This window comes from Anarhichas minor, unplaced genomic scaffold (assembly GCF_050575085.1).
Source record: "Anarhichas minor isolate MPS153535 unplaced genomic scaffold, ASM5057508v1 ptg000042l, whole genome shotgun sequence".
In the NCBI taxonomy this organism is placed as follows: Eukaryota; Metazoa; Chordata; class Actinopteri; order Perciformes; family Anarhichadidae; genus Anarhichas; species Anarhichas minor.
The window spans coordinates 13,040,702-13,184,880 of NW_027466488.1; the positions used below are offsets into that span (position 1 = coordinate 13,040,702).

The 144,179-nt window shown below is 41.1% G+C and overlaps 2 protein-coding genes across 3 annotated transcripts in view; both read right to left on the reverse strand.

Annotated features, from left to right (window-relative positions):
• The window catches only part of abhd17c (abhydrolase domain containing 17C, depalmitoylase), a 24,961-nt gene extending 3,710 nt beyond the window's left edge, over positions 1-21,251 (reverse strand). Inside the window, exons 1-3 of one of the 2 annotated variants that reach the window (XM_076109823.1) lie at positions 20,370-21,251; positions 9,252-9,431; positions 6,172-7,072 (exon numbers count right to left, since the gene is read on the reverse strand). In XM_076109823.1, coding sequence (XP_075965938.1) covers positions 6,997-7,072; positions 9,252-9,431; positions 20,370-20,854 — 741 coding nt within the window. In that variant the 5' untranslated portion in view covers positions 20,855-21,251 and the 3' untranslated portion in view covers positions 6,172-6,996. Of the gene's footprint in view, positions 1-6,171; positions 7,073-9,251; positions 9,432-20,369 lie in introns of those variants that run through there. The other variant, XM_076109822.1, reaches the window with a different exon arrangement.
• A 31,767-nt stretch (positions 21,252-53,018) lies between these two features.
• arnt2 (aryl-hydrocarbon receptor nuclear translocator 2) lies at positions 53,019-117,300 on the reverse strand. The gene is made up of 19 exons (XM_076110211.1): positions 117,088-117,300; positions 109,170-109,281; positions 104,726-104,773; positions 101,350-101,563; positions 98,447-98,660; positions 95,021-95,123; positions 89,401-89,466; positions 84,524-84,609; positions 78,659-78,735; positions 77,809-77,943; positions 71,862-71,936; positions 69,840-69,991; positions 66,638-66,713; positions 66,043-66,166; positions 65,809-65,911; positions 65,378-65,516; positions 63,683-63,833; positions 58,036-58,181; positions 53,019-57,942 (listed from the first exon to the last, which is right to left on the reverse strand). The coding sequence occupies exons 1-19, from the start codon at positions 117,116-117,118 to the stop codon at positions 57,844-57,846; spliced, it is 2,151 nt and encodes a 716-aa protein (XP_075966326.1). The 5' UTR covers positions 117,119-117,300; the 3' UTR covers positions 53,019-57,843.
• Between the last annotated feature and the right edge of the window lie 26,879 nt (positions 117,301-144,179).

Consider the following 144,179-nt stretch of genomic DNA (forward strand, 5'->3'; position numbering starts at 1 on the left):
CATTTCAGAAAAGGAACATCATACCAACAGTAAAATATGGTGGTGGTAGTGTGATGGTCTGGGGCTGTTTTGCTGCTTCAGGACCTGGAAGACTTGCTGTGGTAAATGGAACCATGAATTCTGCTGTCTACCAAAAAATCCTGAAGGAGAATGTCCGGCCATCTGTTCGTGACCTCAAGCTGAAGCGCACTTGGGTTCTGCAGCAGGACAATGATCCAAAACACACCAGCAAGTCCACCTCTGAATGGCTTAAGAAAAACAAAATGAAGACTTTGGAGTGGCCTAGTCAAAGTCCCGACCTGAATCCGATTGAGATGCTGTGGCATGACCTTAAAAAGGCGGTTCATGCTCGAAAACCCTCCAATGTGGCTGAATTACAACAATTCTGCAAAGATGAGTGGGCCAAAATTCCTCTACAGCGCTGTAAAAGACTCATTGCCAGTTATTGCAAACGCTTGATTGCAGTTGTTGCTGCTAAGGGTGGCCCAACCAGTTATTAGGTTTAGGGGGCAATCACTTTTTCACACAGGGCCATGTAGGTTTGGATTTTTTTTTTTCCTTAATAATAAAAACCTTCATTTAAAAACTGCATTTTGTGTTTACTTGTGTTATCTTTGTCTAATATTTAAATTTGTTTGATGATCTGAAACATTTAAGTGTGACAAACATGCAAAAAAATAAGAAATCAGGAAGGGGGCAAACACTTTTTCACACAACTGTAGCTACGGTGAAGTGGTCCGAACACTTGACTGTACTCCAGCTAAGTGCATAGGATGCTCCAGGCAAACAGAAGGTTCAATGTTAGTTTTATCATCTTTCATTCAAGCTGTTCTCTGATCATTTACTGTGACACGGTGGCCTCTTATGTCACGTTTGGTTTTAGTCTAAACTTTTAAATGTATAGAAAAGCTGAGAAGTGGAAAACTGTCTGGTTCCAAAGACAATAACACAACAACATGGATGTGTTAATGTGTCCGTCTGGAAACACACATTGAATACATAAATGATCAGCTGGGTCTTGTTAAAGCTACAGTCCCTGCTGAGCAGAGACATCCCGTACTAATCCTCCTTGGTCATAACTAGGCGTGGCAGCTCAGCCTCCATTGCTGTTAACATAGAGGCTAGTTGGAGGATTAACGCAGGGAAATCATTGTGAGCTCATTTCACTTCACAGCTGGGGTGTACAGATGTGTCTGTCCCACATGCACATAATCTCTCCCAATATTTCTATGAATGTGAGCTCCCAGCTATACAGAGCAATCTCTTACACAGGAGCAAATGATGCCTGTGATGGACAAACATTTAATTTGCAGATACTATTAGGGTTTGTATTTTCTTTGAGCCATCCTTCACTCTTAATAGGACCCTTTGTACATCCATCACTCGCAGCGTGTTACCTTGAAGAAAACATTTTTTCTTGCCTCCTCAGCGAGCAAAGAATCTGGAAACAGCCCAAAACGGAGTAAATCCTTGATTTGAAGACTAAATGAACCCATCGGTTTAGAAGCTCTCACTGCTCAGTATGACCCAGGTCTCATGTATCCTGTCGTATGCTCACTGTTTCACAAACTACACAACGCACTATTCTGAAACACTTCCGCCACACGGTTTCATGACAACACATGCATGCAACTCATCTCAAGTGTGTTAACTCGTACAATTTTGCCAAAAATGCATGCGTTTGTAGTAGTGAGCATATGAGTGGATAAATGACACTTATGAGATTATACTACACGAGTTGTCACTTTGTAAACAGATGTTTTCTTGTTGTGTTGCCCCATTAATTCAATTCATGAAGACTTTTGTTTCTCGAGTCACTATTCAACATGGAAGCATGAGAAAAACAAAGATTTCTTCAAGAATTTAAGGTGACAAGATGAGTAAGATCGTCATTTTAGGGGTGAAGTATTCCTTTCATGGCGTATCAACATGAATGTGTTCCTGGTGTGTCTCGTGAACCTCATAGTGGAGGAATATGGAGCATCGGAATGGAATCGTGAGGTACCTAGAGAGAAACTGTCTGGATTGAGTCCACATGCTGTCCACACTCACCGAGACCTGAAGTCAATATGAGCCAGGCCACCTCAGCATGTAGTCTGATCAGATCCCAGTGAGAGCAAGATCCGATCTCACAGTGTACAGACCTCTCATGACAGAGTGACATTGAAGAGCCGAGTGGAGCCTCGTCGTAGTGAGACGGCCGCCGAACACACGCAGATGGCAACAGCAGAACCGCACCGCTTCACTGTGCAGCGACATTTCTGAGTACATTTTGGCCTCAGAGGCAAAACTGTTTAGAAAATGTTAAGCATGCTAAATAAAAAAAAAAACCCGAACATGTTATGTCACGTTATTCGTCAGTCCTTGGACCTTCATCAAGCCATGTTCATATAGACACATGCAGACTTCTTTATGGAGGGGAAGGTGTGCTCTACGTATGGACTTGAAGCACGCCTGTTCCCAGGCTTGGAGCACAGGACGTCCTGCATATTCATCCACAGCCAAAGAAATAAAACAACAAAGCTAAGCAGAACTTGTGAGAAGTGCTAATTCAAAGATATTTGCGTCAACCTTGAAAAACAACTTGAACAACTGCAGCAGTGGTGTGTGACATACTGAAATCTAAAAGTGGGCCAAACCTCAGCATCTCGCTTGATTGGAGAACGGCTGCTTTATGCCGACAGTGCGCTCCTGCTGCTTTCTATAGAGATCCAGCTGGGAAGCTTTGACACCACAGATTCTATCTCCCCACTCAGACACACAATTAGAAACATTGATAAAAGAACTGCAGAATGCAAAACATGCAATGGTAAAAGTGCCACCACCAACACTAGTTGAGGGTAATAACTGAAAAAAGAGCTGTTTCATTTGAGACAGATGACCCCAGCCTTACCCAGGACTAGACCCAATACCCAGCTGGTAGTGTTTTAGTTGAAACTGTATTTGAGGACAGATTTCTCTGTGCATCCATGTCCATTGTTGGTGTGGCAGTAGACTTAAGTTTTGGGGAGCATTTGTTCCTTGGTAGAGCCGCATCATTTGGAGGAAAATATCCAATTGCAGTTTTTCTACCAATACTGCGACTAGAACTTAAACTTGCCATTATCTACAGACCTGCATTTGTGCAGGTCGTAGTTGTCAACATGAACCAAGCACAAATTCATCTTGTTCCTACATCAGTGGAATCTGATGGAATGCAGCTGCTTTTGGAAGAGTGTAAGACCAACTTAGCCAATGGTTTACTTGACATTACTAAATATTACTACAGACATATCAAATTGAACCTAAATCGAATCAGTCATGTCCGACAATATTTGATAGAAGGCTGACACAGCTCTGCCCTTTAGGTCCATGTGATGGTAACTTACACAGAGGGGGGGGGGGGTCTACTTCAAACTAACCATCCTTGGCCTTTCCGTGTCCTCTCCGGTGTGAATGACACTAGAGGACACGGAAAGATGAGCTCTAGTGAGGGAATCCATCGGTGACCGTAGGCTTGTCTGACACCCACAACTTTCAGCTCTTCCACCGTTAATTATGTCAATTATTTAAATGACTGCACTTGTGATTTGGAAATGGTACTCGCCAATATAAATTTATAAATCCTTCAGACCAGGTTTTCTTTTTAATACTCCGCTAAAATCCTACCTTCATTAAACTTGAAGCAGTTTTAGACAGACGTTGATTCAACAGTATGATCATTTTGGACGATGTAGTTTGTGATTGAATGGTTTCACATTATACACTGAGGTGTTTGTTATTTAGCTGATCATCAATGATAAAAATGGGGTGGACCAAATGATAGAAACACCTGCTCTCTACATGAGAACCTTCATTGCACTGCATTCACTTGAGCTCTTAGTAGTTCTTGCATATAATGGAAACGCAGTCCTGCTGAAATGTGTGGTGCTGAAGCTAGAACGAAACTTGATGAGGGTTATAAAGAATAATAACTAGTAGTACTGTTATTAGTAGTATTATTATTCTCTCACAGCCCAGTCAACAGCAGACCGCTAGACCCAACTCAGACCACAGCTGGAGAAGTCATGTCCTATTGTGCTGTCCATTCTTACAACACTGCACACTACACACTACGGAGACAAAGCAAACTCATGAAGTTTCAACATGGTCGTGTCACCAAATCACAAACCCAGTGAGGTGGCATGTTACTACGACACCACCGTCCTAATGAAGTGGCCTACACAGCAGTTACTGGTCCCAACAGGAGCGTGGCTCGTGCGTGCAGAATATATAGAGCTGTACTGTAGCTATAACAAACGTCATCTATTTACATGCAAAGCTTCTAATGAGGTCTGTCATATCTTAGGACATCATCGCCACTGTTTCAAACCGGTACATCAACGTTATCCTCACTTCACCCGTCTCCCCGAGCCTCTGCTCCATGTGTATGGAGAAGCTGGTTTTTCTGGAACAAGGTTGATTTTTCTGAGCTTTTGCACCGCAAATGAGGGCATTAACCAATCACGTTGTGCAAAATGGACATATTCAAAATGTATACTGTAGTGTACAACAATAGTGAGGCTCCGTAGTCCCAACTTAAAGCACGTGAGAACTTCAGCTTTCTGCCAGAAATCTCCTCAGCTTTAGGCAACACAACTATTGGGTTAGGTTTCGTTACAGATTGTGGTTTGGGTTGAAATGAACCCTTTCTGGCAGAAAGAATCCTCCAGTGTGCAGTTTGAACAAAGACTGCAAACTTTAAATCTTCTTTTAACCTTGTCAAAGGCTTTCCTTTCACAATAAAGGCCCTAGATCAGGGGTCGGCAAACCCGCGGCTCTTCAGCCCGTCTGTTGCAGCTCCCTGAGGCTACATCCACACTAATACGTTTTGTTTTAAAGCGGAGTTTTAAAACTAAAACGATCTCCGTCCACACGCCGTTTCAGCATCGTTTTCGAGATGATCGCCGTCCAGACTAAAGCGCATGAAACCGAATATCACGTGACTATTCACGTACACTGGGCATGCGGGTGGGTGCCGGTGTAAACAGGAAGTAGATTGGTTGCTTAGTTAAAATACGACTACGAGTAATAAAGTAGTCTTTAAGAATGAAAGGTCGTGTTTGATACTCTATAAACTCAAACGCACATTTAGTGGAAAGTTTTAGAAGTTTTATTTTTCAGACTTAGTTACAGCGCTGTGGGTCTTTATCTCTCTCTCTCTCACACACACATCAAATTTACTTTAATATTAATACTTACACATGTTTTACTAGATTATCAACACACGTCTCACTCGTTTCCATTCTCACTCGTAGCTCTGCTGGTGGCTGAAGTCTCTGTCCTACTAAAGAGCATTTCAAGTTTTGTTCCTTTATAGTTTGTGTGTGGACTTCACAATAGTTGTGCAGAACAAAATAAGCATTAATAAGAAAAGGAAAGTCCTCCGTTTTGTGTCCGTCCTCCTCAAAGCCGCTAACCGTGACTTCAGACGTCCGCTCCATAGAGCCGATAACCCCGCTGGACACCTCGCTCACTGATCGCTCCAATAACAGCTGCTTCCTCTGCAGAAATGCAGACTTTACCTGAACAGCTGCTAGTAAAAACAACAAGGTCAGCAACGCCTGTAATCAGTTGTCCGTGTTGAATTAACCTGATCGGTAATCAATGTTGTTGTTTGTGATCTTCCGGGAAAGACTCACGTGATAGGGGCGTGACGAATCAGAGAAGGACACGTCGTGACTGCTAAGAACCAATCAAGTAGCGAACGTGGGTGTCTACGTCATTGTTTCTAAACGTATGCGTTTACGAGCGTCCACATGAAGAGGTAACGCCGGAGTTTTCAAACTCCGGCATAGTGTGGACGCTCAGTGTAAACGTAGCAGAACATGCGTTTTCAAATGGAAACAGTAGTGTGGACATGGCCTCAGGCTCTGACAAAAAATAACACGGAAATAAATAACGGTTATTTTTATTTTATGCCCAGTGGACAATCTTTCAAAGGGAACAGCTATTATCTTGGAGTTTGAGATGATACTGTGTCACTGAAAATATAAAATGTTTTAGTATTTTGTCACCTAAAATATGCGTCACATCCTATTACATCGCTGTCAGGAGCCTTTCCCTGCAGGTGGCTAATCATGATCTGCAGACCCCCCCCCCCCCCCCCCGCCCTCAGTAAACTACCAATGGATAAATCCAAAAAAAGAAAAGTCACGGAGGAAAATAGAGTTTAATTCTGCGTGGACATCTTCATTTGCTTTCACTGCCAACAATGCTGGTTTACCTGTATGTTTGATATGTGCAAACAATGTAATGTTGGAAGACACTTCCAGAACAAACACACAGCATGTGCTGAAGATGAGCGACAAAGAGCGATTTCTCAACTGCTGCAGCAAACTGAGCTCTTCATAAGAGTTTGATATTGTTCTAACAGGTAAAATAGCAATAAAATGTCAAGAATTGTATTTATTATTGTTCTATAATTTCATAAATACAACAAACTATAGTTTTTGTATATATAATATAACTATATATAAAACTCTGTAAGCTGTGATATCAAATAGCTTTTGCGGCTCCAGACAAAATGTATTTGGTGGAAAATAAGGCAAAATGGCTCTTTGGATAGTAAAGGTTGCCGACCCCTGGTCTAGACAGACACACTGTGTAACTGTATTCTAATAATAAGAGTTGACCTCAGACTGAGTGCCAGACGCTGTTCTGAGTCAACAGGACCCTGGTAGTTGGTCCACTGTCTGCATAAATCTATTCCAACCTTTTGTTGAAAGAGTAACAATCTGCATGTCCAAAATTTGCACCCGGTATGAATAGTTTTGATGCGAAAAATTGTCAGGCGAGTATTTTGCATTTTTGGGTTGTTTGTTGGTCACATCCCTGGTGTTAAGGCCTGTGCAAAGAATGAATAGACATTTTAAAAAAAGCTGTGCAGCACAGCGTTGATTTAGAATTTGAATGTCAAGGTTATGAATGAAGCTTCGAACACTTCGAACTATTCGGTTGTGCACGAAGAGTTCAGTGCTAGCACAGTGCTGAATTCTTTGCAGTTGGTTTCCTACAGACGCCACATGGAGCCGTGTGTGCAAGATTCCTCAACCTGTAGGTACAAGACAAACACAAGCACCCAGCGGTCATTACCTGACTTATCAGTTTGATTACATAAAATGAGCTGACAGATGGCTAGGATGAGTAAGTATGCTAGATAAGGATGGAGTAGTTCCACATTAAATTGCAGTTAAGTTATGCAGCTTTTTGGCGAGCTGTTAGATGCTACACATCAAGAAGATGAATCTCAATATCATGTTTGATCAAAGTTTGACCAATTCCTGCCCGAGTTGATGGTTCCGACAGATTCATCATAGTTGCACAGCTTCATTTTCATTGTTGCAAAAAGTGTAAAGTTTGAAGGACATTGGTTTCTGTATCTTGCACGAAGTCGGTCACCAAAATAATCTTTAATCGTCTCACTGTTGTCTCTTCCTGAACCACATCTCCTGGCAACTTCTAACAGGTTAGGGTTCTTCTGGAGCTCTCCCAAACCTTCAGCAGTGATAGGAGTGACCTAATACTTTGCCCTACTTTTTTGAGTGAAAGTATGTGTCACTGAGAAGCTTTGCCTAGGGGCTGCAATAGCCACATTAGTGATGGCTGATGCAGGCGTTTGGTATGGATCCCATTAGCTACATAAGCAGTAAGGGATGCCAGGTTGCCATTGGCAACTATTTTAAGAAATTGGCAACCAATTCTTGGCGTTTGGTTGCCAACAGGGGCTATCACTTTTTAACATAAACCAAAAACAGGGACAGCAAACCATATAGTTGTTGCATTAGTGATATTTAAATATTGCTGTTACTGCCAGAACCAGACAACGCTCCACACATTTATTTTAGACAGATAGGCCATCCTCGTTAAGCGATCATTAACCGACAACATTAACGAAAAGCACAACTAACAAGCTGCTCAGCTGATGCACAAAACAGGTTAAATCCATCATTTAGTGCCAGCTGCAGTGTATGAGCAAAATAGGAAACCAAATCCACAGTTCACCCGTTCGTCAGCAGCCAAGACGTAGTGTGCATTGTTGTCAACACGTGCAGCCACTTTCCCAGTAAGTAGTAGTAGTAGTTTAGCTAGAGGGTGAACGCCTGTTCTTAAGCTAGGTCGGTCGGAACTTGGCGTGAAGCAACCCGAATAATTCTGTTAAAACCCTTCCCAACACACTGTATGAACCATACAGATGTGTGGTAATTGCTGCATTTCTCCTAAAAAACAGGTGACATTGACAAAACGTGCTAAATTACATTGTTGAACATCCATTGTTTAAATATAATACATTTTAGAGATGGTTTCACTGATGTAACTGATTAAAATGATCAATCCGTGCCAATATTCTACTTTGAAAACACTGAATATGCAGACACGGCACGCTGCCTGCTGAGACGGACCATCTGCAGAGAGAGAGATGGATTTAATTGAACAGCAGGTCCATGGAAACCTCTGTATATTAAAGCCATTACTTTGTGGCGTGTGTGCTGTAAATTCCTAAGTTCAAGTCAACCCCTGAAAAAATAAATCCCACACCTGCAGTTTGAATAAAGTACAGTTATTTAACTTAACAGATCACAAAAGTCTCTTTCTGTTATCACTGTCACACAGATGTAAAGGGTGTATTGGAATATAGGAACAGTTCTGAAACAAGTTCGGATAAAGCAGTGCACTGTGTTGGACTAAAGCACGGTGGTTTAGGAAGAATCCGAATAAACTACAGGATAAACAATTGTTCAAAATATGTCCGATCATTTTGCGGCAAGAAAATAATCTACATTCTCTACACAGGTGCAGTAAAGATGATGTTGATTAGTCAGCTCTTTCAATCAGAGACTGAAAACAAGACGAGCCAACAAGCACATCGGGGGAAAGAGACCATTTGATGACGCAGCACCCTGCTGCTTCAGTATCACGACTCCTGTAACCATGGTAACTCTACAAAACAGACGGCGACGGCTGTAGCATCAAAATGTTTAGCAACAGAAAAATCTAAAATGCATGTCGGAAACCAGACTAACTGAATGGAAATCAAATGACTAAACTTTGATTGAAAATAAATCAAAAGACCAAAGCTAAATCTAAATCAGGTGCCGAAACTAACATTGCCAGACAGGAAGACTGCATAGCGACATTGCAGAGTGGCACTAGCCTGTTTTCAAACAGTGGAAACTGGATTTTAAAACATGGCTGCTAGTTTCCCAGGTAACCGTTGCTATGGTGAGACTCACCTGGGGAAGGCATCAAAGCAGTAAGTCTTCCGAGTGTCAGGAAAGGCCACCCGGAGCCCCGACATGAGTGGTGAGTGGAGGATGACAGCAGCACATTCATAGCGAGCAGCCAGGTCGATGGTGGGCACGGTGCCGATACTCTGACCGTACAGGATGATGTTCTCAGGTGTTACTCCATACCTGCACAACACACACACACACACACACACACACACACACACACACACACACACACACGCCACATTCAGCCATGGTGGCTTTACAGAGAAGACAACACCAGACTGTAGAAGCAACTCAAAAGCCAGTGAAATAAAGAGGCAGCGTGGTCTAGGTTCATGTTCAGTCTTTAGTAGAGGTGCACCAGCTGATGCTGGTCATGACTGGTGAACGGCCACATATTTCGGATGTTTTTGCCGGACACATTTACGATATTAAAAACGACACACAAATGCAGTGACGATGACATATGACAAGCAGTCTGTAAATGCAGGTTCAGCAGTTTGTATACAAATGTTACAACATCCCGATTATGTTTTCAATGAGAATACAAAACAATATGAGAGTTGTGAGTGCATCAGAAATATTTGTGAATATTGTTTTTTTATATGTGGATTTTGGATACATTTTTATATCATACCTGCAAACTCATAATAGGTGAAAAAGGTGACAAGCCCCCGAACCCAAACCCTGTCGGGGGGGCGAGGTCATGCTCCCCGGGAGAATTGTATTTTAAATATGAGCTTAAAATGTAGCATTCTGGTTTACTCTGAGAAGAAAATTAAGTGATAAGACATTTACTTTAAGCAAAAAACGAATGTATTATTCAGTTATTTATCAGTATTTCAGTTTTAGTTGAACGGCTGGCTTTTTTTTTTTGCAATCAATATTATTAACCTTTATTTAGACAAAATCCATTGAGACAGAGATCTCATTTTCAAAGGTTTTAGTCATATAACACATAAAAGAAAATAAAGGAAATAAAAACACTCCCTTCACGTCTGTTTAGACCTCCACCTTTATCCAGGTCCAGCTCCACTCACAGCTCAGCCCTGCGTCAAGCTGCGCTACACAAACAGCCTCCTCTCCCTGAAGCTCTTTGACATCATCTCATCAGTATCTGGGCCGCCTCATTCTACTTTGAGTTAAAAAAACAACCTGCAACCAGATCCGCCAGTGTTCCGGTTTAACATCAATCAGTGACCGCGTGAACTGAACCGGAACACGGGGGTGGGTCTAACTTTTAGATCCCCGATCACGTTGTTTTGCTGCCGATACTAATTATTGATCCTTGATGATCCATATTGGCAGATACAGATCCCTTTGTTGTTTGATAGCAGCTGGTCTACTCGGCTCCAGACTATTTATTTTTTGTCACCATCCCAAAAACCATTTACAAAACCATTACAAATTGTAAATCTTCTTTTACTTTGTTATAGTCATTTAGTGTTTTTTTCCTTCATAAAAATACACTATTCAAAAATGAAATAAAATATTGGTGGGTACAGTGTGTGTTGAAACTAGTTAAGAGTCCATGCTCTGTTAGGTGACGTGACACAGAGTGGTTCAGTAGAGACATTCAGAAACTAAACTAAGACAATCCCTAGCCTACATCTGGGCACGCTTGGAAAAACATTGTAGAGACCGGGGATGCCTGGTGTCAGGTATGCACTGGGTGGGTCATGGCAGAGAACCATCTGATATGAGACCTGGCCAGTTGCATGACTTCTCTTCTTAAGTACAGCAGGGTCAAAGGCAGGGCTGACAGAAAACAGGCCCGTCAGGGCAGGAGGGGAGGACCGGGATGGGGAGGACCGGGATGGGGAGGACCGGGATGAGGAGGACCGGGATGAGGAGGACCGGGATGGCATGTTCTCCTGCCAGAACTTCCAATCTGGGGAGGAAGCATTAAACAAACCCTCTCTTGTCCTGACAGTGCTGGCCGAGCAGACGCGTTCAGCAGCTCTCTGCATCAACACTCACACAGAAGGATTAGACCGTTGCTGAAAAGACAACCATGACAAAGGGTTTGGACAAGAGGTGCTGGGTTGTATGTGTGCTATGAAGTGATGCCATCATAAGAGCTCTTCAGATAACACCTTGGGTGTGACTAATCTTCTGTTGGCCTAGACAAATCCAGCCTCTGATAAGCAGCAACTGAACTGAGCAGCCGTCTTGTCAGAAGATGATGACCGCACACATGGAAACACAAAGCACCCGCTGGCCAGCTGACTCACTAAACACTGGACTTTGATACAGCACACTGTTTGGACTAGACCGAAGTACAAAAACTAAAGGCTGATTATAGCCATAACTGGGCATCATGTGTGTCAATTGTTCTGGTAATGAGAAGGGTAAAGACAGATTAGGCTGCAACAACTAGCCAATTACAATCAAATATAAAAATAGTTTGAAACTAATTTGATCATAGATTAGTTGGATCTATGTTATGCTGTGGCAGCGTCTCTGTGGGGGAAGTAAACCTACCAATGCCAAACTGCACAGAAAGAAACAGCTTTGCAGGAACACAAATGAAGAAACTCGGTAAAAACAAAAGCCCATCTAAGCCCAGTTCAGACAAAATCATTGTTTGTAAAGGTTCGCATAATCAGCTGCGTGGAACTTTTTTTGGGATGAAAAGATGATGGAAGTTTAAAACAAGTACATTTCAAACACAGGCAACATCAAACATTTCAATAAGATGAAGCTATGAAAGCCAGGAACACCCCCGTCACATGCACAACAGGAGCCGGATACGCTCCCTGCCATAGCTAGCTCTCATAGGCACAGCGAGACCACAGGGCTGTGACTGAAGCCACAGACATGGTCACTGCTGAACAAAGGGTTAATGCTGAGAGAGACGAGGCAGGAATACGAGAAATATTTTGCAGCCACAGCTCAAGCTAAACTGGCATTATATATATTGGTATTATAGTACTCATCAGGTCTAATCAAATGAAGAACTACTACTACAACAATATTTTTTTAATCTAAATTAGATGAAAGGTGTTGGCATAAAAATGTAATCTCCAGAAGGAACATTCATGCCCGTTCACACAGCAGCTAACACCCCCACGTTTAGTGGATATTAGAGACGCTAATTTACATGCTGCAACGATAACCCAAGGAAAACAGGATAAGTCCATCTTTCCATCATTTACCCCCACCTGCAGTGTCTGTGGAAACCGGCACCTGAACACCCAGTCCAGCCGTCTGGGAGAGTTAGAAGCCATGGTAATAGTACCTGGTAAATGGACTTGTACAGCCACTCAAACCACTCTACCACTCAAAGAGCTTTAACACTACACGCCATCATTCACACCCATTCATACACTGATGGCCGGGCAATCAAACAAGGCACCACCTGCCCATCAGGACTGACAAACCCATTCACACCGAAGGCAAAGCTTTCAGGAGCAATTTGGGGTTAAGTGTCTTTCCCAAGGACACATCGACATGTACTGGGGCTCAAACTGCCGATCTTCTGATTGGAAGACAACCTGGTCTACTTCTGCCACCCAAGATGTTGCGTGCATTGTCGTGGACACATGCAGTCACTTTCCCAATTTCTGGCATCAATTAGTTTAGCTGCCATGTTGTCAGCCATGTGTCTGTCTGCCTGGAGTACTCCGTCAGGTTGTTCGGTCGAGAGAGAAAGTGTGTGTGTGACGGTTTGTAGGAATTAGCTCTAACTCTGGTGACAGACATTGTGCGAGATGAAAGCTCTCGTTTTTTTCCGAAATAAGGTCCCATGGGAGACAGCTGAAGGGCCGAGACTCTGCCTCTAAAGCAGCTGACGAGCAAATCTCACAACTGCATTTAGTTTCTTTAGTGATACAAGGACTGTTTGCTGGATGGATATAATATTATTATAAATATGTTAGGGCTGTCACTCTTCATTCAAAATGTACACAGTCATTTGAACATAATTAATATTCAAACTGTAATGACCTGTTCAAATATAAAACTTACATACCATAAGCACAACAGATTTCTGTAAGTATTTGCACCGAGTTACATGACGATGTATTCAAGCTCAGTCAGTAAAATAATGTGTACTGGGCCAAGGTAAAGTATAACTTTATGAAGTGTTTAAACGTCATCTTGTAAAATGTAGTGTTGGTGATGAACTTGAATAAATCCAGTTTGAGGAGATGTTTTCACAGCAATATAAATAAATATTAGAGATGAATTATGAGCCGTTTAACTTCCTAACACGAGCTCTAAGCAGCTTAGACTACATTATTTAAACTAATGTCAAGACTTTTAATCAATGCAAGTATTTACAGAAACAAATACAACAGAAAATCCCCTAATCATTTGAATTGTATTTTTATGTAAATAACCACAGGAGATGACAAAGTCAAGTTGGTAAAAGAAAAGAAGAGGGACAGAGGATAAAGGTGCACCTCGTGGTGCCATTTGAAATAGTAAAATGGTTAAATAGATCAGACGATATCATGGCTTCTTTCTCTGAGATTATTAATGCGTAAAACTTAAGACTTCCAGTTGAAGGAGTGGCTTTATTTGGAATGAAGTGAAAACACTCCAAATACTGGAGAGTGACTGGAAAGCTCCTTCCAAAGAAAAAGAGATGGAGGGAGGGAGAGCTAGAGCAATGTTTCCATATGCAAACTCAGGCCAGTCTAAAATGGCCTGTTCAAACACACTCTGTAGAAATTCCATGGAAACATTACAACTGGCACTAAAACCTTTAAGTCAAAGCCAAGGAAGAACAGTCTCCAAGTAGTAGCATGAGGTTTTCTCAAGTTCACAATGCAGCTTACAGACAGCGTGAGGGTTAATGAGTAGGTGCATGCACAGGAAGTGCTTTCAAACAGAGGTGGCATGTGACCAAGGCAACGGATCACAATCACCTCAGCCAGAACAAACTGAAATCTTTCAGTCTCCTGAAAATAATTTCCGTTCTTTGAGCCCCATCTCCATATAGGCTTAAAATCTCACAAAACCAATCCGGTTTCAAAAACAGAAACACACAACACCCTTGAATGAGCCGGCGGGTCCTTTAACAAGAGCCTTTCAATGAAGAGGAAATAAAGAGTTCCTTTAGGTGAGGATTCATTCCGCACACATACACAGAGGATCATGCTACCTCATTGTAGCCTTGTGGGACATTGTACTTTAAAAAGCTTCAGGTGAGAAGACAGAACCAGCAGTACAAACCGCCTCTGATGAACGTGAGTAAACAGGCGTTGGTGGTGCGGCGGAGACAATATAAAGGATGAAAACAGCAGCCATACCCTCAGACGTGAAGCCCAGTTAAATGATTTGAAACTACTACATTTAAAAAACAATGATAAACAAAGCTTCATCATTACTTCAGAAAGGAGAACAAACAGCAGCATCAGAGATGCTCTATGGGATGGCTTTCTCAGATGCCGCTGCTTGTACCACTCATGGAAGACAGCATGAAGCTGTGAACAAGGTGAGAAACAGGCTTACATTATTTTTACTGTAATTACATAAAATCTTGTTTGATAGTTCTAGCCCATCTTCTTAATGAAATGATACACCCACTGTCGAGCCCCATCTCACCAACATGTATTCTATGTTTAAGATACAGGAAACTTAATATATACATTCATAGTATATGCAAATTATCATAAGCAACAACTTTTACATACGTTCAATTTTGACTGACACTTAAACTGCACCGCTTGCACCTAGTGAGGGTCACTTCATCCACAGGATGAACATGTATCTAATGTAGTACCTGAGGCAAAGTTATGGGCGATATTTTTCAATAAGACTAGTTCAATTTCTTTGTCCAAGTAATGCATACTAGGACTCATTTTCCAACTACGCATTATGTGGACAGGAATCTTTGGGAAATCCCACATCATTAATGCAGGTCACACCGCCTGTTGTGCCAACACGAGCCACATCACACCGAATGAGGAAAGACATGTCCATGCTCTATTCTGAGCTTCTCCTTTTTAAGCCCACATTCACACTGATGTGATGAGGCTTGGGGAGCACTAATGAAAGAACATCATGCTCAGATGAATTGGTATATTGCAGTGTTGGGCCGTGCATTTTATACCTGGGCCTTCACTGCTGTCCTGCAGCTGAAACACCTCATTAAGACGCCACAGCTACGGTTATCATTTGTTTTGTGTAAAAATGAAGCTCAACACCTATAAATACACTAACTGCAGAGTGCAGATACATGAATACGGCGAGAGTGCGTCTCCTCTCTTCTCTGACTGCAGCGTGAGGCTGCTGTGAGAGTTACCGCCTGTGAGTGCTTTGGGGTGGCTCACGGCAGCACCCGCTGCTCGTTCACGACAATGCAGAACGGTACGTGCTTTAACGTCAGAGTCAAAACACCAGAAAAGTCTCCAACAACACCAGAAGAAGTCGCTAGATTTGTCACTAGTAGCTTTTGACAAAAAAAAGTCTCCATGAGGGTTCAGAAAGTCGCCAGATTTAGCAAGAAAGTCGCCAAGTTGGCAACACTGGCACCGGCTAAATATGTCCCCAGAGCAACATTGGACGTAACAATAGTTCCTATCACATATAAAACCAAACAAAAATCCATCTTCATAAAAACAAGTTGTACAAATAATAATATATAAACAAGCATATTAAAGCTACTGCAGATGTAAAAACAAAAGCAGTTCACTTACCAGAGCTGCTGTTCACAATTTAAAGACAAAGTCCTCCTTTCTTTGTTAGTAAAGAGTTTAATCTCACGGTTGTTCAGTACATCCGTGTGTTTTAGTTCCAGTAAGAAGTCCTTCTCCATTCATGGACGCCAGTGAAGACAGTCGAGCCTCCCCAGTTGTATTTCTTGAATACGTTTTAATGCGTTTGAGGCTGAAAATGTCCACTCGACAGAGGCAGCAGATATTGGGATTGTCACCGCCCAACATGTCACGCTAGCCCACTGACCAATCACGTACTTGTAGGCCAGCTAGCAGGCTCTGACACGTCAAAGAATACGCCCAACATGTCAAACTAAAGATCTGATTGGTTGAAGACTATGGCAATCAACAATATCGTCCCCATTCACTTAAACTGCACATGGATGCACTTGTGAGTCTGCAGGCCTCGGGCCTCTCTTCTTACCTAGAGACACAGAGGTGAAATCTGATTGGATAAAAGCTCTACTTAAAACAAGCTGCACTGGAAGCAGAGCAACTGAGGAAGACAGTAGCTGTGCAATGAGAACATAAGATAATGGGAAAACAAATTAGAATACATTGTGTATTTATGAAAAATGATTAAATAGCTATAACTTTGTGATTCTGTCAGGGCCAGCAGAGAAGGCCTTGCAGGCCCACCACTGGTATATATAACCATGCCATACTCTATATTTACCTAAATGGTGATAGGGTAACAGATTACTCCACTTTCTTCTTTTAAGACAAGCTCCCTTAATTTGCCATTGCAACCCAAACACCCACATTTCATTCCAACCCGTTCGGGGGCACAACAGGAAGTGATTCTTTAAAACCTGATTGGGGGAGATGTAATTTCAAACAAGAACAAGTACAATAAACTGATTAAGCAATTATCAAAATGTCAAGCCAACTAATCGTTGTGCAAACAAATCTTTATCTTCAAAGTTTTCTAGCAGCATCAATTGAGCAGAGCCCTAAAGGCTAAGTAAAAGGACTGCCACTATGAAATTAAATTGCTGTTTAAGGGCACAGTCTTAATGATTTCACACAAAATATAATGAGAAAGTTATTGAATCAACATAAAGCTAAGGAGAGCCTAATGATGAACACCGATTCATGCTTGGGAGGTTGCTCTCCAGAGGGTCAGGAACAATGAAGTGTGAATTTAATGCTCGGCAGGAAGAGACTCTTTTGGTTTCCTTTCAGTAGCCTTTAGACCATCTGTCAGACGGGACATTAATCTGAGGCATGTTCACAATAAGAAATCTACGGGTCGACTTTATTGTATATGAAGTAATGATCGGCCTATGATCCACATAATATGATAGCACTGTGAAGCAATAGGACAATAATACCGTAGGCTCTCCATCAAATCTGTATAGAGAAGCTTTCAATAAACGTATTAAAAGTTATACAACCCAGCAGGCAATGTGCCCAGCCCATACCGGTCTGAGATGAGCAGACATGGACAAGAATTATTTGCTAATTATTGGCTTATTAAATTCCAAAACAATTGCAGATTGACTGTATTTTGAGCATTTGTCTTGGTCTGTTGTGGCTTACATTTTTCAGTTGCAGATTGTATATTTTCATATTCAGATCTTTTTTTCAGTTACAGATCTTTTCATCACGGTTAGATTGTATTTTTTTACTTTCAGACTCATGGCCTTGATCTGGACCCCATGAGTGACAGCATAACAAAGAAGACGTTGCCTTCGGGTAACATAGGTTCCGTGAGAATTATGACTCAACACTTTCGATACATTCTGGGCCTGACTCTCTCTGGCATGCTTTGAACTCATGGTGCGAGCGGTACCGGAGCGAAATGGGAGATGGATGTAGCAGCAGATATAGCGACACTTTTAAACTCAACTCAAATAAAACTTGAAAAATCCGCTGTGTGCTCCTTCCAAAATATGTAGTTTTCAGAGCGCTCCAAGCAGCTGCTGAGGGTAGCCCGTGGCTGCTGATTGTTGGAACAAGGTTTCAGGAGTCAGAGTATAAAGCTTTGACATTTGCATCACTTGGCCTTTCCTAACAGTGATTGTGAACAAGCCATAGCCCTTACAGGATAATGGAAGTTCTGAGACCTTGGTCAAAGTTCTGACAGCTCAAATGTCTTGGTGTCCTTCTGCATGGTGCTCTTTTGCTCTTTTCCACTCTAAAATAGTACAAAACAAAAAAGATACTGTTAATAGTTAAGTGAGTGTAACACAAATGTTGACTGGACAGGCAGACACTGGCATGGAGGTGTTTATGGTCTCACACTCTAAATAAGAGTCTAGTGTCTTTGAAATAACACTAGAGTGAGCCAGGATGAAAAATGATCTAAATCTGTATCCCTACCACAGTTCATGTGGTCAAAGAGTACAGGTTGAGTTCACAAGTTCCTTAAAAATGGGTTCCTGGAGAGTTCCTGTGGCCAGAAGTCAATGAAGACGTTCCGTTGTTATGGCCACCTAATAGACAGCAGCTGGGTGGAGAAGTGAGCCGTGTTCTGGTAAAGTAGGCTCATGCATTAAGGAACCACTGTGCAAGTCATTTCAACTGAGAGTTTATTAGGTGTTTGCATTTAGACAAGCCTTCACCAATGTCAAGAATAACTTCTCATTTCAGCCAATTTAGACGAGAAATCCTTTAAAGTGCAGCGAATAACGTAAGTTTGAAGATCTAAACTACCTCTGATGGGGAAGATCACGTGACTGCCACAAAAGCTCCAGAACAGACACCCAAAAGTGGGTGGTGGAAAAACATGACCCTCCGATTCTGAACTGAATCACAAATGTCAATATTCATGTTGAACGTTGTTTATGACATTGTGTTGACTAAACAAAAGAGAGAAGATAAGAGAAGTCATTATTGATCCCAAGACGTTACAGCCGCACAAGGATAGAAATAAGTATGGATTAAAAGAGAAAAATTAAAAATAAATCATTTTAAGTATATCAAATATTCTCAACTGCGAGATCACATGTGCAGCACCTGGACAGAGTAGAGCGCACACACAAGAGTACACTTGTTATTGATGTCCAGAATCAGGCATGCATTTGGGCACCGTTTGGATTGAATTACCTAATAAAAACAGTAAGCTTAGCAGACAAAGGTAAAGTACTTGTGTGTATCTTGTACCTGATCCCTCAGAGGACCAACGGATGCGATGCAGCGTGACAAATTCCTGCACTAACAAAAGCACTCTCACACACACAGCAACTAGGGATTCCCCCCCAATACCCGGTTCTAAACAGAACCGATAAGACAGTAGTAAATACCCGGAGTATCGATAAGGTCCGGAGTTCACAGTTCTGCGATCAGTACTTTAGAAGTTATGAAGTGAGATCTCTGTGGAGAAAAGCGGCGTTGCAAACCTCTCTCTGTTCCCGTCGTTGCACGAGGAGCGGAGTCGTGCTTTACTCTGACACACACATCGACTCCGGCTCAGGACAGCCTGAGACTCACATCATGGCAGAGAATAAAAAGATCCAGTGTGGCTACAGTTGACTCCAGTAGATGCTGAGAACTCTCGTTGTCACAAACACAATAAAACCCTCAGAAGTGAGGGAGGAAACAGCAGTTTATCACATCATGTGACCAACAAGCAGAAATGCTCCATTTTCTACTGTTTGTGGAGCAGCCGTTAACTTGACCTAAAGCTGTCAAACACACTGCACCTGTAGAGGAGACTCCACTATAAATGTAGAGAGTCAGTACTAGTGTAGCAGCAGCAGACAGCCTGCTCTCAGAGGAGCTTCACCTTTTGTTTCTCCAGGACACACCAACAAGTGATGTTGGTCAGTAAATTACACTTTCATTTGAATATTCTCACACAGAGACAAGACTAACATGCTATACCCCATCAACTGTTTTAAATGTAAAAAGCTGCATACTCACACACTTGACATTGTGTTTTTCTGTTTGGTCAAACAGTGACTTTCATCAAGTAAGCTTACTGGTGCCCCCTTTTCTATTCTGAAGTATTGATTGTGAATTGAATCATGGAACGAAACATTTCCACCCAGACAACTCAGTGGATGATGTGGTTTACAGTGTTTACTCAAAGGATGTATTCTGTCTTGAAAGTTGGACTTAAACAGATGCAGACCTCAAATTGTGATGCAGCAATTGTTGGTTCTACTCCTAGTGTTATGGTCCAGTCCGTTTTTTGGTTACTAAAACGGGTTTTGACAGTACTGCACTACAACGGGAATACATGAAAGGTTTGTTCCATGGATTCTGAATAGTTTATGACTTCAAACTATTTTTTCACATTACCATTCATGTATGTCACAGCTTGCACAGCGCCCCTGTAGTGGTTGTACATTGAGTTGTTAGGCTCTGCCACATAATTGGTTAGAATGAAAAACCTTTAGCCTTTACCTTCCTCAATATGATCATGTATTGGGACTAGCTGACTACATGAACATCAAACAATTGAGCACATGTGCTGATCCCAAATACTCTCATGGCTCATACTCACTTGTTCCTCAGGACCTGCCAGGCCGCCTCGATGTCCGCATACAGGTTCTTCTCAGAAGGCTTGCCAGTGCTGACTCCGTAGCCCGAGTAATCGTAGGAGAACACGTTGCAGTTGATCCTGGAGCCGAGGCCGATGTAAAAACTGCACATCTGCCCCAGGTCCACAGCGTTACCGTGGGAGAACAGCAGCGTGTACCGACTGTTCGGGGCGCAGCGCACAAACATACACCCGACCCGGTTACCCCGGCTGCTTCTGGTGCTGAACACTTCCACTGCATCGAGCTCTCGTTGAGAGTACTGCCAGTCTGCCCGTTCGGTTAAATGTAAGCTAGCTACCCCATTAGCATCGGTGTGCATCGAGTAAGTGGGCTCCGGCGGTAGGAAAGCTAGCTTGGCCGCGATGCGGCTGGGGCAGGGCGGACAACAGAACAGCCAGCACAGCTCACCAAGAGAAAAGCCATTCATCCTGGGGCCTTGTTCGGGCATGTGACAGGCGCGGGGTTACCCCAATGATTCCCGTCTATTGAATCAAAAGAACAGTTTTCTTCAGGTATGAGGTCCTATTCTTTCCACATTAACAGACTTTATCGGACAGCGTTGGATGACCGATGGCTCGGTCTCTCGGCTGGGCAGCTAACGCACTAGCGGGCAGGTAGTTAGCTAGCTAACAACCAAACTTAGACTTCATGAAGATTAGAGAGCAATACAAACGCAACATTCCAATTCATATTATTCTACAGCACAAAATAGTGCAGCGACGATTCACGACAGAACAATTCCGCCCTCGAAACACATTACTTGCTATACGTCAAGATTTGTTGCTAATGTATTGTAAGAATGAGAACGGCCATTTCTCTAGAATGGATACAAGCCGGTCTTCCGGTACAACCGGATATCCTGTTTGGCTTTTATTTTGTTGTTACGTTTTTTTTATGTCAATTTATTTTAGTCATTTTTTTATTTCAGATTACTTGATTGTATTTTGGACTTTAGTTTCATTGTAGTATTGCATTTATTTTGTTATTATTTCTTATTCTAGGCAGAGTTTTCAAATGATTGTGTCTGTCTATATAACTGTATGTAAAAAAAAGTTGTAAATAATTCTCAGTGAGCATTTTTCCATTGAAAAGACGATTATTGACTATGGTCTCGGGTGAAAAGATGTTCTAAATTGGTTCAAAAGTGAAGTTTTTTTCACTGACTATTTGAAGACGTTGATTAAACAATCACATTTAGACCATATTTCACCGGGATTTGCGACAGTGAAAATGTTTAGCCTCTACATTGAGCTAATAATAGCACATATTCATTTTGAGCCTAACGAAGAAACCACATCCAAATTTCTCATTTGAAAGCCAGTATTGCAAATACCAGTTACTTCGAGAAAAGTGACATACTTCTATAGATAGATGAGGTTTTCTTGTGTTTCCATAGTATACAATTTTTGTTAATATTTGACAAATTGTTGTACTATTTTTTTGTGTATATGTAATGTTTTTCTGGCCAGTTGTTATTTTACATTTTTACATTATTATTTGAACACAAACCATGTTTTTTTTTCTAATTATTTGAACACAAACCATGATTTTTTTCCTAACCTTAACCAAGTAGTTTTGTTGCCTAAACCTATCTTCTCACAACGTTAATCATGTGTCATTGTACGTTTCTGCAAGCATGATACGCTGATACGAAACCTATCTATAAAACATATTATCATATCTCGCGGTTTGTAAAAAGGTACAATACCAACATTTTTTTCTGCCAACTGTGTTGAAAATAACACTATAATCCTGTCAGTATTGCTGTGTGCTTCTTACAAACAAAATACAAATTAGTTGTATGAATGTCTTATAAACACTTGTCTACAAACAGCAGACAGTGCAGTCATAACACAGAACAAAGAATGTCATCACTATATTTCAATGACAGCAGTATGTTAAACCCACCTGAGAAGAAGAAGAGGATCAGCTCCACACATACATTTCAGCGCTACCACTAATCATATGGAAACCAGAGTTTGCTGCATTTGTCAAAGCCTGGAGGAGGGAAGCCATCACTAGATAGACTATGTGTTCAAATGTAACAGACTGCGGAGATGGAATCTGTGCCAAGCTTCCAATACGAATACAGCAGAGTAAAGTGCCAATCGCTTAACACCATATGTCTGATATCTGGAACAGATTGGGTAAAGCTCTGTTTTTATTCAAGCATAAGTAGAACATCTAAGTCTGACACCTAACCTAAGATGTCTCACCCTTGCAAATGTATTCTGCACCAGAGTCTGGAACACAAACAGACATGCACAGACATGTTTCTAGATTTAGAATTTAGAATTATCCACATAGAAAACAAGACAATACAGGATCATGAATCTGCCAACATGAAACATCTCAAGTCCAATTAAATTCAACCTTTCTCCTCACCTGGCGCATCATTTAAATGTGGAACGGAACTGGGTTTTTTCTCTTTCTTCACTCAGTCCTTCCCTGTCATCATGAACACCGGGCCAAAGTCAAGCCTGGTCTGCCACATCTTTGTTACAAGGTGAGAACATCTGCTGATATTTAAAGTGAAACTTTACATTGTAACTTTAGTCAGTTTCACGGGTTTCCGTCTATGATGTTTATCATGACAGCAGTTCTTTACCTTTTTACTGTGAAACCAAGCAATGCTGCAAAACAGAGCAAAAGGAGAAAAAAAAGAATACAGATATTAAATACTACTACTACTACTAATAATAATAATATATTCAATCTGTATCAAACTTTTCAAAATAAGGCTATCAATTGCTTTGCAAAATGTAAGATAATAGAACAGTCACAATAAAAAATTATAAATAAATGAAGGACAGAAAATTAGAAAAAGCAAGACAAGCCAAAATGTCTGAATAATAATTCAAAGAATCATTTAGAAGCACATATGTCAAATCGGTCTTGCTGCCCTTCTTTACATTAAGGTCATTCCAAAGTCTAGGGAACCTTGACAGCAGGACCATCATCATCTTTGTGAATGAATCCTTCATAAAAAGACAAAATAAACTGTACACTGCTGTTCATTTTTTTCACAATTTCTTTTATTAAAGGTAATCTAAGGAGAGCTCATTAACTTGACTACATTTTTTCTAGAGTATAGATATATATTTTTCTGATGACAGTGTGAGGAGCTACACACCTGAGCATATTGTCCTCAAATGCAGACTATCCATTAGCCAATTGGAATTTTTTGTTGTTTTTGTGCAGGTAAGAGCAGAGCACTTAATATGTCCCTGATCCACAGGAACAGTTAGTGTGTTGGTCCCTTCCAGTTATACTGCACTTTACAGTTACTACAGAAAAGACACTGCAACACTTTATATGATGCAGGTATTGCTCAGTACTCCTTTCACAAGGCCGAGCTCTGGCACTGTGCTCGGCTGTCAGCTCAGCTGCAGCTGCTCTCTGGCTATGATGGTTGAAGCTGTGGCTGTGGTTATGGCTCCAGTAGTGCTCAGGCTATGGCAGCAGTTGCGGTTGTATTTATGGTGCTACTGTAAGCGTATGGCTCTGGTAGCTGTACTATGGCTACTCTTCCTCTTACAGTTTTTCCTCCATTGTTTACAGATTTTCTGAAATAATTCCTCATTCTATACACAAATCCATAACAAAAGGCCAAACTCCTGGAATATAAAACTCTGAAAACTGAGACACACATTCCATCATATAAACAGACATTTCTAAGAACAAGTGAACACTGATGTGAATGGTAAATACTTGTATCAGGGAATGGTAAATGGACTGTACTTGTATATCTCTTTTCTAGTCTTCAGACCACTCAAAGCGCTTTAACACTACATGTCATCATTAACCCATTCACACCCATTCATTCACTGATGACAGGGGCTACCATGCACGGTGCCACCTGCCCATCAGAACTGTCTTTCACAAACCTCACATACACTGAAGGCAAGTGTCTTGCACAAGGACAGATCGACATGGAGAGGATGCGTTGAATTGGATTGAAAATATACTGTAATATAAACAGAAAACATGTAATTTTTCCCCCGAAATGCTGTGTACATCCCAACAAAGACAAAGTTGTATGTGTCAATGCTGTTGGGAATAACACGGGTTATCAGCAATATGTTGGGAACGTAAAGGATTGTGTTTGGGTTATCAGCATCTAAGAAACTAAATTCTTGACATCAATAGGATTATTAATGTCAGTAACAATTATTAATGATTATTAATAATAACGGGGCACCACCCTGCGAACAGGGACCAATAACCAAACGATAAACTAAGTCTCATAATTAGTGTTCAATCACAATGTCAACAGTCTGAGTACTATTACACATTCAGAGTGGAAGTGAAGGTTTAAGTTCGAGCACAGACCACATATACAGCTATTATCACAATACACATGCACAAAGTAATCACAGACAGCTGCTCTTTAAAATATAACAGAGTTTATTACGTTCTAATACTAATGATCTAGTCAACTAATATCTAAACTAACAACAACTATACATTTATGAGCACGCTATCTAAAATCAACAGACGATTGAAAAGAGGGGGGGGGAGTGTGTGTGTGTGTGTGTGTGCGTAGGGGGAGGAGCGAGGGAACAGCTCAGCGACGTATGACGTAGTTGGGACGTGGTGACGTCTCTCATGCGCGAGACTCAAAATGGCGGATAGCCAACAGAAGACCCGGCGTCTATACGTGCCGGTAGCCGTTTAGCACGTAGCTACATTAGCTCAAAGCTATATGTGTGTGTGTGTGTGTGTGTGTGTGTGTGTGTGTGTGTGTGTGTGTGTGTGTGTGTGTGTGTGTGTGTGTGTGTGGATTAGTAAAAGAGAAGGGAAAGGAACAAAACAAAATGAAATAAAACAAAAGATTAAGATCCTCCGTGCCGCGCGGCAGTACGGTAAACTGTTCTCCTAGCCAGAGGAGCAAGAACCGGGCTCTTTGTCACAGACGCGGTTCCGACCTCTGACCTGAGACGCAGTCCCCGACCTCTCTCTCTCTCTCTCTCTGAAGAAGTCTTGCTTCTTCACTTCTGCAGGACTAAAAAGGGGTTCGCTTCGTGGATACGAACAAAGATAAAATAGACAGTTTGGTGAATTCGGCCAGCGAATATAAAACTGTTAAACCTAGGTTTTGATTAAAGAGGGGAACAACGTTGCATGTGTGCCTCCTGCTACCCCGGAGGGATCGATGGAAAAAGCATTGAGGTGGGGGTTGCAGGTAGTTTTGTAGAACAGTGGCTGAACCACAGGGGTCCTGGGGTGTCTTGGCCCTCGGCCAATTAAATTGCAGCGCTGCTTTCAGGTAACTTCAGGGAAGCATAGTTTTTTGGGGGAGCAGGGTCGTCTTACTGGAGGTCCCGCCTCGGCATCCCTGCTCTCGTCCAATGAGAGCAGTGTTGCATTTGGGGGGAGGAAACTCACACCCTAATGTGAATTTCTCCAGAGTTGGGGGGTTTGGTGCTCAAACTACAATCAGGATGAAACCTTTGCTTGCAAAAGGGAAGGCCTGACTCTCTTTGTTCCACAGCACATGTCGAAGCCATATAGTCAGATCCCAACAATGCCAAACAAACAATAAAAGACCTATACAGTAAAATAAATAAAAAACTGCATCCTGTCTTCTGTTTGGGTCTGGACACAGAACCTTATCTACATGCAGGGAACATTCTCAACCGCCAGTACTATGAATGTGTAGGCAGGAAAGTTCCCCATCTCATCTGAAACATACTTTACGTTTACAGCACTACGGTCCATTTGCAGAAGTGCACTACAGTAATCATTGAGTACTGCATTGACATGCATAACATACGCATTGTTTGAGCTTCTCATTTATGATTCATTGATATTCCTCACACAGAAAGTGCAAAAGCATATTTTCCATTTCAATACATAATGTAGGATTGTCACATGTAATAAGTGCTAACCAATGGCGGCAGGAAAAATGTGTTGAAAACCCCCAGATAAATAATGCTGATAAATTGTGATAAAAGACCCGATCAGGCTATTTCTGGGTTAGGAGACAGCAGGCAGAAGCATCAACTCCAACATGTATCTCATGATATTTGTACATGTTCTTACCTTTGTTATTCTTATGGATGTTTTTGTTCCTGGCTCTGTCTTGAACCATAGTTCATGATCTCACTGAGACTGACTCGGATTAAATAAAGGCCGAAATCAAGAGAAACATTCACCATATCAAATATCTGCCTGAGCAGTCATTTTGAAGCCACAGACTTGATCTAACACAATATTTATACATGGCAGCATTTAAATTATGATGCCTCACTCACAGACAGAGCAGTGGTAGTTGTGACTCTGGAGATTTAATCAGCAATTCAAATGAGCAGCAAGAATCAAAGCAAGCTGAATATACTGAACATAAGCAGAATATATTTATATTCCCCTATCAAAGCCTTGCTCTCGATTCTGGAGGTGAAGTCTCAGCAGTCCCATGTCACAGCTGAAGGATTTAATTACAATCAGTGTTTCAGTCCTGAACAAATGTATTAAAGCCAACTTCAAAATCCAAAAGTAATATTTGTTGAAAGACCTGAAACACCCAATGACCACAGGTTACATCACAACAACAAAAAAACATTTAAAAACATTATATATACAGTATATAATACAGTTGGTATAAGATTGCCACATCTCCTAATGAGTTAAAATGTGGTCAGTATGAACAACCATGTGAGTCACAATTCACTCTCCAGAGAAAAATGTATGCATGGAAGCCCAAGTTATACCTTCTGCTTCCACGGGATGTAACCTTCATCATCAGAGTATGTATTTGTAGGCCCTGTGCAGACGTCCACATTTGTTGTGAGCAAGCAGCGTAGTGATCTACCGCACATGTGTGAAGTGCGTCCTCCAAGTGGACAGTGTAAACAGAACTATACAGGTCAGCGGGGTCCGCAGCTGTCCGTGTCCATGCTTCGTCACCAGCAACCTTGGCTGCGTTCCGCCATCCACGTCCCCCACGGCTCTCGGTATCAAAACTTTCCTAATTGTTCACGGACTCACAGCACCACGTTCACTCTCCAAGCCTCCAGAGCACTTCCAGGTTCCGCGGGTCACGTCAGCCACAGCGCCGATGACGTCATGACGCATCCCATGGCAGGAGAAGCCCAGTCATCTACATCAGTCCTTTCAGAGGGCCAGGTCGTATCCCACCCTCTTCAAGCTCCCTCTGTCCCAGAGACAGCTCACCTTGCAATTTCTTTTCCTCAGACTTCACTATCAACCCATGCACATCCATCCCTCCATCCCAGCATATTTTCCTGTTCTCTTGCTTCTGCTTTTCATGTCCCACCCACCTCGGCCAACTCTGCCCCTCCCACCTCGACACCGGCTATCTCAGCTGCACACACCGCTCCAACAACAGCGATTCACGATGGAGTCATTGGCCAAAATGCAATGTATCCTCCTGTTTCTGCTTTGAAGCTGCTGGTTGCTTGCAGAAGTCTAATCAGGGAACATACTGGGGAACACTAGACCCCAAGTTATATCATCGGGTTTCCGCAGCTCGCTTTTCCATGAATTTTGAGCTTTGGGACGCACCATCCCATCTGGCCACCAAAAGCAACCTCACAGCCCCCCTGCCTTTTACCTCAGCTCCTAGTAAACAAAGCCCCACTGTTTACCGCAACCTGCTTCTAGTCCCCGTCCCCCCCACCAACCATCACCCCCAAACCAGCCACCACCCAGCCAACCACCTTCGGTGCTCTCCCCAAAGGCGTAGGTGGGAGAGATAGATCGGTCCTCTACCAGGGAGGTAGGATGGTTTGCAATAACACAGACGACCTAGAATGCAACAGTTCTAGCTGCCGATTCCTCGATACCTTCTCCTTCTGCGAAGGGGCCCATGGCAGACCAACCTGTGCCCACATTCCAACCAAGCGCAACCGTGCAATTATCTCAATAAAGTTAACTGATTAAAGTTAACGCTCTAGCTTCCGCCTTAAAGAACTACGCAGACGGCCAGTTAATTAGCTTCCTCATACAGGTTTCACATATGGCTTCCACCTAGGTTTGCAGGTTAAGTCAGAATCCTCCTACACACTCATTCACTTGTCTCCTGATTGAAATGTAATTGTAGTCAGTGTAATTTGCAATCAGCCATCTCAGAGCCTGACACAGTCGATAAACTACTGGCCCAGGAAGTCCAAGACGCATTCATGATCAGTCCACTCATTAGCCCACATTTTCCCTATTCTTAATCAGTCCAATTGGCGTAACCTGCTAGGAAATATTTAGGGAAAAAGAGACTCATCACAGACCTCATCACCCCAGGGCTCCAGTGTCCCAAGCATCAATAGCCTAATTCCCAGGGCGGACTACTCCATGCAGTACAATCAATCATGCTACATCCCTTATCTGCCTCCCAGGCCAAGGAGACTAGTCACCTAAGGCAGAAATCACCAGCGCCTTCAAAGTCCTTCCCACCCACCCTGACTACCGGTACCTTTTCGGTGTCCTTAGGAAGGGTGCATATTACTCTGCCGTGCGTCTGTCCTTCGGGTGCAAGAGCAGCCTGAACATTTCTCATCATGCTACCTTCCTCAACCCCAGCACACAGTCTACACACTCTGACTTTCCTCTTTCATCTTACATTTTTTTATAAAATTAAACTAAATAAAAAAATAAAAATATAGGTCCTAGCATGTTCTTGGAAATCTTTGGCATCATCCTTGACTCCGTCTCACTCCAAGCATCCCTACCTACCGAGAAAATCCATCGGATATAATTACTCATCTCAAATTTCCTGGCCCTAAAATGCACAAAACGCCACCTAAACTACGCCATCCACATCATCCGGGTAGGTCGATCCTCCTTTCAGTTGCCGCCTCCGTTCCAAATAATCATGATCACGTCATATTCGATGAAGCATGCAAATAGAGCTAAAACTGTGGCGCCAGTTCCTCTCCTCTTGGAATGGCATCTCCTTCTTTTATGATGACCATATCACCAAACCAGAAGACATCTAGCAACTCACAGAAGCAGCCCCCTCCATCAGCTTCGGCAGGTTCTGCGGTGGCAAGTGGTTCTCAGCCGAAAGGCCGCCCGAATTCTCATCACTCACCACTTCTTCCACGATATCTTCTCGATATACTCCAGTTCAGGCGGAGTCTCACTTTGATTTTGGCTCAGCACCAGCTCGGCATCCAAGCCTCCCACATCCCCGACCATATCATTAAGGATCTCGGCCGCTGGTAATCCATACCTCACAGACATCCATTCCAACCCAAACAATATCAGAAAACGTCCACTCGTACCTGTCGTCGTGAAGCTATCTTTTGGGGACTCTGCATCATCAGAGCTTCTGAAGAGACAGCCCCCACTCAAGAGTCTCTACTACCCCAGTTCACACCAGCCACCGGACGTCAGCGGTCCATCATAGCTCTCCTCCATCCATCATCCCACAACCCTCACCCCTTCATCCCTTACCCCCCATCCCTCCATCCCTTACCCTACATCTACATCCCTTCATCCCACGACCCTCATCCCTTCATCCCTTACCCTCCATCCCTTACCCCACATCTACATCCCTTCATCCCTTACCCTACATCCCTTCATCCCACAACCCTCATCCCTTACCCTTCATCCCTTCCTCCCACAACTCTCATCCCTTCCTCCCTCAACCACATTTCGCTCCCAAAGTCCATCCCTCTGACTTCAACATGCAATAAACCATTTGAAACCGTTATCGTTATTAGCATGGTCTAAGTTAGTGAAATTAAGTTTTATAACTTGGTCACCCAACCCAGGTGTGATTTAGTTGCACTTGGTCAATTGCCCTGTTAAGTGCCAGGGGAGTGGCTTGCACATCTCAAGGTAATATATAGTCACTCCAGTCAAAGTTTCATTCCAGAGTGTATTTGGCTTCTGGAGGGATACTGAACTACTTGACTCAGCTAGAATAGACTAAGTATATTGTTCTTGCTTTTACAAGTTGCTATTAGCTGTACCTAGGCTGCTTCAGTGTCAATGCTTTTGCAGTTTCTGTTTGCGTAAGGTAGGTGTGATTTAGTTTCACTTCATCAATTGCCCTGTTAAGTGCCAGAGGAGTGGCTTGCACTCCTGGCAGACAATGAGCAATCAGTAGGTAGCTGCTGGCGGTTGGAAGCGTCAGCTTCCAAGCGTCAGGCAAACGAAGGCAACAGGGCGACTTTTTCAAGCCAGATATCGTCAAGCAAAGACTTCTCGAGCGTGTACTTGCGGGTCCGTAATCTGTTTATATTGACTATCATGTGTTTGCATCCTATTTCTGTACGACATCGGGTCACTCCCAGGTGCCGTGACCCCACTCATCTCATCTATCCTACTCTCTCAGCTCATGGCGAGCAAGTGGTGGCAGGGGGGCTTTGGAATTGCCAGTCGGCAGTGCCGAAAGCTGACTTCATCTCAGGCTACGCATCATTCCTCTCCCTCAACTTTCTTGCTCTAACTGAGACCTGGATCACACCAGAAAACACTACCACACCTGCAGCTCTGTCAGATGTGTACTCTTTCTCTCACACTCCCAGAGCTGCGAGGCAAGGTGGTGGTACTGGCCTGCTAATTTCCCCAAAATGGAAATACCCTCTTGTCTCTGTTCCACAGTTCTCCCCGTCCTCTTTCGAATTTCATGCTGTTACTGTCACTTACCCAGTATCGCCCAGTAACCCTTAGTGAGTTCCTGGAGGAGCTTGACACAAGAACTTCAGACCGGTTTCTCTTCTACCCTTTCTATCCAAAACACTTGAACGTGCTGTCTGAACCAACTGTCTTCCTATCTCCACCAGAACAGCCTCTTGGACCCCCACCAGTCCGGGTTCAAGGTGGGTTACTTGACAGAGACAGCCCTCCTTGCGGTGACAGAGTCGCTTCATGCCGCGAGAGAGCGAACTCTCTCACCTCTGTCCTGATTCTCCTGGACCTGTCTACGGCATTTGACAAGGTGAACCACCAGATCCTCCTCTCCAACCTCGAGGGGATGGGTGTCTCAGGCTCTGCACTCTCCCTGTTTGCGTCCTACCTGACAGGTCGATCCTACCAGGTGACATGGAGGGGGGCCGTGTCGGAACCACGCATGCTGACTACGGGGGTTCCACAAGGTTCAGTTCTGGGCCCCCTTCTCTTCTCGCTCTAGTCTACACAACATCTCTGGGTTCTGTTATTCGCTCGCATGACTTCTATTACCAATGTTATGCCGAAGATACCCAGCTGGTCTTGACATTTCCCCCCGGTGACACTCAAGTGGAGGCACGCATCGCTGCGTGCTTGGCTGACATCTCGAAGTAGATGGCGACACACCACCTGAAGCTCAACCTGGACAAAATCTAGCTACTGTTCCTCCCGGGGAAGGGTTGCCCGCACCAATACCTGTCCATCACCATTGATGATACCGTGGTGACGCCAACTCGGACTGCGATCGGACTGTCGTTCTCAGCAAACATTGCATCGGTTACATGCTCCTGCAGATTCTTGCTCTACAACATCAGGAGGATTTGGTCCTTCCTCACTGACGAGACGGCGCAGGAACAGTTCCTTCCTATCTCCAGGCCATGGTCAAGCCCTACACCCTTGCCCGACCACTTCGCTCTGCTGCCTCGGGGCGATTGGTTGGTCCGGCGCTCAGAGGTCCCTGCGGCCGATCGACCCGGTCACGGCTTTTTTCTGTCCTGGCCCCACAGTGGTGGAATGAACTCTCCACTGACATCAGGACAGCAGAGTCGCTGCCCATCTTTCGGCGCAGGCTGAAAACTCACCTCTTCAAGAAGTACTACCCATGAGCATTCCACTTAGCACTTATTGTATTCATATTGGTGTGTTGCACATATTGAATTCGTATTAGTTTATTTATTTCTGCACTGTACTTTTGCTCTGGTTTATGCTCTTAGATGCTTGTTTAAAAAAGGAGATGCACTTATGACTTCTGGTGACTAGTAGTTCTCTTGAATACCTATGTTGAATACACTTATTGTAAGTCGCTTTGGATAAAAGCATCTGCTAACTGACTGTAATGTAATGTATGTTGAACAACAAATTTTGAAAGTGACAGAAATCCAGATGAAGTTACAGCCTCTCACCAACAAACCAATTTGTAGCTTCTCTGTGCATTTGTTCATTGCACTGTCGAACACTTTAAAAAAGTCTAAGCAGGACAATATCATCACTAGAGGAATGGTTTTCCACAGCAGTGCAACATTAAAAGGGAACTCCACCAATTTTAAGTGGTATTTTGCAACTTCACACTCGTAATCCATCACATCACAACCAAGCTGTCTGTTGAAGAAATAAACCCTATTGAGAGTGGTCTGTTGAGGTCTGTGTAATGTGGACATTATCTCTGCAGAGCATGTTTTTATTACTTATGTGTTTACTTACTTACACACAAACTAAAGCCCCTCCTGTCTGTTGTATTAGGATGGAGACAGAAATGCCAGTGTCAGATATCTGAAACCTGTAAAAACGATACCACCAGAGGTAAATGAGATCTTTTTCTTTTCATTTTTTGGTAATTTGAGTAAAAGGACCCTTTAAACTTGTTGATTTGAAATGGATGAATACCAATGGCTGGCACCAATGGCACCAAGGAAGTATGAATCCAAACTCCTATGGTATATGCTGGAGAAAATGCTTAGCATATACTGTACATTTCATCGTTTACAGCAGGGCTAAAACACTGATAAGATAAGATAAAATATGATAATCCTTTATTAGTCCCGCAGCGGGGAAATTACAGGATTACAGCAGCATAGTGGATAGTGCAAAAAAGATACATAGTAAAATAGTAAAAAACTAGATCAAAACAAGTATTATAAATAAGTAATAAAACAGTAAAGAATATTAACTAAGTAAAAGAGTAGAAACAGTCCTTTAAGGCGGTTCAGTGTCATTTATCATCATGTGACAGGAAACCCTGCAGTCTCCCAGCTCTCCTCTTAAACCTGATCACTCACTCTACAACAATGTGAGATGTGAGCTTTTATTGCTATAACCCCAGCCTCCTGTATCAGCATAGAGTTAGCCAGACGCTGCAAGAAAAGCAACTTTACATAAATGGCAGCTTATGATCACCATAGAGAAAGGATCCCTGGCTGTTAAGTTCACAGCATGCAGTCACACACATAACAATAACAAGGTTTCTCCATCATTAGAGTGGGTTAGATCAACAGCAGGGGAAGGGACAAAAATACTTGACTCACTGTGCCAGGAAGAAAAGCATCTTAAGCTCTCCTCTGCATCAGGAACTAACAACGAGAGGAGGGCTTTTACAAAACTGTTGTGAATCTAATGAGAGTTAATTTCAGAAGCAACAATAAGGTTCTATTCTCAGCCGTCAAAGGTTCCTACGTCAAAGAGTCCAGTACCCCACAAAGAAAGGTCAATGAGTAGCTACAGACGTGTGTGCGTGTGCGTGTGTTTGTTGTTTTCAGGTGTTGGCAATCGGTGCAGAGAAGAAATTAACAGTGGTAGTAAATTTACTGTTTAGGCTTCAGCTTGCACATGAATAAATGCTGCAGCTCCTCAAGCTCCTTCATAATTGTCATGGATGCAACCAAAGTCTGGTCTGTCTAACAAAGATTAAGATTAAAAATGGCACGATAATGTCGTCAAATTTATTAAATTATAGCGATCCATAATTGTTTGACTCAAACGTAGCTTAACCATGCTATCATCTATGTAAAGATAAAGAGGAGTAAAGTCTGAGCAGAGCATGAAGTCGTTCTCCCGCTGATGTTACCAGAGTTTCTCTATATTTTGTTTCCATAGCCAGCAGCTCGAGCATGCCCCACTGCTCTCAAAGACGGTCACAACTGATAACGCTTCAACAGCGTCTTTGTGAAAGCATAGCACCACCCACAGGTTTCCCCTAATGTTAGCAACGTAGATGCTAGCCACCGGCTCAGTCTTCGACATGTTGACAACCGTGTGGAATAGATATGTTCTGAATTTCCTATAGAGAACCTTTTATAACAACTATTACTGGGACCACTACTAAATTGAAGATGAACATTTAATATGCAGGAAATCATTTTAAAACCTTTTAACTACTAGCCCTATTTTTAGCCCTCTGCTCAAAAATTGCATACTCATACTCAAGAGAGTAAACTACCCAAACTACAAGGTCTATTTTAATAATTTTGATGGTCTATACAGGTAACACTTGTGAGATGTGTAAATACTGTGTAAATATTGTGTATATGTTACTGGTTAATAACTGATACACTTATGGCACAGCTCAAGTTGAAAAAGTTCCAGGTTCGCCTGAAAAAAAAGCACTTTCATTGAACATTTTTTTGGAATTATTGCAGAGTGAAGCCTACAAATACTCCTGTGTCATAGCACAACAGGGTTGTGGTCTCTCTAAGCTAATTTTACTTAGATTGAGTGAAGCAGGCCAGCATAATAGGAGGTCTGAGTACAGAATTTCAAGCTGAATGCTCATTTCTCTCTCATGCTCTATTCTAATTTTATATACTATATAACTACAGTATATATTTCACTTTTTTTATCACTCATATTATTCAATACATCCAAATACAGATGTTAGGAATCATTTTGAGATTCCTAACATCATCAGAGCCTGTCTCTGGCTCTCAGCCATAGGATTTTCTCAGTCCCTGTGTGTGTATGGCGCTGTATCTCAGCCTATCATCGGTCGATTTCAGTCAATAAGCCCTCCTTCGACGCGTCAGCGTCGAAGGAGGGCTAATATTTCATAAAACCTGACCAGAAACCATGAATTTTTTCCGGTGAAGACCAGTGGCATTGGACCGTTGTCCAGTCACAGCGTTGTGGTGCGTCCACGGAGAGAAGAACCGACGGTATGTACGCTTTCTCTGCGTGATGCTAATGCTAAACGATGTCGGATTAGCCGGCTAGCTGCTAGCTTCGTGGTGAAAATATTGATTTGAGGCAGACATAACGCCGATTTCTGCCCAGGATTTCATGATTTTATGCCACATTTTATAGATGCTTATACAAGTAGTCTATAGTTGTGTTTGGAGTGTGTAAAAAGTGACTTATATGATAGTGTTGCCCATACGTTGCTGTTTAATCCGGAAAAAAAACTGGACAGATCCACAATACTGGCGAACAATAAGGCTATTTTCCGAACAATATTTTCAGGGGTCCTGAGCCCGAGAGCCCCCCAAAGGGGGCGCTCGTAGCCAGAAAGACACTACCGCTGACTATCCCTGTAATAATTTGGCCACCATTTCACACATTGAACATACACGGTCCAGCCACATGTAGGTTTTGCCTAGTCTTGTTAACTCTGGCCTGACCAATCATTGTGCCATTCTCTGGTGCTCCCTACGGCGAGGGCTCTTCAGCAGTCCACTGTACGCCAAGACAAGCAAAAGGAGGGTCTCTTTGAACGGGATCTCAGGTCTCAGCTCCTCCCCTCTCCCCCCTGGAACTTTGCTTTGATCCTGTCAGCCCTTCCTCATACAAAGTTCCCTGATTTTTGACTGGCAACCCCTCTTAAGAGGCTTATTTGATCAATTACGTTCAACAATGCTGCAATGTTGTTGCAATGATGTGGCATCATTGCAACAACCGACCAATAGACTGGCTACTGTAAGCCACACATGAGGCACGAAGCAGTACTAACAAATGCCAACTGTATTACCATGTTTAATCCATACAAACTCATTGCAGGATAATCTGTTTTCCATTTTAACCTCCTTTAACAACCTGTTACAAACCATACCATGGTGATAGTAAAAATAGCACCAGCACTGTCATTGGTGCTAAGATTATCATTATCATTCAAAAAAGATCAAAATAGAACGCTGCACTCAGCAGAGAGTAGATCTTCACCAGGTGTGTCTGCAACGACTACTGCTGTATTGTGTAATTGAATGATCCTACAATTGGCTAACCCCCCGTCTAGACACCAATGGGCTATAAGGCTTCGTAAAACACACTTCATTAAAACCATTAGCTGTAGCCAAACATACCGCAAACTGTTTCCCCCCACTGTGGGCTCACAGTATGGGCTGGAGGTTGGAGACACACTTAGCTATATTATCACTAGTGGCTCTTACAGGCCGGGGGCCTATAGTGGTAAGAGTGGTAAGTGAGGAGTCAGCAGGCAGTGGCAGAATGAAACAGGTACAAAAAAGTGTGAGTGGGGACCCAAATTATTATGAAGTTTGCTGCAGCAGAATACGAGATTAGCCGTGGACAGACACAGAGGTGCACACTCACTCACTTACTCACAGAGGCACACACCCACACGGATGCATGCGACTGATCGCAGGATTCTCTTGGCGGAGATAACAACAACAACAAAACACATTCTACCCATAATTCTAAAACGGTTTATGGAGACGGAGCAGAAGAGATTTAGCAGTTGTTGTGTTGTTCATGTGTTTCACTGTAAGCAGAGGTCTACCAAACTACCTAGAAATGCAATCGTGGAAGCATTTAACTTTTACACAAAAATAGTCTTTAAAGCTACTACCGTGAAAGGAACTTTCGTTTTTTGTGTTAATTTAATGGAGAAAATGTTTAGTGAATCGTACATGGTATTTTACATGATATTGTTTACTTATGTAGGTCATATAGAGTCATCAGTATTAAACTGAGACGGTTTCATAACCAGTTAAAAGTTCCTCACACTAACTTTTAAGAATTTAGATGTAGTGTAGATGCGGTCCAAGTCAGAAGTCATAATCTGCTACAAAATGTTGAATTGCCCCGAAGTGAAGGACTTCAGGTGTCTCCTGTTCATGAGTGACGGTTATAATAACAATAATATTTAACTTTATTTATACGGCACCTTTCTTAATAATGTTAAAAAGTGCTTTAGAGAAGAAAATAAAACCAGACAAGGCAGTGTCTGAGTTCAGCAGGAAGACGTCCATAGTGTGGCTCTGTTAGAAAAAGCCTAATCACCACCACAAACTGTGACCTATAGGAGCAACCAGCAGGGCTCCATCCGAGGATCTAAAAGCTCAAGAGGGCAGATACCAGGGCCTTGTTTCAGAAAGCAGGTTTAACAAACTCTGGACCTGACCCTAAACTCTGAGTTGATTAAGAACAGGTTCCAGAACAGCTGATCAGAGGTTGTTCAATCAACTCTTTGTTCACTCTGAGTTAGGCTGGCACGGTGAATAAAAAAAGCCATCATCAATGGAGCTCCTATTTCACGATTCACCATGGTAACAGGTAAACAACAGGCAGCCTCCACTTTAATTCAGTGGAAATAGAGATATTAATGCATGTAAGATATGTATGGACTGTGCACAATTATCTTTAAAAAAGAGCCGAAGTTAGAGAGGGGAAAAGAGTCAATAAGTGAGCATAATTAAGTTTTATTCTGTACTTTCGATTCATTCATCATTTACCAGACTGTGATAAAGTGGTGGAATCTGACTGTGTATTTGGCTCTAGTCTACATTTTAAATATATTATTAGCTTCAATCTGACGGGTAAAAAACACAGGGGCCAACTGAAGATGGAAAATATAGTTTTAAGATTTAAAAAAATATGTAGCTCAATAGAGGAGACATGACCGTAAACTCACAATCTGACCCGGGAATCATTTTTGGTTGATTCAAAGTGTGGATTTTAAATGTTATACATTCTATTTGGATCTTTACTAAACAGCATTCAGTGGCTTTATTTCAGCTACTTCAACAAATGTAGTAAAGTTAAACACCTTCACTGAAATGCTGTTAAAACACGTTGACTATACACAGCCTATAAAACTCACTTTCAAACTACATTCTTCAGCTGTACCAATATCCTGCTTCCTCGACCACTCAGAAATATTAACATAATCTCCCACATTATTGGACTTTGTGCAAAAAGTCACAGCGTTTTATATTTATATTAAAAAAAACTCCCACTTACAAAAATAAGGACATGCAAAGGTTTCATTTTGAGCTGAGGGTGACTGGACTCTGTAATATTTGAACGTGAGGGCAATAAATCATATTATTTCTTATTTCCCGGAGTAACAAATAAATATCCAAGCAGGATTTACATTCTACAGACAGTAAACCTCCACTAATTAATGAGCAGCCAGACGCGCTTTGATACGGACTGAATGGATAAGAAAATGAAACGGTGTGTCTGTCGCTTTAAGAGGGAAGACACAGATAGAAACTCAGGGTTTGTTTCAGAAAACCTACTAGCGAGCAGGTCACGTTCACAGAGTCAGTTACCACCGTAACCAGAGTCTTTCTGAACTGAAAACCCAGATTTTCCCTCATCTGAGGGTTAACTATCTCAGAGGTTTCCCTAAACCTGCTTTGTGTAACAGGACCCAGGTCAATAAATCAGAGATGTATTTAGGAGCAAGACAGTTTAAGGCCTTTAAAGGGAGCCGGTGTAGAGGGGCAAGCCCAGGGGTGATGTGATCGTGTCTCTTTGTCCCTGTAATAAGGCAAGCAGCAGCGCTCTGTACCAACTGGAGACGGTGGAGCGAGCCCGAGTAAAGTGCATTGCAATAATCAAGCCAAGAATAATAATAATTGTATAACTTTTTGTAGATCAGAAATTGATCAAAATGATCCTATTTTGGAGATTCTCTCAAGCTGGAGAAAACAAACATTTTTGTTGTATGTAGGTATGAGGCATGAGACACGAATTGGGTGCAGCGTCAACAGTAATGCTGTGTTCACACTACAAGAGACCACAGCAACTCAAAAGCCAAGCGTGGCCAGCTATATTGTCGTTGATAGTGTTACCGGCACCAGACCTAGGGGAAATCTGGACCGGCAGCAAAGGTTACACAGGCTAGGAAGCACTGTGTAGCCAACTGATCTAACTGTGGATTAATACAGAGAGAGGACCAACGTTAGCGTCATGCTCAGGCCAGAGCTGGTTTTATTCTGAGCTGCATTGCAGATCATAACATTTCACAATTTACATCAACATGGTGTGAACAAATTCACATGAATTCAAATATATTCCACATCCAGTTCTACTAACATTTAACAGCTACGGTGTAACACTGAAGTTCACGGACAGAACTAGCTAGGTAGCATTACAACTTTCGTCAGAACCACACCCACTAGCTACACCCACTAGCTACAAAATATAGCTAACTACATTTATCACACATCTCCAATCATGTTACAACATTACAAAACATTTAACTGCATTTACATTCGATCATAACTCAAGTTACGGACAGAAAACACATTTTGCATAACTGTGGATTAATACAGAGAGAAGACCAACGTTAGCGTCATGCTCAGGCCAGAGCTGGTTTTATTCTGAGCTGCGCATGAGCGGAGCCTGTAGCTACGTTCTCTCTAATGGATCCACAGCAGCACCAAAGCGCCATCTACTGACGTGATCATGTATTACCTCGATATACAGTCTGAAGAGTGTTAGAATAGTTCAATACTTAAAAAAGAAAGTGTGGGGGGTCTGTTTTAATAAAAACTAACATGTAGCATTTCATTTCCAACCTGCTACAATAGCACTAGGAACTGGCTAACAGAATTTTGAGATGGAACCAAACAGGATATGATTGGTTTTGTAAGTATTGAGAGATGGACATTGTTACCTTTTTTCATGGAGTTTGTTGACAGTAAAACAATTAGAAAAATGCCCGCACAAAGATCATGTTCCAGTGTGACGCATCAGCTATCAGTTTAAATCCTAAAGTATCAATGTAGGTAGGTTTTCAAAACGATGTGTCAGTCCAGCACATACACACAATGAACAATCTTTATTATTTATTGCATGTGAGTTTACAGATTTCATTTTAAAAGATTCCGAAAAGTAAAACAGAAGATTAGTAAAACCCTCTGAAGTGCTGGGTGAAGGTTACCAAAACACACTTCCTGTAAGACGCACATTTTGTGAGAATATATATAGTTTAGATGAATTGGCCTTTTCGTCTCCTGAGAGGGACCATTAGCTGCTGGTAGAGAGGGCTTCACGGTCCTCCAGATGAGGGGAAATGCAAACAGAGAGCATTAGTTGAAGACAATATGTGGGCTGAATAAGCTGCTAAGTGCCAGCCAGTGTGGTCTGAAGTACGATAAACATTGGTACTGGATCCACATGTAGAAAGCCGAAGTGTTAGCATCCAAGAAATACATGGACATGTTGAGCCAGAACTCTATGCTTTAATATGACCACAAGATGAGCATCAGCATCAGAGTGGGCTGCTGAGCAAATGGGATCTTTTTTTATACTTTAAAGCTACTTGAGTTATCATTACACTGAAAGTCCATTACCTCCATCAGACAGTGTGTACTTCACAGCCCTAAATGATGACTGAAGGGTTCATACTGAGCAGGTGTCAGTGTCATCCCTGTCAGTGTGAGCTGTCATTCCTCTAACCACAGGTTTAGTCTCTGAGGATTGTCTCCACCTGTGGTTTGTCTACAATGTTTCAGTGTGGGCTTGTGTCGTTGTGTTTCTTTGGATGAGTTATGTGAGGGTTTGTGGTGATAGCATCAGCTGCTCATTAAGGGACAGACACACAGACACACACACACACAGACACAGAAATAATGATAAAGCCACTCACAATTTGGCAGGAAAGCAAGCCTCTTGTGTGGCACGTTATTCTGAGTCAGTGCAGCTATCTGTTTGGCAAATAGCAATTTGCAAATGCTTAATGTTAGTTTAGTTTCTTGCCTTGTGTAATTACTGAAAATGAATCCCTAACTCCCAGTTTAATTACGGGTGAATGGGGTTCAAATACATACCACCAATATCCAAAAGATATTTCTTGTCTCTCTGCTAATCTGCTGATCAAAACTCCCTCTTTTAATACACAGTCAATGGCAATCTCTGGTGCTGAGAACTGAAGTCAATGCAGAAGTTCTATAGACCTCCATGTTTAAAAGACCAAATTTACAGCAGAAATAAACATGTTTATTGTCTGGTTCAAAGAAAAGTTTTGGTCACATTCATGACTTTACGGGTGGGGAATTTTTACAACTCACCCGTTCCAATTATATCAAGGCTTAATGTTCTACATAATTGAGGGCGTGGTCACTTTGAGTGACAGATGGGTGTCGTCTCAGGCTGCTAGTTGTTAGCTCTCTGCTCTGCTGCGTCACCCAGCTGCCGACTGTCCACCTCTTTCCCCAATTTAGGGGTTCGCCGTGTCGTCACCGCCAAAATGGCGACGGCCGGAAAACCCACTATGAGCTCCACAGAGGCCCTTCAAAAACCTCTGGGTGACGTGAATGAGGTTACTTCCATATTTTATACAGTCTATGAGTAAAACTGAAAATCTGACGAATTCATGTCTCTTAGTTGGAACAACAGGATAAGCACGGATTTCAGAAAAGCTCAGGAACTATCTGCAGTGTGTGGACAGGGTTTGAGCAGAGGTTCCCTTTGGTTGTGCCAGCTCACACAGCTGTTCCCAGGCAGCCTCATTGGCCAGAACAGAGCCAGAAACACATACACACGCACACACACACACACACACACACACACACACACACACACACACACACACACACACACACAGGCGAAGGGCACAAAGGCCCAGTTGGCAGGTCCACTCTGTCTCCAGCTGGTGTCTGAGGTGGTGCATCATCCATGGAGACTGATGAGCCAGAACCAGGGGCGTCGTTAGGCCTATTTTAGGGGGGCTGAAGCCCCCCTCAAATGTTCTTCAGCCCCCCCAAATAATTTGGCATTATTGGCTTTAAAAAAAAAAAAGAAGAAAAAATAAATATTTTTATTTTGGTGATGTCATTAAATTAATCTATTGTTTCTCACATGGACAAGTTATTTATAACTCTAACATGCTACATATGTGCGTGCGTTCTGGTTTGTATGTTTTCTCCCCCTTCAAATTACAATCCAATAGCCTATCATCATTCTTAACGATATAAAGTTGACGCTGTCAGGTCCATTCTCCATCCATTGTGTGCGGTCCCTTTAAGAATTAGGATTTGGGAGTATTCTTTATTTGAGAAAAGTTCATATTTGTGTTGTCAAATTTCACTATGACCCTCAAATTCTGTCTCTTGTGTTATCATATACTGAATGCAAGCAAAACTACAGAGCAAAATCACACTCTTTCTGATTGAACCAATCGATGAACTGTTTGAAACAATGGATATCCGCGGCCCCAAATGGGCCCCAAAAAAATTTGCCGCGCACTGCGTGCAAACATGACACTCCCGTTGGGGCTAAGCCCCCCCTTTCTTTGAATCCTAGAAACGCCCCTGGCCAGAACCACTACTTGATCTGCATGTTCATGATGCCACAAGTTACCGTGCTCAGTTTCATCAGGGAGTCAAAAACTAAACAAGAAACGTTTTCTTGTGTCAGCCTCACAGCTCATCAACAGAGAGACACACTATATGTATCTATTTAATTAAAGAGCTTTGACAGCAGCAACACCCTGATTGTACCACCCAGTTATAACAAATTGTTCTGTAGAGAGCGGGTGAAGGTGTAGGTTACTCATTTAAAAACTATTGGACACAACGACATTCTTGTTTCATATGGGAGCTCGCTCTGTAAGGGCTGCAAGGCAGCCGATCAAGAGGTGGTGCAGAATAAACTGATTCAACATAGAATTAAATGAAAGTAAAAACTTATGACATTAGTTATCAAAAGAAGAACACATAGAATAGCCTAAGTGAGTGCGATTTGATTAAGGTGCACATCATTGCACTCAGCACTCGGGCTCACGTGGTTGGAGCCTGCAGACCAAAGTCAAGCTCAGCATCGGGTGGATTGCAGTCGCTATCTTCTTGTGCTTTGGCAGTCTTTCAGCCTTTTGTGCTGCATTGTTGAATACAAATTCTGTGGCCTACTTCAAATGGCGGAGAGTAGATTTAGTAGGTTCAGTCCAGTCCAGTGTGTGTTTCATAAAGCAAGATTACTAGTCAACCAGGCATACTTCAGTTACTGTGGAACCATCCTTCCAGCCTGGTGCCGGTATGGTCGGGTTTTAGGATTAGCCTCACCTCAGGCTGAACCAGTGATACAATCAGTGACAGACAGAGATACAGTTTTGCAGCCTCCTCGGGAGAAAATCTCACTTGATTGAAATGGAAGAAACAAACTACCAAATAAAAGAAGGACAGACATCAGTTTTAAATTCAAACCACATCTTATCATATGGAGGCTGATATGTTATGTCAGTTGTACAAAGCAAGTAGAACATTTCAACTGAGAACTTTCATTTCTAGACAATCACTTCATTTTCTCGCTATGAAATAAATTCCCCGATGAGATCATGCAGGTTTAGCAGCGACGTCTTAAGTTCAGACTAACGTGGGGCCTACAGCAGCAACCAGCCCACTCTGAACCCGATCCAGATCCACTGCAGCTCTGAACTCTGACCTGCAGTCAGAGCTCCTGAGGGAGGAGGAGAGCTCAGCTCCCGGCAGCAGCAGCGTCTCATCCTCCAGGAGCAGAGCTTCTCATCTCTGCTCCTCCGGTACCCGCTGGGAGCCAACACCGACACCACGCTGCTGGAGACCCGAGGCCGGATTGCTGGGCCCACTGGAGAGAAGGGAGGCACAGGGGAATCACAACCAGGACTGAGTGGGATGGACTGTCAGACCCTGCTGCAGTAAAATGGGAGGTTTTCTAAAGGGATTCTGGTGCGCCGAAACACTCCCACTTTTGTTCTCAGGGACCGCCAAATCAACAATTGTTGTAACTTTAAGCCAGAAGTCTTTACTTTTGCAAAGCAGTCATGATCTTAGGTTGCTCAAATATCTTCAGTTTGAAAAGCCTTCTATCAGTACAGAGGCTGTCAAAACAAGCCTGTTCCACTACAGTCCTTGGAACAATCTGTAAGCCTGGTCTCAGTCCCGGTGCGTCAAATACCAATGTTTTATCACGGCAGTCAGCGTCTGATACCGACAAACAAGGTATCCTCTAGTGTCTTTATGCGATGCACCAGACTTTCAAGTAATTACAATGTACACCCATCCATGTCATTAGACGCTCAGAGCAACTGCTCTGGATGACTGGATGACTGATGCCATAAAGTTTGATAAAGTCCGCTTTTCCTCATCCCAATCAAGTTGTTTTGTTGCGTCAACATAACCAAGTGTTTTTGTTTGAGGCCACGATGTAGTGGAGCATCATAGTTTGGCGCGTAGGACTACCTAGTGCATTAGAAACTAAAGAACTAAGGGGTCGGTAAGTCTGTATGGGACCCAGGAAGGACAACGGGTTGGCAGCTTGAGGAAGAGTCCGATGACACAACAAGTCCATGAGTAAGGTAGACACGTAGGTAGGTAGACAGACAGACAGGCAGACAGGGTTACGACCTGGCTCAAAGGCTGCAACATAAGGGAGACAAGACGAGTGATAAAAGTAATAAATAGACATTTATTTAACGAACAACTAACCAAACTAAACTAACAACCGTGTCAGCCCAGGCGAGTCAGAGAGGAGAGGAGGTCCTGATCCTGGTTCAGATGTGGTTTGTATAGCCATCACCACATCAGGCTCAGCTGGGGCTCATCAGTGGCCGATTAACATCCTGAAAGAGAAACGGACAGGAAACAGGACATAGACCCCTAGTGGAAGGGAGGGGTCGTCACAGTAGACAGACATGTAAGTAGACAGACAGACAGGTAGACAGACATGATTGGATGGGCTTATTACTGTCCGAGATGTTTTCTTATATTTGTCAGAGCATTTGATTAATTAGTTGCTGACAAGATGTAATGAGAATTTGTAATATATCAAAAGTTTTTGAAGAAGATTTTAGAGCTGTGAGTACATGTTAGACCTTCTTTATGCTGCCCACTGGTGAAGGTACCAGATGTTCTTTGCCTGGAAGATCGGCTACTTACAGCTCCAAAAACATCAGCGTAAAGTTTCAAGTAGGAGTTATTTGGATAAACTGATTACATATTGGGAATCTAAAGGGTTTCTAGTCTGACAAATTATGAAAAATTTAATAACAGCTTTTTTTAGAGCTTAAAAACATTTTTTTGGCAAGTAAAGGGTAATAACGGTGGCGATGCAAAACAAAGTAATCGCACTTCCTTCTAAAATGAAATTTGTGGAGAAAATGTGGCAAAGCTGAAGCGCTCTAGTTCAGGCCAAAGAATAAGGGGAATGAGTCTTACTTACAAAAGAGGTTTTAAAGATGCAGTGGTTAGGATTTTCTGGCAGATTGCAACCAACTGAAACATCTCGCGTGTGCCAAACGTGTCGGAGAACTACAGTGGCTGACTCAGAAACGTGAAAACGTGAAAGGCTCTCTCATGAGCCAGAGTTTGGTTTGTCCGTTCTGGGCTACTGTACAAACATGGCGGCCGGCTCCGTGGAGAGGATCTGCTCTTTATGTAGATATAAACGGCTCATTCTAAGGGGACAAAAACACAATGATTCTTATTCTCAGGTGATTATGCACTTAAGAAAAACATGCTGATCGATATTAGATTCCATTTCTGCCAATAGACCCCCTAAATGCGACAGATTGTATTTTTAATCTCAATAGGACTTCCTAGATATTAAAGGTTATATATACAGTGCCTTGCATAAGTATTCACCCCCCTTGGATGTTTTCCCCTTTTGTTGCTTTTATACATGAAATCATGGTCAGTATAATTTGGCTTTTTTGTCAAGAATTTGCAAAAAAAAGCTTCTTTCATGTCAAAGTGAAAACAGATTTTTACAAACTAATGTCAATTAATTAAAAATATATAGTGTAAAATAAGTGTTTGCATAAATATTCACCCCCTTTAAAGTGACTGACCTAACTCAACAGAAGTCCAGCTAGTTGATGCCAGCAGTAGTGAAATGGAGATGACCTGAGTGCAGTTGATGTGTGTCAAGTGATTATATTATAAACACACCTGTGTCTGGGAGGTCCAGTCTCTGGTTCATCAGTATTCCTGCTACAATTGCAACATGAAGACAAAAGAACACTCCAAGCAACTCAGAGAAAAGATCAGAAAAGGTTCTTTGGTCTGATGAGACAAAAATTTAGCTTTTTGGCCATCAGACTAGACGCTATGTTTGGTAAACACCAAACACTGCACATCACCACAAACACACCATCTCCACTGTGAAGCATGGTGGTGGCAGCATCATGCTCTGGGGATGCTTCTCAGCAGCAGGCCCTGGAAGGCTCGTAAAGGTAGAGGGGGACATGAATGCAGAAAGATATCCCCAAATCCTGGAGGATAATCTGACTCAGTCTGCAAGAGAACTACGACTTGGGAGAAGATTTATTCTCCAGCAAGACAACGACCCCAAGCATGCAGCAAAAGCTCCACAGAATGGTTCAAAGACAACAAGGTGAATGTTCTGGAGTGGCCAAGTCAAAGCCCAGACCTCAATCCAATCCAGAATCTGTGGCTGGACTTGAGAAGAGCTGTTCACGCCCGATCCCTGAGCAACCTGACAGAGCTTGAGCTGTTTTGAAGAAGAACAGAGAAAAATCTTAGTGTCCAGATGTGCCAGCCTGAGTGAGACACATCCACACACACTCAGTGCTGTGATTGCAGCCAAAGGTGCATTCACTAAATACTGACCCGAAGGGGGTGAATACTTATGCAATCTTTACTTTACCTTATATATTTTAAATTAATTGACATTATTTTGTAAAAATCTGTTTTCACTTTGATATTAAAGAGTTTTTTTTTGCAAATTCTTGTCAAAAAAGCCAAATTATATTGACCATGATTTCATGTATAAAAGCAACAAAAGGATGAAACATCCAAGGGGGTGAATACTTATGCAAGGCACTGCATATATATATATATATATATATATATATAGTCCTCACAGCACCTGGTGTCCAGAGGCCATGTTCAGACTAATTATATATCCAGTCCCATATGCACACTGTGAACATGGAGCGCTGCCAAGATATGATGGGAATATGAAGGGAGGATGGAGCTGGGTGGAGATAATCCAGTTGTGTTGAGTGTGTGTCTGCAGGTCAACAGACAGCAGTCTTGATGGGCGCAGTGGGTTATCTCTCTCTCCCTCTCTCTCTCTCCCTCTCTCTCTCTCTCTCTCTCTCTCTGAAATGCTGTTACTGTGTTTGGAGGATTTAAGATAGACCTGTCAGCATGGAGACACACTGACTGCAGACAAGCACGCAGCTATGCTCTGCCAACCACAATGCACACACACATATACCCTCACTGCATAACATCTCAGTGGCTTATGCAAATCGAACACTATCTCACACACACACACACAGACACACACACACAGAGCACAGCAGAGCGTCTCGGAGATGGTTTCGGGGCCTGAGGCGAGACGCTGTAAAGAGACCAGATGCCATTTGAATGCTATTTACAACACTCGAGTTGGGCCTTTTTCAAATAAACACCATTGTGGCAGTTATCAGCTAATGACAATCAGGCAGGAGATGTGGAGTGGAGCCAGACGACAGCAGAATGTGGATGATATAAATGAAGACATCCTGGGAATGAAATGTTCCTCTCTTTCCTCCCTGCCTGTCCATCACAAATGCTGCAGAGCTTAGTGAATGTCAGAGGGGAATTTAAGAGGCTAATCGGAGTGCATGTCATGTCAGGGAGGAATGTGGGAAACTATTTCTTTTCAAATCACCCACCAGTTTGTTCAGGAGCCGAGACTGAAGAAAGGTGTGAAAGTGCCAAACAGGAGAGATGCCAAGAGCTGCCAGTTTGTGTTTATGAGAAAAACAGATCAGAGCTTTGGCATTTCACACATACTTGACAGGCTTCAGAAAGTTTTCATGGCTCATGGCGGATGTAGGCTGAGTGGGCCGATGAAACGCTACAGGACACTCAAAGTATATGAGCTGCTTCTAGAACAGCACTGATGCTGTTTAGGGGAAAACCAAAGATAAGAACTAACATCCAGTAGCTCCTCAAACACAGTTTAACGCATTCGTCATCTTAACGTTATGTTGCCTGTCAGCGCTGTTTGTCTTCCAGAGCAAGTTGTTATGTGCTGTGCAATAACCATGCAAAGTATATACAGTAATGGATAGATTACTGAACAGACCTGTCAGTTTGTTCCTGTACACCTGGACTCTGCACTGTCTGTGAGTACACTAAGAGCTACTGAAAGGAGTAATACCTTCCTTTGTTAGGCTCCCTGGAGGGGGTCAGGCCTATGCTGCCTCAGCACCTATATATTTTATTATCCTAATTTGACACTATGTTCCCTCAGCATCATCCTTGGCCCATGTTAAAAACGATATCCGATAACAGATAGGAACAAAATTATGCAACCGGGAAGGTCAGGTGACATCATTCTGCAAAACAAAATGCCATATGCTTCAGTTTGTTTTATTTTTGGAGCAATGGGTCTTTGGCTCCATGGCCATGGACAAAAAGGTCTTCGGTCAGAATCAGAATCTTTTAAAATAAAAGTGCGCAATACACTACTTTTGAATTCATTATTGAACTTTGCCATAATCATGCGATTAATCGCGATTAAAAATTGTAATCGTTGCCCAGCACTAATATATCTATATATGAACATAAACCTATAAACAACAATGGTAATGGGAATTGAGGTGATAGTGCAAGTGGTGGTAATAGTGCAAACAGAGGTAATAGTGCAGTATGTCTGATGAATTGTTCATCAGAGTGACGGCCAGTGGAAAGAAGCTGTTCCTGTGTCTGGTGGTTTTGGCGTACAGAGCTCTGTAGTGGGGTTCAGGGAACATAGGTCTGAGGGAACATGAGTTTGAGGGAACATAAGTTTGAGGGAACATGAGGTTGAGGGAATGTATGGCTGAGGGAACATGGGGTTGAGGGAACGTATGGCTGAGGGAACATGGGGTTGAGGGAATGTATGGCTGAGGGAACATGGGGTTGAGGGAACATATGGCTCAGGGAACATGGGGTTGAGGGAACGTATGGCTGAGGGAACATGGGGTTGAGGGAACATGGGGTTGAGGGAACGTATGGCTGAGGGAACATGGGGTTGAGGGAACATGAGGTTGAGGGAATGTATGGCTGAGGGAACATGGGGTTGAGGGAACATAAGGCTGAGGGAACATGAGGTTGAGGGAACGTATGGCTGAGGGAACATGGGGTTGAGGGAGCGTAGGGCTGAGGGAACATACACAGCAAATTCCAGCCTTTGGAATAGTCTGTGTGAGTTCAAATCAACTAAATTTGATTATGCTTAACCATCAGATGGACTCTAGGGCAGAGTTGAAGTAACTATTTTCTGGGAGTTGATCTTTGAACTCTTTTCAGAAGTTAAAACTGAACTCCTGAGTGAAAACCTGCCCGTATCACTCTGTGTGACTCCCCCGTCGACGCTGTGGAGTTTTTCTGCTTCCTGGGCTCCACCATAACCCAGGACCTCAAGTGGGACCCTAACATCAGCAGAGGATGTACTTCCTGAGACAGCTGAAGATCTCAACCTGCCAAAGACAATGATGGTGCACTTCTACACAGCCATCGTTGAGTCTATCTGCAGCCACTGCCAAGGACAGTTACCAAGATATTATGCCCCCTTACTAAACTGTAGTGTAAAGTTAGCAATACAAGTTATTGAATAGGTGCAATGCCTCAGTGACTCACATCATTCATGGTATTCAAACATTTGTCATTAAACCTGCTCAAGGGACCTGATAGTGAAATGGCAAGTCTTTTGAGTGAAGTAACAGCAATAAGACAGTTTGCAGGACTCTCTTGGTCCATAACTTTACTTGTGTAATGCCTGCCTGCAAACCCTGGAGCCATGTCAGCCTTCCCTCACCACTCATCCTTCTCCCATTCGGCCTAGTCTGCCATCCAGCATCGCCCCTCTGCCTTCTGCCTCAGCCAGCCATCATCTTCTCTCCATTCTCTGTGCTCCAACAATAAATGTCAGAGTCCTGTGTTTGGGTCCTGTGACATCACAACAACTTGCGATGACTCAGTACTGATTAGACAGAGTCCCTGATCAGGAGGCAGCACCACAGTGATGCCAGTGCATCACACAGACACACTTTCACCACGGCCCTTTCAGAGCGTCTGTCTCCGTGCATGCATGTCCAAACGTGTTGCTTCTGTTCATATGTTGACATGTAATAAGTCAGCTGAGTGCATGGCAACACAGACACATGTATCCTGCTGACAGAGCTGTTCAGGGTCTGACTCTGACTGCTATCAAGCAGCAGTAATGAGGGTGAATTCAGTACAGAATGTGATTGATGGAAACTTCATAAACAAAACAAATAGGAATATGTCATCAAGCTGTCTTGGCATTCATTCTGAATTACAGCTCAATCTTCCATTTTGGCTAAACAGCCCCTTGTTTGTTTCACCCTGACAGCAGCTTAGTGTCTTCCTCACATCCACCTAACCCCCCCCACCTAAAGAAGGACATAGTTTGGCACAGCAACGGGCTCTGTAGGGTCCTGTTTAAACAATCTATGTTTACATTCTTCACTTTCTATTAAACCATGAGCAAAAGTCGCCAAGTGATCTGTACTTATCAATGTTAATAACAAATGAATAAATGAAACAGGCATTATGGTGAGTTTCAGCTCATTGTTGTTGCTGTCCAGCAACTTCTGCCCAACACATAAAAAAGAAATCAAAAGTCAGACTCTGGACCTTTTCCTGTCATTTGGCCTCTCCCTTAGCGAGTTTTTCTATGAGACACCTGCATGTCCGACCATGATGTGTTTTCATGGTTTGACACTCAGCTTTACCAAAATTGCCTGTCCATACCCACTCCCACTCTACTGCAGCCAGCCTCTTCTCTAATGCCGGCTGTGCCGATTTCACAGCCTTTGTTATTGCACTGTCCTCTCGCTTAAACACTGATAACTTAATTGACCTATTCCACAAGTCCTGTCTGTCTTTTCTAGACTCCTTTACACCTCTTAAGATCAGAGCTAGGAAGACTAAGGCAGACCTTTGGCTGAATGAGTTTACACACTCTATTAGAAGGGACTGCCGGAAAGCAGAGACTGCACTTTCTACATCGTCACTCTCTAAATAACACCCCCAGCATTGGGTTGAACATCTTGCACTTAATCAAAGATCTCTCACTGGCTATGTTGGACCCTCCTGCTCCTAATCATTTCTGCGCTGTCTCTTTACCCCCACGTAGGGGTAGAATTGCAGGCCTGATGCCCACTAGCTGTGATTTTGAAGCAGTTGGTCGTAGCTTACTGACAACTTTGAACAGTTCTCTAGCCACATGTACCATCCCGTCTTGGTTAAAGCACACCTGATTTCAGACACTCCTCAAAAAGCCTGGTCTTGACCCGGCCAATTTCCAAGCTTCTTTCTTGTCTAAGGTTTTAGAAAAAAGTTGTTTTTAATTAGAATCTGTCCTTTTTGAAACAAAACAGTAAATTCTAGAAATTCCAGTCAGGGTTCGGGAACTCTATAGCACACAGAAATCTCTGCTAAGAGTGACAACTGACCTCCTCTGTGCTGCAGATGCTGGTAAATGACAATTCTTCTAGATCTCAGTGCAGCTTTTGATATCGTCGCCCACGCCATTCTGTTGGATCACTTGACACGCTGGGTCGGGATTTCTGGGGCTGCCCTTGATTGGTTCCACTCTTACATTTCAAACATTTCATTGTTTCCAATGGCAGCTCATCCTCCACACCTGGAAATATTTCATGTGGGTGGGGTTCTCCTAAGTTTGGTTTTGGGTCCACTTCTCTTCTGTCTTTATGCTCCCAATGGGAAGACTCATCTCACCTCTTTTCACTGCTATGCTGATAAATAGTGAATGGACTGTACTTATAAACGCTTTAGTATTCCGATCACTTAAAGCGCTTTAACACTACATGTCATCATTCACCCATTCATACACTGATGGCTATCAGCCCATTCATACAACATTCACACACAGCTATGGGAACAATTTGTGTCTCGCATGGATGCTGTGATTGAAGGACGGCCCTGCTCTACCACTGAGCCACCCCTGGTCCTCAGATACTGCCTCTAAATTCCCAAAGTCAGGCCTATTTAACGACAACTTACAACTGTCTCCAAGACTTTAAAGATGTTAGTTAGCTCAGAATTTCTTTCAGTTTAAGCTTGGGTTGGTAATCTTTAAAACATTTTCAAAAATATTTTTGTTGAAACTCTTTTTACATCCTGACAGCAATCCATAAATCAAATACTCTGGTATGTTGCAGGACTGTAATAAGCCCGTCCAGTCGTTTCATTCTGCCCGGATGTGATGGTTCCTTTGGACTGGAGCGGCCTGCCGCAGGCTTGTTAGACAGGCCGATCTGTTGATGCACCTTAACACCCACTTCTATTGAACCCGTTCTATTATATCCTCTGGGTTAATGTGTTGAAACTTGTATTCATTTCCATGGACATATCTCAATGCTTGTAATTGTAGGCTTATGTATATGTATTTTTGAAGCACCCAATATAAATATATATTTAATAAACACACATACACACCTGGACACACACACACAGCGCCATCAACAGGCAGAGAAGGGCAAAAACTCATCCGCTCCATAGTTTTGAAGCATTGCATTAAAAAAGCTACGGAAACTTCAAAATAAAAAATAAAACTTCCTGAATTGCACAAAAAGCAATAAATCGATTATAAAAACGCTTTAGACGAATAATTTAACCAGTATATTCTTACTACACATCAAAATATGGGCTATAGAGGAAAACTGTGTTTTTATGTAGTTACAGTTTTAACGCAAAGATCAAAATGAAGGATTTTCTCCCTCAAAACCCAGAAATGAAGGCGAAGCATTTCTGAAAAATGGAAACTAAAACTTTGAATGGAAGCCACGTAACCAATAAGAATTTATTGACACAAGCACAATTTGTTACACAAAAATAATGGGTCACATTTACACAATTTATACAGGTCTAGAACTCAATGTACAATTAACAGACTAACTAAATACCAATAGTTAAATATGTACTCACATTGCACACAATATCATTAAAACCTACACAAAAAACATGTACTGTGTGAAAGTAACACGAGTCGACATAAAAATCGCATTATTTACAAAAACGTGGATTTGAGATCTTTAGCAAAAGGACTCTGATGTCTGTTGGAGGTTCTCATATCCGTCTGTCAGAGACATTATACAATCTATCATGTAAAAGCTCCCCGCTAGAAAGTATTATTCAGTCTCTTAATAGTTGAAAAGATTATAAAGTAATAAAGTCAAGTAGCCAGAGCTGAAGAACACCAAATACACTAAATACTGCGCTTTGCTTGGACGGTATGGCGGTTTTTCCCTTTTAAAGCAGGCTGGTGAGATTAGCAGTTAGCTTCATGAAGTGCACTTTAAGCCTTAGCTTAGCAACTGTCTGCAATGAGTGTTTTTATTTAAATTTAAATTTATACATAGAATCCTTCAATACTCGCATCAGGTTGTGGACATCACTACATACAGTTCACACAGTAAGGTTGATGTGGAGAGGGAGGACAGCAGCAGCTGCTCCTCTCCGGCAGCGATGGTGTGCAAGAGGCTGCACCCGGCAGATGGAGGTGGACATCTACAACACTCACAGGAATCTCACTGAGTGGGAACATCGATACGGACTTATGCTGACTCGACTGCTGCTCTCCACAGTCACTGCAGGTGTTACCAGAGGAGGCGGTCGGTTCAGTGCTGCTTTATTGGTCCTATTGTGATATTCTGTGCATATGCTCACGCATGAAGCATGCCGATACAATTATTCATGAATGGATGTCAACATGACTGTGTTGTACGTTGGCTGAACATAAACCAGACTTGCTCTGATAATAATATCTGCAGCAGCTTCTGTGTCACATTACGATACATGTGGCTGCTCAAATGTACGACTTAGTGCATGTTATTGTTATAGTTATATGAACTGGGTGAGCGCATATTAACCTGTGGTGAACACTAGAATATAAGTGCTGCTGTATGGGAGTGTTGAGACTGTGATGGATGATGTGCTGCTCACTCTCAGCCCTATAGGCATGGTGCACAATGATGAGGGACACTACCTATTATCTCTACGTCTTCTTTTGAAAATGGATCATTCAATGTGCACAGAGTAGTTATGGAAGCCCTGAGAGGAAAGTGTGAAAAATGATATTGTGGTGATGCATTTTCTAAATTTGATCTGAATAGTCTTCTCTCTTGTTACAAATTACAACTCAAAGAAAATTCTCCTGCCAACAGCTTTTGTTTCTACTGTTCTTGAGTCATAAACACAGAAGAGAAAACTCTTTAGATCAGACTTGGATCACCAGAATGTCTCGCTTGCCTCTCTGGGCTTCCGTAGTAAGTTCATGTTTTGCAGTCATTTTGAAAACCCAATCACAGTTGAGCAAGTACTCTGAAAACTTTGGGCAACTGTTGTGGCGTTGTACAGATAAGTAATGATAAATGTAATGAAATGTGAAGACACTGTACTGTGGAACTCTGTGTCAGCTCTACATCAACACCACCACTAAGCCCAAAATTATACATTATCTGATCAAATCTTTCTTGTTAAGTCAATAAAGTAATATTTAGGTCAAATTTTCAGTTGTACAACAGGAGCTAAAATGAGCACATTAAAAGCAACTTGAAAAGAATTAAAGCTGCGAGCAGCGATGAACGGGCCCTCGCAATCTGCAGCGCGTCGGGGGTGCCAGCGGGACTCCGGCCTGCGCGTCCGAGAACGTCCGCGACCGTCGGACGGCGCGTCCGCGAGCGAGACGTTTTTAATCCCGCGTGGACCGCCTGATGCCGGAAATGATGCTTTGCAAATAGTCCGATGCTTCCTGTATCCGCTGCCTGGTGCTACAGAACACGTGCAAACATGCATGATGTAGCTCTGTGTCAAATGTAAACCACATTGTGTAAAAGTCATGTAAATCGGAGGTGTTTATCACAAAATCCAGATTTCCTTTGGCCAGCAGGTGGCGCTGTGAGTATTAGTGAAAATTAGCTCGTAGACGTCCTCAGGCCATGAGTGTTATCAAGCATGAGAAGTTTGGGACCGTTTGGAACAAGTCCAGCTGAGTTACATCAGACATTTCATTTAGCCAGTAGGCTTTGCAGGTTTACTGTAGCGCCCCCTAGTGGTCGAATGCAAAACAATTCTCAGGGTATGTTACTGGATGCAATGTACACATATGCTGAATATTTTGGGAATTTAGAACAAATGGTTGAGAAGTTATGTGTATTGATATTTTGCCACGCACCTAAGAAGTGTATTGGTCCATATCTTGTAAACACAAAGAGATATCAAAAAGATTTTGATAACTTTTGATGATCTAGATCCACTTATGATCCACATCAAATTTCGTAGAAATCGGAGCCAGCGTGTAGGAGTTCGCAAAAATGTGTTTTTTTTCACTAAATTCAAAATGGCTGACTTCCGGTTGAGTTTAGAGCTTAGAGCTCCGGGGGCTTTTTTGTCAGTCTACATGTGATACATCTGTTTACCAAATGTTATACATCTAAATTTTATATATACATAGTGAAACGTACTGCGAGGGCTGCATCGTCGAAATATTGTATAAATTCATACAAAATTGAAAATGGCAGACTTCCGGTAGGGTTTAGAGCATGGTCCCAAGAGACTTATTCTTAAGTCTCCATAGGATACATGTGCCTACCAAGTTTCATACATGTAGCCAAAACGTAGCGCTGGGGCTGCTCTTTTGAAATATTGTAGGGGGCGCTATAGAGGCAATTTAAAACGGCCAATAAAAAAATCATATAAAGTATTTCTTCCAATGACCTGTGACACATGTACAAAGTTCCATGAGTTTTTGAGCATCCCAACCCACTAAACCATCAGCTTCCTTTTTCATGGCAAACTATGCGTCGCCACGGCAATAGCGTGGAACGAAAACTCACAATATTCATCAATGTCTTAAGGCTATCCTTACCAAATTTGAGTCTCATCAGGTCACCTGGCTAGGAGGAATAAATAAAAGTATAAAATATGACATTTCCTTTAGCCAGTAGGCGGCGCTATGAGTTATTGAAATATATTCGCAAGTTTTGTGCGAATTGGATAATGTACCTTGGAGTTATAACAACTTCTTTTTTCATAAACAATGAGGCAAAATGGCCGCCACGCCACGTCAAGGTTCTTTGATGAAAACTCTCGATTTTTATAACTTTTAATCACAAAGGTCTTAAGAGCATCCTGACCAAAGTAGAAGTTGATCGCTTAAAATCTCTAGGAGGAGTTCGTTAAAGTGCGAAGGCTGAAATCTGCAAAAAGTGACAAAAAGCACAACTTCGAGGGTTTACTGTAGCGCCCCCTAGTTGTTGAATGCAAAATAAATATCAGGGTATGTTAGAGGATGCAATGTGCACATATGCTGAAAATCTGGTAATTTTAGGACAAACGGTTGAGAAGTTATATGTATTGATATTAAGCCACGCCCCCAAGAAGTTTATTGGTACATATCTTGTAAACGAAAAGAGATATCAAAAAGCTTTTGATAACTTTTGATGACGTAGATCCAGTAATGGTCCACAGCAAATTCGGTAGTAATGGGACTAAGCATGTAGGAGGAGTTCGCAGAAATGTGTTTTACACTAAATTCAATATGGCGGAAAATCAAAGTAGGCGGAGCTTAGGGGTCTGATTGGCTTTTTTGTAGCTCTAGCTCAAGTGGACATGTGTGTCAAATTTCAAGTCAATCGGACATACTGGCCGAGGGGCGTCGCCGGTCCGACTTGTAGGGGGCGCTAGAGAGCCATTTCGTAACACAAAAAGATGCATTCTTTTTCAGATGGCTATATTCACCAGGCCTGACAAGTCCTAAAAATTTGGTGAGTTTTCATGCATGGCAAGTCCTCCAACCATGCGTACGTTTACCCAAACGGGTACAATATCAATAGGGCCTTCGCGGCCCGACGTTGTCGGTAGCTCGGGCCCTAATAAAATCTTGGCTCGAACCTTCAGACGGTGCTTTGTGTCAACCCTGTTGAGGGACTACTTCTAGTGACATGGACTGACTCACGGTGTAGATGCTGTGCAGCAGATGAGGAGCATGGAACAGCTTGTCCCTTTGTTGTTGAGAGCAGAATGATTTATGTTGTAATTCCATCCTGATAAAAGACCTGACATACTCCAAATCAGGCAGCTCTGCCCATCACTGGGTGCAGCGTATGTGTAATTGGCACAGGCATACATTTTGGTCATCTGCATGGACTGCTGACAAAAAATTACTTTGTCAAATGTGAAAGACAGGAAGAGTAAAATCTGTGCTAATCACAGTGCTAGTCTGTGACAGATAACGCTGACTGGCCTCCTCTGGTCATGCTGATGCTGCCTGCAGGGAGCCGCACAGACGGCCCCATTGGTTCTGAGAGCTGGAGACGATGTCTCTCAGTGTGAAGACAGAGAGCTGAGACCGGTTGACTGATGAGCCCTCCATCTGTCAGCAGGGATCCTCTTTGCACAGATGAGGTATGTGTATGCTCACAGGTACATACTGCAGGCCTGTGTGTGTGTATGTGCACCCAGACATTCACCGTGCTGCACATCAGCTGCGTGTTGGTGATCCAGCAATATAGAAAAATGAGACAACATGACAGATGAACACAAACTTCAGTCCAGTTCTGAGAGGGAGAGAGGAGGAGAGGGGGGGGGGGGGCGGTGTGTATTACTCAGAGAAGGGAGGGAACATGCCGAGGTCAGCGAAGTCCTCTATGTTGTAGTTGGCTGTTCCCTGGGTGGGATCTCCGGCCATGGGCAACATGTCCTGCAGAGACACGGATACATATCACATATCTGTGTACGATGGTCAGCAGCCAGCAGCTGGAAGACTCTGTGTGTCAGAGTGTGTGTGTGTTACCTGGAAGACTTCTGTCTGGCTGGGGTTGGGGTGTGTGTGCTGTTCCCCGGCCTGCTGGGAGTGATGCTGGTTCTGCCACTGGGACCAGACCTCACTGGGCCGACCCTGGAACTGGGCTCCACTCTGACTGCTCTCCCCCGACACATCTGGAAACACACAGAGGGAGTCACTCAGACATGAGTTTGACTGATTGCATATTTAAAGTAGAGTGAAACCCACGGTACGTTGTGGTTAAATGGCGCGTTCAGAACATTAGTATTATTACTATGTGAGGAGATAGTGCAGGAATGTCTACCTGAGCACAGAATGGAGAACATACAACCCATACAGTCTGTGGTGTGGTGTATTTGAGTAATTGAGATGCCTCCAGTCTGCTGTACTACACGCCTATGCATAATGCAGCATTGGGGACATTTTACTCAACTGAATGCTTATCGATCGAATGATGTACTCTTTTGGTTTCGGTATCACTTTAAGGGTACTTAAATCGTCATTTTCTAAACAATACCCAGCCCTACTAAAATAGGATCAATATTCTCATAAACACTGGAGAAATGGGAGGTCTGATATAAGTCTTTGTCACATAAAGGCCTGCTTCTCTGCGCTGTTACTAGTATTTTAAAATGGCATACACAAACTAATTAATTGCCTGACTGACAATTCTGAGCTGCAGCTAAAATCTCCAACACGAGATATGGATGTACACACACACACACACACACACACACACACACCGAGTACATCAAAGCAAAGCAGAATGATAAGCTGTCGGCCTCCCCAGCAGAGGAACATTCTTACTGTTTCACAATAAAGAACTAAAGGCTGATATTTTCTCTGGCCAGATAAGAGCAAGAGGCTGAGTCGCTGATGGAGAGAGGAAAGAGAGCACATGTAAAAAATACAGATGGAAGAGTAATTACCCAAACACAGAGGAGGCTGCTCTTGTGAACATGAAGTGGAAAGCATACAAGATAAGGAAAAAGCAGAGCTTCTCACTCGTGAATACTAATGAACACATGCAACAACAGAGCAAATGAATGGCACTGGCTGTTACTGACTTCTTCATCCTTCAAATGGGCTGACAGCAAAGAGAGAGAGAGAGAGAGAGAGAGACAGAGAACGACGGATGGATGGAAAGTAAAAATCCAAGTCACAAAATGATCCTGAGGAAATAAAGGATACATAAAGGAGGTGGCAGAAAGACAGATCATGCATTTGGCTAATGTGTGTGTCCATTAAAAGGCTATCAAGGAGCCGTTACAGGCTGGACATGCTCAGTTCTACAGCAATGTAGGATTGAGCAGCTGGCTGATGAGCCATCACTCACTGAACACACGGAAACCTTCACAATCCTGTTTCTGCTGTTACCCCATTTAAAGCCACGCAAGCAGTGTGGCTCCAGGTGATGAGATGAGGTCAGTCCACCCCTGTGATTCAGAGTGAATCTATTTTAATTATGGATTAATTGGCTGATTATTTCTTGATCTACAACCGTGAAAAATGCTGCTCCCAGAGCCCTGGTTGTGGCTCTCGTGGTGTCTATCTGACTCTCCTGGTGTCTATCTGACTCTCCTGGTGTCTATCTGACTCTAATGGTGTCTATCTGACTCTCCTGGTGTCTATCTGACTCTCCTGGTGTCTATCTGACTCTCCTGGTGTCTATCTGACTCTAATGGTGTCTATCTGACTCTCCTGGTGTCTATCTGACTCTAATGGTGTCTATCTGACTCTAATGGTGTATATCTGACTCTAATGGTGTCTATCTGACTCTAATGGTGTCTATCTGACTCTAATGGTGTCTATCTGACTCTCCTGGTGTCTATCTGACTCTCCTGGTGTCTATCTGACTCTAATGGTGTCTATCTGACTCTAATGGTGTATATCTGACTCTAATGGTGTCTATCTGACTCTAATGGTGTCTATCTGACTCTAATGGTGTCTATCTGACTCTAATGGTGTCTATCTGAATCTCCTGGTGTCTATCTGACTCTCATGGTGTCTATCTGACTCTAATGGTGTGTATCTGACTCTAATGGTGTCTATCTGAATCTCCTGGTGTCTATCTGACTCTCATGGTGTCTATCTGACTCTAATGGTGTGTATCTGACTCTAATGGTGTCTATCTGAATCTCCTGGTGTCTATCTGACTCTCCTGGTGTCTATCTGACTCTAATGGTGTCTATCTGACTCTAATGGTGTCTATCTGACTCTAATGGTGTCTATCTGACTCTAATGGTGTCTATCTGTCTGTCATGGTGTCTATCTGACTCTAATGGTGTCTATCTGACTCTCATGGTGTCTATTTGACTCTCATGGTGTCTATCTGACTCTAATGGTGTCTATCTGACTCTCCTGGTGTCTATCTGACTCTAATGGTGTCTATCTGACTCTAATGGTGTCTATCTGACTCTAATGGTGTCTATCTGTCTGTCATGGTGTCTATCTGACTCTAATGGTGTCTATCTGTCTGTCATGGTGTCTATCTGACTCTAATGGTGTCTATCTGACTCTCATGGTGTCTATTTGACTCTCATGGTGTCTATCTGACTCTAATGGTGTCTATCTGTCTGTCATGGTGTCTATCTGACTCTCCTGGTGTCTATCTGTCTGTCATGGTGTCTATCTGACTCTCCTGGTGTCTATCTGACTCTAATGGTGTCTATCTGACTCTCATGGTGTCTATCTGACTCTAATGGTGTCTATCTGACTCTCATGGTGTCTATCTGACTCTCCTGGTGTCTATCTGACTCTCCTGGTGTCTATCTGACTCTCCTGGTGTCTATCTGACTCTCATGGTGTCTATCTGACTCTCCTGGTGTCTATCTGACTCTCCTGGTGTCTATCTGACTCTAATGGTGTCTATCTGACTCTCATGGTGTCTATCTGACTCTCCTGGTGTCTATTTGACTCTCCTGGTGTCTATCTGATTCTCCTGGTGTCTATCTGACTCTCCTGGTGTCTATCTGACTCTCCTGGTGTCTATCTGACTCTAATGGTGTCTATCTACATTAGTGGTTTTACTTGTTTAATCTAAACTGCACTATTAATTGTCTACATTCACCTCCAAAAATGATTGAGATTGAGAGTCAGTCAGGCGTTTCATTAGTGTGTGACATCAGTGAGAGTAATGAGTAGTGAATGAGCAGAGTGGGATGAAGCGTAGGAGGCGGTTTTTCTGGGGACAGAAGACATCTTGAGTTTCTTAGGTCGACCTGCACCATTGAATGCTCGACACTCTGGTATGACGTGTAGTGAGACACAAACACTTAGTGAGAACATTGTGTACTCATTTGGTTTATGTTCATGTAACAAATTCCCCACAACATTTTCAGAGTCATTTTAGTTGAATATATTATCAAATAATTTAATTTTAATTTTAAATTTCTGGCCAAAATAGTCCAAATCAAAAGCTTCAGAGGCAAAGTGTCAGAAGACAAAAAAGACTTTTATTCCTCAGTATGAGCCAAACATTCTGGCATCTTTCTGATCGAGCCATGTTGCGTGGACTCAGTTTGTAACACAGCCTGTGTGTAATACCTTCTGTAATGACTGTACTTGCGTGTGTGTATAACCAAACATTTAAACCTGAGTCATACTGACTTTAAGGAACAAATGTACCGCTGTGGATGTATTTTAGACACCTAAGAGAATCTATATCTGTTTAGTGTTTGCTATAGTTACAATAGTTTCACCTCTTCACCTTCAACACAGTGTGTGTGAGAAATAAGTTTTAAAGTCCATTCAGAAACATGTATATTTATGGTGGATGGAAGTGTTAATGAGTGAGTCAGACTCTGACAGCTTTGCTTCCCCATCCGTGTAATTACATCTGTACCAGGACACAAATAAGCTTCCTATTTGAACTGAATACAGAATGTGAATAGAATGTGACCAGGTTTCATAATGCTAAATAATGTTAAAGGATCTGTTGATACAGGGCATGTAATTACTTGTGTTCCTTTGGTCTCGGACACTTTCTGACATTAAAGGTTCCTGCCAACACACATTTGACAGGAAACCACCTCAGTGCTGCCACTGTACATATCCAGCTCAGTGAAGACCAGGAGAAAGTGGAAACATTGGCAGAGCTCAGAGATCACAACTTGTGACACACACTGAGATTCCTAAAAGCTCCACATGAGGTGACACTTTAGGATCCCACCACAGCACAGATGTAGCATCTAGAGTTGCACTGGCAACAGCGTCTCAGGTTGTTGCTATCATGTGACCACATGAAAAATAAGTTCATGTTCCACACATTGTGTAAAATATATTATGGCAATACATTCTGATTACAAAACATAAATATAATGGATCATGAGTCGGTAGGTTGTGTGTCATGCTGGACCTGTGGAGGTCAAACATACGCGGCACGTTGATGTTATTTCTTTCTTGATGCTTTTAGAGAAAGCCTGTGTTGTGATTGTGAGTATATTTCTGTTGAGAAGAAGCTCTGCAATTTCAATATTAGATCTCCCTTCAGTACTTTCACCATGCAAACGCTACAATATTCACCCAATATCTAATATTCAAACAACATATCTGTCTACCCTTTGGTTTCTTTGCTGTGTGACTCCCCTGGGAGGCTGGTCAGCTGATCAAGCTCACCTGGCCTCGTATGGGCTATAAAAGCTGACCCATGTGTTCCCACTGGCACCTGTGCTATATCAACACATTCTCACCCCAGTGGGTCAAATACTGCAGCCTGGTCAGAGCTCCTAAGCTTCAAACTATGAGCCACCCCTCTAGGGTCAGTTCTTTAATGCCAGGGACGGCTTGCATAGTGTCTTCAAAAAAGCCACGATATTATATTTTTCTGTGCAGGGACTCTAGCTGTGGTTATTAACCACTTGTTTCAGCTTCCTCTCTGTTAACATCATTGTTGGTCAGTGAAGTCATGTGTTAGGATGCTGATCATATTGAGCTCTTAGATCCTTTATTTGTCTCTTTAGTGGCGCTTCACATCGCTGCTTTTAATAATGGTCACGGTTTGTGAACATGAGACACGCTGCTCTTAAACTGCCCGTGGGAAGAATGAAGATATAAAAGTTAGTCTATTCTTGGTTAAAGACTGTGGTCTCGCCATGTGAAATAACTTTCGACTCACGTATTATTCTCAGACAACTCGGCCTTTTGCCCCATCTCCCACGTGATTGGCTGAGCAGCATCACGTGATGTGATTTACAACGCATGTAATTGGTCTGTGTTTCCTGGACCGCTGAACGAGTACCGTAAAGGCTAGAAAAGCTGCACCAGTTAAAATAGAAGCGCTCAGTCAAAATGTGATAATTCTCAGTTATCTATCGGTTTTCGGTCCAGGTCCGGATATAACAGGGTCTGGGTCCGGACTCTTTAGTGACCCCTGCTCTATAGCATGCCTCAGTGCGTAGATATCAGACAGCGAGGGCTGCGGTATTTGGATTTTATTAGGAGTGAGAACGGGTATATTAACTTCAAAGTCACCAAGCCCTACCTAATAAGATCTTCAACAGAACAGAAGCAGTGCAGTGGGTTTACATGTTGCTCCTCAGTTTCTGTGTTTTCAAACAGAAAATAAAGACACACAAAGACTTCCACAACAAATACAGCCCATAGCACACAGGGGATGTTACTACACATCACTCAGAGAATGAAAAGCAGGGCTCACCAAAAGCTGTGCTGCGGTTTGTCAGTCCGGAGTAGGCATTGCCGCTGGGGGAGGAAGTGGCCGGGGACGACAGGGGACTGTAGGAGGCCGGGTCGGTCTGGTAGCTGTGGCCAGAACCAATACCAAATGGACTGGACTGGGCTTTACTGGACTGGAGAGCACAGACATTGGTTAGATGTACAGCATATCAGGGCCGTACGGGTAGACACAGGGTTCACTGCTCAGTGCACTCCCGTTAATGAAGCTCCCTGAAAACAAACTGATTGCTTACATATGCTAACCACAGGTATGGGATGTGCAAAAACTGTATTTTCAAGTTTGAACATGCTTTGTAATAAAGTTAAATGAGTTCATATCCATCTTTATGCACATGAAAAAAGTTGGCCGAACTACAACATGAGACACCCCCAAAGAGCCAACGCAGTTCTCCTCTTCATATGAATAATGGAGCTGTGTTGTTCATGGGTACTGTAGTATTTACAGCTGTCCACCATTGCAGCACAACGGATACAACATCATTTCTCAGAGACAAAGTCAGAGTGGCGGTCTGATTTAAACCTACATGATGGTACATTAACATTGGGAGAGTCCGGTGTTTCAATGTAACATTGAAGGTATTGTCGAAAGAAGAAATTGAAATGGGATTACAGAATGGAGAAAAAGACTTTGCCTCTCTATCATTACTATTTATTGTGGAAACGTTTTTAATTTACAAAAACAAAATCAGAGATACAATGTAACTCCAATGCATCTGTGTGTGCTTCAAGACAATGCATATGTTTAGTTTGGGATATGGTTTAGGTCCATGTGTGAAGACATTTTACAGCAATAGCAGCTTCAAAAGACTATCAAAACATGAAGGATGAGGATTTCTATACTTAATATTCAGACAGGGTTGTGCTATTTAATTCATGATAAACTAACAACCTACAGACTGATGTTTCTTTACTTCTTTCATTCAAACCTCCAGCTGTTAAAAGGACATCAGACCAAAATACATGTCTTAGCTTGTTGTGGGTCGGAAACAACTTGATGACCTTCATTCTTCAGAGACTACTCATTGTTTTGCCAGCACAGTTCAGGCAAATGGGCTTTTCCATTGTTGGGCAACTGCATAGAAGAATCGAGCCAGCTTAACCTAGGTGTCCCAGGACACAGAGAAAGCCTGCATGATGTCTTCATGTCTGCTGTGTTTAGAGGTGGTGAAAACATTCAGCCCTCGCATCATCTGCCTCTAGTTACTGTGATGCATTTAGTGGTTTCTGACCAACAAAGAATTTAGTCCAATGGAATGAACTGACAAGTGCAGCAATGTGTGTGGAAGACACGAGATGGGCTTGTTAAGAAACATATGCCCAGCACATTCCCATAGCAAGATTATGAAACACACACACACACACACACACACACACACACACACACACACACACACACACACACACACACACACACACACACACACACACACACACACACACACACACACACACACACACACACACACACACACACACACACACACACACACACACACACACAATGACCAATAACATCTGTTAACAGGCACCAGAGATGGGATTCTGGGGTTCAGGAGGAGGAGCAGAAAAAATGAGTTTGGCAATCGTGTTAACCATAAAGATTGCAGACTGTTATTGACTGGTTTCACTTCAGTATTGGTTTGTGTGTGCTTGTTACCTGTCCAGAGAAGGGGGGGCGGTTGCCTGACCATGCCACCTGGCCTGGATTGAGCTGTCTGGAGATCTGAGCTAGGTTCTGATTGGTGGAGCCTGACGGCTGGATGTCGTTCACACCAGGGACATGGATCACAGAGGAACTGTGTGCACAAAGACAACATACCATCACATCAGGGCAGGGCTTGACAGTAAGGGTATTTCTAGAAATTGGCTTAGGCTGCCATCAGTGACAGTAACATGTACAATATAGGGACAGCAAACACCAAAATATGCACCCTGAAATACATATTTGTTGCATTAGTGATATTTAATATTGGTTATTAGGTTGTATATCAAAATATAAGGGGATAACCATATTTTCAGTTCATAAGCCAATGCCTGGTTGGTGGTGAGCCCTGCATAACCCGGGACTGGATGTGACGTGTGGTGTACCTGAAGCTTTTGCCAGCGTGTCCCTGCTGGAAGGGAGAGCTCTGAGAGTAGAGCTGCTGTCCTCCAGCTGTAGAGGAGGGAACCATCATCTTCTTATCTGCCGCTACACACACAAACACAGGGTCAGCATTATAGAAATAACAGAGAGCAGAGACAGCAAGAAGCTGAAGCAGCAACTATCAGGACATGTGTCGTAGGTGGCTGTTTGTGTGTGTGTTTGTGTGTGTGTCGTACAGCCAGCGATGCCTGTGTACATCTCAGCAAAGCGCGGGTCTCTCTCCTGAGAGAACAGGACTTCTGTCTTGTCGATGTTCTTCCCTGCCTCATGGACTCCGCTGCTGACGCTGGCCACAGGCACCTGAGGGTGAGGTGAATGTTGGGAATGGAAGGAGGGCATAAGGGTTGACGTTAGAGATGATAGACCGAGGTCACAAAAATGAACCCATGTACATGGTTACAAGATAAATGTAGATTCATTAGTAACTATTTCCTTTCATGTTTTTGAACTAAGATTACATCGAGTCTGGAGGCCGTTAGCGAAAGAAAATGCAAATGCTAACTTAGTTCATTGACGAGCAAAGTCACAAGTAGCCGACTGTGATAAGGTCCAGATAGCGCCACCTCCTGACTATAATAGGAAACATTATGAGAGCTGGCAAACATGAGCCCTTCTGAATATTAAATATCATTATCATTGTCGTTTACTTAAGATAGATGCTTTAATACAATCAAATACTACTGGCGTGGCACCAATGTGCGTTCTGTGACATAATGACCCTTCCTGTCATCTACAGCGTGTGAATGAAGTGGCTCTAAAGCACAGGGTTACCTGGGAAAGATCGTAGGCAGTCAGTCCATCTCTTTGGTGCACCTCCAGCTCCGCTTGCTGCTGCTGCTGTAGCTGCCTAGAAAACACAACACACACCATATAAACCATCAGCACCTCAGACTGGCACTTGCAGCACGATACATCATTTTAAATTCAGTAGAATGAGATAACTAACATGATAAACAAACATCTACATATAATTCATGTAGATGAAAAGAGGTGTTGTTGGGGTAGGAGACAGGACAAACAAGAGCCGTGTTCTGTCGTGTGGTCGCTATGTATCTGACACTTTTTAAGAAGGAACCCCCCCGTCTTCAACCTAACCAAGTACTTTTGTTGCCTAAACCTAACCAAGAGTTTTTGTTTTAACCCCGTGTTTACACCCACAATAGCTGTTTGTCAGTGTTTGACACGTAATGCATCACAAAGTGACACCAATTTAGAGTCACAGGTTATCCTGCATGTCCACGCTGACATGGGGAGAACATGGGGAGAACATCCAAACTCTGGGTTTGGACCCAGAACCTGCTTGCTGTCAGGCGACAGTGCTAACATGTGCCACCCTCTAGATACAAATGTAGCTAAATTGATAGCTAGTATTGTAGCTCCATATAAACCCAATAACAGGTAACAGCAACAAAAAAAAGACTATTTGTGACCAGGGCCTTCGGCTATTGATGGTTAGTAGCTGCGCATTACATTGTACTAATTAAAATATCTTCATTTCCTTGTCTGCTGTAATGAGCAAAGGCCCACGCAAAACATTGAATGGCAGTGGTGTCTCTGTGTGTGAATATATGATTTTAAATGCATCAATGGGTTGTTTTCAATGGCATAAGTTTGTAGTCCATTCATTTGAAAAATTGGCATTGTACGGCTCTGCTGGACTCCTCTGTGTGGTACCAGGTGCTTTTCTCTATTCGTTTTCCACTGTGCATTCTTCCCCCTCAGTGCAGGCGGGATTCTCAGCTGATGACCGTAGCGACAAACGTAACAAAGATGATGTCACGGCATCATCTTCAACAGAACATTCACTATTTCAATAGATGGTAGTTAACACCTCCTCACTGCCCCCGACTGCCAACACCTCCGCACTGCCCCCCACTGCCAACACCTCCGCACTGCCCCCCACTGCCAACAACTCCGCACTGCCCCCGACTGCCAACACCTCCGCACTGCCCCCCACTGCCAACACCTCCGCACTCCCCGCTACTGCCAACACCTCCGCACTGCCCCCCACTGCCAACACCTCCGCACTGCCCCCCACTGCCAACACCTCCGCACTCCCCCCCACTGCCAACACCTCCGCACTCCCCCCCACTGCCAACACCTCCGCACTGCCCTCTACTGCCAACACCTCCGCACTGCCCTCTACTGCCAACACCTCCGCACTGCCCCCCACTGCCAACACCTCCGCACTCCCCCCCACTGCCAACACCTCCGCACTGCCCCCCACTGCCAACACCTCCGCACTCCCCCCCACTGCCAACAACTCCGCACTGCCCTCTACTGCCAACACCTCCGCACTGCCCTCTACTGCCAACACCTCCGCACTGCCCTCTACTGCCAACACCTCCGCACTGCCCTCTACTGCCAATACCTCCGCACTGCCCTCTACTGCCAATACCTCCGCACTGCCCTCTACTGCCAACACCTCCGCACTGCCCTCTACTGCCAACACCTCCGCACTGCCCTCTACTGCCAATACCTCCGCACTGCCCTCTACTGCCAACACCTCCGCACTGCCCTCTACTGCCAACACCTCCGCACTGCCCTCTACTGCCAACACCTCCGCACTGCCCTCTACTGCCAATACCTCCGCACTGCCCTCTACTGCCAACACCTCCGCACTGCCCTCTACTGCCAACACCTCCGCACTGCCCTCTACTGCCAATACCTCCGCACTGCCCTCTACTGCCAACACCTCCGCACTGCCCTCTACTGCCAACACCTCCGCACTGCCCTCTACTGCCAATACCTCCGCACTGCCCTCTACTGCCAACACCTCCGCACTGCCCTCTACTGCCAACACCTCCGCACTGCCCTCTACTGCCAATACCTCCGCACTGCCCTCTACTGCCAACAACTCCGCACTGCCCTCTACTGCCAACACCTCCGCACTGCCCTCTACTGCCAACACCTCCGCACTGCCCTCTACTGCCAACACCTCCGCACTGCCCGCTACTGCCAACACCTCCGTACTGCCCTCTACTGCCAACACCTCCGCACTGCCCGCTACTGCCAACACTGCCCGCTACTGCCAACACCTCCGTACTGCCCTCTACACAGTACGGAGGTGTAAAATTACACACAATGATGTGTGTAATTTTAGTTCTAGTCTAAATATCTTATGTTTTTGACACTTTTGCTCAACCCAGACTTTTCCATAATATTTAGACCTATATCCTGTTTGTTTGTACCTGGCGAACAACATGGAAATGAATAGAAATTAATTTCCCTGGCAGTTACCCCTGTTGCCTTGAACAGTCTGGAGATAGACACTGCTTCTTTTCAAAGGTCTGGATAGCATCAATATTTTTCCAGTAGAGTCAGTGATCAATGTAATCAAACTTCCTGCTTCCTTTCCCTGAAAATAAAAGGCATCAGTGTCTATTGAGATGCTGCTGAAGGCGCTGTATGAACATGGCATGGTTAAAGTGACTAAGACACTGGTCTAATACCTTTCTCAACATTGTTTCACTGTTTTAACAGAGCAAGAGACCTTGACTGATTCTATATAGTTTAGTTTTGCTGTGTTCACCTTATCAGTAACAAAGCAACAGGCAACAAGAGGCACTGCCAATCAAACATATTGTACTGTACAGTTTTTAACAAATCCCAATATCGTTTCTCAAAGAATGTCTTTAAATACGAAAATGATGGTCCCTTCTTTGGAGTAATGTTACCTTATCTGCACCACTGTGGTGTGGTGTACTGTGTGTGTGGATCAATTTGGTTATTGTGCTTTTAATATTAATGGTAGAATAAAATATTAAATATAATAAATCCTTTATGAATGCCTGATAGGTAGAGTTGTATTTGTGTCTTTACTACTCTGTGCCTTGCTGTCCGTATCCCTTTAGGAGAATGTTAACTGAACATAGAAAAATAAATCAAATGTTTCTTTTTTAAATCTGACATTTTGGTCAGATTTAGGCTGATTTAAATGGTGTGTGTGTGTGTGTGTGTGTGAGGAACCTACTTGACGTTGGTGTTGGTGCAGATGATGTACTCTATCTCGTCAGAGTACGGGTTCTGGAAGGTGAAGCTGCTGGTTCGGATCAGCATCCACTCTCTGTTCTTCATTCGGAAACGATACATCACAGACAGAACCTGACCCTTCAACTTCACCACCTGCAGAGGGAGGAACACCACTGATTCATACTTCTGTTTTAACAAGTGTTAACTATCCAGCTGGATCTGGAGACGAAAAGAGTAGCAGCAATACTGTGACACAACATGAACATCTTTATGTATTTTTCATACTCATTTTTTTCAGATTTGAAGTAAACCATTTCCAGTGTGGTCACCTGAGAGTGAAGATTTTCATCAATCAGCTTTGATGTGATCAAGTCTACATTACACGGCTTTAGCAGAGCATTCCCTGAGACAAGAACAGAGGCGCAACCCATTTATTCCATTTCATCAACACAACCACCTCCAGAATCTGTGAGAATGCAATAACTCTGGTTTCTAAGTTTTGAGTTGAGTTGTCATATAGTAGTGATTTCTGCTGTATTATGTACTCTCTGTGGCTACTCTGATTGTCAGTCTGAGTAATGAAAGCACTGCACTTCTTCCCAATGTGACATGGATCTAAAATGACTTTGAAATGAACTGCTGAGGCAGGCCAGAGCAGCTGATCACAGATACGGAGAACTTTTCAATCCACACAGAGGGCAGAGACCACAGAACAGACAGGGAGGAGGAGGAGGAGGAAGGGAAAATTTTCCTCTGGTTAAGATCAGCTATGAACAGTACAGGTAGAATGATGCTGTTTTGCTGCTGAATATGGAGAATGGGGTCTCTGTGAATACATAAACCAGGTCAAATAAACCAGATAAATCATAGAATGAATCACTTAAACAAGTTGTTAGTATTACACAATGTTATGTGACATGTAACAGAGTTGCAGGTGACTCACTTATGATCAGAATCAACTCTATCGGTGATTGAGAAGGCTAAATACTTGCAGACATAAGCAAACAGAATAATCACTTGAACCCAGTCATTCAGCCTGCCAGCACTCCTGTCAAACCAAACTGAACAATGCTATATGGATGCTAGCAAGTCTGCTAAGAGACAAGCTCCTTCTCAATCTCAGAGTATCTCATTTAAATAAATGTCGCTATGAGGTAACACAATAGTGATTGAGCCTATGGCCCACTGATGAAAGTGTTGTAATATTTATATATTTGAAGTATTACGAGCGAGGAGTGTGTGGCGTCAGTCAAAATGCGGTGGTAAGTTCTACCTCACACAGGCTCCGCCTTCTACTGGACTCTATGGGTAATACTCAACTCCAATCACATGCATACATTTGCCCAATGAAGTTTGCATTTTTTTTAAATTATTTAAATTCCTTTGGATTATTTTTTCAATTTCAAGTTGTATGTACAGGTTGTGAACATTAATTAGGCTGACACTATACACCAACAGCCAACAAATAGTGGTAGTGATCACTATGGCCGCCCATCATTTCTCTGAAAATGGGGACAAATGTGACTTCTCACATCATTGATCACAGAATTTGAAGCACTTTCAAGATTTTGTGCGATTGAGAAGAATATTAAGCTCTTCTCAAACCCTTTCTCATGCGCTTGAGAACGAGCAGATAGAATTTACTGAAATAAAATGTGATGATACCATCTGAAGTCGCCACCAGCAGCTCCCACTGTCAGTACCGGGCCAGGGTTGTATACTTTTCTTCTCCATGTGGCCCCTGGAATAAGAAGCACCCCTTACTTGAAAATGAATTCAAATGCTGTGTCTTTTTGTGAGGTACTTAGCGACCCTGGTTTTTGAAAGGTGCTCTAAAATAACTTTTAATTACTTACTTACAGGTTTTGTAGGTGTGTAGCCAATACATTTCTTTTGGCTCTGTAATTCTTTTCTTTTCTCATACCATTTCTCAGGTTTTAACCCAGTGATCTCCCCATGATATTTTCACCTGACTGAAAAAAGAAACCTTTAGGTCCAATGAACAGCTACAGTCCCGTCCTACCTGTTGGAAACTTTCTCTCAAGTGACTCTGGTCCTCAGGATGGCAGAACTCCAGAATATCTTTCCCCAGCAAGTCCTACAAGACAGGATAAAATCAGTTGACAGGAGTTTATCCTCATTCAATATTTGTTGAACCAAATAGATACACAGAAAAGAAATACTGCATATTGCATTGTAGGAATGCAATGTCCACATATTGTTATTTTCAATTAAATACACTGGTATTTACCAACAGGTCTTAGGTCTGAAAGTTGAGTGTCATTAAAGCAAAGGCTGGTACATTTGGAGGACATGCTAAATAACTCCTGAGGCAGGAGTGCAACTGCAGCCACACATTAGTGATGATAACAGGTGATGCTGCATTGTTTTGAAGACATTTGATCTGAATGCATTTTTAAGCTAAATTAACAACATGAGTCACATGACTCAGTATTTCTATATTTTCCTCTGATTTAGAAACTCAATGAAACATTCATCAACATATCAAACGCAGGTTTGATGAGGTGAGAAAGTGATTCAAACACTGAATGTAAACCTTTTCCTCGAAGGTGAGAGGTAATTGCAGATGTTAATTAAATGCCAGATGTGTCATTTCAAAAGTAAAATAAATGTGTTGCAGTAAAAGACAATAAAGGGTCTGCAGGAATACAATAACAAGTACATTTGAAGTATATTTTCCAAACACAATCTATTTGCTATGAAAAATAATGTCATCCGGGATTCGGTGATTGTTGAGTAGAGGGAGAAGCAACAAAAGGAACAGGCAGACTGGCCACAGGAATGTGTTTCACAAACCAGTGCAGGCAGCAAATGTTTCTAATTCTGGTCTGCTTATTTCCACTGTCAATCAGTAACATAACGGATCATGCAAAGCACTGCTGTCATAGAATGTGTTCCATATGCAGAACAGGCGAAGTACATCTAAGGCCGTATCGTGACTGGGGTAATGCAACAGAGCCTTAGTGAGTTAGAGGTGTTAGTAATTCAGATATGAAGACTTTAAAAACTGGCAGGTGGTCATGTCGGAGAGCCAACCACTTCTCTTCGATATTTTCTTTATCTTTTTGGTCTAAGCAGCATTTTATGAAAACTAGTCGGATCACATTTCATCGTCATGTTACTCTAATTAACAAACTGAAAAGAGTCCTGCATAGAAATAATAGCAGACAATATTCGCAAGAGCAACTAAAGGTTGGCTGCTAATAAATGACTGATAATGACTCTGATAGCTCACATGATAAATTTAACATCATGCAAATGTGTAAAGTAATAATTCTATCAATGCAACAGTCATGTCATACTCAGCACTCTGCTGCTTTCAGGTTTTTGTTCTCAAAAAAATATGATTTGAATTCACAAATTAATTCCTAACGATTCTACTTCACTGTTCATTCAATCACTGCTAATGAAACACTTCTCATCCAATGAAACAATCCTCATCAAATTAAACGATTCGCATCCAATGAATCAATCCTCATCCAATGAATCAATCCTCATCCAATGAAACAATTCTCATCCAATTAAACAATTCTCATCCAATGAAACGATTCTCATCTAATGAAACGATTCTCATCCAATGAAACGATTCTCATCCAATGAAACGATTGTCATCCAATGAAACAATTCTCATCCAATGAAACAATTCTCATCCAATGAAACAATTCTCATCCAATGAAACAATTCTCATCCAATTAAACAATTATCATCCAATTAAACGATTCTCATCCAATGAATCAATCCTCATCCAATGAATCAATCCTCATCCAATGAAACAATTCTCATCCAATTAAACAATTCTCATCCAATGAAACGATTCTCATCTAATGAAACGATTCTCATCCAATGAAACGATTCTCATCCAATTAAACAATTCTCATCCAATTAAACGATTCTCATCCAATGAAATGATTCTCATCCAATTAAACGATTCTCATCCAATGAAACAATTCTCATCCAATGAAACGATTCTCATCCAATGAAACGATTCTCATCCAATGAAACGATTCTCATCCAATGAAACAATTCTCATCCAATGAAACGATTCTCATCCAATGAAACAATTCTCATCCAATGAAACAATTCTCATCCAATTAAACAATTATCATCCAATTAAACGATTCTCATCCAATGAAACGATTCTCATCCAATGAAACGATTCTCATCCAATTAAACGATTCTCATCCAATGAAACGATTCTCATCCGATGAAACGATTATCATCCAATTAAACAATTCTCATCCAATTAAACAATTCTCATCCAATGAAACGATTCTCATCCAATGAAACAATTCTCATCCAATGAAACGATTCTCATCCAATTAAACAATTATCATCCAATTAAACAATTCTCATCCAATTAAACAATTCTCATCCAATGAAACGATTCTCATCCAATGAAACGATTCTCATCCAATGAAACAATTCTCATCCAATTAAACAATTCTCATCCAATTAAACAATTCTCATCCAATGAAACGATTCTCATCCAATGAAACGATTCTCATCCAATTAAACAATTCTCATCCAATGAAACGATTCTCATCCAATTAAACAATTATCATCCAATGAAATGATTCTCATCCAATTAAACAACTCATCCAATTAAACAATTCTCATCCAATTAAACAATTCTCATCCAATTAAACGATTCTCATCCAATTAAAAATTCTCATCCAATGAAACGATTCTCATCCGATGAAACGATTCTCATCCGATGAAACGATTCTCATCCGATGAAACGATTCTCATCCAATTAAACAATTATCATCCAATTAAACGATTATCATCCAATGAATCAATCCTCATCCAATGAATCAATCCTCATCCAATGAAACAATTCTCATCCAATTAAACAAGTATCATCCAATTAAACAATTATCATCCAATTAAACAATACTCATCCAATTAAATAATACTCATCCAACTAAACAATTATCATCCAATTAATCAATTCTCATCCAATGAAACGATTCTCATCCAATGAAACGATTCTCATCCAATTAAACGATTCTCATCCAATGAAACGATTCTCATCCGATGAAACGATTATCATCCAATTAAACAATTCTCATCCAATTAAACAATTCTCATCCAATGAAACGATTCTCATCCAATGAAACAATTCTCATCCAATGAAACGATTCTCATCCAATTAAACAATTCTCATCCAATTAAACAATTCTCATCCAATTAAACAATTCTCATCCAATGAAACGATTCTCATCCAATGAAACGATTCTCATCCAATGAAACAATTCTCATCCAATTAAACAATTCTCATCCAATTAAACAATTCTCATCCAATGAAACGATTCTCATCCAATGAAACGATTCTCATCCAATTAAACAATTCTCATCCAATGAAACGATTCTCATCCAATTAAACAATTATCATCCAATGAAATGATTCTCATCCAATTAAACAACTCATCCAATTAAACAATTCTCATCCAATTAAACAATTCTCATCCAATTAAACGATTCTCATCCAATTAAAAATTCTCATCCAATGAAACGATTCTCATCCGATGAAACGATTCTCATCCGATGAAACGATTCTCATCCGATGAAACGATTCTCATCCAATTAAACAATTATCATCCAATTAAACGATTATCATCCAATGAATCAATCCTCATCCAATGAATCAATCCTCATCCAATGAAACAATTCTCATCCAATTAAACAAGTATCATCCAATTAAACAATTATCATCCAATTAAACAATACTCATCCAATTAAATAATACTCATCCAACTAAACAATTATCATCCAATTAATCAATTCTCATCCAATGAAACGATTCTCATCTAATGAAACGATTCTCATCCAATGAAACGATTCTCATCCAATGAAACGATTGTCATCCAATGAAACAATTCTCATCCAATGAAACGATTCTCATCCAATGAAACAATTCTCATCCAATGAAACAATTCTCATCCAATGAAACAATTCTCATCCAATGAAACAATTCTCATCCAATTAAACAATTATCATCCAATTAAACGATTCTCATCCAATGAAATGATTCTCATCCAATTAAACGATTCTCATCCAATGAAACAATTCTCATCCAATGAAACGATTCTCATCCAATGAAACGATTCTCATCCAATGAAACAATTCTGATCCAATGAAACGATTCTCATCCAATGAAACAATTCTCATCCAATGAAACAATTCTCATCCAATTAAACAATTATCATCCAATTATATGATTCTCATCCAATGAAACGATTCTCATCCAATGAAACGATTCTCATCCAATGAAACGATTCTCATTCAATTAAACGATTCTCATCCAATGAAACGATTCTCATCCAATGAAACGATTATCATCCAATTAAACAATTCTCATCCAATTAAACAATTCTCATCCAATGAAACGATGCTCATCCAATGAAACAATTATCATCCAATTAAACGATTCTCATCCAATGAAACAATTATCATCCAATTAAACGATTCTCATCCAATGAAACAATTCTCATCCAATTAAACAATTCTCATCCAATGCAACGATTCTCATCCAATGAAACAATTCTCATCCAATTAAACAATTCTCATCCAATTAAACAACTCATCCAATTAAACAATTCTCATCCAATTTAACGATTCTCATCCAATTAAACAATTCTCATCCAATGAAACGATTCTCATCCGATGAAACGATTCTCATCCGATGAAACGATTCTCATCCGATGAAACGATTCTCATCCGATGAAACGATTCTCATCCAATTAAACAATTATCATCCAATTAAACAATTATCATCCAATGAAATTATTCTCATCCAATTAAACAATTCTCATCCAATGAAACAACTCATCCAATGAAACAATTCTCATCCAATTCAACAATAGTCATCCAATTAAATAATACTCATCCAATTAAACAATACTCATCCAATTAAATAATACTCATCCAACTAAACAATTATCATCCAATTAAACAATTATCATCCAATTAAACAATACTCATCCAATTAAATAATACTCATCCAATTAAACAAGTATCATCCAATTAAACAATACTCATCCAATGAAATTATTCTTATCCAATGGAAAGAAACCTCATCTAATGAAAAATTCGCATCCAATAAAACAATACTCATTAAAATGAACGATAATTATTGAACACAAACACATTGAATGAAACAATGAATATTGAATTAAACAATGAACATTGAATGAAACAACCCTCTTTCAATGAAACAATACTAATCCAATGAAACGATACTCATCCAATGAAACGACTCTCATCCAATTTAACAATATTCATCCCATTAAACGATACTCATCCAACGAAACAATACACATTGAATAAAACTATACTCATCCAATGGAACAATACACATTGAATGTGAACCTTAAGTGTCTAACAAGAAGGGAGATGATTATGGCTCTGGGCAACTGGAAGCCTGTTAATGTGGAGAAGGTGTTAAGTATCACTGGTCATTACAACAAAGTTGAATCAAGTGGAATTAGTAAATCAAACAGTATTTCTGTTAAACAAGAGAAAGTGGGAGCTGTAGAACATTCCTGATTTAGTGCTGTTGAAATGTTCATTATATGCATGTATATTGAATGTATAAAGACATTTATCAAGACAACAGGTAAACATAGAGAATGGGTTTGCGTCAACAGAAAATGATACCAGGAGCAGATCAGAAAAAAGGAGGGTTCCTACTGGAATATAATTTATAAATAAATGTTAAAGATCAGGAATTTACAATATATTTTTATGAAAGCTTTTTTCGAATAAAGGCTCAGCGCTCTCTGCAGTTGAAATAAAATGATGATATCCCACTTTAATAGGGGAAAACACATTCAACGCTATGAAAGGTCAATTTTGGCAACTTATAGTTGATAAGAATCCGTTGGAACACTCCTGCCTCTATTATGAATTTCCATGACATTATCAGTCCCTTTATCCTCTTAGCTAACCTGAGGCTGATAACCAATGACGTTGATGCAGCGTGGGTCCACAAAAGTGATGACACCATCCGAGTTGTGACGTGACAGGAACTCTGTGGGCACCGACAGGCCGTTCATATCCATAGAGACTGGAGAGCTGGTCACCTGAGGGATGATACAGACATATTTATTAGAGATGCACCCATTGATCGGCTGCCAAACAAAACCAGATGGCTTTCAGCTGAGCTCACATTTGCAGGTAAAAAATCTGAAATATAAAGCGCGAAAATGAAACACTGGTCATGTGCCACTGACGAAAGATAGTGTTACGTCTGCACACAGCTCAGAATTTGTCCCAACAGCAAGTCCAAAATAAGACGTTGAGGAACAACCTGAAAAATATTTGGAACAACTAACTTAATCAGACACTTATTATAATGTAATTCATTCCCATCATGCTGCTCAGAGGATTCACAATGACAGTACAGCTAACGTTAACAGAGGTTGCATTGACTTCAACTATGATGCGTTCAAGCTGTACTCAATAAAATTAAATAAAATGACATCATCATGATGTGTTCACATGTCTTGTAAAATGTAGTTTTTTGTGAGACGCTTGAATAAATCCAGTTGTGTGAAGGAGATGTTTTCATAGCAATATATAATAGATATTAGATTTGAATTATGACCTGTTTAACTTCCTAACACCAGCTCTAAGCAGCTAATCATTTGAATTGCGTGTTTTTATGAAAAGAACCACTATAGATGACAATAACAATTTAAAAAGATAACATTAAGAATTGTTGACAGTTTACACTGACTGAGGGACGGTTAAAAGTATTTTTCAAAGTGGTTCAATTAACTGTGCCTCGACACACACCTGCAGTCTTCCGATGGCCACTAGGCAGTATTTTCCAGTCTGACCGGCCTCCGTGTCTTCTTCTGGTATAGTCATACCTGATGGAAACACAAAGCAAAACAGACATTTCTCGAAAGAGTCGAAGCACTTCATTTTCCATTTGCTACTTGAACTTTGCAGCAGCGAGAGGTAATCTGCCGGCTGACAAAGCCACTGCTCCTCTACAATGATTTATAAGTCATGTTTTTACCATTAAGCCTCCCAACTGAACGATAGTTTCCACAATACACTGACACATTTCATTAAAACAAATATTCAAACTTGTTCCACTCCGTCTACAAATAATTTAGTAAAAGAGAAGGGCAAGGCAGTCACAGACACAAACAGACATATCAATTCCATTTTGATGGCACATCTACCATAATAACTTTTCTACTGTTTGTTTTGTGTTCAATTAAATATAAAGTCATAGAAGTTTCAGTCCCAGTAGCCGTTTTCACTCCAGCTATCCTGTCACTGACTGACAACGCTCCCGTTTTCTTATCAAAAATCACGATCATGTTGCATTTTCTACTCGTGAGGGTGAGTGAGGGCGGCTGCTGGCCTCGCCTTAGGTACACATTAAAGCACATAATCATATGGGAATATGATCGCTATTATTAAGTAAAAACGTAACTTAATACTTAGTAGAATTACCGCCTTGTGTTGTTTGCCTCCACTAACCACTCAAGTAACAGTTTACATCCATGTCTGTCCAACACGTCATCACTTTATCATTTTATCCTATTAGACACTTGTGTGAAATTATCATGAATACCATATACATTCTTGAGTAGTGGCCACAAACATGTTTTGTGAGGTCACAGTGACCTTTGACCTCTGACCACCAAAACCTGGTCATCTGGTCCTCCATCACAGGATTAAATGACTACAGGCCCGTCGACTGACGTCTGTGGTCATGAAATCCTTTGAGAAACTGGTGTTGACCCATCTGAAGGACATCACAGGGCCCCTGCTGGACCCCCTGCAGTTTGCCTACCGTGCAAACAGGTCGGTGGATGATGCAGTCAGTATGGGACTGCACTACATGCTGCAACACCTCGACTCCCCAGGGACATATGCAAGGGTTCTGTTCATGGACTTCAGCTCAGCATTCAACACCATGATCCCAGCAATACTCCAACCCAAACTCTCCCAGCTCACTGTGCCAGCCTCCACCTGTCAGTGGATCACAAACTTCCTGACTGACAGGACGCAGCAGGTGAGGCTGTGAAAAATCACATCCAGCACCCGGACTATCAGCACTGGCGCCCCCCAGGGGTGTGTGCTCTCCCCACTGCTCTTCTCCCTCTACACCAACGACTGCACCTCAGAGGACCCAACTGTTAAACTCCTGAAATTCACAGACGACACAACGGTCATCGGCCTCATCAGGGACGGTGATGAGTCTGCGTACAGACGGGAGGTTGAACAGCTGGTCCTCTGGTGTGGTCAGAACAACCTGGAGCTGAACAAGCTTAAAAAGCTTAAAACTGTGGAGATGACAGTGGACTTCAGGAGGAGCCCCCCAACACTGCCCCCCCCCCTCACCATACTCAACAGCACAGTGTGGAGACCTTCAGGTTTCTGGGATCCACAATCTCCCAGGACCTGAAGTGGGCCCCCAACATCAACACCATCAGGAAAAAGGCCCAGCAGAGGTTGTACTTCCTGCACCAGCTCAGGAAGTTCAACCTACCTCAGGAGCTGCTGATCCTGTTTTACTCAGCCATCATCCAGTCTGTTCTCTGCTCCTCTATCACTGTGTGGTTTGGATCGACCACCAAACAGGACAGAAACAGACTGCAACGGACTGTCAGGTCTGCAGAGAGGATCATTGGTTCCAGCCTGCCCTCCATCCTGGACTTGTTCACCTCCAGAGTCAGGAAACGGGCTGGAAAGATCTCTGCAGACCCCTCACACCCTGGACACAAGCTATTCCAACTCCTCCCCTCTGGTCGGCGCTACAGGGCTCTGTACGCCAAAACCACCAGAGACAGGAACAGCTTCTTTCCACTGGCCATCACTCTGATGAACAATTAATAAGTCATATTGCCTCTGCCTCTGCTTGCACTATTACCACCACTTGCTCTATCACCTCAATTCCATTGCCATTGTTTATAGGTTTATGTTCACATGTGTGTGTATTTATATATATATATATATATATATATATACATACATACATACATAAATACATATATATATATATATATATATATATATATGTATATATATATATATATATATATATATACATATATATATACATATAAAGGTGCTGGTCATATAATTAGAATATCATCACAAAGTTGATTTATTTCACTAATTCCATTCCATTATATTCATTCATTACACACAGACTGATATATTTCAAATGTTTATTTCTTTTAATTTTGATGATTATAACTGACAACTAAGGAAAATCCCAAATTCAGTATCTCAGAAAATTTGAATATTGTGAAAAGGTTCAACATTGAAGACACCTGGTGCCACACTCTAATCAGCTAATTAACTCAAAACACCTGCAAAGGCCTTTAAATGGTCTCTCAGTCTAGTTCTGTAGGCTACACAATCATGGGGAAGACTGCTGACTTGACAGTTGTCCAAAAGACGACCATTGACACCTTGCACAAGGAGGGCAAGACACAAAAGGTCATTGCAAAAGAGGCTGGCTGTTCACAGAGCTCTGTGTCCAAGCACATTAATAGAGAGGCGAAGGGAAGGAAAAGATGTGGTAGAAAAAAGTGTACAAGCAATAGGGATAACCGCACCCTGGAGAGGATTGTGAAACAAAACCGATTCAAAAATGTGGGGGAGATTCAGAAAGAGTGGACTGCAGCTGGAGTCAGTGCTTCAAGAACCACTACGCACAGACGTATGCAAGACATGGGTTTCAGCTGTCGCATTCCTTGTGTCAAGCCACTCTTGAACAACAGACAGTGTCAGAAGCATCTCGCCTGGGCTAAAGACAAAAAGGACTGGACTGCTGCTGAGTGGTCCAAAGTTATGTTCTCTGATGAAAGTAAATTTTGCATTTCCTTTGGAAATCAGGGTCCCAGAGTCTGGAGGAAGAGAGGAGAGACACACAATCCACGTTGCTTGAGGTCCAGTGTAAAGTTTCCACAGTCAGTGATGGTTTGGGGTGCCATGTCATCTGCTGGTGTTGGTCCACTGTGTTTTCTGAGGTCCAAGGTCAACGCAGCCGTATACCAGGAAGTTTTAGAGCACTTCATGCTTCCTGCTGCTGACCAACTTTATGGAGATGCAGATTTCATTTTCCAACAGGACTTGGCACCTGCACACAGTGCCAAAGCAACCAGTACCTGGTTTAAGGACCATGGTATCCCTGTTCTTAATTGGCCAGCAAACTCGCCTGACCTTAACCCCATAGAAAATCTATGGGGTATTGTGAAGAGGATGATGCGAAATGCCAGACCCAACAATGCAGAAGAGCTGAAGGCCACTATCAGAGCAACCTGGGCTCTCATAACACCTGAGCAGTGCCACAGACTGATCGACTCCATGCCACGCCGCATTGCTGCAGTAATTCAGGCAAAAGGAGCCCCAACTAAGTATTGAGTGCTGTACATGCTCATACTTTTCATGTTCATATTTTTCAAGTTGGCCAAGATTTCTAAAAATCCTTTCTTTGTATTAGTCTTAAGCAATATTCAAATTTTCTGAGATACTGAATTTGGGATTTTCCTTAGTTGTCAGTTATAATCATCAAAATTAAAAGAAATAAACATTTGAAATATATCAGTCTGTGTGTAATGAATGAATATAATAGACAAGTTTCACTCTTTGAATGGAATTAGTGAAATAAATCAACTTTTTAATGATATTCTAATTATATGACCAGCACCTGTATATATATATATACACACTTTATTTTGGATATATATGTATACTTATATTGTATATAGCTGTTAAATGTTTATACCTACATCTGTTCTACTTTTTTGCTACCCTGTTTTATTCTTTATATATTTTTTTCTTGTTTATTGTAAAATAGTGTATGTACATTGAGAGTGGAGTGGAAACCGGAGACAAATTCCATGTAATCCTTTTCTGGATCAACCCAGATTTACCACATCCACAGCCCATCCAAAGGCCAGAGTCTACAAAAACATATAAAAGGTCTGTAATCACATCCAGATCGGCCGGCATGCTGTTTAATATGCAGTAATCACAGAGCAGACAGAAATTCCTTCCAGTTAACAATAACACGTTACCATAAAGTTGAGAGGGATGAGCCTCCATCAGCTCCTCTCCACATAAAAACAGAACCACGATTCTGTCCTCACTCGTGGCTACATTCCTCTCGTCGAACAGATCAGTCAGCAGCATCTGTTGAGGTCCTCAATGTGCACCCTATCTGTTATCCATCTGCAATTTATGAGTGCGCGTGTATTTTTAGTGCAAGGAAGTAAACCATGTGTCAATGATTTCAAAACACACATGGTGTGTGTTAGACCTGAGAAATACTCCAGTGTCACCTGGAAGTCCTAAGAGGCCGTTTAGTCGTGTGTTGATGTTGTTCCGTTCCATCATCTACTTTAACACTTCAGCCACCTGCTTTGAGACCAAGGGGGTGCATTCCAAACCCTGTCTCTGTAAACACCACATAGTGCAGTCAGAGAGAGCATCTGAGGCCTGGTGTGCCTCAGATAAACAGGATATTACAGTTCTACTGATACACGCTGTGAGGCAAAGTTACATAAAATACTTATGATTATTAGATTCTTTAAAATTATTTTCTAAATCTGGTCTTCTAAACCTTGAGAACAGATTTGGGACAAATCCGGCAGGATGGCTTCAGTTGACATTTTGAACAAGTACAGAAGGTATTTCTACACTTTTCTGCGTTGTTCTATTTTTTCTTATTGTCAAATAAATATTGTCTGACCTCCCTCACCTGACTGGGACTGTCAGCCCAAAGGCTCGATGGCGCCCCCTACAAAGTTCGAAAAATTTAACCCCTCACTGCTGCTTCACCAACATGGATGGAATTTTGTTTGCAGGTGTTACGTGTGTAGCATACAATACAGTGGTTGGACTGAATACAGTTCTTGTTGGAATGTACTGTAACAGATGTGTATTCTGCCTGACCACAGCTGCTGTGCAAACCTTTTACGTGTTTGGTACTCCAGAGATAGATTTTTGACCGGGTATCTTATGACCCAACTTCACAGTGTGGACTAGACCACAATATGTGAGCTGAGAAGAGCAGCAAAATCCACTCCTGTTTAGCTCCATAACAAATGTGAGGAATGCTGCCCTAAGGTGATATTTAGAGGCAGCATAAATGCAAAGAACTCAAGCTGCAGATATGCTGATATGACTCCATTTCCTGAGTGTAAAGAGACTGGAGCAGAGGAACACCTGGCTCACATGAAGCCCCTTGTAGGGGGGAAACACTCCACAGACAGGCTTGTTGTTACAGCAAGCACCTGTACTGTCAGTAGAGAATTTGGTCAGCCACAAAACATACTGCAAAAACACTCCAGCAGTCAAATTGAGACAAAGATATGAAATGTTTGCTTTGCAATATTATGTGAGCACAGGCTCATGGGATGGAGCAGAGTCTCGCATCAAAATAGACTTTCAACAAAGCTGCTCTGAATGCTGCGGCTCCACTGGACGGCATACAAGAACCACACAGGCTGTTATGGAACTGTGGTTGAATCCGGGTCCTGATCCAGAGCTGTGCACAGCTGCTTTAGGTTAGACCAGGCTACACTCTGAGCAGGGACTCATGCAGTGAGGTGAAGTTTGGGTTAAGCAGGGATAGAGACCAGAGCATCCAGTTCAGGAAGTGTATGAGTGTGTGTGTTTGTTTACCTGCAGGGGGCCAGGCTTTGATGTAGCCAGTGCAATGCACCACAGAGTACTGCGCCTCTCCTTCTTTTGAGGGTCCAAGGCCATTCCTGTCCATCACACACACACACACACACACACACACACACACACACACACACACACACACACACACACACACACACACACACACACACACACACACACACACACACACACACACACACCAGCATGTTAGGTACTCAGACACAGCTGTGGAAGGACTCCACAACAATACAGGCTCTCTCAGACATGTAATAATCAGACTGCTTTAAGTATTGGCTTTAGTACACAAACACTGCATGAATGAATGAATGAAATTTATTTATAGAGCGCTTTTCACAGACATAACATCACAAAGTGCTTAACAGAGCAGAAATTTAAAAGCATAAAAAACACAATGTGACCCTAGGGTCAATAAATTACATACACAGAGAAAAAAAAAAAATAATAATAATAAATTAAATAATAAAAATTAAAACATTTTAAGAGCAGGTCTAGGACATGGGTTTTTACTCAAACGCCAGCCTAAGAAGGTGGGTTTTGAGCTGTTTTTTAAAAGTATTCACAGTATCTGCGAGGCGTAGAGTTGCAGGCAGAGCATTCCAGAGCCTCGGCGCCACTGCCTCAAAGGCTCGGTCACCACGGGTCTTAAATCGTGTGCGTGGAACAGACAGAAGACCTAGAGCGTTTGACCTGAGAGTGCGGGCGGGTGAATATGGGTGAAGTAGATCAGCTACATAAGTAGGAGCCTGACCGTGAAGTGCTCTGTAAGTGATGGTGAGAATTTTGAAGTGTATCCTAGATGCTATAGGGAGCCAGTGGAGAGATCGGAGTACGGGGGTGATGTGAGACCGTCGATTTGTCCTGGTGAGTAATCTGGCGGCAGCGTTTTGAATTACCTGCAGACGGTTAAGAGCAGATACACTGAGTGATGTGAAAAGTGAGTTACAGTAGTCGATGCGAGAAGAGATAAATGTGTGTATGATCATCTCTAATTCAGGTGTTGATACTACAGATCTCAGTTTACTGATATTTCTTAGATGGAAGAAACATGATCTGGACAGCTGCTGGGGGTCAAACGACATGGGGGTCAAACGACATGGATCGATCAAAGAAAATCCCCAGATTGCGCAGGTTGCAATGGGCAGCAGAGGAGAGTGGACCAATACTCTGCCTGATCATGGGGACAAACTCATCTGGAGCAATAACTAGAACCTCCGTTTTAGAGTCGTTGAGTTGTAGGCAGTTTTCTGCCGTCCAGTCTCTGATGGCATTGACACAGTCCAGGAGCCTAGTTAATGTGAATGCCTCGCTGGGTTTGAATGACAGATGGAGTTGGATATCATCTGCATATAAATGATAGGACACATTATAACTTTTTATAATCGGTCCCAAAGGTAACAGATAAAGGGAAAACAACAGAGGCCCCAGAACCGAGCCCTGCGGTACGCCACAAGACAGTGGAGCGGTAACAGACACAAAATCACTCACAGAGACATTGAAACTTCTGTCATTGAGATAAGACGTGAACCAGTCTAACGCTATGCCAGATATGCCAACCCAATCACGTAGCCTCTTAATCATGATGTTATGGTCTACAGTGTCGAATGCAGAACTGAGGTCCAGAAGAACTAGCACAGAGCAGTCACCTGCATCAGAACACATGAGAATGTCATTTGAAACCCTCAGGAGAGCGGTTTCAGTAGAGTGTTGTCTGCGAAACCCAGACTGGAATTCGTCGTACATGTTGTGCCTCTCCAGTGTAGCAGTTAGTTGTTTGGCCACCACTTTCTCTAAAATTTTGGACAGGAAAGGCAGTTTTGATATGGGCCTGTAGTTCATGGCAATGCCGGATCTAAGTTTGGTTTCTTTAATATGGGCTGGATAGTGGCATGTTTAAAATAGGAAGGGACAATTCCTGTAGACAATGAGGAATTGACAATAGATGTTACTGCAGGGCCAATAATTAGCAAAACTTTCTTAAATAGAGAGGTCGGTATTATATCGAGAGGGCAAGATGATGGCTTTGTTTTGTTAATTAAGTCCATCAGGTCTTGAAGGCTGATAGGCTGGAAAGAGTCCAGAACAGTAGGAGATTGCGAGGAGCTACATGTAGATGAACAAGTCCCAGGCTGAATGCCAGACCTAATACCTGTTACCTTATCATTGAAATAGGTAAGGCATTTGTTGCAATCGTCAACAGAACAGCATGGCAATGTAGAGACAGACGGTGAAACAATTCTCTTAATTGTGTCAAACAAAATCTTGGGATTTCTCTTTGAGGAAGAGATTAAGTTGGCAAAATAAGCAGTTCTAGCTTCCTTTACTCCAGTATTAAAGGAAACTCTGAGGTCTTTGAGATATGAGCGATGCACTTCTAGCCCAGTGGCTTTCCAGAGCCGCTCTGTCCTGCGACACTTCCGTCTCAGGCTGCAGACAGCGTCTGTCATCCAAGTGCATAGAGAACTGATCAGCTGTACTCTGAGTAATAATGCGGGAGTGGAATGTTTGTTTCAGACACAAGGGGTCAGCATTGACAGAAAGATCAAAGAAAATACATTTATGGTCACTGATCAGTAGGTCCTCACAACAGGTATTATCAATAGCAAGACCCAGGGAGAACACAAGGTCCAAGGTGTGACCACCCCTGTGAGTGGCGCCAGAAACATGTTGCGTGAAATTAAAAGATTCAGTAATATTGAGAAACTCAGTGGCACTGCAGTCTGTGGTATCATTGATATGCAGATTAAAATCACCAACCAGAAGCACTTTGTCTAGCTTGATAATAGAGGTCAGAAAGTCTGTGAACTCTGATAAAAACTGACCTGCAGGACCTGGAGGTCGGTAAATTAAAAAACAGTAAAACGGCTTTAGCCGGCCCACTTTAGTCAGCTGTAGTTCAAAAGTAGCATAGGATTCTGTGCTCCCCAATTGGCAGGAAAACTGATTCTTCCTGACCACGGCGAGACCTCCACCGCGGCCTGTCAAACGCAGTGTCCCAACATAAGAACAGTCCACAGGGCAGAGTTCATTGAAATGGATGCATTCCATATTCCGTTGCCAGGTCTCAGTCAGAAATAAAAAAGCCAAATTATGACTTGTGAACAAGTCATTTAAAATGTGAGCCTTGTTTGTTACAGAGCGTGCATTAATCAGACACATTTTGATGGGGGAAGACACTGTCGTCATCAGCACAGGAAGCTTTGGGGGTATGTGCAATAGGACGGATCACTCGTGCAGCACCTCGAACCCGACCATAACTAGGGCGTGAGCGCAAGTCTGTGATTCTCACGGGAATGTTCATGGGTCGTGGAGTGGAAGTTACGGTAGAGGCAAGGGAAAGAGTAGTAGGAGACCCTCCATGCCGCCAGGGGGAGGTAGTGTTGCTTGTAGGGGATGAATGTGGCTGATGAATGAACGTAGAGGAGGAGTGACAGAGGACAGGGGATCCAGGATCATGTGTGCCAGGTGTAAACAGTCAATCATGTGGATAGGAGTGAACAGTGTACTGAATATTGGCTGTTAGTACTTCAGCGCCAGTTTTGTTCAAGTGTAAACCGTCTCTTGCGTAGAGGCTGGGACGATTCCAAAACAAGTTAAAGTTATCGATTAAACCCACATTGTGAGCCCTGCATGCGGCCTGGAGCCAGGTGTTAAGTGTGCGGATCCTGCTAATATATATATATATATATATATATATATATATATATATATATATATATATATATATATTATGTACGCACGTAGTTAATGCTGCATCTATACACATTTATATCTAAATAACAAATAACACAATATGATATTATGACAGAGTTGATTATCATTAAATACAAATGGTAGTGTCACAAAAGAGATGTTATATGACCTGCTACATTATTGGTGCACTAACCCTGGTTTTGATCCATTGATATGGATCATCTTTCCTACAAAGAGCACTGCCTTATTGATTGAGTCTTAACTCTAGCATCTTCTTAGGACAATGCTATGATTACATTTTCAACCATACCTGAAAACAGGCAGATTCACTTTATTTACCAAAGAACATGTAGAGAGAACAGTTATTTTTCAAAGCCTTGAACACTGTATGCAGATCTTCCCGTCAGGCTGCACACGACTCTTAAAAAGCTGATTGTAAAGCTTAATTGCTGTGAGCCAGGCAGCAACCTCCTGTTCTGAAAAGTGAAGTCAATGCTGAAGTGCTATAAATCTGCATTCTTTCTAATGGCCATCAGGGGCCATCAGGGGTCGCATTTAGAGTCAAACAGACCATGAAGCAGGGTATGCTTTAGGGCGGGGCTACCTTGTGATTGACAGGTCTACCACAGCGTTGTCTGTATTTTCATTTTTTCAACTTTAACTCTTTCATAGAGTGTTTTCACTTCATGAGAGTTAGTTGTAACACTGTGGTCCTCAAAATATCTTACTCAGCATTTAGTTGTACTTAGCTCCACCCTCTACTGTCACTTCTGGCAGCAAAAAGACAAGATGGCGACGGCTAAAATGCCAAACTCGAGACTTCAAAACAGTAGTCCACAAATCAGTGAGGTCCTTGTGACTTGGTCCACTTCTTACATTCAGTCTGTCTGTGAGCGTGGGTAATAACTGAAGGTGACCCAGATGATGTCAACCTTTTCATCCACGGCTCTTGGCTCATCTGGATCTTAGCAGCTGGACAGTTAATCTTTGGACAAACCCGGAGACTATCTGAATCTTTACAATCACATATGATTTTATCTGATGACTGTCGACTCCCAGTCACACTGGAAGAGGATTTGGAAAACTGACGGGAGCATGTCCTCCAGAGAGGGAAGAGTCCGGCAGAAAGTAATTACAGTGGATTAGAGAGGAAGTTCCTGTACCTGTATCTCTTCCTCATGTTAGACAGGCGGTTTAGGGAGATGTGATCCAGAGGAGCAGTACCGCACCTGCACACAAGTAAGAAATAAAGACAAAAGCATACATTACACTCCAGTGGTACATGATGCCAGTTAGTGGCTGCTAATCACAGTCCCCTCTTTATGGACAAATAAAATGTTGGTACTTCACCACAGTTCTCACAAACTGTTCCGTGAAGAGAACGTTAGTTCTTCAAATAGTGATGTTGGTCTCTATTCCAGTGCTATTATACAATCAGTACATTTCCCACTGAATCACATGGCACACACTGCAGTGTAGAGGACATCGGCCCGTGTTAAAACACCACCGAGAAAGAATAATGGTCCCTTTCTTCATGGTCTAGTTTCATAGCTGAGGGTAATCCAATTCAAATCATTCATACATTAAAACCATAAGAATGGTGTAAGTAGCAAAAAAAAGGTATTTATATTGTTGAAAGGATTCATTTTTTAATCTTCTTTCTGTCAACAGAAGTGAAATGTTCAATGTTCAATGTTCAATGTTCCAACCCTAATACAAATAATCAGTCAAATTGAGAGCACCTTAAAGGGTCAGTGTGTAGCATATAGGGGGATGTATTGACAGGAGTAGAATATAGTATTCATAACTATGTTTTTATTAGTGTATAATCACCTGAAACTACACGTCATTGTGTTTCCATTAACTTAGACTAAGCCCTTTATATCTTCATAGGGAGCGGGTCCTCTTCCATGAGTCATCCATGTCTATTCAGCAGCCCAGAACTGACAAACCAAACTCTGGTTCTAGAGAGATCCTTTCATGTTGTTATATTAGGAGGCCACCGTAGATCTCAAACATGCTTGAGAAACCAGTGAGTCACCGAGTGCGAGCCTGTGGCACCGCTAGCCACCGCCTGACTCCGTTGCTCCTAAAGTAGGCGGTACTATGGTTCTGCACTCAGCAGCTAGCGTTACGACAGTCTTCGAAAGGGAAGAGTGAGCTGAGGGAGATTGAGTTGGTTGCAATCTGCAATCCCACCACTAGGTGTCCCTAAATCCTGGGCATTGTCCCTTTAAAGAGTAAGGTAGTGGTATTATTCCAAAGAAAAGTCTTGTGATATCCTGAACTTCAACATAAAGAGCAATTTTTATTGCATACGTAGGTTAGATAGCGGCATTAGGATATCCAACATACGTATATGTGCTGTCAAAATAATGGTGAGATATTTGACATGCATGAACCGTTTGTGTTTTGTTGTCGTCGGACGGGTTAAAAAACTTGTCTGGATAAAAAGTTATCACGTAGTTTCTATTCCAATACTCTACTAACACATGCTAATACACTTGAATCAAGTGTGTCCTCCTTCAAACCTTTCCGAAAGACACAGCATTCACAGTAATGAATCAGAGCAGCATGGCGGCAAGTCAAAAATATATAGAACCGTCTTTTACAAGTTTGTAAAGTGGAAGGAAGCAGCTCAGTCAGTCAGGTGGGGATGTGAGGGGGAAGGTCACCACACAACAGTTTGATCACCACCAGCTGGACTTTGTTTACTCAGAATGGTCTGATTCAAGTTAAAACAAATTTAAAGGTTCTATATATGCTATTTAAAACATTAATGTACCATCCAACAACTATGGCCTATGTGTAGATATAGAGGTGTAATGTCTACCTGAGCAGAGCATGAAGTCTCCTTCTGTGTGTGTTCTTATCAGAGCTTCTCTGTGCATGTTAGTGCATGTGAGCGTGCCCTCACTGGTTAGCTCTCATGCGGCGGTAACAGCTGATGATGCCGCCCCGACCCAAGGCATCGTCGTGGAAGAGTAGCACCCACCGTCCGATTAGCACTGTTAGCTGCAAGCCGCTAGCTCAGCCGTCGCCATGTTGACAGCAGTATGGAGGCAATAGATATGCTCTGAATTTTGAACTTAGGAACTTTAAATGGCAGGGACTCAAAGTATGAATTTGACCACAACAGCTGGAACTCAGATGAACTTCATCAGGGCTGTCACTACATTATTATCAAGAATGCTCATAACGATTTTTGAGAACCCAGTGTGGCTCAACGAAATTGCTTGTTTTAACAAAACATTAGTTCAAATCCCAAAGATATTCAGTTTACTATCATAAGTAGTATGTTTACTGTATCTGGCTACCAACTCCACTACAGTTGGACAGAGGACAATTTCACACTAACCACAAAGAGAGTCGCCAAGTGTGTGGCAGCACAGTGCTGCAGTAGATCAAGCAACAAACAGAAAAGAAGAGCGAGGTCGACATACAGTTTACAGACAAGGCTTTCCATGACAGCCTCGCCAACACATGAGCTCCACAAATAGGACCTGCTTGTTATTGTTAATGATACTGAATCTTATGCAGTTTACCAGACATTGGCAGATAGAACAAAAACTGAACCCTGGCTATATGTGACAAAGGAAACTTTTCAAATCCTCATATTTGAGAATGGAACCAGCAAATATGTCGCTTTAATGGATGAATATTACCAGCTCCTAATTGTAATCATGTTTATATTGTATATACGTCTGTACAGTAGTGGTGGCAGTCGCCTGAAGCATGAGTTAGAGACTACTAGTGGTGTAACGGACATTGTTATGATGTGTTCAATGTTTCACAGTAATCTAAAATATATTTGAGATGAATTATGAGCTGTTTAACTAGCTCTAAGCAGCTTAGAATACATCATAAACACTAATGACAAGATTTGTTTTACTCAATAAAAATACAATCTTTTATATCTTAATCTTTTGAATTGAACTGTACTATAGATGACTTTAACAAAGTAAAAAGATTGTTGACGCTTTACGCTGACAGTTGAAATGATTTTTAGGACAGTGATGAAAAATAATAGTCAGGAGCCTTTTGAATCAGCTGCTATAACAAAACATCAACAACAAAAACGCGATCAATGCATCTCAATACCATTATATGTGTTATATTGACTATATTGCGTCCCTCGTGACTACATTCTGCCAATGTCTGGTTAGGGCAGTATATGTCCTACATGGTATCCCTACTCAGTGTGTAGAGTCAAACAGTGCAGTTTGAACAGTGGAGGCAGCCATTGCTCCAGCTGAACCTTTAAGGGCCGTGGTAAACAGTCAGAGGGTGTTTTTCTCGTGGCTGAACATTATATAAGCCGGCCTGGAACTCATAATGGCTTCCCTGAAATGCGTTGTGTTCCTCAGCCATGTTTATGTACGTGTCACTGAGGTGGTTGCGTTTCACTGTTTGCTTGCAGTTTCTCCCAGTGTCTCAGCAGCATGTTGTTTAAATTATGTAGAGCCTAGAATAGCAACAGAACAGAAGAACATGCCAAGCCAACAACAACTCCTAACAGCGTGCCGCGCTGAGGCTCTCGTGCGACCAGCAGGCCTTTGTGATAGATCCAGACAAAACAAGGCTACAGCCAGCACGTCAGCAACTAAATGGGAAAGGTGTGTTATTTGGTTAAACTAACATGAGCTCGTACGATCCCGCGGGGCAGTCACAGCTGCTTTGATGTAGTTTGTAGCCAATGAGTAATGGGCCAAACTGTGAGACCCTGACATCATAGAGCACACGGAACAAGACACATTTAGCAAGAGACTGGGTTTGTAAAGATGTTAGAATAAAGATAGCACAACTATCTGTGACACATGGAAACATCAGTCATCTACCAGCAGCCTCTAGGGAGTAGAAATATTCATGCTGGATAGTCAGCATAGAACAGCACGTTGCTTGAGGTTCATGTGGTGTTTGCTCCTCTAAAATGCAGGAATGAGTGCTGTTTGGCATTAAGGAGCTGGTGTGTGCACACTGTCACAACTGTCAGCTAAAAGCTGCTGTTGCAGAACACGAGTTTTGTTGTCAAGCACATTTGAACTCTATTACTTCAAGTACAAGCCATGGACACAATACAGGCTCCGTTTAAAGCAGAGCCATTAACACCTCATCCAGCCATCACTTATAACCCATGTAAGAATCGGAATGGATCCCACAAACTCCTAATATACTAGATATGTCAGTTTGTAATTTTAGGAAATTGGTTGTTGTTGTTGTTGTTGTTGTGTTTGTACAAGACTGATGAAGTAATTATGAAGTAATCTTACCACAAGGTCCATTAGTAGTTCTGTTCTGGAGCGTTCCTCCTGAGCGCTTTAAGGACTTCTCCTCTATGTTAAGCCAACATGTAGAAGTCCTTAAAGCAGCTATAACTGATATTTCCATAATAACAATGATGTATATGTTACAGTTTGTGAAAGTCAAACATTATTTGGACGCTGCGGTGGATGATTCAGATATTGATGTGGTCAAATGAAGTTATCGCTCCTCCTTCTTTATCATGGTTAAAGTGCTTTGTTTTGAACCAGTACTCTGAGTACTTGGATCAAGTAGCTCCTGAACACACATATGTACATTGCTACTTTTTAACTCCGTTAGTATCTCACATCTAGTTTCCTCCTGTGTCTCTGACTCACTCTGATAGCTCTAAACAGGCCTTCATATTATGATTAATTGTGTGTATAATAGCCTGAACACCACAATCAATCAAAATAGATTGTGGTGTATGTGTGTGTGTGTGTGGGGCTAATTGGAAGCAGCTCAGCAGGACTCCTGAATGAAAGAAACAAAACTGCCACTCATGTCTTTGTTAAGGTTTAAAGGCTGTCACTTTGTGAGCTCCATCGCTCTGACTGGCTGCCACGTTACAGCAGCTCCTGCTGTTTCAGCTCGTCTGTAGGCCAACTGACTCACATCTACTGTTTGAAAGCAGATGTGTGCTTATATCAGAGGCTCCATTTGTTTTCAACATGCTTGAATTCAGACACACCTCGTTCATTTGACTGGGCCTTTATCTACATCTAGTGGAGAACAAGAGTGACCTCTACGGGCAAACCCAACTAAGGAACTCACGAAGTCAAATCTGATTGGTCAAGTCTTGCCTATTGTTGACTGATCGGCAAATCATATTTCTTGCTCATTTATCCATGTTCTCATTAGCTACATTGGCTGTGTTCACACTCTTTCTTTGAATCGTCAAAGAGTCGAGTGTCTCACAGACAGCTCTGGTCTCTGAGCCAAGAAATGTCCTGCAGAGGCTGGAGGACACAGAGGGACGGCTCAGTGAGACAGGATGGGCCTCAAACTGACCTGCACTGCTATGCTACCCCCGACATTCCAGGATGTTCCATGTAGGTACGCACACATACACACACACACACACACACACACACACACACACACACACACACACACACACACACACACACACACACACACATCTCAAGAGTGTACTCAAGTTCTGCATGCAGCACCAAGATTATATGCGTTTTAAGGAATTGTAAAACGTACCAAGCCAAATTAAACCAACAGGACTTGTGAAATATTTGTGAAATAAAAACTAGTGTAATACTATTGGACTTCAATTATGTGACTGGACTGATACATTTCATAACGTTGCATTACTGAAATTCTGAAGTTTTGTAAGTGTATGAGATTGAACAACACAAGATGATGTAAGACCTGCTCATGACAGCTAGTTCTGGATGGACTGCTCACTGTTCGCCTGAGTCAGCAAAACCAAGTCAGCGGACACAAATAACAACACGCAGTCACACACACCTCATGCGGCAGATGAAGGACCGTCGGGAGCCCATGCACATCCTCATGGAGGACTGCTGGCCCTCCTTCTTCACTGTTCCTGTCTTCAGGTCCAGAATCCGCCCTGTTGACACACAAACAGCAGATCACATTAAAATACCATGAACATGTAGACCAGTAAATACATTTACAACAAACAGACGCTACTTCTTATAACCTGTATTCTTATAAGTAAACCTGAAGCAGGTGTCTACTGAGACTCACACAGACTCACCGGTTCACTCTATGATCACAGCTCAATGGTTGTGGCTTTAACCTGTGGACATGTGATCACACTGTCTAACACAGCAGGAGGCCAACCTGAGGCTGTGCAGCGTTCACCTAGGTAACACACACTAATCAACGACAAGAAAATGATTTCAGATTCAAATAGTTTATCTCTTCGCCTTTTGGCTGCACCTGTTGTTTGGCTGATATTTGTGCTTTTAGCTAACAAAGAACAAAGATAATTGTCTGGGGATCATGTACATAGCTAGCGTCATGGTCACGGTCATGTCAGTTGTAAAGAGGTCGCTGTGGACAGCGGCAGCTTCTCACCGCCACATCAGTGTGGAGTTCCTGTAACCAAACCTGTTCAGAAATCATTTACATTCCCCTGAATCGGAATAGATTCAGGGGAATGTGTTCCTTCAATAACTAAAGTCAGTCCACAATATTATCACACTGCATCATATCCATCATATCAGAAGTGGTGTTTTAATGAACTTATAGGCCCGATTTATCAGACTGTGACTAACATCCAACTGTGTGAGAGTTGTTTCCTCAAGCAATCCTATTTACTGGCATTGAGACATTCCTGCGGAGGCCCAAAGAGACAGCTGATAAGTGGAGCAGCCAGAGGAAACCTGCTCCAACACAGAGTTCACACTGACCCTCAACGTCTTGATTTGGTGTTACACTTTTGAACAACACCTTCCTGCACTGAGGTGGTGACAAATCACTTCATACCTGGCACTTCTTGTGAATCCAATTAGTCAAACTATTTCTCATTTAGGCTTGATCCTTGATCACACGGTTACAGTGGTTTGTTTGGAGTAGAACCTACATTCATGTTGAGAAAAGGAAGGGGAGACCCCACAGCTGGGCTTTGTAACTATAACCCGTCTCCATCATCATTAGAACAGGACTGATCCTCTGCAGATGGAAAGGGAATTCTTCATATCTTGCATGTATGAAGGTCATGAAGGAGAGCAGGCTGATGAGCATGGTAAACACATGACAGACCACATTACATCTTCAACAACTAGCCAAAAGAGCAACAAGCACATGCCATTCTCTCCCACTCAAACTGTTTTCCACCTGCATGACTTTGCATGCTGGGAGTAAGAACTGTCCTCGTGTCCGGCTCAGAATGAATGTTGTATTATATGTACGTATATCGAGCAGCCGCTGCTTTGACTTTGACCACATTAGGGATTGTCACATTAGAAGTTGAAAATCACAGATGAACCATTTGCTGTATAATAAAGTTATTAGTATCATTACTTAACAGCAATGTTGTTTTTAACCAAAGGAATGAACAAGCCTTCCACTCACAGTGGGGAAAACATTCCAGCAACTCTGAAGCTCCGACCAGAGAACGTGAGAGCTGATGTGCCAGATGTTCAGCCGGACTGGAGCCGTTTATGCGTTTGGAAATTCAGAAAGATAGAAATAAATTCCCTGCTGTAACCGGAATATCACTCCATCCCACCACACAGACGTTCTAAAGTAAGCAGTCCCACGTGGATGGAGGTTCTTCTCTGAGCACACCTTCTGAAAGTCTTTCCTTACCTTCATTATCAGTGGGTCCAACCAGAGAAGTGCTATTATTCTCAACAGCAGTTCAACAGTTTGGGTAGAACACGTATTCCCTTGCTTGCTGAGAATCTCATGTTTGTGTCTGTGATCCCAGTAAATGGATCACACTCTTCAGAATTCCCACAAAGAATTACAGACAGCAACAACTGGTGTTCCGCCTGATTCAAGTTGTTCAGTCCTCCACATCAGTGAGCTACAGGCTCACAGTGAAGTAGAACCAGTGAGCAGCAGCAGCAGGAGGAGACATACTGCTTTAGTTCCACTGAATGAAACCCGGAGAAATGCTGGGACTTCAAAGGCTGCGTATGTGCTTGTGTATGTGCGCATGCTCGTGTGTATATTTTCTTCTGTCACAGCTCTACATGGAGATTAGTGTGTTATGTGGATTACTCTGGGGTCATCAGGACGGACTGACGGACACACTGAGATACTGTGGAGCCTGCAGATGACCATGCAGAGGAAGACAATGCTGCCCTCTGGTGAGCACCATGAGCATGTGGGACATAGAAGAGTAGTGTGGGATGTCAGAGAACGATTGAGGGTAAGATGGTTCCTGCCTGTTGAAATGACAAACAATGAACAGTGAGCATGTGTTACTGTATGAGTGTCTACCTTTGGTAGACATTTCTTGAGATGAGACAGGAAGTCTAAACTAGGATAGGACACAGCCATGACAAGCTAAGAACAGACTGTTGTGAGGCACACGGCTCTGTTAGTACGATGGTTCGTACTGCACTGAGCTGTGGCACGGGGCTGCTGTTGAGAAATGAGTCCATGTTGGGTTCTTTCTGATTCATATAAATAGACATTAACATGTTGGAAGATATCATTTATCAGGACTTGAGTTTTCTTATTTATAATTTCATTTTGTAGTAATAGTATATATCGTCTTTATTCACTCTGGGTTTCCTCTGTTGTGTTGCGGCCTTTAGATTTTGAGTTCCACATGAGATTGGTGTTCCTTTTCTTCTTTCTTCTTATAAACAGAGCATGAAGCTATTGTTCCTCCTCATACTGCCGCTCCTGTTTCTCTGCCCATCCATGTACAAGCTGCCCACTTTTGCATCGTTTTTCTTCATCAGCTATTTTTCGGATTGGTAATAGTTGTTGGTGTCGTTCTAGGATACTGATCGTTGAGCCCGGTCCTTTCCGCCGTCTCCTTGTTGTTGAACTCGGTACTTTTGTTTTTCACTCAAATATCGCTACGATGGGCCAGATGTTGACTGTCTGTGCAGGTAGTTTGAGCTGTGTGGTCATGAATCCATTACTGATGTTTTGAGGTTTGTTCAGGACGGCTGGTGAAAACTAGATAGTCTCTCCTGCTGCATGCTTGTAAGGTACGTCCAGAATAGTCTCTTTCCTGTTTTAGTTTTCAGTGGCATCACAGTACTGACCCTCGTTAGACATACGGCTTCTCTGCCGTCTGTGACAGTGATGGAGCTCTTTCACAGCAGACATGTTGGTACGTCATTGCAGGAAAAGCCCAGGTGTAACTACCAACATGAAAAGGCTGCTTTCAGGGGGCGGGCTTTGCAAACCAATAATTAACAACAGCAGTTGTATTTGTAGTGAGAGTACTTCCTCTACCTGTCATGGAGTTTTCTGAAGTACTGAGCTGTTCCCTCAGCTTGTCCACATCGTCAGGGTGGACCTGTTCATACAGAGTGCTGCCAAACCACTCTGCCTGGGGATGGTTCAGCACCGGCGCCACCGAGTCCGACACGTATATCACCCGACCCGTCTCCGCAGCAACCACAAACAGGAAGCCGTCCGCCGCCTCCAGGATCAGATGCTTCAGTTCCTACAGGGAGCAGAAGGCTACATGAGCTCACAGACATAAACACACTACCAGATAGGTCCAAAGACATGTGCACTGATGAAACACTGGACTAGTGTTAAGGATCTGTTCTACAAGAAGGAGGGAACTGAGATCTGTTTACATCAACTCACATTAAGAGGCAGAGTTCAAAAGTAATGAATAATAATCAGCTGTATGCTGCTTTACATGCAGCCAATCGGTTGCATTTTGAATCATTTCTGTTGAGTGTGCGAGTTTAAATATCTCGTGGTCGCATTCATGCAAGTGCCCGATGATCATTACGGAGTGGAGACACGAGCCGCTGTCTATTCCATCTCCAGCTCCACAGTCCAAAGGAGCGTTGTGCTTTGTGCTCCTTTGCATGGATGCTTAACCACTGACTAAAGAAACACCGTACATAGCGACAGAAAACGTTACGAAACAATCCGTTTAGTCGTTAGCGTGTTCCACCAATAGGACATCTATACTGGAATGAGCAGAGGTTAGGGACACCGTAACATGTCCTTTAGCTTAGGGACACCGTAACATGTCCTTTAGTTTAGGGACACCGTAACATGTCCTTTAGTTTAGGGACACCGTAACATGTCCTTTAGTTTAGGGACACCGTAACATGTCCTTTAGTTTAGGGACACCGTAACATGTCCTTTAGTTTAGGGACACCGTAACATGTCCTTTAGTTTAGGGACACCGTAACATGTCCTTTAGCTTAGGGACACCGTAACATGTCCTTTAGTTTAGGGACACCGTAACATGTCCTTTAGCTTAGGGACACCGTAACATGTCCTTTAGCTTAGGGACACCGTAACATGTCCTTTAGTTTAGGGACACCGTAACATGTCCTTTAGCTTAGGGACACTGTAACATGTCCTTTAGCTTAGGGACACTGTAACATGTCCTTTAGTTTTGGGACACTGTAACATGTCCTTTAGTTTAGGGACACTGTAACATGTCCTTTAGCTTAGGGACACTGTAACATGTCCTTTAGTTTAGGGACACCGTAACATGTCCTTTAGTTTAGGGACACTGTAACATGTCCTTTAGCTTAGGGACACCGTAACATGTCCTTTAGCTTAGGGACACCGTAACATGTCCTTTAGCTTAGGGACACTGTAACATGTCCTTTAGTTTAGGGACACTGTAACATGTCCTTTAGTTAGGGACACTGTAACATGTCCTTTAGCTTAGGGACACCGTAACATGTCCTTTAGTTTAGGGACACTGTAACATGTCCTTTAGTTAGGGACACTGTAACATGTCCTTTAGCTTAGGGACACCGTAACATGTCCTTTAGTTTAGGGACACTGTAACATGTCCTTTAGTTAGGGACACCGTAACATGTCCTTTAGCTTAGGGACACCGTAACATGTCCTTTAGTTTAGGGACACTGTAACATGTCCTTTAGTTAGGGACACTGTAACATGTCCTTTAGCTTAGGGACACTGTAACATGTCCTTTAGCTTAGGGACACTGTAACATGTCCTTTAGCTTAGGGACACTGTAACATGTCCTTTAGCTTAGGGACACTGTAACATGTCCTTTTACCTCTCATGAAATAACAGTAAATCTTTACTTATTGGTGAACTTAATAAACTGTGATATTAATGTAATGTTTAGTGATCCCAAACTGGAGAATATTGTCTGCTGTATGTATGGCAGGTGAATACAGGTGTAGGTTCACTTCTTTAACTTTACCTGAAAAAATAAGTTCAGTCAGATCCAATCAAATAAAAGAGCGCGTCAGCGTATTTCATCATTATTTCGTTACTTACTACTCAAGTCGCTTTTTTTCAGTAAATACTTTTGTATTCTTACTTTCCACCACTGATTAATACCATGCTGCAGACAAACATCAGTGTGGATCTAATCACTAATTAGCCATAGTTACTAACAAGAGGAAGAGGCCTATGGCATTGAGTTTCCTTGGTTATAAGTCACTGCACATGCAGGTGACGCAGTGATGACTGCAGCCTGAGTTTGAAAATATCTCAAAGCAGAATGATCCCAAATAGCATTTGTAACAAAGAAAAGTAATCCCACATTATGCATTATGCATCAATATTAATTATTAAGAGTTTTTCTCAGAAGGATAGCGATATCTGTTGTGTGTATACGATGTGTGTGTGTGTGTGTGTGCGTGTCCAGCGGAGGAGATCGATACAGACGAGGCAAAGCAGGTCTTTTATCTTATATCTTGCTTTAGGCTTTATTCATGTGTTTATAGGCCTCATATGAGCAAATCATTTTTATAGGCTATCGCTGTAATTTATCACTGAATGTATTTCATTTAAAAGGAAAATCTTTAAAGTTAGATTTTTGTCATCAATTCTCATTCGATAATAACAGCAAAGAAAATAACAATAGAAGTAAGGCAGGTTTGAGCAAAGTTGGAGAGATTGTGTACCCAGAATGCTCCACGTGGAGCGGGTTTTAACTCCGACACAACCTGCCATTCTGAGAAGAAACCTCTTCTAGCAGCTGAAGAGCTGACTGAGGTCAGTTCCTCTTCAGATGGCCCTGAGCATTCCCACAGCTATTTTGTATGAATAACTTTGTAGAAATTAGTTTTTTCTTTGACATTGAAGTACTGACAACGTCTGTGATTCAATGTGGTCAAGAAATAAAACAAGAAACAAGGATGCGTTTGTTTTATATGTCCTGGGTCTGCCAGTACCTGTTCAGTGAGGAAGGAGGGCTTATAGGCCCCATCAGTGGACGTGTTGCCAGTGCCCCTCATGGATTTCATATGGGAGACAGCCATACGCAGGATGGTCAGTTTGTCAGGCTTCCGGGCCAGGGCGCTGCAGGTAGGGACCATGTCTGACAGCTCGGTGATGTACTGGGTCATTTTGTTGCGCCGGCGTCGCTCAATCTCACTGTGGTTCTCTCTAAAACAGAGAAAATGCAGTTTGACACTTGGAGAGTACACTGTAACCTCTAGCCAGCCCCGCTGATGCATCGGATCATGATTACTCTCCAGACCTTTGACTGTGCTTTACATCGCCAATGTCCCTCAACCTACCATCTGTTTTAGCATAAACTGAAATGCTAGAGGAAGGATTTTACCACTAAATCAACTAAATCACACTTTTAACAAGTGATGGTATATTGCCTGGAATCTGTAATAGATTGATGAGCTTGCTAACTGCTCACTATGCAATTTGAAGATGCATATCTGCTTTGAGTGCTTATCAACGCAGGTCAGCCAGAAAGGTCTTTGATGAGAAATTGACTTTGACTGAGGAGAATATCCTTCAGACAGCTGGAGGGACTCTGTATCTGTGAGATGAAACCCAAGTATCTCAGTGTGAGACAAAGTACCCTTCAGACTCATTAATATCTCATTGACACGATTCACTGACACCACTCGTGTTTTCTGGTCTTTTTCTTTGACTGGATCGATGTTTCTTTCAGGGGATGTGTCTAATTGCTGGTGTTTGACACTGTGGGTGTTTTAGTGATGCTTCAAGTGATAAACTGAGTTTATGATATTTCCTGTCATTATTGACACAGATGTTTGGCAGATGAACATCATTATTCTTTCTTTTAGGACTGCCTCATCCACTTTGTGTCCACAAAGGGCTTAGAGGGGACTCATCATGCTCATTTTCACATCCTGTTGTATTTTGGGTTTAAACTGTTTTTTTTCATACTGGCTGTGTGAATATACCTGTATTCTTCTTCTGTTTGAAACGCTCCGTTTTAACACCTGTTTCTTTAAGACTCCCTCCAAAAAAAGGCTCAGTCTGCTCTGATTGGCTTGTGAGAAAATACGGTGCAAAAGTAGTTCCCAAACTGTTGGCAGTATATTCTAATGAACCTGCATGTGACATAGGAAGGGGAGCCAGATCTGATTGGCTTGTTGAATCACATGTTTTCTGTCTAGACAGCCCACAAAAAACAGGATGTGTCCCCTTTAAGTAGTCAATGCATCAACACACCAGACGTCCTTGTTTCCTTGTATAGCTCTTTCCAGCTGTTGTTTTCGGTGGCCGTGCTCAGCTCTCCTGCCTATGTGACATCTGAAATAAACCAACTCCGCTGTGCCTAGTTTGAAAAGTGGGCCGTTCCCACAAGACAGAGAAAGAGCTTCCTTTCTGTGATATGTTATATTGTCAGTACCGCTGAGTGTTCCTGTCTGCCAGCTCTACTGACATATGCACACCTGCTGAGAGGAGTACTGCCCACCACAGTGGAACACTTTCTGTAGCCAGACATGTGATATTCAACATACTAACAAATACAATTGTTTCTAATATACCAATATCATTTTTTGGCACCAGTTGTTAGTATTTCCCTGTCTTCGGTCAGAACAGGTGTGTAGTGTGCACGCTGTGCAGTCTGTTGAGCCCTGAGTCAAGGGAACATCCTCTGTGGCCACAGCTAGCTAAGCCTACCTGGCGAATCTCTCCTTATCCCCACCAGGAATCTCATCATCATCCTCATCATCATCATCATCATACCTACAGAGAAGAGAGGACACAGCATGTAACACAACGTACACACACACAGGTAAACAGCTTCTCTGGCTATGTTCCTCACATGCAATGATTGTCACATATTAATGCATGAGAGTAGATGGTTCAAAGACTGATGGGAAGAACATGGGCCAAACTGAAGCAAACATACTGCTGTCACTGGTTAGGACATTTACACTACACTTACTGGACTTTATAACATAGGCAATGTCCTACTTACAAACCTGGACACACTACAATGATTGAACCTAAAAGTAAGGCAGCAACATGGAACAAACACATATTATGATTATATATCATTATTATAATCATAGTAGAGTAATGGACATTTGGGGAAATACATGGTTTAACCAGTTACACCTGAGTTTAACTGGTTAAACATGTCTGATAGTTGCTGCCCTACAAGACTATAGAAGCAAAAGAATAGCAGCAGCAGTTTGAGTCTCAGAAGCAACTGAATGCCTCACTGTAACATCTTTCTGTGTGGATTTAATCAGAAGGAGATTTGACTAATTGAATGTGAGCAAAACTTTCTGCTGAGGAAGGCCATGGGATGGGGGATTTCCACCAGTAGTAAAAGTAAGCATTACTATAGAATGCAAATAAGCTCTATTTTGCTTTCACCTGTCTATTCACATACAGGGACCCTAGTTTAAAAATGATGTCAAAGGCAAATAGCCCTACATTGTAGCACAAAGTCTACTGAACCAAAGCTAGAATGTAGAGAAACTGTTCATTTACAGCCTGGAGCTTTCACACTGTCCTGGCTCAGCTGTCTTCATTCTTTAGCCTAAAAAGACCCAAACAGCCCAAAGACCTTCTCGTCTCTGTGCAGCTGTGCATCGCTGTGAGTCACACACTGAGAAGCAGAGTGAGCATAAGCTCCTGGCTAAGAGAATCAGCTAATCATTTCCTCTAACATATGTGCAAAGTGCATGTAGAGAGGCAAACCCTTCACAGTGACAATATGGAGCTTTCTTGTAGCCCAATAAATCATACATGTAATGCTACTGTCCATTATCAAGAGTGCAGTTCCTCCTGTGTTCAGCAGAGAGCAGCTCCTCCTCCTCACTGTCACCACTCAACAGAGATAAACCCACTGCTGTGTTGTCAGCTCAGAAATAAAGCACTTACTGTAATGCACATCCTACAGACTTACACTCTACACAACATGAGAAGAGAGAAAAGGAAAATAAATGAAACGTGAGGTCGGTTGAGATGCAGTGACAGAGAAACACTCGAGTCCCTCTTTAAAAGAAAAGACAGAACAGAGCACAACATTTTGAATGGAAGGCGAAAAGCAGCAGTCAGTGGTACAAACAGAGGGTGTCTGCAGGGTTCTTTAACACCTTTTCATATCTACCACCTGACATGCTGAGATCAATGTAAAACCAAAGAAGACTGACGTTCCAGTTTGGTGACTTGCATTCATACTGTGCTACTTTAATATGCTCATGTCAGCTTTAATTGACCACACCTGCAGATACCCTGAAACAGGAAGTGAGTTTCCTCTGTGAACTCGTTCTCAAACATTCAGACAGGGCTGGTGCTTCCTGCTTTCTACGTGCTCACCTTGAAAATTTGCTCGGTCCCTCTCCGTCTTCGTCATCAAAGTCCATTCTGGGAAACAACCACAGGAAACATAGTGACTACTTCTGTTAGACTTGCCAGCTGACAGCGCTCTCTAGTGACTGCATCCCTGTGCCTTCTAGTACAGTGTGTGAACATGCACAGCAGTAACTGTAAACAGCTGGAGACGACTTCTTCCTCATTTGGTTCTGTTGTGTCTGCTGATGATTGAACCAATAGAAGAATGTGTGTATCAGGCCAACAGTTGATGACTCAGCATTACAGAGCCAATGCTCTCATCTCAAAACCATCACCTCATTGCCCTTCCACTGTGATCTAGTCTCTGTGACACAGTTTGAATCAGTCATCTGTGACTATAGCTGAGGCGTCATGATGGTTAAAAAGCCGACATCGATGCATCTGAGAAAACAACTCAGGAGCTGGAATGAAGTCGACGTCTGATAAGAAAGGAATGGCAGCATCATTTGGTTCTGCAGTATTTTGAGGTAAATGCCTAGAAGAAGGTTATTATGTGTTGACACTGTTCAAAGAGCATCTCAGTGTAACAGCATGGTAGGCTGCAAAACCTACAGCACCACCTGACTGTAATGGAACCAGAAAGGGCTGATGCAAATGGATCCACATCCTGTTTCCATCTCTCAACTCAAGTGCTAATTGTAAAACTACTCCTGAACCGAAACAAGTATTTCATCCTCTACTGCAGGAAGACTGATTCAGGTTCAGCCGTTGTCGACACAGTTTGAGTTTGAGGCATCCGGGCTCCCTTCGTCTTTAAAGGTGCCAGATCCGAGATCGGGGTCATTTCTATTGCCTTTTAACGGCTCTTAACGTGTCGATGCCGAGCCGGCGGCTCATAGCTAATGGTGCTAACGGTGCAAACAGCGGCAACAGTGTTGACAGAGCTATCAGTGTTTCCCTGAGGGTGGGCGCTACGCCTCCACGAGGATGCTGTAACGCTGTAGGAGAGCAGTGCAGAGCGGTGGCAGTGAGCTAACCAGTGGGACACGCTCACATGCACTAACATGCACTAACATGCACTAAAAGCTATATCAGGAGAAGCTCTGGTAACAACACACCGAGGGAAAGAGACTTCATTCTCTGCTCAGCTCGACATTACTCCCCTAGATCTTTACATGATACTTGTTGGCTGATATATTAATGTTCAGACTATACAGCTTCTCTGACATGACTCGGAGAAGCCAGCCGATGTATTCGCTCTCGAGTCACAGAACCTCGTTCAGTTCAGATTCTACAGGATTGGTGATGCTATTTCCAAAGCACTTTAGTGAAAGACGCTTTGTATGGACGACATGAACCGCTCCAGAACAAGTTAGATGTGCAGCATAAGTTAAAGCAGAGCCCCCTTAGTGACACTGAAAACTCTGACTCTAGGCTTATCTTACTGCTAACCCACTAGTCTTGCTTTGTAGTACACTCCTGTGGTTACACACACACCTGTCTCTGCTCAGTTTGTATGCATGATCTACCTGATGGCTTGATGCACCATGTCAGCAGCAGTTTCTTTATGAGGGGGAATGGAGAGGATTATTTTGTCTGTTGTTGTCTTGGGATCCTCTTACTTAACTACAACCTGGCTCTCTCACTCACACACACACACACACACACACACACACACACACACACACACACACACACACACACACACACACACACACACACACACACACACACACACACACACACACACACACACACACACACACACACACAGCTTCATAAATAAAGCAACAATGACAGAGACAAGAGGAGTCTCTGTTGTCTTCCTGTGCCATGTATATTTGGCATATTGCCTGGATCCAGTCCTGTATTATTTATTCATGTGTATGTAGGCCTAATGTCTGTGCATGGGTTAAATGCATTGCTTTGGCCCCTGAGGATTAGATTCACAAGGTACTGAACTCATGTGCAGGGCCCCGTACGCTGCTTCTTCCACACTAATGCAGAACCAGAAAATGCCATTCACATGTCAAATGAGGTTCCATTCATTATGGAGATTGAGATTGTTTTCCTGAAAACTATGCGTCCAAAGGGAAACACTTTAAGAAGTGGTTGCTGGGCTTTGCCCTTTCTTTTCCTGTTGACAGAAAAACATTGCATTAAATCCATTATCTGATGACGATGAGCAGATGATCCCTTAACATCCCACAGACTTATCTCACTAAAGACCGTGAGGATGTGCTCCACCTGAAGCATGGTGGCAGAAAGGAACTGTCGAGAGTAGAGCTGCAACAAGTAGTCAAATAGTTTTGTCAGTCATCAGACAACTAATTGGCAACTAGTTTAATAAGTGACGTATTGTTTAAGTCTATTATCATGCAGAAACAAAGACAAATATTTGTTTTCATCTACAATGTAAACTATGTATCGGAGTTTTGGACATTTGGTCGGACAAAACAAGACATTTGAAGAACTCACCTTGGGTTCAATAGAACCAACAATTAATCAATACATCAAAAATCTGGAAGTTATTGATATTGAAAATAATTGTTAGCTGCCTGCAACCCAAGTCTATGTCTACTTGTGTCCATCTGTTTGACTAGTTATCTAATAAACTGAAGAAGGTTGTTGATCCACGTGTTCTGTGGCAGCTATCACATGTGAGCTGACTCAGCGCAGTAGAACAGACGGACTCCATGCAGCGCAGGAACCTTTCCAGCTCATCTGTCCCTGATACAACAGATCATTGTATGTTCACACAACATCAGCTCAGGTTTGTGTCATTATCATGAAAGAAACCAGGTGTGTTGTAAAGGTGTGTTGCAGCACGTTGGTGGAAATGAACAGAAAGGTTTTCATTTGTGGTTGTTCTAGTGCACATCAGGACTTCTTACAGGGCAATTTGGAGAAAAGTGTGAATTGCAGGCAAATTGTAAAATGTTGTTTTTGTTGAGAAACTGTGTTTTTTGATGAAAGTTGAGCGCAGTAAACACCCAAATCAAGACTACATGAAGAGTATAACGCTCCAGTAATCCCCAGAGTTCAGAGTAACGCTGGTTTTCCAGTGTTGGGGAGGCAGAGAACAACTGATCAGCCTCAACTGTCAAGTATTATTTTACCGATATAGATCTTTCTCAGTCTATCCTAACTGAACCAAATATAGACGGCGGCCTATTTGAGAAGCACATTTCCATATTCTAACTTTCTGGATTTATTAATTTTTCCAAAACTTCCATGACTTTTCCTGGTTTTTCATTGCGTGCCAACCCTGTAATGCACAAGTGTTTGAAATTAAACTTTGTATCATTTGTATCATGATTTACCAAAAGAGTTTAGCAAAAGCTGTGAGTGGATGAAGAGGACACTTTACTGCTGTCTGTTCTCAATAACAGAAGAAACGGATCCTTTTCCTGCTGGAACAAACTGCCACTGAACCATGACTCACAAACCGGAGAATGTAGCTATGACTCAGAAAAACAAAGTTTGATTATTGAACTATTTGTTATACTTTTGGACAGAGTTCCCTGTCTTGGATAGTTGATGCAATACAGCAAAATGAAAGAGCAGTAAAGCAGAAGGAGCACAACATGAAAGATTGTAGCTAGTACTTTGAGACATTATTCTAGTGATACATGCAGCTATCAAACGCAGCTTTCTCTTAATGTTTCCTTGTGAAAGAGCTATGTGACATAATGTTGTGAACTCCGTTTGAACTACTTGAGCTCTGGAGGGCGACGCTTCAGCTGATGTTCTGCTCTGGTCCACTGAAATGATTTCCAGGTTGTCGTCTAGTCTGTCTCTGTAGTGGTTAGTGAAGAAAGCTGACTCCATCTCCGTCACCTGGCTCCAGATCAGTCAATGGCAAAATGTAACTGCCATAGCGTGTTTCTACCAGTAGGGGGCAGTCGCTATGCACCAGGACCTGAATACATCAACAGTACACCTAAACACCCATATCCACTGGGGTTCAGCTGTATAAAGGGGTTAGTTCATATTTAATATAATTTTACTATTTCCTCTTCTTCTTAAGGTGCCATTTGTTTCTCCTAGTACGGTGCCTGGGAAACTAAATCAAACAGTAACACTGTTACCCCATTAACCAGTGTGCTCACTGAACACCAGAGCACACTGGTTAATGGATAACCTGCAGCAGGATGCTCCTTTTATAACAAAGCTGCTCGAAGCTCATTAGCAACAAGTCGTATTTTGAAAAGCCAGTTAGCTGTGGCAGCTGGGCATTGTGTTTGAGTCACAAGCAGGGTTTCCACATGTGCATACAATGATACAATGTCCAGCTGGGGACCCGGGCTGCACACTTCAATGTGCTTTTTAAGCTATAAACTAAACGATATGACTGTGTGATGAGTGCTGGTGGTAACATGTATGTATTATATATATAATGTGTTATTTCAGAGCCTGCTATACAGCAGACATGTTTCCACAGCAGGTCAGCGGTGAAGACACTCACCCTCCAGATCTCCTCTTGCCCCCCCGGCCTGGCACAGCTCCTCCCATCCTCACCGGACCGCCTCCCACGGCCCCCGGCATCGCCACTGTGCCTGGCAACTCACTGCCCATCTCTGGAAGACAGAGCACAACATCAGGGTTAACGGAGGTATATTATTGTTATTTATGATTATGAAAAGGAGATAATCATGTCATGGTCTGTGTCCTGCTTTATTGTGAAAGCCTCTCCTCTTCCTGCCCTTCGCTGTCACTAGTTACTAGCACTCTTATCCATAATCTTGTCTTTTTGATTCTTTTGTGAGAAAAAAAGACAATTCATTCAACATTGTTTTATTATTTATTATTAGAAATAGTCTTTCATGATCTTTTTCTTCTCTCTGCCATGATGTGTGTCTCACGCTGTCCTGAGCTGGAGTGTGTGTGTGTGTGTGTGTGTCAGAGTAAAGCACAAAGAGACAGAGAGACAGAGAGACAGAGAGAGGAGGTTTGAGACGAGGACATCTCACTCTGGAACTTCTAAAGTACCGACAGCAGAACCGCATCAATGCGCCGGGTTTTTACTCCTTTAGAAGCGGGTTCCGGGGGCACCCCTCTCTGGTGTTTAGTCAGTGTGTTTTCTGACGTCGACGTTCCTGCGTTTGTTCCTCGTGTTCCCAGTGTGTCGTACTGGTTTGTCTTCAGTTTGGTTCTTTTTCTTCCTGCTGCCTTCTTCCTCAGATTTGGTTCCTGTTGTTTTTTAGGTTCCAGCTTCTGTTATTAAAGCTGCTCTTTGTTTGATTGTACCTGCCGGCCTCCTCTCTGCATGTGGGTCCATCCTTCACCCCTGACAATCCAGATACGATTACTATGCTTCAAGTCCAGCACACCCTGCCTCAGTTTACTGACTGAAATGTGTTGAATGTAGTTTACCAAAGTGTTGAATATATGTTGAGGACTTTTGAGTAGCTTATGGCTACCTAGTCTCAACTATTTCAGTTTCATTTATTTCTATACATTGTTTTATATATTGAATATTTGGGGGGGGGGGGGGGCACTGGTACTCAGTGTGCTCCGGCCGATTAATCCTGCTCCAGAGTAGTTTATATATCCGCCTTTAATCCTCTAACTCAGGGGTGTTCAACGTTTTCAGGCCAAGGACCCCCAAACTGATAGAGAGATGGAGCAGGGACCCCCGACTATATACTATCGTATAAAATTGTGTTTTAAACTGGGCCTAGTGCCATGTATAAACATACTTCTTTATTGTGCATTCAATACTATGCTATTCTAAAAATACACAGGTTCATTTATTCATGTTTTTATGTTAAACATGTGCAAGGTACAGTGAGTAGGGCGGCCGTACCACTGCCATTTATAAACATACCTTGTCAGCTGATACCAATGCCAATATCAACATTGTCTGTTAATTGCATGATAATCATGCATACAAGCTATTGAAATTTGAGGTTTTCATTTTAAACATAAATGTGGAAACTAAAATGAGTGATGGCCTATTAGTGCCACTGCCGTGCATAAAGATACCTGTTATCTTGCATACAATACTGAACTATTAAAATAATGGACACATTCATGTTTGGAGATTTTTATTTTTATTTTTATTGTCTAATCAACCAAACATTTCTGCTCTAACTTATGTACAATGTATCCTTGGAGCAGTTTTATTCTTGAAGTCACTGAGAGTTTAGAAAGACTTTTTAATTGTGCAAGTTTAGCAAAAATACAATTTTGCCTTTGTGTCTTTACATTATTGCAATATTAATGCAATGACATTTCAGTCATTTGATTTATTTAGTTAAATGAAGAAAAGTAGAAAGCTATTAAAGAGGATCATTACTGTTTGGCACGCATCACAAAATGTAAAATCATATACTGCCTATTTGTGTAAGAACATAAATGCATGATTCAACAGAATAAATGACCAATCCACAAAAAGTCAGAAAATAAAAAGGCTTGTATCGACAATAGAGCAGTTGAAAAGCACAAGCCGGATCCATTCCTCTGTGAGAGCAGGAGCAGCTCATCTGTGAATGAAACATGACTTAGTCCAGAGCACTGACATCACAGTGGAACATCATCCATGTCTGTTATGTCAGCCTCAACTTGAATTAGCATAAACATCTTTTAAACCTGGACCGTCGTGTTCCATAGGACTGAGACGTGTGGCCCACACAGTGAAGCCTGGGCTGAGGTTTTAAATACACACATGTTCCAGCACTATGTGACGACAGTAAAACACGTGTGTGTCATTATGGCTAAGAGGAATTATACCGTGTTCATCTTCCTCTCTTCTCTCTCAAAGGCACTATTGTCCTCCTCACACACCGATCCATTCTGTGTGCCTTGCTGTTTCCTCTGCACACCAACTCACTCAGATGCAACGGATAGGCCAAACAAACCCTCCGGTATGCCCCAGTGCACCCAGCAACATAGTTAATATTTGATACAGTGTGCATTCCTCCCCCTCCACGTCTTCCCAGAGAGGCACACTCACACTGCAGTGCAGGAGCAGCCGTCCATCATTCATTCATGAAGTGGGTTTGAGTAACACACGGCTCTAAACTAGTGTTCTGTGATGAGGAGACAGCTTCTTCATCTGACAATCAGCGCTCATTCAGTCTGGCAGGAACACTGCTGCCTTTCTCCTACCAGTCTAAAAAGGCACTCTATATCACACAAATGTGGGCTATTACCCATGGTGCACTTCACCATTCACAGTGCTACACCTGTGCCATAAAGAGATACATTGGCTTTTTAAAGCGAGTTCCATTATTCACCTTTTCTGCTCAAATATGAGAACATTGAAGCCCAATCCTCCATATGTGATGACCTGAATATTACGAGTGTGTCTCTGCTCACTAATCATCAACGTGGCTCTCACAACACACCACATCGTACTCTGAGCAGTGGCTACATTAGACTTTCTCCACAGACAGGGTTGTAAAGAAGCACTCATAATCTAATATTACCCCTCATTTTCATGTTTTAATGATAATAAGACATTTATTGTAATGCAATAGCCTTGTTGTCACAATGTCCTGCTCGCTGTGCGTTCAGTGTTCACACTCGGCCCGGCTCTGGCACACACATGGACTGGATGTTCTACATTCAGAGCTCCTATTGGGGTTTCAGATGAAGCTTTCAATGCGTGTTAGTACAGCTGCCAGCCGTCCTTTGTGTGTGAGCAGCTTCTGACCGCAGTGAAAATATATATTTTTGAAAGGTTAAGCGCCAACAAATATGGATTGAGGCAGAATATTTTATAAAAACATGACACGATCACATCTATCTCTTTTCAATAGATTTGGGGTTTTGGACTGAGACAGCAGCACACACACGTACTGTATGTGGCACCGCTCTGGTACCAGTAGTGGTCTCAGACTAAATGACCGTCATTGTTAAAAGAATTCAGTCCATGAAAACATTGAGTTAACGCAGCCTCTGTTCATAGAAGCAGCACTTCTGGGCTGAGGATGATGTTGTGATTATACAAAATAAAAAGGAACTTTGGGTCCAGAGTGTCCAAATAAACTAGAATCTGAATGTTTTGCCTCGACAGCAGCGCTGGTATTGTTATCAGCGCGTGAGTCATCATGCAGGAACTAACACGGAGACAGGGTTGTGTCTGTCCGTCTGTCGACACATGTGCTCACCACTGGAGCGTACAATACAATACAATTCTTTTTTGGGATATCTTACTTTGAGGACAAACATGTTTTTCCATAAAACTCTTTAACTTAACAAATGTTAAATGTTGCCTAAAAAACAAGCCGCTGTACAAGAACTTTGACCTGGACTCAAGTTAAAACAGAAACAATACCGTCAGTCAGCCTTGCCATGTTAGCTTATTGCTGCCATATTGATATTGGCTTACTGTATGTCCTATAAGAGACAAGACATGTGACTCAGCAAAGACATGTGGAACCTATGTGTGTCCATTACATAGCACTAAAGCCACAGCTGTCTATAGCATAAGAGGACCATCTCTGCATCCCTTTAGAAGCATCTTCTTTGGTGCAGGGTCTTAAAGGCACACAGCTACAGTGGATCACAAGCCTGGTTTGAACTCAGGCACATCTTCAGACAGCCAACAGCTAAAACGCCCTGAGGTGAAATGCATTAATGAGCCTGTGGAGGAACAATCAGTGCTCTCTGACAAGGTTGTTCTATTCCCTCTCTCTCGTCTGTCAACCGCCTCCGGACATTTAACATTCATATTCCAAAGGGAATACACAGAAAAACACACGCAGACATATATTCAAAGTAGTTTCTTTAGTATTTAAAAATTCTACTTATTTTCTTCACCTTCCGATTCCTCTTCCCCTGTCTCAATCTCTCTGTGTGTGTGTGTGGCAATATTTTAATATAGCCTCCACAGCGCTGTGCGTGTGTACAGAATAGGTGAAGCTTCCGAGCTTCATTCACAACATTGACATCTGTATTCCGTTGCGTTATATCATTTGGAGATAACTTTTGTGTAAAAAAGTTATTGTGAGAAATCAACTAAAAGTGGGTCAGATGTGACATAAACACCACTCGTCAGCTCGCTGTGGGTTGACCTCTAATTTACAGAAACTCAAGAGCGTTGTAAAGTCCAAAAATGTATTGAGTCAAAATAAATGTAATCATTTCCAAAATTCACATGTTTTTATCGAACAAAATGTTTTCATTGCGGTTTGCGCCACACAAAGGGGGCCGGCCCAGACCACTTATATTCACTACAATCCCATCAATCCATTCATTCAAATGGAGAACTTTTAAAAACGTTTTAGGGAAATGACATCATTAAATACGATGACAGACATTCACATGAATGCATTGTGGGTGATGCTTAACTGTAGAGGTGCAACACTACTTGTATTTGACTTGAAGCGTTTGGTGCAGGACGTTCAGTTCAACATGCGACATCTGCTCGGTACGTCCTGAGACCCAAACAGTTTAGGTCTACTAGTCGCACACCTGCAAACACAAGTTCTGGACCCGAGTGTTACCCAGACAGTTTGGGCAATTGCTGTCAGCGTCTGCTGAGTCGTGGCATGCTAGTTGGTTCGGCCTGTTAGCCGGGTTGAAAAAGCCACGAATTGCGTGAAACTTTATGCCAACAGTTAAACTGAAGTCGGGTCCATCTGTGGATTCACTTCAAACATTTAATTTACGACAGCATCACCAGAATGTGTCGAAACCCAAACGGACTGGACGGGGATTGAGGCAGCCTCCCACTGCAGATCAGGACCGAGCCACAGTCACTAACGCTAGAGCATCACTGTGCATGAGCGTAGGCTGTACAGGGTTAGAACACATGCCTGGAGGACTTGAGTGAGTTTTGTGCATTCCCTAATAACTTGTGGTATTACTACTAGAGATACCACTATATAGATATATCATCGGAGTTTTGACGGATATGGCTTTCCGGTATTATAATTAGCAGATAAAGTAATAAGAAATGACCTGATACTTACAGTACAATATAACACTTTCTGAACTGAATCAAAACTTTTCTATTAACACATTTTATACAAAATATTTTTTGTGATTTAGATGAATAAGCCAAAGTTTTAAAATGCACAAACCAGAGAAATCACGAGCGACAATTAGCATATCGATTGAGCTGCTGATTAGTTCTCCAGTTAATCAAGTTTCTTGTCTGGTCCGACCAACAGTCCAAGACTTTCTAATTCAGAAAAGCTGCAAATCCTCACAAATGACAAGCATGAATCAGAGAATGTTTGGCATTTTGAATGATGAATTACTTGAGTAATTAATCGATTATCGGAAAAGTTGTGGATTGACTTTCTTTTGATTGACAAATCAATGAAAAGAGAAATCATTCAGTACTATTTTTCTGTAGATTGTGTGGTCCTGAGATCCTCCTTGTCCTCTGAACACGCAGCCCTCATCAGGTCCTTTCACTTGTCAGCTTTCACGTGCTCTTACACCAATTGGATCTGGGTGAAGGCCAGCTGGAGATAATCCTGCAGTGACACAGCGTTCCCACATCCCCGGGTATCTGGTCTGAGGTCAACGCACCTGACCGCACCACCATGCCATGGGAAACAGTAAGGCTGATCGCAGATCAGCAGGCTAACTTTGTCCTCCTCTGGCTACAGCAGCAACAGCAGCAGCATTAAGCATGACTTCATTCTAACTGGGTTTCATCAGCGCAGAGAGGAGCTGCACGTAGCTCTCACTGCACGCTTCCCTCAAACATCTGAGCGGATCGTTACATTGCAACAAACACAACATGAGTATAAGAGTAAAAGCAGCAGGCTGGCCCTGGCCTGGAGGCTTCCGTGCTGCTTCCATACGGTAATGTACTCTCATCTAGAATGTCCAACACACCGCCTTCACTTCTAACAAGAGACAGAGGGATCATTGGGTTCTGCCCTTCTTTTATCTGACAGGGTTATTTCCTCATCTGTACATTGTTCATTCCAACAACACCTCATCTCCTCACTCTGTATGCAGCCACGGTGCCATTAACCAGACAATTCTTTATTTATATTCCCTTTTCATTTACATTGCCAATGAGATGGCAGCGAGCGTGAGGGAGAGCATGCATGACATGTTTTCATATGGAGGTCTCAGTGGCTCACAGAGGAATCACTGTGGCACTCTTTGCTGGTCTGGACAGCTCCTTTCTTTTCTTTTACAGATAGAGAAGAAGCTGTGGAATCTGAATAACAACAACGTTAAGGCACAACCACAGTGACATGCTACAGTAGGCTACATTGTGTACAATGACTTCATTCAACTGTAATGTATTAAGTAATTGACATGGCAGTTGACTCAGGACATATTAAATTGATGAAGTACATTATGTAAATAGGGTTTCATTATCAGGCTCATTGGAAGGTTTCAGTATATTTGCTCAGCATAATGTCTAATCTGGAGGCGAGTCATTCAATTAAGATGTGCTCAGAGTGAACACACTGCTGTTCGCTGTACAAACCTGTTCTACTACATGCATAGAAGCGAAATCAACCTCAGCAACTCAGCACTGGGAGAACATCACGCCAGACTCTATTCAAACATTTAACAATAATGACTTCCTTTGTTTCTCCTGAAACGTACACCGCGCGCAGAGCTTCACACGGGACCTATCACATATTGACATCCAATTCTAGTAAATCGGCAAAGGTGTAAACAACCAAGGACCACGAAATTCTGCTCAAACCGAACTTTTATCAGCGGCTCCCGCAGTGATCAACTAGGACTCGGGCTCTGGAAGTTCACAGTATTCACTGACGCGTTACTTGGTGTCTGGTTGCTCGATGCCGGACTGCACACTGGTTTTAAAAAGATCGTAAAATACTTAAGGTCCGTCAGGCCAATATCATTTAACGTTATTGTATTGTCAGATTTGTAAATAACTTACGGTTTAGCATTTCGCTCTGTCTAAGAAAGCGGTAACGTTACACACCGGGAGAAGAAACCCTTTCCGAGCAATAATGGATCAACAGGCGAGGAACAGAGACTCACAGAGACAGTGAGGTGTTCCACAACAACACATGTTAAAATGTCACCGATGTAGCACACAACATGAAGGGCAATGCTGGAGGGCAACGATATGTAAAGTAACCTTTTGTATCACAGAGAGAGGAAAGCAAACGGTGAAATGAGCGCATAGGGCTAGCTTAACCAATACAAGCAGAAGCAACACACGATGCCATATGCGAATAAATGTGCATCATAACACGACAACCACGTCGTTTAGACACGTAAGTTAGCTGCAAAGCCGTGAATTGTGGCAATGTAGTGAGCGGCGGTTCAGTGGGGGAAGGGGGATGGATGCTGGAGAACAGGCTTCTTCAGCGGCCCTCTTCAGCAACAGTGTAAAGAAAAGCCAGCTCTCTACCTCTATTCTACACAACAGCAGCGAACATTCCGCTTCGTCCCCACCGACAGACCGGGTACCGACTTACCGGACGGGTTGACCGCGGCGGGAGTTGCCATGTTTCCTCAATGGAGAAAAATAACAAAACGGCAGCGATGGAGATGACGCACAATACGGCTAGAGAGTCCCCGTGAGAGAGCGTCTAAACTCCGCGGAATTGGCACGCGAGGCTCGGCCCAACCGCCTCACATCCGTCGACGCGGAGGAAAAGTAGTCTGGGTTCAGACGCCTAGAAAGCCGTTTTCTGTGCTCGTTCAGTAGTGGGGGGGGGGGGGGGGGGGGAGGCTATGTTTGATGGAAAATTTCTCCAAGACCAGATTTAGTGAAATGCAAGATGTCTGAGTGGTAGCACCGCGAGATTTTAGGGTTGCTTGAATAAATTAATGTTATACAGTGTGACTGGTGCAGTGATGAATGCAATGCAGAGACGTATACTGTTTTGAATGTATTGCTACTCAATGTTTGAAGTTAGATCTGAAACACGTTTGTTCCGTTGTTTGTGTTTTCTTTTTTTAATGCTATGTGTCGTCCACTGCCCGGAACTTTTCCTCGAGCCGTTAAAAGCTGTCCTGTGGTGGACGAAGCCGCTCGACCCTCTACCGGACACGAAACTTAGCTCATCTCAGAAGACCCGGTGTTCAAACAGCCCAAGATGGCAGCCTTTTGCCACATTTCATGTAAAGTCACAGTTTTTCAGGTTGTAAGTAATTTAGCTTATTGCAGGTGTAGTATTCAGATCATCTACTGAAATAGAACTATGTCACCTATGAAAATAGACTGCAGTGGTGGAAAGGTATTTAGTACAGTTACTGAGGTAAACTGCTATAAGCTGTGTACGTACAGTTTTGAGACACTTGTATTTGACTTGAATGGTTACAATGTATCAGGCCGATGAGCACTATCTCATTGTTTAATTAACGAGTAGTTAGTTGCTCTTTCACAGTTAAAATCATGTTAATAGTTGCGTTTTAAATTAATTCTATTAGTCATCTCCATCATGGTACTCATTTTTTGGGGTCAAATAGTCAATAGTAATCTATGGCAAAAGTAGATGCTGCATGTTCTACATAAACTATAAATAGTCTATATACAAATTCAATTCAATTAATAATTTCTTATTTTCTTTCATATTGTTGTCATAAAAATATGCAATGATGATTGCTGGGTAATATGTCTGTTGGTATTCCAATGTCCAATGCCAAGTCTCTTTTGATCATGTGATGAGAGGATACTATAGTAGCATGTTTAGGCTTAACATCTGTCGAGACTGACATGTTGAGCACATCTGCATGCCGAGCGAACAGTGACGTCTCCCAACAACATAAAAGCTGCAGTGGCTTAGTGCCCGTCATTGTAGCGTGCACTGGGCCGTCCTAACTACCTTACACCGCTACATTTGACCTCACTTTTTACTTTGACTCCACTACAATTCAGAGGGAAATATTTACTTTTTATTTCACTGCATTTATTTAATAAATGCAGTCAAAGATTGAGATTCTAATTACAAAATCTCATCAGCAAATACATTATGTTACATTATTATCCAGGTTAAGGTACACAGCAGTATAAAGTATTTTAAATTAGCTCAACATTCACCAGCTGCAACATTTAAGTGATGAACACATTCATCAATGATTATTATACAATAATATGATTCACATTATTCTGGAACCTGCCATGCTTTTCTATTTTTACTGAAGTGTGATTTGAATGCATGCCTTTAACTTGTAATAGAGCATTTCTACACTGTGGTGGTTTACTAAGGACCAGTGTGTAGGATCTAGGGGGATCTGTTTGCAAAACTTAACTGAACCTTTAAGTAAAAGATTTATATATTTTTTCCAATAGTAAAGTAAAAGTTTTGCATTCAAAATATCAGTTAACTAATATTAACTACAGAAGTAGTATCAGCAGAATGCACCTAAATAATCACAAGTAAAAGTACTCATTATGCAGAATGGCCCCTGTCAGTGTAATATTACAATATAATCGAGTTATTATTGACATAAGTTATGTTCTGTAAGCAGTGCTGTAATAATGTAACAGGTTGAGGTGGAACTTTATATTATTTCACTGCTGTGCGCTATACTTTTGGGTGGTTTAATCCATAACAATGCATCATATTTTATACACAGATCATGTTTTGTATGTAAAATCATAATATTAACAGTAACTCTAACAGTAGCTGTCAAATAAATGTGGTGGAGAAAAAGTACAATATTTCCATCAGAAAAATGTAGCGGAGCAGAATCATAAAGTGGAAGGCAGAAAATAGATCTACTTTTTTATCTTTTAAGTGTATACTTCATGAAGTGTTCGTTGCTCTCCGGCACTGGGCTCTATTATTTGGTGATACATTATTTATATTTAACATTGCTTTAATCAATAAGACCGACCTTTGAGTTGCCAGGTTGTGAAAAACCTCTCTGGCTGGTGCTTTTCATTTGGTAATATTGCAGTTATAAATCATAGTGGTCCAAAAATAAATGCGTGTGACTTTCACACTTAATAATAAGCCATACAATTATACTGTAAACAAAAGTATTTGTTTAGTTGTATATTTGCACATACATCTATTGCAACTAAAAATGCATTTGACATGTTGAAATTCTGTTCTTTTCATTTGTGCTTCATTGATATAGTTTTTAGTTGTTTACCTTATTAGTGCTTGTATTGTATTCAGTTTGTTTAACTTAATTTATCTTTACTTTTGCTTGTTATTTGAATATGTCTAGTCTGGAGATGATCTGAAGGGTCTTTAAACTTTAAACTCCCTGATTTTCTTAGAGCAGCGAACCCTTCATCCTACCCCTGTAGCAGGTCTTAGTGAAGCCCTGCACCTTTCAGGTTTGACGTGTTTCAATTTGATTAAACAGATTAATTTAGGAATGTGCAACATTAATGCACAAACGAGAAATACAACAAAATATCAGGTAATAGAGCACTTGATATTCTGCTTGAGTGCTGCATATTCCCAAACCCATTTCAATAAATTAGAACAAACCAATTGGCATATAGTAAGCCTGGGGCTCTTGGGACCCCTGGGATTCAGGGTCACTTTCCCACTTTGCCCAGTTGATGTTCTAGTCCTGTCAAAGAGGGCATGACAAAAAAATGTCCCTTCAGAGCTGTGTTATCAAATTGTTCAACAAGTGGGCAGAAAAAAAGCATCAAACTGGCAGATGCACAACTGATACTGAAAAACCAACAATGTGTCTACTCTGACTTCCCTACACGGTGGCTCTCAGCTCCAGGTCCTTTGCTTCATAAAGACATCGGTCTTTATGAACAGCTGACAAATAGAATCTTTTTTTTAAATGCTCAAAGGGCTAAATCAACAGTGTGTGAGTGCGTCTCTCACTTTGCGACCTCCCCAGCCATACGTCCATTCATTCCAACTGAAAAGTTAAACACGGGTGACTCATTTATACTTACATATTTTAAAGCCTAAATAATCCCTGAAACAGCTGATACAATGTTATACAAACAGGAAGAAATATTGCATTTGTTGGGGACTATTTTCAGCTGTGGAATAATTTACCTTTGGTGTTCTCGTGAGTATGTATGCAGCAAGAGTGTGGTGGGATCAAATCATAATAAAGTGCAGTGTGTGTGTTCATGGTAATGAAGGAACATGTCAACCAGTGCAACAGGGTGGCTCACTGTTTTTGGACAACAATGGAGCTCTATGGCACAGAGGATGAAGATATATTAGACTTAAAAGCACACTCACACACACACACACTTATTAGTAGATACATTCACTGTTGGTTTTGGTCCTTTCATTGCATTTGTTGACAATAAGAAAAATATCGAATATCACTAGACTTATCAGGTTGTACCTTTCCCCTCAATAAACCTAACCTTAATCCAAATATTAGTCCCAAACTGAAATCATAATTCCAAATACTTCTTTCGAAGTAAAGAAGCACAAATTGGAATTTGGCAAGCTCTCTATCATATCAAGACGTTTTGTTTTTGAAATGTAATCAAAAGTACAAGACCACACAGACATGTTTCAATGAGGGATCTCACAGCCCCGGTTGGCAGTTACGCTGATATGATGCCGTACACACTTGCAGCATCTTTCTTGTGAACACACACACACACACACACACACACACACCAGCAGCTGCACATACAGGGAGCGGAGCAGGAAAGTGTGCTGCTCTCTGCTCTGCTTGCAGGGCTCAGTATGCAGAGAAAGGATTTAGCTTTCCTTTAACTTGCCACCCTCCCTCAACTCCTCACCTTCCCCCCACCTCCCTCTCCTCCCTCTGTTTTGTAGCGCTTCCTCACAGCAGACCGGTTGCCATCCAACCTTCAGCAGCCGTGCAGGATGTGAGGGAAGCAGGTAAGAAGCCCTGAGATTCCTCCGCTGGCTCTCTTTCTTTTTCTGCACTGTACTGCTCTGGCAACAGTTCTTCATTTGTTAGTGCATGCTGTGATCCAGGCTGTGCTGGAGGATTACAGTCACTGATGCTCTGAGGTGTCTGTGTGAGGAGTTTCCAGCAGAAATCGAAGAGGCTTTGACAAGTGTGTGTAATGTTCAGATGTGTTTCAGGTTGTTATTTGTGCAGTGGATTGTGGAATTACTGGTATGACAATTTAGATTTTCCTGTTTTGTTGTTTTATCTTTAACGTGTTTTTTAAAGATGTTGTTAGAGTCGATATTGGACTAAAGTTGGTCTGAACGCTACCTGAAGCTACACCATGATTTCCCAGGAGCTCATTTTTTCATATTTGGTTCATGAAGCTAGCATCTGACCTCCGAGTAGGAATTTGCTGTCGGTATGTTCCAGTTGTCATTATTGCAGAAATAGGTGACATTGACCAGAGAGTAAGAATGATTTCAGATGAAAAGCAGAACAGAGCTGAACGTGACTAACATTCACAGCTTGGAGAGTACCAGCAACTGTATACAACAATGACAGCTAAATCGGAATGGGAGAGGCTGAATCCAACCATTTTATTATTGCAGTGTCTGCACGTTAGTTTCCCTCTCTGTGCAGCATCATTAAATATCCTTTTACATTGCCTCCTACATTATCTGCCTCATTTCAACCTCTTTTAAAAGGAAACTTGCTGGCTTCAGCAGGGAGGGCTAGAACAATAGAGAGAGACTCAGGACTGATTTCTGTTACTATTCTAGCAGCTCAGTACAGTACCGCTTTATTTCATATAGTCCAAATAAAGGTCAATCCTGACATGCAACACAGTATGTCTTTTCTAATGAAATTCAATTATAGTCATCATATACATTAGGTATATGAAATGTAACTTCTGCATATAACCCAGCCTTAGCTTATTGGGAGTTGTGGGCTGCTAAGAAGCGCCCGGGGAGCAGTTAGGGGTGTAGTGTTTTGCTCAGGGACACTTCGGCACAGGACCCATAGCAGCCAAGGATCGAACCGCCGACCTTTCGGTTGCCGAACGACCCTCTCACCCAATGAACCACGGTCTCGTTTGCTCTCGTGAGCTGTAGAGGATGCTTGGAAGCATGTTCACTGTGTGGTAGATGTTGACGTGACACAAGAGATTTAAGATCTATTTTCTCAAATTTTTGTTCGTATCCATTATTGATCACAAATAAGACTATTAAAAGCCTTTGATGATATTAGTTGCGCTCAGCTTCTGAACGGTTGACATGATGCTCTAACATGCGTTTAGATCAGTTCTGACCCTCTAGAAGAAAAGCATGTATACTTTGTTTATTTAACATTGATTTCACTGCTGCCGAAGCTCTTCTTCTTACAGCCTTTTTATAGTGGATCCCTCCAGTTCTTGGGCATGTGGCTAAGTATTGCACACGGCACAACACCCACCCTTACATAGTGTTTAGGGGGCGTCAGCTATGCTAATAATAAACAATCAGCCACAGCCTCCAGTTTATGATCTAGTGGGGTTCATCATTCAGCACACACTGTGATGGTTTACAATGTCTGGTGCATTTTGGACTTGACTTCTCTTTTATTCTCTATTAACAGCAAATTAAGAGAAAATATAAAAGAAATTTAGGAGAATGTGAAAAAGTTCTATAAAGTCCTCTGTGGCTCTGAATGAGCTTTGAAAGGTGGAGTTAAAAATAGACAGGTTCATGAGGCAGGGAGGATCTAAAGAAAATACATTTTGAGCTGCATTATAAGCAGTGGCGGCTGGTCAATAGAGGGCCATGGGGCCTGGCCCCACCTTGAGCCACACAAAAAAAACAAAAAACTTTTCGTGTTGGAATAAATGTTAAATATTTAACTGCAAAGTAGTAATGCGTGTTTGATACTTTCACTTTTTTGCATTAAATCATACTGGGATGTTTGCTGAAATATGGCCCTACCTAGAACATGTTCCACCAGCCGCCACTGATTATAAGTTAGGATCAAATCTCTGGAGTTTCTGGGGTCTGACCCCTAGGGACAATAAGATAATCTGTCTTTCTTGATTCTAACAATTTATTCATGGCAGCTTCTCTCTTTTTCTTTAGATGCCATAAAGAGTCATTGAACCAGAGAAGATATATTGAATGGTGGTTAATTTAATACAGAACTATTTTAACAGCAGAGGAAAGAAGCAGTTCTAAAGTCTGGAGGTTCAGCTGTTCTGTACCTCCTGTCAGACGGCAGCAGAATGAGCAGGCGTTTGCTCGATGGTTTTGTCTTTAATATCCTTTGCCTCTTCGCAGGCTCCTCTTGTCACCAATTTCACTGATGCTCAGATGGTACTTTTAATCACCCGCTGTAGAGCCCTCATGTCCTGAGCCATGGAAAGCCCACCCAGTGTGTAATGTTTCCATCAGGAACAGGCAATGTGAAGCTGTAACAGGCAATCCATCATATTTTCATCTAACAGCTCACTGTGGCTGCTCCTGACTGTTTCTCTCTGCAATATTTCAAACTAATTTGATTTTCAAAAACTGATTTTGAAAACATTTTGATGAGCGACAGCGGTCAGACAACACATTGCATATCCTTTGACTACTTCATAATGAACGTAAAATGATTTAAATGTGAAGCTGCAGCAGGGAATGTTAATAGCACATTTTCTTTCAGTTGGTAATACTGCAAATATGTAAATATTGCAATCATTTCATCAGTGTGCCATAGCGGGTTACATCAGAACACATTATTTTAGGTAAAAAGCTTATATGTAGAATCTAACATTCAATCACAACATTCTCTCTCCAAGATGGGGACTTCCTGGGAAAGAACCTTTCAGTGAAATTCAACAATATTTTTCTTCTAAAATCAGAAAAGAGCTCTAACATTACTGAACAGTGTAAAGCTTTTCAACCAGCGGCTATGTTGACTCATTTATATTGACATTTATTTTGATATTTATTTCAAAGTCATATGTATTTATTTCATAGGCATATTTATGTATTTATTTCATAGTTTTAGTGCATGTGAGCGTGCCCCACTGGTCAGCTCATGCCACACTTCTCTCATAAGTCCGTTACAGCTGATAACGTCTTGCCGACCCACAGCGTTGTTGCAGAAGCATTGCGCCCACCCTCCAGTCCCCCTCAGGTAAACACTGTTAGATCTGTTAGCACTTTTAGATTAGTAAATTACAATGAAGAAAATCTCCATACTGGTATTGGTTGTATTTAAGTTTCTCTTCGGGATCCTGAAGAAGGTGTCCAGCACTCAAAGCGAGGAGGAAAACTGTCATGCATAGTAACGCACACACAGCTTGCTCTCTCTGGGGTGTCGTTGGCGACAGCTTCCAATGAAAACTGCCCACGCTGACATTCATTAATGCAGAATGATTCTGTTTCTGTTGACATCGGAGGGCAATTTGAGCAAAGACTCCACCAGTTGGTGTTTGATCTTGGCGGCTTATATTCTGGAGGGTCCCCACTCGCCATTTCCTCCCCACTGCAGCTTGAAAAAGATCACATAAGGTTGAAAAACATCAGGAGCAGCTATGCTTCTTGAGAAATGCTAATCGGATGGATGAATAGTCTCTGAAACCCTCTCCCCCCACACTTTTCAGATTTTAAATTAAGGGGGCTGTGTTCGATCATTTCTGTAACTTCCAAAAACTGACACCTGACATTAACACCCACTTTCCACCGTGATTGGCCAGCTGAGCAGAGGTGAGAAAGTAGACTGGATTTGAACTTTTCTAGCTCTCTTTTGTCATTTGTTACACAACTAATCATGGCACTTTTTTTGTGTACTACTGAATGCAAATGTCTCCCAGAAGATACTGTCTGAAAAAGATATACTCTCCCCGTATTCAAACGATATCCCCCTTTCTATGGCGACTGGCTTTTCACTCCCACTTTGAGTGTGGCTGTAGCCTACTGTACTCATCTATTGTCACTTCTTTCTCCTCAATTCTTTCTCTCATGGAATATAATGGCTCATATGTCATATGTCATATGTCATATATATATATATATGTCATATATAATGGCTCACAATATTCATATAATGGCTACTCTTAATATTCAATTTTAAATAAATTGAGTTGCATCAAACACAAACAGATACATTTTTACAGAAAAACTGCTTTCAGATCGAACTCCAATATTAGAACAAGCAAGCATCACAGACCACAGGATCAGGATTATCAGGAGCCCTTCAGTTACACTTACACACACAAGCACACACACGCACACGCACACCACACACACACACACGTCCCCATTTGTATGGTCTTATTCCCTTCAGACAGCAGTGATGTTCAGCATAGATTCTTGCAAAACGAAACAGGTGTGAAATGAATTCCAGGCATGAACATGTCAGCTGTAGCCTGCTGATATTACCAGATATTCTGTTCTGAACTGTGACCATTGCAGGACAAGAGCACGAGCCATTCAAATATTATTCGCATCAGAGGGAACAATATTAACCATATCATAACAACGGCACCATAGACAGATGAACACAGTAGTAACTCCTATCACTCCCTCCAGGAAATACACGACACCTTAGTTCTTGTTAGTGACGGATTCATTCGTCTGTCAACACCGAGAGGCAAAATGAGTCCACTTGAAAACACATGAATCCTGAAAGATGATCACTTAAACTCAACTTTAACACTTTAACACTTTAACTTTAACACTTTGTGCGGAGTATATAGACTTCTGCCGCTTCACGTGTCTTCTTGTTGCTGTGCCACGACTAAATGTGTCCCAGCACAAAATTGGACGTAACAATAGTTCCTATCACATATAAAACCAAACAAAAATCCATATTCATAAAAACAAGTTGTACAAATAATAATATACAAACAAGCCTATTAAATAATGACATAAATAATATGTTTTATTTTTTATTTTATTTATTTTGCACAATTCAAACAATAAAATTAAAAATAATCAAACATAACAGAGATAAATGAATATCACAGTGCAGGAAGAGGCAGAAAGCCAACTGGGCTTATTTGAAGCCTCCACCTATATAATATTACAATTTTACAAAATTACAAAGATAAAATGAAATATGCATAAGACATTACATTACAACAAAACAAAGAAAGAAAGAAAATAATGTAATTGTGTGGAGTGTGTGTGAGCATGTGTGTGCATGTGAGAGTAAGCATGGGCTTGTGTTTGTGCAGGGGTGTTGGTTTATACACCTGCAGTAACTCATAAGCAATGGTAATGCTACAAGTCTCTATGAGTGAAACAACTATAAATGTAATATAACAGCTAAAACAAGAAAGACATGAACACTAATACATAAACAAACTGTTACAAAACAGCAATCAGATTTTCTTTTAGGCATCTTTTAAAACATTTTATAGAGGGACATTTTTTCGTTAGGTGGGAAAAGTCAGTCCATAGTTTGGTTCCCCTAAATCTTATTGAAAATGTACCTCTGCTAGTCAGTAACTTAGGAGGATGAAGATGTGAAGATTGACGAGTTGAGTAAGAGTGAACCTGTGAATTGAATTTATAGTAGGTCTTGAAATGATCAGGAATATTCCCTTCACCTGAAAGTTTGAGAAATATTGATGTCATAAATAGTAAGAATCTGCAATTTCTGAAATAGAGGAGCAGATAAGATGTGTGACTCTGATCGGGTTGCGATCCTAACAAAACGTTTCTGGAGGACCAACATTTCTTTGCAGAGTAGTAGGAAAAGTACAGATCCAAACTATATAACAATATGAAAGATAGGGAAAAATGATACTGTGATAAAGAATAAGGAGACAGTTTGCTTAGATCCTTAGAGTATGATTTTTTCCCACTGAAAATAATAAAATTAGATTTTTTTCCACGTAGAAGCTGCTCCATCAGTTCATTGGAGCATTACTGTGATTTTACACAAATGAAGACGCAGCTCAACCTATCAAATCGATGCTGGTGGCCTACACACACAGTGCTCTGTATTCTGCAAATAAAATGCCAAGATAACTAAGTTTAGTTTTACACCTATCCTTGCTTACTGTAAAGTAATACAGTTGGGGAGAAATGAATTTTCAATCCTGTGTGTAAATTACAAATACAAGAACGGTTGGACAAGTGTGAATGTGAATAAGAAAGTAGAAGGCGTATGTTGACAGACAGAGCCACATCTGCCGTCTTTGCCACATTCATTGAGTCTTCATTGTGTTCAGCAGAGCCAGATGGGAGTAGAGGAAAAGCCCCTCTCCCCCCTCTCCCCCCTCTCCTACCCACACTGTGTTTGCTCTGCACTCCAGATCGTCAGGGTCGGCCTTTCACTCTCCCTCTTTCTTTGCTTCTTCAGGGCGAACACGGCTGAACTGGGAGCAGGGCACGGGAATGACAAAGCGGGCCCAGTGATTCCCACAAACGAGGCATCAGTGGAAAGGCTACAGTACTTCAGTCCAGCAGTCAGAGCAGATAATGGACCTGCAGGGTGGTCTGCAGCTCTACAGCCTCCACATGCCTCATCTGATAGCTGTCATTCAAAGTCGCAGCTACCGGCCACCACTGGAATCAATACCCACTTTTGGTGCTTCTCTTTAGCGGATTCTGACTGTGACCAAGACGGACAATTGGCTTCCAGGAAAAGAAAATTCCCCTGAAATTTAGATTCAGATCAAACTAAAAAGTCAGAAATTACAGAACAAATGAGGTGTGAAAGGGCACTAAGTTAGGTTTGGGATCATTGTCCTTGTTAGATATTCAAGGTTCATATATATATATATATATATATGTGGTGAGCCGTCTGCTGGCCTAAACAGAATCACAAAGTTATAGCTATTTTATAATTTAATTATTTTTCATAAATACACCAGCTTATTATGTCATTGCACAGCTACTGTCTTCCTCAGTTGCCCTGTTTCCAACACAGCTTGTTTTAAGTAGAGCTTAAACTGCATCCCTTTGCAGTTTAAGTGAATGGGGACGATATTGTTGATTGTCATAGTCTTCAACCAATCAGATCTTTAGTTTGACATGTTGGGCGTATTCTTTGACGTGTCAGAGCCTGCTAGCTGGCCTACAAGTACGTGATTGGTCAGTGGGCTAGCGTGACATGTTGGGCGGTGACAATCCCAATATCTACTGCCTCTGTCGAGCGGACATTTTCGGCCCTCAAAATGTTTTTATTTTTGTGCCCCATCTTCAAACATAATACAGAAATAAAAGACCAATTTATTTTCACAGATTTTCAGACTTTCATTTCTAAATGTTTAAATCACTAACAAAGCCTGTACATACATTCTGAAGAGCTCGTACTCATTTAATCGTCCATCTTGCCTTTTCTTTAGGCGTTTGAGGCAAAGATAGTGAATTAGTGTAAAACCAACCTTATTACTAGTAAAACAACCACATTAGATTGGATGCAAGCTGAAAGAGGAAGGATATGTTAAATGTTTGGAGAACATTGCTGTACTTATACCTAAAAACACTGCACCCGACGGAACATTCACTAGGTCTAAACTCAGAGGGCTAAAGCGACAACTGCAAGGATAGCAGAGTTTACTTGCTGAGATGGTGCTCAATTCACCAGACTTGTTCCCTATTTCAGATTTCATGAAGGACAGATTGTGACTCACCGGAGTCAGGAGAATAGGGTGGATTAGATGCCACCAGGTATCACTTCGTTCTTAACTACCTCACGGGGGTGACCATCTACTGTTAGTACTGTTAGTATTTAGTTACTTTACTCATAAGTAGTATCGTTCAATTATTAGATGTTAGTTATTTGTTTAGTTTAATTACTTCCTTGTTTAGTGTTTTATTTTTTAATTAGTTAACACTATGGGCACCTGAGATAATAATAAATGGACTGTACTAGTCTTCAGATCACTCAAAGCCACTCAACTACATCTCATCATTCACACATTCACACCCATTCACACACTGATGGCAGGGGCTACCATGCAAGGTGCCACCTGCCCATATGGGTATGAATGAGTAACCCAATCCTCTTATTAACACCCAAATCATATCTATTTTCTTTTTTAGTCTTATCAGTTTTTTTTGGAATTTGTCTGAGAACAAAGAAAATCCACAGTAATGCAAAACTGTTGAGGATTTAAAAGGGACCTTTCAGAGCGTGACAGTTTGTTTAGGGAAATATAAAATGGATATTTACTGATATAAAAATGTAGTTTAAAGTCTGGATCCTATGGGCGCTGCAGTAATCTGCCTGCTCTAGTTCTCTTGTGATCCAAAGAGGTGAACATTTGTGGCCAGAACTCTCATTTATCACAGCCCATCTGCCAGCCTTGGAAGAGGCAGGGACATAAAGTGGGGGGTGGAGGGGTTCAGGGAGGTAAAGGAGAGGCACAGGACAGAAAGGCTTAGGGGGGAAATATTGTAAAAATGAGTGAAAGTGTGACAAGTTAGAAAATATGCACTTTTATAAGTTAAAGAAAATGGTAATTTCATGGTCTGCTGTGTTAAAATCTGTGATGTGGTTGAGAGGATCCTTCATGGATAACAGGACGATTTACTGAAACCACGAGTTTCAGTAAAATTCATCACATGAATGAATTTTTCTTGCATCGTTTGCTTTGGTCTGTATTGTGTAGTTTGAGATACGTAGTGTTAAACTCAGTGGCGGGCCGTGCATTTTATACCTGGGCCTTAGATTTTCCTTTCCTTATAAATCTTTACAAGTCTTTTTATAGTCTTTTTTCCCTTTAGTAGCCTTTCGGAGCTCCATGGAAGAGCCAACTATTGGGTTATTAGACTTAAAATATGCAAACGAATTGCATTGATGAATGCCTTCAGCTCACTTTGAACATCTTATTTGCAGTCTGGCTTATTCTCTGCCTCAGGCCCCTCGGGCCAACCTCACCTACAAAACACCCTCGGGTCAAGGTAGTTTCATAGTCAGGCAAGATGCCTGTACGTTGCACTTAAGTAACAGGCCTAACTCTTTTTGAGTGTCCGATATACAACTTCAAGGCCTCTTGCCTATTACTCTGAGAGTTCACCAGTTGTTACTATCATGTAATTTACTCAAGTGCCGTCTCTCAATCTGTTTGCAAACAACTTAAAGGTTCTTTGTGGAGAATTATGGATGTTACTTACTGCTATTAGATATAAACTGCACAAATATCAAATGAATGAGATAAAAATCTCCTACCGTGTCATTATTGTGTTGCTCAGTCCGAGGGCAGGAAGCAGACGTCTGTCGATCTTGTCCAGCTGTTTCGTGATGCCAATTATTTAGTGGCAGATGTTGATGCAAATTTGAGAGATGACGAGATGTGATCGAGATGAGACTTGTACACTTGAGGAGCTCCAGCTGTGGTGTCCATCGTCCCTTTTATAACCATTTTTGCGATTGTATGTATGTGCATGTACACAAGCAACTTTTGGTTCAGCTAAATATGACCTAATATGATGAGATATGCACCTTTTGTGCTGTTCTTTGTTTAGCTGGATGTTATCCAACACGTTGATCATTTCTGGGAAGAGGGCTTGTTGACCTGACCAGGAATGTCTTCATGACGGTGGAGCCTTGAGATCCCAAGAGATGTGTGTTGTTTGCGAGTGTGGGTGTGACATGTGGCTATAACATATAATGATACTAAATGCATTACATATATTCATACTACCATATTACTCTTTAAGAATTAAAGAAAAGAGAAATTAAACTTAACTGACGTCATACAGGCGACAGTTTGGAGTAACATACCTGCAATTATGCTTATCTGCCATGTTTCTGCTGTAGCTTAGAACCAGACAGCAACCCCTGGTCCTGTAAAGTGAAGTCAAAGCTTCATGTGTTAAAGCTGCATTCTCTCTAGTGTCCACCAGGGGGCGACTCCTCTGGTTGTATAGAAGCCTATGAGAAAATGACTCTACTTCTCTCTTGATTTATTACCTCAGTAAACATTGTAAACATGAGTTTATGGTCTCAATCTCTAGTTTCAAGTCTTCTTCAATACAGCATGATGTTCATTTAGTAAATTATGGTCAATTTAGAGTCACACAGACCATAAAGCAGGGGATGCTTTAGGGCGGGGCTACACAGTGATTGACAGGTCTCTACCACGACGTTGTCTAGTCTGGAGTGGTTTTGTGTAACATCTTAACCCTTTCACAGTGTGTTTTCACTTCAAGTTATTTGAAACATTTTGGTCACCTAAACTTGTCTTCATTATTCAGTTGTACTGAAATAAGATTGCAACTGCCAAACGTGAGGCTTCAAAACGTCAGTTCATAAACCATTGGGTGATGTAATGGTGACCACATCCACTTCTCATATCTATTGCTCATCAAGACAAACCAAACCAAGCACTGTTTTCATATTGGCCACTGTAGTTATTCTACAGACTTGACACACAGGAGAAGTTTCAGTTGGTTGCAATCTGCACCTCACTGCTATTCTGCCAAATCCTAAACTGCTTCTTTAAGTAATAGATCTGAATTCTCCTTCAACCGTTCCACAGCTGTGCATCCCCGAAGTCAAGCTTTAGTTCCAGTTCTGTATCCCTACCTAACTTACACACCCTCCATCTTTCAGTTCCAGAGAAGGGACTTGTGTGTGTGTGTGTGTGTGTGTGTGTGTGTGTGTGTGTGTGTGTGTGTGTGTGTGTCTGTGTGTGTGTGTGTGTGTGTTTGAGGTAAAGTACTCCCCATTGCAGCTTTTTAGTCACTCCAGTCAATCACCATCTATCACAGTGTAAGTGATAACAGACAGACATCATTTATCTCAGCTCACTGCATTCAACTTCACCAACTCTCCCTCTCTCTCTCTTGCTCCTCTAGCTTTTACCAACTAATTGACTTTCTACTTTACAGTCTCACCTCAGCTCGGATTCATGCATCAGTAAATTCACAAGGCTGACAATCAAACACTCACATTGAATTATATAGAACAATATAGTATAAATGTACTATGCTTGTATTGTAGCCTATGGCAAGGGCAGCTATAACTTCAAAACTAAAGTTAAGGCAAGTGAAGCCCAGTAAAACTCCTGGTTGAGAAACAAAACACAAGACAAAAAAGTTATTAAAAAAAAGCAGCATTGTAAATACATCAAGAAAAAGAAATGCTCTTCATGGATCAGTTCAGCATGTCTGTACCTAAGGAGGTGCATCACTCTGATAGTTTGGAAAATCTGCTTATTTGTCTCTTACCCAGAGTCAAAGAGATTATTGATGGATCAGGAACAATATAGAATTACTCCATTACAAGTTGAAGGCCTACGGAAAAGTGCAGAAGTATTATCAGAAAAAAACACTGAAAGGTTCGGTGACACGATAATAACCACACTATGAAGCATTAGTTAAGTATGAGTAAACACTTAATTCATCATTTATAAAGCATTGTTCCTACATTAATAATTCATTAGTATGCAGTTCATAACAACAGTTATAAATGTTTTATTCTTGATTAATAAGCTCGTCTATTATGTGTTTCGTGATTGTGTTTTCATACTTTAGAAATGATGGATTCCCCATTTGTAAATGAAGTATTATATATTTTACAAACCAATTATTAAGGAGTTGTAGATAATTAATAAGATCATTTATAAAGTGTTAGTAAATGATTAATAACTTATTTAGATGTACATTATTCATGCATTTATATATATAATGATTTAGATATGCACTAATGGTTAGGGACTATGCTAATATATGCTTTATAAATGTGTATTAATACTGCAATTCATGATTAATTCATGATTTATTAAGGTAGTTACTACTCATTAGTAAAGTGTTTTATGTGACCTCATCTAAAGTGAGGACTATTTATGCCTTATAAAGCATTTATTAAGTATTTTGTGTGTCCTCATCTAAAGTGAGGACTATCTATGCCTTACAAAGCATTTATTAAGTATTTTGTGTCACCTCATCTAAAGTGAGGACTATCTATGCCTTACAAAGCATTTATTAAGTATTTTGTGTGTCCTCATCTAAAGTGAGGACTATTTATGCCTTACAAAGCATTTATTAAGTATTTTGTGTGTCCTCATCTAAAGTGAGGACTAGCTATGCCTTACAAAGCATTTATTAAGTATTTTGTGTCACCTCATCTAAAGTGAGGACTATTTATGCCTTATAAAGCATTTATTAGGTATTTTGTGTGTCCTCATCTAAAGTGAGGACTAGCTATGCCTTACAAAGCATTTATTAAGTATTTTGTGTCACCTCATCTAAAGTGAGGACTATTTATGCCTTATAAAGCATTTATTAAGTATTTTGTGTGTCCTCATCTAAAGTGAGGACTATTTATGCCTTATAAAGCATTTATTAAGTATTTTGTTTGTCCTCGTCTAAAGTGAGGACTATCTATGCCTTACAAAGCATTTATTAAGTATTTTGTGTGTCCTCATCTAAAGTGAGGACTATTTATGCCTTACAAAGCATTTATTAAGTATTTTGTTTGTCCTCATCTAAAGTGAGGACTAGTTATGCCTTACAAAGCATTTATGAAGTATTTTGTGTCACCTCATCTAAAGTGAGGACTATTTATGCCTTATAAAGCATTTATTAAGTATTTTGTGTGTCCTCATCTAAAGTGAGGACTAGCTATGCCTTACAAAGCATTTATTAAGTATTTTGTGTGTCCTCATCTAAAGTGAGGACTAGCTATGCCTTACAAAGCATTTATTAAGTATTTTGTGTCACCTCATCTAAAGTGAGGACTATTTATGCCTTATAAAGCATGTATTAAGTATTTTGTGCGTCCTCATCTAAAGTGAGGACTATTTATGCCTTATAAAGCATTTATTAAGTATTTTGTGTGTCCTCGTCTAAAGTGAGGACTATTTATACCTTATAAAGCATTTAAGTATTTTGTGTCACCTCATCTAAAGTGAGGACTATTTATGTCTTATAAAGCATTTATTAAGTATTTTGTGTGTCCTCATCTAAAGTGAGGACTATTTATGCCTTATAAAGCATTTATTAAGTATTTTGTGTCACCTCATCTAAAGTGAGGACTATTTATGCCTTATAAAGCGTTTATTGAGTATTTTGTGTCACCTCATCTAAAGTGAGGACTATTTATGCCTTATAAAGCATTTATTAAGTATTTTATGTGTCCTCATCTAAAGTGATGACTATTTATGCCTTATAAAGCATTTATTAAGTATTTTGTGTCACCTCATTTAAAGTGAGGACTATTTATGCCTTATAAAGCATTTATTAAGTATTTTGTGTGTCCTCATCTAAAGTGAGGACTATTTATGCCTTATAAAGCATTTATTAAGTATTTTGTGTGTCCTCATCTAAAGTGAGGACTAGCTATGCCTTACAAAGCATTTATTAAGTATTTTGTGTCACCTCATCTAAAGTGAGGACTATTTATGCCTTATTAAGTATTTATTAAGTATTGTGTGTGTCCTCATCTAAAGTGATGACTATTTATGCCTTATAAAGCATTTATTAAGTATTTTATGTGTCCTCATCTAAAGTGATGACTATTTATGCCTTATAAAGCATTTATTAAGTATTTTGTGTCACCTCATTTAAAGTGAGGACTATTTATGCCTTATAAAGCATTTATTAAGTATTTTGTGTGTCCTCATCTAAAGTGAGGACTATTTATGCCTTATGAAGCATTTATTAAGTATTTTGTGTCACCTCATCTAAAGTGAGGACTATTTATGCCTTACAAAGCATTTATTAAGTATTTTGTGTGTCCTCATCTAAAGTGAGGACTATTTATGCCTTATAAAGCATTTATTAAGTATTTTGTGTGTCCTCATCTAAAGTGAGGACTAGCTATGCCTTACAAAGCATTTATTAAGTATTTTGTGTCACCTCATCTAAAGTGAGGACTATTTATGCCTTATAAAGTATTTATTAAGTATTTTGTGTGTCCTCATCTAAAGTGAGGACTATTTATGCCTTATAAAGCATTTATTAAGTATTTTGTGTCACTTCATCATCTAAAGTGAGGACTATTTATGCCTTATGAAGCATTTATTAAGTATTTTATGTGTCCTGATCTAAAGTGAGGACTATTTATGCCTTATAAAGCATTTATTAAGTATTTTGTGTCACCTCATTTAAAGTGAGGACTATTTATGCCTTATAAAGCATTTATTAAGTATTTTGTGTGTCCTCATCTAAAGTGAGGACTATTTATGCCTTATAAAGCATTTATTAAGTATTTTGTGTCACCTCATCTAAAGTGAGGACTATTTATTCCTTACAAAGCATTTATTAAGTAGTTTGTGTGTCCTCATCTAAAGTGAGGACTATTTATGCCTTATAAAGCATTTATTAAGTATTTTGTGTGTCCTCATCTAAAGTGAGGACTAGCTATGCCTTACAAAGCATTTATTAAGTATTTTGTGTCACCTCATCTAAAGTGAGGACTATTTATGCCTTGTAAAGTATTTATTAAGTGTTTTGTGTGTCCTCATCTAAAGTGAGGACTATTTATGCCTTATAAAGGATTTATTAAGTATTTTGTGTCACTTCATCATCTAAAGTGAGGACTATTTATGCCTTATGAAGCTTTAATTAAGTATTTTATGTGTCCTAATCTAAAGTGAGGACTATTTATGCCTTACAAAGCATTTATGAAGTATTTTGTGTCACCTCATCTAAAGTGAGGACTATTTATGTCTTATAAAGCATGTATTAAGTATTTTGTGTGTCCTCATCTAAAGTGAGGACTAGCTATGCCTTACAAAGCATTTATTAAGTATTTTGTGTCACCTCATCTAAAGTGAGGACTATTTATGCCTTATAAAGCATTTATTAAGTATTTTGTGTGTCCTCATCTAAAGTGAGGACTATTTATGCCTTATAAAGCATTTATTAAGTATTTTGTGTGTCCTCGTCTAAAGTGAGGACTATTTATACCTTATAAAGCATTTAAGTATTTTCTGTCACCTCATCTAAAGTGAGGACTATTTATGTCTTATAAAGCATTTATTAAGTATTTTGTGTGTCCTCATCTAAAGTGAGGACTATTTATGCCTTATAAAGCATTTATTAAGTATTTTGTGTCACCTCATCTAAAGTGAGGACTATTTATGCCTTATAAAGCATTTATTAAGTATTTTGTGTCACCTCATCTAAAGTGAGGACTATTTATGCCTTATTAAGCATTTATTAAGTATTTTGTGTGTCCTCATCTAAAGTGAGGACTATTTATGCCTTATAAAGCATTTATTAAGTATTTTGTGTGTCCTCATCTAAAGTGAGGACTAGCTATGCCTTACAAAGCATTTATTAAGTATTTTGTGTCACCTCATCTAAAGTGAGGACTATTTATGCCTTATAAAGTATTTATTAAGTATTTTGTGTGTCCTCATCTAAAGTGAGGACTATTTATGCCTTATAAAGCATTTATTAAGTATTTTGTGTCACTTCATCATCTAAAGTGAGGACTATTTATGCCTTATGAAGCATTTATTAAGTATTTTATGTGTCCTCATCTAAAGTGAGGACTATTTATGCCTTATAAAGCATTTATTAAGTATTTTGTGTCACCTCATTTAAAGTGAGGACTATTTATGCCTTATAAAGCATTTATTAAGTATTTTGTGTGTCCTCATCTAAAGTGAGGACTATTTATGCCTTATAAAGCATTTATTAAGTATTTTGTGTCACCTCATCTAAAGTGAGGACTATTTATTCCTTACAAAGCATTTATTAAGTAGTTTGTGTGTCCTCATCTAAAGTGAGGACTATTTATGCCTTATAAAGCATTTATTAAGTATTTTGTGTGTCCTCATCTAAAGTGAGGACTAGCTATGCCTTACAAAGCATTTATTAAGTATTTTGTGTCACCTCATCTAAAGTGAGGACTATTTATGCCTTGTAAAGTATTTATTAAGTGTTTTGTGTGTCCTCATCTAAAGTGAGGACTATTTATGCCTTATAAAGGATTTATTAAGTATTTTGTGTCACCTCATTTAAAGTGAGGACTATTTATGCCTTATAAAGTATTTATTAAGTATTTTGTGTGTCCTCATCTAAAGTGAGGACTATTTATGCCTTATAAAGCATTTATTAAGTATTTTGTGTCACTTCATCATCTAAAGTGAGGACTATTTATGCCTTATGAAGCATTTATTAAGTATTTTATGTGTCCTCATCTAAAGTGAGGACTATTTATGCCTTATAAAGCATTTATTAAGTATTTTGTGTCACCTCATTTAAAGTGAGGACTATTTATGCCTTATAAAGCATTTATTAAGTATTTTGTGTGTCCTCATCTAAAGTGAGGACTATTTATGCCTTATAAAGCATTTATTAAGTATTTTGTGTCACCTCATCTAAAGTGAGGACTATTTATTCCTTACAAAGCATTTATTAAGTAGTTTGTGTGTCCTCATCTAAAGTGAGGACTATTTATGCCTTATAAAGCATTTATTAAGTATTTTGTGTGTCCTCATCTAAAGTGAGGACTAGCTATGCCTTACAAAGCATTTATTAAGTATTTTGTGTCACCTCATCTAAAGTGAGGACTATTTATGCCTTGTAAAGTATTTATTAAGTGTTTTGTGTGTCCTCATCTAAAGTGAGGACTATTTATGCCTTATAAAGGATTTATTAAGTATTTTGTGTCACTTCATCATCTAAAGTGAGGACTATTTATGCCTTATGAAGCTTTAATTAAGTATTTTATGTGTCCTCATCTAAAGTGAGGACTATTTATGCCTTACAAAGCATTTATGAAGTATTTTGTGTCACCTCATCTAAAGTGAGGACTATTTATGTCTTATAAAGCATGTATTAAGTATTTTGTGTGTCCTCATCTAAAGTGAGGACTAGCTATGCCTTACAAAGCATTTATTAAGTATTTTGTGTCACCTCATCTAAAGTGAGGACTATTAATGCCTTATAAAGCATTTATTAAGTATTTTGTGTGTCCTCATCTAAAGTGAGGACTATTTATGCCTTATAAAGCATTTATTAAGTATTTTGTGTGTCCTCGTCTAAAGTGAGGACTATTTATACCTTATAAAGCATTTAAGTATTTTCTGTCACCTCATCTAAAGTGAGGACTATTTATGTCTTATAAAGCATTTATTAAGTATTTTGTGTGTCCTCATCTAAAGTGAGGACTATTTATGCCTTATAAAGCATTTATTAAGTATTTTGTGTCACCTCATCTAAAGTGAGGACTATTTATGCCTTATAAAGCATTTATTAAGTATTTTGTGTCACCTCATCTAAAGTGAGGACTATTTATGCCTTATTAAGCATTTATTAAGTATTTTATGTGTCCTCATCTAAAGTGATGACTATTTATGCCTTATAAAGCATTTATTAAGTATTTTGTGTCACCTCATTTAAAGTGAGGACTATTTATGCCTTATAAAGCATTTATTAAGTATTTTGTGTGTCCTCATCTAAAGTGAGGACTATTTATGCCTTATAAAGCATTTATTAAGTATTTTGTGTCACCTCATCTAAAGTGAGGACTATTTATGCCTTACAAAGCATTTATTAAGTATTTTGTGTGTCCTCATCTAAAGTGAGGACTATTTATGCCTTATAAAGCATTTATTAAGTATTTTGTGTGTCCTCATCTAAAGTGAGGACTAGCTATGCCTTACAAAGCATTTATTAAGTATTTTGTGTCACCTCATCTAAAGTGAGGACTATTTATGCCTTATAAAGTATTTATTAAGTATTTTGTGTGTCCTCATCTAAAGTGAGGACTATTTATGCCTTATAAAGCATTTATTAAGTATTTTGTGTCACTTCATCATCTAAAGTGAGGACTATTTATGCCTTATAAAGCATTTATTAAGTATTTTATGTGTCCTCATCTAAAGTGAGGACTATTTATGCCTTATAAAGCATTTATTAAGTATTTTGTGTCACCTCATTTAAAGTGAGGACTATTTATGCCTTATAAAGCATTTAAGTATTTTGTGTGTCCTCATCTAAAGTGAGGACTATTTATGCCTTATAAAGCATTTATTAAGTATTTTGTGTCACCTCATCTAAAGTGAGGACTATTTATGCCTTACAAAGCATTTATTAAGTATTTTGTGTGTCCTCATCTAAAGTGAGGACTATTTATGCCTTATAAAGCATTTATTAAGTATTTTGTGTGTCCTCATCTAAAGTGAGGACTAGCTATGCCTTACAAAGCATTTATTAAGTATTTTGTATTACCTCATCTAAAGTGAGGACTATTTATGTCTTATAAAGCATTTATTAAGTATTTTGTGTCTCCTCATCTAAAGTGAGGACTATTTATGCCTTATAAAGCATTTATTAAGTATTTTGTGTCACCTCATCTAAAGTGAGGACTATTTATGCCTTATAAAGCATTTATTAAGTATTTTATGTGTCCTCATCTAAAGTGAGGACTATTTATGCCTTTTAAAGCATTTATTAAGTATTTTGTGTCACCTCATCTAAAGTGAGGACTATTTATGCCTTATAAAGCATTTATTAAGTATTTTATGTGTCCTCATCTAAAGTGAGGACTATTTATGCCTTATAAAGCATTTATTAAGTATTTTGTGTCACCTCATCTAAAGTGAGGACTAGCTATGCCTTATAAAGCATTTATTAAGTATTTTGTATCACCTCATCTAAAGTGAGGACTATTTATGTCTTATAAAGCATTTATTAAGTATTTTGTGTCTCCTCATCTAAAGTGAGGACTATTTATGCCGTATAAAGCATTTATTAAGTATTTTGTGTCACCTCATCTAAAGTGAGGACTATTTATGCCTTATAAAGCATTTATTAAGTATTTTGTGTCACCTCATCTAAAGTGAGGACTATTTATGCCTTATAAAGCATTTATTAAGTATTGTATGTGTCCTCATCTAAAGTGAGGACTATTTATGCCTTATAAAGCATTTATTAAGTATTTTGTGTCACCTCATCTAAAGTGAGGACTATTTATGCCTTATAAAGCATTTATTAAGTATTTTGTGTCACCTCATCTAAAGTGAGGACTATTTATGCCTTATAAAGCATTTATTAAGTGTTGTATGTGTCCTCATCTAAAGTGAGGACTATTAATGCCTTATAAAGCATTTATTAAGTATTTTGTGTCACCTCATCTAAAGTGAGGACTATTTATGTCTTATAAAGCATTTATTAAGTAGTTTGTGTGTCCTCATCTAAAGTGAGGACTATTTATGCCTTATAAAGCATTTATTAAGTATTTTGTGTGTCCTCATCTAAAGTGAGGACTAGCTATGCCTTACAAAGCATTTATTAAGTATTTTGTGTCACCTCATCTAAAGTGAGGACTATTTATGCCTTGTAAAGTATTTATTAAGTGTTTTGTGTGTCCTCATCTAAAGTGAGGACTATTTATGCCTTATAAAGGATTTATTAAGTATTTTGTGTCACTTCATCATCTAAAGTGAAGACTATTTATGCCTTATGAAGCTTTAATTAAGTATTTTATGTGTCCTCATCTAAAGTGAGGACTATTTATGCCTTACAAAGCATTTATGAAGTATTTTGTGTCACCTCATCTAAAGTGAGGACTATTTATGTCTTATAAAGCATGTATTAAGTATTTTGTGTGTCCTCATCTAAAGTGAGGACTAGCTATGCCTTACAAAGCATTTATTAAGTATTTTGTGTCACCTCATCTAAAGTGAGGACTATTTATGCCTTATAAAGCATTTATTAAGTATTTTGTGTGTCCTCATCTAAAGTGAGGACTATTTATGCCTTATAAAGCATTTATTAAGTATTTTGTGTGTCCTCGTCTAAAGTGAGGACTATTTATACCTTATAAAGCATTTAAGTATTTTCTGTCACCTCATCTAAAGTGAGGACTATTTATGTCTTATAAAGCATTTATTAAGTATTTTGTGTGTCCTCATCTAAAGTGAGGACTATTTATGCCTTATAAAGCATTTATTAAGTATTTTGTGTCACCTCATCTAAAGTGAGGACTATTTATGCCTTATAAAGCATTTATTAAGTATTTTGTGTCACCTCATCTAAAGTGAGGACTATTTATGCCTTATTAAGCATTTATTAAGTATTTTATGTGTCCTCATCTAAAGTGATGACTATTTATGCCTTATAAAGCATTTATTAAGTATTTTGTGTCACCTCATTTAAAGTGAGGACTATTTATGCCTTATAAAGCATTTATTAAGTATTTTGTGTGTCCTCATCTAAAGTGAGGACTATTTATGCCTTATAAAGCATTTATTAAGTATTTTGTGTCACCTCATCTAAAGTGAGGACTATTTATGCCTTACAAAGCATTTATTAAGTATTTTGTGTGTCCTCATCTAAAGTGAGGACTATTTATGCCTTATAAAGCATTTATTAAGTATTTTGTGTGTCCTCATCTAAAGTGAGGACTAGCTATGCCTTACAAAGCATTTATTAAGTATTTTGTGTGTCCTCATCTAAAGTGAGGACTATTTATGCCTTATAAAGCATTTATTAAGTATTTTGTGTCACCTCATCTAAAGTGAGGACTATTTATGCCTTACAAAGCATTTATTAAGTATTTTGTGTGTCCTCATCTAAAGTGAGGACTATTTATGCCTTATAAAGCATTTATTAAGTATTTTGTGTCACTTCATCATCTAAAGTGAGGACTATTTATGCCTTATAAAGCATTTATTAAGTATTTTATGTGTCCTCATCTAAAGTGAGGACTATTTATGCCTTATAAAGCATTTATTAAGTATTTTGTGTCACCTCATTTAAAGTGAGGACTATTTATGCCTTATAAAGCATTTAAGTATTTTGTGTGTCCTCATCTAAAGTGAGGACTATTTATGCCTTATAAAGCATTTATTAAGTATTTTGTGTCACCTCATCTAAAGTGAGGACTATTTATGCCTTACAAAGCATTTATTAAGTATTTTGTGTGTCCTCATCTAAAGTGAGGACTATTTATGCCTTATAAAGCATTTATTAAGTATTTTGTGTGTCCTCATCTAAAGTGAGGACTAGCTATGCCTTACAAAGCATTTATTAAGTATTTTGTATTACCTCATCTAAAGTGAGGACTATTTATGTCTTATAAAGCATTTATTAAGTATTTTGTGTCTCCTCATCTAAAGTGAGGACTATTTATGCCTTATAAAGCATTTATTAAGTATTTTGTGTCACCTCATCTAAAGTGAGGACTATTTATGCCTTATAAAGCATTTATTAAGTATTTTATGTGTCCTCATCTAAAGTGAGGACTATTTATGCCTTTTAAAGCATTTATTAAGTATTTTGTGTCACCTCATCTAAAGTGAGGACTATTTATGCCTTATAAAGCATTTATTAAGTATTTTATGTGTCCTCATCTAAAGTGAGGACTATTTATGCCTGATAAAGCATTTAAGTATTTTGTGTGTCCTCATCTAAAGTGAGGACTATTTATGCCTTATAAAGCATTTATTAAGTATTTTGTGTCACCTCATCTAAAGTGAGGACTATTTATGCCTTACAAAGCATTTATTAAGTATTTTGTGTGTCCTCATCTAAAGTGAGGACTATTTATGCCTTATAAAGCATTTATTAAGTATTTTGTGTGTCCTCATCTAAAGTGAGGACTATTTATGCCTTATAAAGCATTTATTAAGTATTTTGTGTCACCTCATCTAAAGTGAGGACTATTTATGCCTTATAAAGCATTTATTAAGTATTTTGTGTCACCTCATCTAAAGTGAGGACTATTTATGCCTTATTAAGCATTTATTAAGTATTTTATGTGTCCTCATCTAAAGTGATGACTATTTATGCCTTATAAAGCATTTATTAAGTATTTTGTGTCACCTCATTTAAAGTGAGGACTATTTATGCCTTATAAAGCATTTATTAAGTATTTTGTGTCACCTCATCTAAAGTGAGGACTATTTATGCCTTATTAAGCATTTATTAAGTATTTTATGTGTCCTCATCTAAAGTGATGACTATTTATGCCTTATAAAGCATTTATTAAGTATTTTGTGTCTCCTCATCTAAAGTGAGGACTATTTATGCCTTATAAAGCATTTATTAAGTATTTTGTGTCACCTCATCTAAAGTGAGGACTATTTATGCCTTATAAAGCATTTATTAAGTATTTTATGTGTCCTCATCTAAAGTGAGGACTATTTATGCCTTTTAAAGCATTTATTAAGTATTTTGTGTCACCTCATCTAAAGTGAGGACTATTTATGCCTTATAAAGCATTTATTAAGTATTTTATGTGTCCTCATCTAAAGTGAGGACTATTTATGCCTTATAAAGCATTTATTAAGTATTTTGTGTCACCTCATCTAAAGTGAGGACTAGCTATGCCTTATAAAGCATTTATTAAGTATTTTGTATCACCTCATCTAAAGTGAGGACTATTTATGTCTTATAAAGCATTTATTAAGTATTTTGTGTCTCCTCATCTAAAGTGAGGACTATTTATGCCGTATAAAGCATTTATTAAGTATTTTGTGTCACCTCATCTAAAGTGAGGACTATTTATGCCTTATAAAGCATTTATTAAGTATTTTGTGTCACCTCATCTAAAGTGAGGACTATTTATGCCTTATAAAGCATTTATTAAGTATTGTATGTGTCCTCATCTAAAGTGAGGACTATTTATGCCTTATAAAGCATTTATTAAGTATTTTGTGTCACCTCATCTAAAGTGAGGACTATTTATGCCTTATAAAGCATTTATTAAGTATTTTGTGTCACCTCATCTAAAGTGAGGACTATTTATGCCTTATAAAGCATTTATTAAGTGTTGTATGTGTCCTCATCTAAAGTGAGGACTATTAATGCCTTATAAAGCATTTATTAAGTATTTTGTGTCACCTCATCTAAAGTGAGGACTATTTATG

Coding starts and splice junctions, on each gene's coding strand:
- arnt2 (XM_076110211.1), bottom strand. CDS start 117,118: ATGGCAACTCCCGCCGCGGTCAACCCGTCCG. Junction 58,182..63,682: donor AAACCGCAGCACAGCTTTTG/GTGAGCCCTGCT, acceptor GTGTGTTTCCAG/ATGTGTCGGGGGAGAGCAGT. Junction 57,943..58,035: donor GCCAGACAGAAGTCTTCCAG/GTAACACACACA, acceptor GTGTCTCTGCAG/GACATGTTGCCCATGGCCGG.